At 42.7% G+C, this 122,720-nt stretch overlaps 8 protein-coding genes across 21 annotated transcripts; 6 read left to right on the top strand and 2 right to left on the bottom strand.

Moving 5' to 3' along the window:
- Positions 1-1,232: 1,232 nt before the first annotated feature.
- On the top strand, positions 1,233-43,511 carry CSGALNACT1 (chondroitin sulfate N-acetylgalactosaminyltransferase 1). 4 transcript variants are annotated; one of them, XM_083860987.1, is made up of 12 exons: positions 1,233-1,658; positions 2,143-2,211; positions 8,376-8,446; positions 10,651-10,774; positions 26,682-26,938; positions 28,536-29,455; positions 35,628-35,844; positions 37,018-37,119; positions 37,921-38,099; positions 38,452-38,546; positions 41,601-41,682; positions 42,056-43,511. In XM_083860987.1, exons 6-12 carry the CDS (start codon positions 28,822-28,824, stop codon positions 42,337-42,339), a joined length of 1,593 nt encoding a protein of 530 aa, XP_083717113.1. In that variant the 5' UTR covers positions 1,233-1,658; positions 2,143-2,211; positions 8,376-8,446; positions 10,651-10,774; positions 26,682-26,938; positions 28,536-28,821; the 3' UTR covers positions 42,340-43,511. The 4 variants fall into 4 exon arrangements, with proteins under 4 accessions (XP_083717113.1, XP_083717112.1, XP_083717111.1 ...); XM_083860986.1 differs by lacking the exon at positions 8,376-8,446; XM_083860985.1 differs by lacking the exons at positions 8,376-8,446; positions 10,651-10,774.
- Positions 43,512-45,984: 2,473 nt separating this feature from the next.
- SH2D4A (SH2 domain containing 4A) lies at positions 45,985-56,470 on the bottom strand. Of its 2 annotated transcripts, XM_083860891.1 has the most exons (10): positions 56,258-56,470; positions 55,881-56,152; positions 54,940-55,099; positions 54,267-54,429; positions 52,180-52,245; positions 51,629-51,764; positions 50,204-50,420; positions 49,666-49,796; positions 49,044-49,264; positions 45,986-47,561 (listed from the first exon to the last, which is right to left on the bottom strand). In XM_083860891.1, exons 2-10 carry the CDS (start codon positions 56,053-56,055, stop codon positions 47,469-47,471), a joined length of 1,362 nt encoding a protein of 453 aa, XP_083717017.1. In that variant the 5' UTR covers positions 56,056-56,152; positions 56,258-56,470; the 3' UTR covers positions 45,986-47,468. The 2 variants fall into 2 exon arrangements, with proteins under 2 accessions (XP_083717018.1, XP_083717017.1); XM_083860892.1 differs by lacking the exons at positions 55,881-56,152; positions 56,258-56,470 and adding an exon at positions 55,252-55,441 and having other exon boundaries at positions 45,985-47,561; positions 54,940-55,095.
- A 7,900-nt stretch (positions 56,471-64,370) lies between these two features.
- AP5S1 (adaptor related protein complex 5 subunit sigma 1) lies at positions 64,371-66,879 on the top strand (the record flags this gene model as incomplete). The annotated part of the gene is made up of 2 exons (XM_083862003.1): positions 64,371-64,528; positions 64,962-66,879. 2 exons carry the CDS (start codon positions 64,371-64,373, stop codon positions 65,386-65,388), a joined length of 585 nt encoding a protein of 194 aa, XP_083718129.1. The 3' UTR covers positions 65,389-66,879.
- Positions 66,880-67,004: 125 nt separating this feature from the next.
- LOC310909802 (sulfotransferase 1 family member D1-like) lies at positions 67,005-69,493 on the top strand. The gene is made up of 7 exons (XM_083862002.1): positions 67,005-68,064; positions 68,139-68,264; positions 68,364-68,461; positions 68,557-68,683; positions 68,785-68,879; positions 68,960-69,140; positions 69,264-69,493. The coding sequence occupies exons 1-7, from the start codon at positions 67,920-67,922 to the stop codon at positions 69,374-69,376; spliced, it is 885 nt and encodes a 294-aa protein (XP_083718128.1). The 5' UTR covers positions 67,005-67,919; the 3' UTR covers positions 69,377-69,493.
- Positions 69,494-70,504: 1,011 nt separating this feature from the next.
- Positions 70,505-73,332, top strand: LOC310909800 (sulfotransferase 1B1-like). 6 transcript variants are annotated; one of them, XM_083861998.1, is made up of 9 exons: positions 70,505-70,692; positions 70,912-71,044; positions 71,720-71,868; positions 72,051-72,179; positions 72,274-72,371; positions 72,478-72,604; positions 72,682-72,776; positions 72,852-73,032; positions 73,106-73,332. In XM_083861998.1, the coding sequence occupies exons 3-9, from the start codon at positions 71,721-71,723 to the stop codon at positions 73,216-73,218; spliced, it is 891 nt and encodes a 296-aa protein (XP_083718124.1). In that variant the 5' UTR covers positions 70,505-70,692; positions 70,912-71,044; position 71,720; the 3' UTR covers positions 73,219-73,332. The 6 variants fall into 6 exon arrangements, with proteins under 6 accessions (XP_083718124.1, XP_083718121.1, XP_083718123.1 ...); XM_083861995.1 differs by having other exon boundaries at positions 70,912-71,048; XM_083861997.1 differs by having other exon boundaries at positions 70,912-71,048; positions 71,717-71,868.
- A 333-nt stretch (positions 73,333-73,665) lies between these two features.
- On the top strand, positions 73,666-76,078 carry LOC310909799 (sulfotransferase 1B1-like). Of its 2 annotated transcripts, none has more exons than XM_083861993.1 (8): positions 73,666-73,847; positions 74,352-74,503; positions 74,731-74,859; positions 74,948-75,045; positions 75,224-75,350; positions 75,429-75,523; positions 75,599-75,779; positions 75,853-76,078. In XM_083861993.1, the coding sequence occupies exons 2-8, from the start codon at positions 74,356-74,358 to the stop codon at positions 75,963-75,965; spliced, it is 891 nt and encodes a 296-aa protein (XP_083718119.1). In that variant the 5' UTR covers positions 73,666-73,847; positions 74,352-74,355; the 3' UTR covers positions 75,966-76,078. The 2 variants fall into 2 exon arrangements, with proteins under 2 accessions (XP_083718119.1, XP_083718120.1); XM_083861994.1 differs by having other exon boundaries at positions 73,671-73,847; positions 74,355-74,503.
- Positions 76,079-76,185: 107 nt separating this feature from the next.
- Positions 76,186-92,864, top strand: LOC310909355 (UDP-glucuronosyltransferase 2A2-like; the record flags this gene model as incomplete). The annotated part of the gene is made up of 9 exons (XM_083861083.1): positions 76,186-76,553; positions 81,179-82,073; positions 83,761-84,483; positions 86,184-86,942; positions 88,462-88,610; positions 89,868-89,999; positions 90,424-90,511; positions 91,104-91,323; positions 92,588-92,864. Exons 2-9 carry the CDS (start codon positions 81,344-81,346, stop codon positions 92,862-92,864), a joined length of 3,078 nt encoding a protein of 1,025 aa, XP_083717209.1. The 5' UTR covers positions 76,186-76,553; positions 81,179-81,343.
- Positions 92,865-94,249: 1,385 nt separating this feature from the next.
- On the bottom strand, positions 94,250-115,798 carry YTHDC1 (YTH N6-methyladenosine RNA binding protein C1). 4 transcript variants are annotated; one of them, XM_083861989.1, is made up of 18 exons: positions 115,667-115,798; positions 112,164-112,265; positions 111,240-111,568; positions 110,753-111,107; positions 109,409-109,498; positions 108,844-108,897; positions 108,143-108,237; positions 106,234-106,342; positions 106,016-106,133; positions 105,063-105,147; positions 103,000-103,166; positions 100,424-100,506; positions 99,014-99,050; positions 98,882-98,921; positions 98,722-98,784; positions 97,155-97,289; positions 96,321-96,528; positions 94,250-95,913 (listed from the first exon to the last, which is right to left on the bottom strand). In XM_083861989.1, exons 1-18 carry the CDS (start codon positions 115,692-115,694, stop codon positions 95,864-95,866), a joined length of 2,148 nt encoding a protein of 715 aa, XP_083718115.1. In that variant the 5' UTR covers positions 115,695-115,798; the 3' UTR covers positions 94,250-95,863. The 4 variants fall into 4 exon arrangements, with proteins under 4 accessions (XP_083718115.1, XP_083718117.1, XP_083718116.1 ...); XM_083861991.1 differs by lacking the exon at positions 108,844-108,897; XM_083861990.1 differs by lacking the exon at positions 94,250-95,913 and having other exon boundaries at positions 96,172-96,528.
- Positions 115,799-122,720: the final 6,922 nt, after the last annotated feature.

Genomic DNA, 122,720 nt, shown 5'->3' with positions numbered 1-122,720 from the left:
AATGCTGTATTTCACTTCTAAGTTGGAGGTACTTTTTGCAGAAACAGTCTGTAATTTATGGAAACACTTTTTAGGAGAGAAATTCATTTTCACCTGGAAGGATTTCAAGAGAAGCTGTTAAACCAGTAATTTTTCCATATAGAAGTTCACTAAGTAGAGAAAGAACACAAATAGAGAGAATTTAACTCCTGTATATACTTCATTTCCTTCTGCTGCCTTCCCACAAATTCAGGCTCATAATGTCCCTGTGGCAACTCTGAAAAATATATAAATAGAAGAGAAATTCTAAATTAACCAGCTGCATATGTTTGTCCTCACTTTTAATTCTGCAATCACATTGAAAAGTGTATTCCAGAGTTTGTATTTTCCTTTTTCTATTCCTGTCCCTTACCAGTGCCGTTCTTCCATGCAAGTTCTTTCTGTGCACACGTTGCAGGCATTCATCGCCTTGTCATTTGGAGTGGCACTCATCTCTAAAAATGTTGCTGTCTGCAACCTCTTTTTGGGAAAGCCATCATGGGTTTCCTTTGTAAGCAGCGAAGCCCAGAAGGCAGTTCAGTGGACCAGATACAGGTTGGAGTAGGTTGAACTGTGTTCTGTGTGCCTTTGCTTAGGTCTCCATGGCTTGTAAAAGGGGTGCAGGGCGGTGTCCTCACCTGCAGAGATCTATGTGGCAGTCTCCTGTATGTGGTGAGGAATGTGTCTTTACTAATGTTTAACCAGGTTGCTTGGTGTCCTTACTCTGTTCACCTTATGTGCACGGGTTCAGCCTCTAAAGATGTCCTCAGTGATGGAGCCGTCATTCCCGGGAGGGACAGTTCACTGATCCCACGTAGCTGCAGTCTCTGGTGGCTCTCTGAGCTCTCTGCACTACACACAAAGCTAGGCAGCAGCACACGATTACTGAGTTCCTTTAATCAGAGAGCACTGCTGGGGCTACAACGTCCCAATAGAATTGCATTAGAGGTTTTCTCTCTAAGTACTGTGCCTTTCAGTATTGCTTTCCGACGGCACACTGAATGATCTAAGTGGGGAAGGGAGTTTTAGCAAGCAGTCAGTCATCAATAGCATCCTGCTCTTAAGCCAAGGTAATGATGGCTGGTTTAAGTGAGCCTGCATTTTCCCCAAGAGTGTGCAGGTCATTTTCCCCAAGTGTGTGTGCTCCCTGAATGCAGGTATGTATATGTGTGCAATTGCCCTCATCATGTGCAGCCAAGCCAGGAGAACACTATGTTTATAGAAACTGTCCTTAAGAGCGATTGCCTCTTGAAGGAGTAGAGCCCATATAAGAGGAGTGGGACCGTCTCCAGCCAGCCCTGGGAGACGATGCTGAGAGCATATTGAAAAGCTGTCTTCAGCAAAAGCTTGCCAGTTTAACAACTCTGTTCACTGTTCCTATTGCACAGTGGGCTCTTTGACGCAACAGAAAGAGCTGCCTTTTTTTTTTTTTTTTTTTTTTTTTTTTTTTTTTTTTTTTTTTTTTTTGCTTCCTCTTAAATCCGCCTGGCCAATTTAAAGCTTGTGGATATTTCTTCCCCCTCGGGGAAAGCTTATATGAGGATTTTCTTTTTTAACAGTTCATTCCGTGAAACCATTTTTTTTTTTTCCTTGATTCCTGTTAGAAAATGTTGGAGCTGAACATAAGGCTTTCATTGCAGGTCAGTGACTGAACTCTTGACCATAGCATTTAACATTTGAGTGTCGCTTTAGTAAGCACTGTGGTTTGGGAGGAAAAAGCGAGTTAATAAGGCTGTATCGTGTGAGCCCATGTGTTCCTACTACTGGAATAGAAATCTTTTTACGTCTTCAGCGTCTGAGTTCTGTGTGGATGAATTTACAGTCTTCCTTTTGTAGACAAATGTACTGAATTAATATTTTAGTGAGAACTGAGGTAATATCACAATTAAGTCTATATTATCTAATTCCTGAATGTCTCTACCCCCTTAAAATGCAATAAATCATACAGTGAATTTCAAATATAAAGTTCTTATCTTTTTATTTTGCAAGGATTTCTTTTTGAGTTTTAATCTTTTATTTCTTTTTTACTTCTTTTCTGCACACTTTACTGGGAAGCGTGTTATTGCTGGGCACATGCTCTCTGCAGGGAAGATAGTTATTTGCCATTTTTTATTTCTTCTCTAGATTGCTATCAAGGGAACTACAAAAGGATGTAGGCATATTGTTAATGTCTCTCTTCAAGCTGTTTGTGAGGTAAGACAATTTTTTATCCTTATCTTTGAAATTAAAATACGAAAAAGATGCAGTATTTATTTTCTTAATAGTTACTATGATTATGCTGTTGCTATTTGGTTTTCTTATTGATAAAATATGTTTATACTTGTCACAAAACTGTCCCTTGTCTATGTAACACTTAAAATCCTGTATTTTATTTCAACAATAACTACCGCATATCTGCGTGTTATCAGCTTGTGTTCTCTGGATCAATGAAGACCATTCTTTGTAATTGGTTTGGTTTTGTCCTCTATGCTTATCACATTGTGTGGGAGTGAGAGGATTTCTTGCCCTGGGTGGGCAATTCTTATGCAAACTTTGTAAAACTGAGTTTCAAATTGTTTCCATTGTGAATCACTTTCCTTGTGAGAGGATGACTTTTATGGTAATGTTTAACTTGAGCAGAATTGTTATCAAACATATACAAGGTATTTTTTGTGTATTCTTTTTTGAGAGCAATCTAAATAAAATAGTTATTCACGTCAAGCTGTTTACTTCCTTGTCTACTTAATGTTGCTTCTTAGAGGAAGTATATAGCTTTAAAAAGTTGAATCATTATCTATGAGCATCAGAATAGCTGAAAGGTGTCACTGCAACATTGCCCAATGCAATTGCATTGAAAATGGATTTGTGTGGGAAACCACTGTCGGTGGATTATGATTAACGCACAGGGGATTAGAGAATACTACTTCTTGTTCATATTTCTTTTCAAGCAATTTAAGAGCTTGCCATTCAAGAGATGTTAATTTATTTTTTTTTCTGTGTCATGGTTACAGTATTTATAATTCAAGATTTTCGTTCATGCTTTCTGTAATTTTCTCATTATTTAAATCAATCCATCTGAATATTTGGGGCATCTCTTACAAGGGGAGTCTGCATCTTTCAAGGCGGACATGCTGTACTGCATGTCCAGAAACACTTTTTATTTAGCAAAATGTTTTAAATCTGTCTTGTTTGGCTCCTTACATTTCTGAAGCTGTTTGCTGTTTGAATTCCACCTAGTGTTAGCTCCATTCCAAAGTATCCTTTAACAGTTTGTTGAGAAGTTTTTTACTTGGGATAGGATAAGGAATGATAGAGGGTAGAGTTAAAAAGTTACAGTAAACTATTTTTAATTTTATAGAACAAAAGTATTTACTATAAGCATTTACAATACATAAATTAATAAATTGATTCTAAGGTGGTTTAAAACCCATTGAGGCTTAACTTTCTTTAATCAACATTACACCAAATCTTACTATTTTCTGTCATCTTATTTTTTGGAGTTATAAATTCATATCCTGTCAGAGTGCAAATACACACTTTATGTCTGCAACCTGTTTTCTACTTTCAAGAAAAATTGTCCCTTATTTCCTGTTGTTAAAGTTATGTCAAGTTGAATATTCCTTAAAAAACTTAAAATTAAGATGTATAATAAAGTAATGCAATCTTTATATAACATGTTTTCTGAAACTTTTTCTGAACAAATTAGATAACATCTCTGATCCACCATCACTGGCAGAGGGTGTATTGGGCTGCCCCCCTTCCCTTCTGATCTCTAGTTTGTGTGGTAGCCAGTCCTACTTTTCAAAGACAATCTTATTGGAACCCCACCATGATGGGGTGACATTTCTATGGACATTACTTTGCCAGAAAACCTGAATGGGGAAGGTAGATAAGTAATGTGGGTGGCTTGGTGTGTTCTTTGGGATCTTTGGAGTTGATGCAATATCTTTCTGGATTCCATCCCAACAGTTACTGGAAGGTATTTGTTTTTCCTGATGTTTGTGGTGTCATCTTTCTACCTAGTCAATGTAGCAGAGCTCATGGTTTGCTCTATTTCTCCCGCATGCCCTGAACTGGGTTCCCATTACTGGTTAACTGGGTGCTTGTTTTCTTACCCTTTGTGACCTGGTCTGTGTCTTGCCATGGCCTTAGTAAGGTGTTGTAGTTTTCTAGGGAAATGGTTGCTCCCTCCTGACCCTGTGGACTCCCTTACCACTTGGAGTGATCCTTACTTCCTTCTTTGACCTCATTGGCTGTGGTCCAGCTATCTCACCTCTGAGCTGGGAGACTATAAATTGTCTCCCCTTCCTTTGTTCGCTCTCTTTCCCCCCTGGAAACTCGAAGAATAAATGCCTGGGACAAATGTCCTGGGGAAAGAGCCTCTTCTTCTGAGATATCTCACCTCGTCCTTGATATAATTCTCTCCAAATCCTCCTAATAACTGAGCTAGTTAAAAGCCCCCAGGAGGAGGGCAGGAGAGAGAATATATCAGTAAGGAAAGGCTAGTTGGTCTAAAGCAGGCACAAGTCAAGCCAGGTTAAGAGGAAGTGCGCTATGAACTTTTGTTTGTAATAGTTAAGATCAGCAATGCACTTAGAAACACTTACAAAAGATATAGACAAAAAAATAAAGCAAAAATACTGAATCTGTTTATACCTAGCTTCTATTTTCTTTCACCCTGTCCTATTGACTTCATCCTCTTCTGACAAAATTTTCTTGTTTGGAGATAGCTTACCTTTCAGGTCACATCTACTGGAAAAAGCCTGCTCACAAGCCTCCATCAGTTAGTTATCCTCTGGTGAGAGAAAGCTCTGTCATACTGCATCTTTGGCCACACCAGCATACCTCAGGTCATTTTCTGATTTTTGAAAAAACTCTCATTTTTTATTCAGTTGCACTACGAAAGTTTTCAGACAGTGCAGTGTTAATCTTTCATCCCCAAACCATTTCATTTGTGTCTATCCGGATAAAATGTCATCACTGTTCTTAATGACTTCCTTGTTAGAGACTCACAGATACCTTTATTAGTGTGTTACTTTCTTATACTTGACTGGTTAGTCAAAACAAGAGTAAATGTCTTCACCTCCCTTTGGGGCTTAGTTTTCAGAAAAAATGTCTTCATGGTGAGCTGTATTCCTCTACCAATGAGCAAGTTAATATATTCAGTGTTGTGCAGAGCTCCATCTTTCTTCTGACATGGAGACAGAAAGTTGATTGTCAGAAGATAGCAGAGAGCTGTGTGGTTTTTTTTTGTTTTTAAGGTACCTCAGTTTTAGAGTGGTTACAGTTCTGGATTCTGTTTTCAAGTTCATCATCAACAAGTTTTTGTGTTTTAGGCTAAACTGTACTATGCTAGCCCTGTTCCATGCCACTGGAAATGTTCCTAAGAGTACATTGGCATTAAACATTGTTTAAGGATCATCTAGTTCCAGCCCCCCTGCAATAGGCAGGGACACTTTCCACTAGGTCAGGTTGCATTGTCCTGATAACAGAGAAATGTTACTCAGTCACTTGAACATGGGCATCATCCTCCTAAAGTAACACAACAGTGATAGAAACTCTACTGAAGTTAGATCATCGGAACTTTTTTTCCTTTTTCCTCTCCATTGTGTGTCTGACAGTAGTTTGGCAATTTACTGGCAAGAAGACATGGAACAATATGCACTCCAACAACCTTGGAACAGTGTGCAGATAGCCCTTGGGAATTGTTTCTACTGGAGATACTTGAGACAGCATGAGGTTTCTGGCTTGCTATTTCTTAAAATATTTTTTTTTTTTTATTGCTGAGGCTATAAATAGTTGACAGTTCTTAAATTGAATAATCCAAACTTCCTTTCCAGGATAAGAAACTGGATCAAGATTTTCAAAGTCGAAAGTCTGCAGCCCAATATATCTATTAATTATCTGCTTATAATGTTGCTTAGATTTTGAGGTAATTCTGTTATTGTTCCTGTTTTGTGTATGGTGAAAAGACTCATATGGAATTTTGCCAGTGGGCCAGTGGCAAAACCAAAAGCTGGACTTAAATGTCCTGCATTTAATGTCAGAGTTTTGCCTACTAGATTATCTTTTATTGTATAGCCATACTTAGAAATTAGAATTACTTAGTTTTCAAACCAGTTGAGTGATCTGTAACTCCACCTGGTATACTAAGAGATCATTTCTTTTGAAAGTTGGCTTAATAAAGAATTACAGGCCAAAATGTTTAAACCACAGGAATGATTGAATATACAAAGGCTTCCCAGGCACATGCACCAAGGCAGAGAGCTTCAGAGACTTTCATGTTACCCAGACCAGTACTGACAGTAACTGGTTTGTGTTGCACACATCTTTTCTGGGATGTGAATGGTTAAAGGTAAGAAGATGTCACCTGTGCTGCCATTACTGCTACCAAGGTGGTACTTCAATTGCATCTGGAAGGCCAGAACATTTCAGTCTTAAAAGCAGGATTTTAGTACTTGTATAATTTTAAGATTTTTTTTATTCAGCATTTTCCCCAATGAATTGATTTCATAGAAGGTAGTTGTGAAAGTGCTAGCCATGATCATTACAGAGTTAGAAATAACTACAGGGATCAATGATAATCACTCAGGGAACCAACTGGCTTCTAGTTTTGAAAGGTGCATTGGGTTTATTTTTATTTTTTAGCTTTTGTAGCCAGTCACCCAACCCCTGATAGGACAGTTAGATTTCAGCTTGCCCAGACCAGAGTATGTCTATATTTGGGTTCTTTGCATTCATGTATACTACAACTGATATTTTCATTAATATTTAGAATGACCACGTATGTACCGACTTCCTTCACAGAAGGAAACTTTGAGTTTTATTGTTTTTGAAAGGAGGAGCTTTACATCAAATAGTCTTTCCCATGTGTGCTTTTATATGGAGCCAGTATTTTAGAAAAGCATTCCTCTTCAGTTAGAATAGTCTGAAAATAGAGGTAACGGGTTTGAAGCACCCTTTGTAAGGAAACTTTGTTTTGTTTTATTTGTGAGAAGGTGTAGTCTCTTGATTTCAGGGAATAAATTTTAAATAAACTTTGGGAAAACTTGTAAAAAACTATTAGCAAAATATACAGTGGTGTGTATCATGAATCATGTTACTTGCACTGTTTTTTTCTCATCATACTGCTATTAAGTAAAAAATCAATCTGAAGGGAATATGTAACACATCATAATGTTACCTCTAATCCTAGCAAATTTAAACAGAAATATTTTAGATTAATGAAATTACTGTGAAAGTAGTGGTTGCTAGCTTAGAAACTGATACAGGGATTTGTTTCAGCCACAAAGATAGAAAACATGCCACTGATCTTTCAATTTACAGGATAGTGTATGGTGATTTTACGAGATAAAAGTCAGTGGTGAAGTTTTCTGATGCTTAATTGAACCATGTATATAAATTTATGAATTAATAAGCTATTCCAAAAATATAACGGCTTTTTCTGAAAATTGCTCAGGAAATGAAAAGCACTTATGTAATGTTAAAGGAATGAAAGGAAAATTTTGTAGCATTAGAGAAAGGAAAATAAAACTTCACTCTAAAATCCTTAGGAACTAACTACACTAAGAAACTAGATCTCTGCAAATGGAAGGTACATGAAAAACTGTTTTGAGAGTGTTTCTCAGAGCCTCTTAAAAGCATTGTCATGTATTGGAAACCCTAGTTTTCAGATGGGGACAAAAAAATGTTTAGAATTCTATGCGCATGGATGTTTGCATTTGTCCAGTGTGGTTTACACTTCATTTTTCTTCCTTGCTACTGGATCTGCCTTTTGCTGTGACAGCCAAGTAGAAGAAGCTGAAGAAAGTTGCTGTTAACATACATTGTTTGCCAGAAATTCCAGGGAGTGGCAGGAGATACAGAATTCTGTGGGGCGCCTGGATGTGCTGTGTATTCCAGCTGCAGGAGTATGTGGGAAGCAGAGCACTTCAATTTCACCAAAGCACCTCTTATACTGCAGTGCTGGCCCTTCCTGGTTAGCACAGGTGGGCAAGTGAGCCACGTCCAAGGAAAATGTAAGCTTTTTTTAGAGATTTTACAGATGTATGTGACAGAGTTTTTCCAGTAAATTCAGGAGTGTAATTTTCTTACTTTCTTTGCAGTTCATCTGGTTGAGTTGGTGAAAATGGGCTCATCTGGTGGTAAAGCTTTTTGGTTTTTGTAGGGTACTTGTCCATTTCACGCACTCTGTTTAGAATCTTTTGGGCTATTAACTACTACTAAGAGCTTCAGAGCCCAAGTAAAAAAACTTGTCTGTCAACTACTTAGTAATCTTATAAACCTATTAACTGTCAAGAGCAAAAGAGACACAAAGGTGTAGATTGGAGTTATAAAATAGGATTTAGAATAAAATCTCAGTTTTACCTATTTCTTAGGAGAAAGGAGCCTGTAAATGCATTTGAAAAGGCTTTGCATCTCTGCTGAAACCCTCTGGCATTTTATTGAGGTAATCTTCATTTGTTTTCTAACCTTTATCACTGATATCAAGGATTTTTCACTTGTTTAATATTACACTCTGATTTCACTTTCATGCAACTCCAGCATGCCCTTTATGTGGGTCACATATTCCTCATCCTCCTCTATATTGGTCTAGGATTTCCAACTATTTCCATATTCATGCAGCTCAGTCACTACACAGCCAATTGAAACAGGCAGGCTGCTCAATGTCTTTTCCACTCCAGGAGTAATTTGATCAGGGAGTGACTGCATTATTTTTTTAGAGAGCTGAACTGTGCATGCCAGGTGATCTGCAGCAGAGAACAGCATCATTATGAAAAGGCTTAGACGTTCCATGCCGTTTGTGCTTCTGCGACTTGTAGTGCAGCTAACGGTACCGTCCTGATGTTTTTTCTCATATGCATGATTCAAATGTAGTCAGTTAAAGGAGGCAGAAAATAGGATGGATGAATCAGGGGACTGTGTTTATGTATGAGATTGAGTTTCAAAGATGTTGAGCCTGCGAGATCCTTTATCACTGCCGTTGTTTTACAGAAGTGCTGGTACTCATAGAGCAGATTAAATGTGTTTCTTTAGTTTCCCTCTGAAGTTCCATCCTAGAGTTAAAAAATCTTACATGGAATTTTGATATTGGTACATTCCCACATAAATATTTCAACTTGCATAAAGTGGCAAAGGAGAGATTTGGTTGTGAGGGAAAAGTCGTCAGGGAGTCCTTGCATCCATTATGATCTTCATCTGAGCTGATTAATGTGCTCAGACAACCAGAGGGAAGAGGTAAGCCTTGGCTGTCACAGGTACCTTAGATCCATGAGAATTTCCTTCCACTGGGAAGAGCGAAATGGATATCTCTTGCTATCAAAGGGAGTCCAAGGGTAGGGTAAGCTCTTTTCCAGAGCTACCAAGGAAAGAGAGAAGGTGTGGGTGGGGCAGATCACAGTTCTGGTGTCACAAATAGCTGGGTTGTGTCAATTTCTTGCTGTTGGGGACTATTATTCAGATGAACATCAGGTACAGGTGACAGCTACATTTTTCTTTGGAGTCCCTGGACTGGATGACAAGCTTGTGGGTGTGATTTCATGCTGGAAGAATGGCATAGGTGAGGTGAGCATTGCTTTGGGAGTGCCACTGCAAAACTGTCCTGAGGTCCCCTTCCCACCTGGTATTCTATGATTATATGATATTGCTCAGTATGAATTTTCTGCTGCTTCTTTTAGAAGTTGTGTTTTCACTTTTATATTGTCTTTCAAAAAAATAGAAATTGAATAAAATCTATGGATTCAAATAATTAGAGTCAAATTGTGTCCACAGCTCCTCTCAGCTGAGTATGCACCATCATTAAGATGACTGGTGATAAAATCATCAGACTCTTAGAGAAGTCTGTCTTACTGAAACTTGAATCTTTACAGTGACACGTTAAAAACTTTCATGTAGATCTAGACTTCTTTAGTTTCTTGTTTCCTCACTGCAGCTGCCATGGCCATCTCCAGTCTGGGCACATTTTCCCCCTCCTATTTGAAGTAAATAGACATTTTCCAAACAATATCTATGATAATGTACCCATGGAGAGGGAAAAACCCCCACCTTCTAGAGGTGATATTATGATCTAGAGGTGAATTCTGATATTTCACCTTGAGGTTTTTGAAGAAATGGTATTCAGCATATTAATAATGATTCTAACTCTTATATTGCTAGGGTTGAATCTGGATTGTCCAGTTCTAGATGCATTTCAGTTTAATGTCTTGTTACGCTTCCTTGACTGAGTGTGCTTTATAGTCAGGGAAGAGAAGAGGCCACAGCAAGTGATTTCATCTTAAGTACATATTCACTTCTGTTGATTTTCATCATCTTATCTAAATGCATAATACAGCAGGCATCATCATTATTGTCTTTGCTACAGCTGGAAATATCAAGAAGACAGGGAAATGATTTGCATGGGATTATTTTACCTTCAGGAAGGAGACTTGGCTTGCATATGCTGCTGTTCAGTCCTATAGCACACTAATATACATATCTGTCATCTAGGAATTAAACAGGACTATCTTCCAGATCAGTGTCTGGACTCTTTAGCCTTTGGAAAGATATTGGAATCTGCACATGGTGACCTAGAAAGTACAGTAGTGTTTTGAAAAGTTCTGATGTGCTGCACACTAGTCACCTCAATGCAGTGAGTGCTTTTGTTCTTCCTTACAGTGTCCTTTTGTTTTTACTTCCATGGGCTTTCTTCAAGAGAAGACTTGTTTCCCTATGTGAAGGCTGTAGTGTACTTTTGCCTGCTGAATGATACAACTTCTGAGTTGTTGCTCTTCAGCTTAAGGTACACACTTCCTACTAAACTTTTGGTCTTTCTCATCAAACTGATGTGTATGGTCAGTAGTAATTCAAGGCAAACATTTCAGATCTCTTAGGACTGAAACAACAAAGCATTGAAGTGTGTTTTTGATAGAAGGTGAGTAAAGTAGGCAAGAACTATTCACAACCCTTTACTAACACTTTTTATATTGCACTAGGCAATTTCTATTCAGCTATGCCTATTTTCTGGCTAAGTATTTATTTTTTTTCCTTGGATGTTACGTATTTTTTTAAATTTTGATTGCTTTTTAATTTTTTATCATCTTTCATCTTGCTGGTGATCCAGATTAAAATGAAGAATTTACTTGCCTTCCTCAAGATTTTATCAAGGTAGAGGAGAAGAATTTCTAAATTGCATTGTTGTTTTTCAGATCAGAAAGCAACTATGACATGAAAACTTATCAGTAGATAAGTTGCAATTACTGCAATAAGTAGATTGTTGCAATTCACAGAGGAAAAAACAGCAGATGTCTCTGTGTTGTGATACCTATGTCGAAAGTAAGGCCTGGGTCTGCATTTTGTTCCACATAAGTTGCAGCTAGAATTGGGTTTTTGACAGTCTCCTAAGCTAAAACTGACATGGAGCTGCCTTTGTTTTCACAAGTTCCCAAAATAGCTGTTTTAAATTAATCCAGAGAAGGCTGAGGTGATACAGGAGGTAACACAGAAATGAAAAGCTTCTCTCTTGCCCAGTGTATTATTCATCAAGCCTCGGGTACCAAATTGAGCTGCAGTATCACCACTCTGATATATTGACACTATTGTCAATACTGCACTTTTGTGTTCTCAGAAATTCAATTTATACTGAAATCTGGCAGGCCACATTAATTGAATTTTGACTCCTGCTGAGACAAGACAGCAATTGTATGTTGTGATTATGTTTCTGCCTTTTTGGTGCTTCATACTTTGTGTCTTCATACCTGTCTCCAGAACACAGTCTCTTACGCTAATACCTGCTTTGGTCCAGGTTTTTACCAAGTGGACAGCCTCCCTCGTAGGCTGGGCTAAATCGTGATGTACTTACCACAATAATTTTCATCTTTCCTCAGGAATTTCAGTATGTGCACTCCTGGCAGCCTGTACTTAATGTCTCTTTCCAGGGTTCACTTGATTTCTCCTATTTTTTTCCTCGCCTTGATGTCTGATTAGTTTGATACAATTTACATAACTGTATTGTGATGCTAACTTCATTACCTCTGAGAAATCTAAGACATGCAGACTGACATTTGATTTTCAGTGGAATAGTAACTGGGGAAGAGGTCTGATTTGTCTTCACAAATATATTCAGATGCAACATATATTGTCATACATTATTTGTGCAAGGATAGGCTGAAAAGCTTCTGAAAGATGGAAAATAAAAATCAATTCCTATGAAGTGATGTTGGAGTGCTTGGCAAGCAGTGCAGGTATGTGCCATGGACCTGAACTTCCACATGGACCTGAACTTCCACATGGAAGGAAACACAGTGAGGCTGACAGAGATTAAAGAAGTAACACTGATAACCTATAAGCAATAGGCAGGTTCCTCTTTAGTTTCTGCAGAGGAATCTGGGTTCAAGCTTTTTCGGGATGTTTTTTGTTCTCTGTCCTGGGAGCTCCGTTAGAGTCCAGAATGCTGAGCTGACGTGTGCTTTAGGTCAGAAAGCAAGCACGAAGTTATGCCAGAAATTTCCTCATAAAATATGATTATTCCATATGGCTTGTGGGAGATATCTAGGCTATGTTTTGACCTTATATTTCAGGCTCTGTTGCTGCTCACCATGGCAGTGGGAACATAAGTGGGGAAATGCTGGTTGTAAATAAGCACTGATACCTTTGATTCAACTGCATCACAGACTAGGAGTGTCTGAAGTGTAGAGCTATGGGCCTGGGGAGGGAAGCAGAAACCTGCCTAGGGTCAGAGAGAAGGACTAAGCTTTCTTAGATGAAGATATGTGGGGATGTGTCTTTTCTGACACTTTTATTTTTTTTTTTCCTGCCCTGGTTTATTAAGTTCCAGTAAACAAATAAAATATGTTCTCTTTTTGATGTAGCTTGGCTGAGTCACTACATTTCATAACAGTCAGAGGTGCCCAGAAAGTTTGTTGTAGCTGGATTCAGGCCCATTGAACTTGCTTAGATAAATAGACTTGGTGGAAAGAGAAATGTTAAGAGCTTTCTAATCCAGCCTACCTTTGGGAAGAACAAAAACTGGTAGAGGCTGCACAGGGAAAATAAGAGAGCAAATTGAGTAAGGGCCCCTGTGCACTCATCACTCCTTCGTGAGAGGTGTGGTTCTCATCCAGGCCCTGTAGAGCTCTCTAAGGCTCTTCTGATGTTCTCTGCAGATATGTATAACTTGAACATGTGGGGAGTTTTGTTGTTTTGTTTTGAGGGTTTTTTTGGTTTGTTTTTTTTTTTTTTTCCCCAAACACATTTCAGAATCCAGGCCAGCTGCTACAGCTGCTTCCCTTCAGCAAAACCGCTTCAAACCATGTTGAGGTTTTGTGGCTCTTTGTAGCTGCAAACCTACTCACAGCCAATTTTCTCACATTACAAAGTTATTTTAGCAACATAGTAATTCTAAGTGGTTCCAAAAATGCCCCCATCTTTTGTCTCCATTTGTTTACTCCTCACTTCTTTCTTCCAAACATGTTTTTCCATCCCTTTAGCAAAGCAAAGTCAGTGCTCCAACAAGGGTATATCAATGCTGATATATGCTGAATTCCTCCAATGCTGGGGGAATTCTTGAGGACAACACAATCCACAATTTAACCTAGTCCTTTCTGATTCCTAGGATGAAAGTTTCAGGTTTAAGCAAAGTGGTTTGTGTTTTCACAACAGTATGGCTTCTTTGCATGCATGTAGTCTGAGCATTAAGCATCAGCAATCAGAGCCTGCAAACAGCCCAATGCATTAGGAAGTCTAGACTGTGATGCTTGTTTACTTTGAGTATAAATGTCATCTTGGCAAGTGATCTCCTGTCTTGCATACACAAAGTTTGTAAGTTGATGGCTGAACTTACACGGCATAGGCTGGGTAATGAATTTTAAAGTTTGTGTTTCTGTTCTTTAGTGACCCTGTGCACGTGACATGAAGGTGCAAAGCACCCCTGAAGCTCCTTTCAGATGATCACTCACAGTGTATGTGCTGAGCTAATTAGAGGGACTTGACCTTTTGATATTGAATAGATGAACTAAGGACTAAAAAAATTATTACTGTAATTTTCAATGAAGTCAGGGCATGGACTGGTTTAAGTAATGACTCTGGTCAGATGGTCTACTTGCAATGTTCATTAATAGCAGTTACTACTACTGTACTGATGTTTTGACAAAATGCTTTACACGGAATCAGAACTAATTGACATTCAGCAGATAATACTGTTCTATGCCTTGAAAAGTACAACCTTTTTTTTCCTTTAAAATGAAACTAAAACTTCCACAATAAATCATTATGGCCTTGGTAATAATTTAGTTTTTCCGTTTAGGTGATACATAGATACTCTTTGCAATTTTTTTTTCTTCCAATTAATTTGGGAAATAAGACAAACCCGAAGTGTCCTGATCCCACAATGGCATTCCATAATAAAAAGGGAAAATGGTTTATAACATGCTCTCTTATAGGGGGGAAGCAAAAGTTAACTAAATGTATCCAGCTATGAGGCTCTAAAAATAATTTTCATGTTATGTCTGCACCTTTGAAATCTACCAAGGATGCATAAAATCAGATGTGTGAAAAGGTTGGCTTTCCATCACTACAGTTGGTTTGCTTTCAGTAGGAAATTACAAATTTTCTCATTTGATTTCTTGGTAGTTATTAAATTCAACTGTTTGACTTCCTCATGTTATCTGACAAGTATTAATAAACTATAGTGTCAGTGTTCCTGATGTTATGTTTGTTTGAATACAGAGCATTTTATCTATGCCACAGGTAAGTGTGTCTTGACAGTTTTCAGTTACAGTAGAACTAGTATTACACATTACAAATGTTCCTTTTCTAGTACCATGTCATCATTACCTTAATTCCTTGTGGAAATTCCCTTTTTTCAAGAGAAAAAAATTTAGTGACCATCCCAGTAATATCCTCTGAGATTTTTGTTGTTGTTGTTGTTGTTACATGTTTCTTTATCTCTCTAATTAAGTGCAAAGCTGAGCTCTACTTTCAGAGTGAACCATTTCCTTTTGGCGTCTCCTTTCAAGTAGTCTTTCCACTGTTTAAGTTGTGAGAAACCTTAACTAGATACCTCATTGCTACCCTGGTGAAAAAAGCAGTGTGTCCTTTAGAAAGCCTTCTCAGTGTTCCCAGGGATGGATGCACTGTTTCCAGCTGAGATTTATCAGGTGTTTATTACACCAGGAAATGGCGATGCCAGGGTCTTCAAAATCATGCACTTCTGGTGTAGAAAGTATTTAAACTGTACTGAGCTGTCTTCTGCAGGTGTGGTGGAAGCATTTTCTTATCATTTTGTGCTTTTTTTCTGGTCAGCTTTGCAGACTGAAGTGGATCATGCCTGAAAACTGACCTGTCTAATGAGTATAGCCTGCATCTTGCAGTGTTGTGCTGAAGTGTTGGTTTGAGCTGAGGGATGACTGTGTTTTGCCAGTGCTTTGGAGTGTGAGCAGTTGAACTTTATTTCTTTGCAGGCCATAAAATGTGCTGCTAACAAATGCTCTCTTGCCTGATCCTCTAGTGCAGTGTGTACTCACAAAAAGTCTCTTAGATTGAGCTAAAAAGACTCTTAGATTGAGCTACTCCGGAAAAGGAGGCTGCCTAAAAGAAAGTCTTCCCATCCATTACAGCTGGTTGTCTTTACTTTTGCTCCCTTTGTCCCCCCAAGGGACCCATATCTAGAGGGCCTTCCACATGCAATTCAGCATCTGAGGAAGCTACTTCTCAGCTGCTCTTCTTGTGTCTCCTCAGGCTGGGAATCCTTTTCTGCCTGTGGTAATGGATATAGAAGACCCATCCTATAACTGCAGCCTGGGGGTTTTGTGTATAGCTGCACTCCTTAAACTGCAGTTTTCTGCTCATATAGGAGAATGTGCTTGGAGGGAGTAAATTTCATGGGGCATCTCTTCTGGAATTTCAGAAGGAGTGTATAGAGCCTCCATCCAGCAAATGGTGCACACATCAAAATAGTCATCCTGAAGCTGTGCCCTTCTTAACAGAAGAAAGTGTAAAATGATGCTGTGAGATCACGGCAGGGGTATTTACCTCACATTTGCTCCTCAAATTCCTGTGTGACACACTCCTGTGAAATTCCAGACCTGCTAACAAATGAGGAACCTCATTGTGTAGCTGCAATATGTGCACAGTATTTAGTTCTAAAGTCCTGATTTTAAAGGCTAGATGAGATTACAGAGTTCTAATTTCAAGGTATTTATCATTTTCTTACCCCTTTTCCTCTGGGCTGGAGTCATAGTTTGCACCATATTTAAGGTTTCCAGGCTGATTGCCAGCACTAATGTGTCATTTCAGTAGATCAGCCAAGTTGGTTCTGCCAGCCCTCTGAAGTGTCCTCGCACATCTGTTAGGGAGAAAGAAGAAGCTATGAGTGAGCCACCATCTTGTATTTGATGCCTTGCTTTCATAACAGATTCATTGAGGGCCCAGCTGGACCTGGCTTCTACTGTGCAAAATCTTGAACAGCAAGGAACACAATTGTTCTGGAAAGGTTTGCTGTGGGGAGATAGAAAATGGGTAGGAAAAAACCCTAGAGAGTGTTCAAAGAGTGATAGGAAGTTATGTAGCTTTCATCTGGAGTAGACCCCACTGCCTGGGAGCCTGGACATTCTGAAGGGAATGCAGCAAGACCCCACGTAGACCAGTTGGCTCTAATATTGCTGATAATGACAGCAATATTCGCCTCTGGAAGTTGGAATTAAATTGCTTTATTTCCTTAATCATCTATTTGAAATAGCTTCTTACCATCTTTCATCCGCAAATTGCTTTTATATTGACATGCCACATTTTGCTGTTCTAAGAGCTTCTCAAAGGCTTGCTATTTTTAGAGTTGCAATAATGGATGTGTGCATGACTCCTCAGCTGGCAACCAGCTTGTTAACTCAGACTGGTGCCTGGTTCTTGCATCTTTTTATATTTTTAGTCAACTGTACCTTTTGAGGTAGAATATCTGAAATAGAGCAAAAGTAGATGTATAAAACCAAAGGGGAGGCCAAGAACGTCTGATTTTCATTATATTCTTTACCTTTTGTGCTGAGTGCATCTTGGGTGTGTTGGACTTGCTGGACATTCACTGAACTGTTGCACTGTACAGGTTGGCTGATGTCTTGTAATCCTGTAAAAGTAAACTGAAGTAAGAAATAAAATGAATAAACAATAGGACAGTCTTGGATTAGTCTTACAGTGGGAAAGTCAGTGGGTAAAAGCTATCAGGAGGGTTTTCACTCCCTGGTATATTACCTTAGTTGAGTTGTGGTTTTCTGCAGTAATGAACACACTGTGATTATGTAAAATAAGTTACTTGGCATTGTGTGATGATGGCTCCTCAGTGAAATAATCATGTGGACCAGGCAGTCTGGGGGAGCAATTGTTCCAGCCCCCTACAGAAAACTCACAGACTAGGTGGTTAAATTAGCCAGGTAAATTCCCTGGGCTCCCATGAGGAATGTGGGTAGATGGAGTCCAGGAGACAATTCAAGAGGTAAGTGCAGGAGTCTGACCTTAGATAATGCAATAAATGAGAACTCTCAGCATGCGTGTCTCTTACAGGAAACAAGAAAGAGTTCTGCCTATGGCTGTCTATATGTTCTTTGAACTTTCCAGTTATTTACATATAATACACTTTTCTTCATCCTTTTTGACTGCAATATAATAGAATCAGGTGAAGTACTGATCAAGAAGAGTAGCTACTGAAATTGGTTGTCCTCTTTCAGAAGTAGCTAAAAGCGGTACCTAAAAATGTGGTAGCATAGAGGCTTCTCTGATAAGGAGATGGAAAAATAACAATTTTGATGCAATGGAAGTCAAAATCATGCTAAAAATGCAGAGGAGTAATGAATGAAAGTAACAATTCCCAAACAGAAGAATTGTTTCTTGTGCATATCTGGTACAAAATACAAATGCTTATGCTTCAGGAATAAATTGATCATCAAAATCACAAACATTAATAATATTTCTTTGCTATACAAGATCTTTTTTCACCTTCCAAAGCACTTGGTATTCTCTATAAGATGCAATGTAAACCATTACATAGATGGCTGATGTCATCTGCTCTATCAGGCAGTTTTTCTTCTCTATATTTTCCTTTAAGAACATAGGGATTTCCCACAGCTTCTTCAGTTTCACTGAGTTTTTGTCATGCTTTCAATGCAAAGTTTGTTGTCAAGGGTACATGCCACAGGAGAGAATTAAATCACCCAAATCCTCTGTGCATGCACTAACCTAGTGCTTAAAAATTCTCCCTCTTTGTGAGTTTTGTTTAAACCAGGTCTGACTTGCTTTTTATCACGTGGTCCACATCCACATGCTGACATTATTTGCTCATATTTCATTCTTTCCTGTAGGAACTTTCAGCTGCTGTTTTCCAACTACCATGTTCCACCAATAGTTACTTTCCTTCCTCCTTTAGACAAAAGGCTGTTAAATTCTCTTGATGTTTGTCCTTAAGATGCCAGTCCTGGAAAACTCTGCCTGTTATTTGACTGCAGTTGGAAAAAGGAGATGCTTTTACATCCACAGGAGAACGATTTTTCATTTAGGGATTAATGAACTATTTGTAGAGAGACATTTCACCACTGTTTCTAACAGTGCTTGTTGAACCCTTATTCTGTGATAATAGTACAACACAAGGAAAGAAAGTAGTGGAGATGGAAGGAGCTAAGCTGAGTTAAGCTGCCACGAGTTGGTGTTGAAAATGGTATGATTTTAATATTCCACAGAGAACTAGATTAAAAGGAAGGAAAGGGAGAAAACTGTAAAGGCACAGCAGCAATTTATTCTTTTTGTTTCATTAGCTTACATAGCTGTGCCAGTACACATCCTAGCCAGTTTTTGTTAAAATAAAAATAATGCTGTCATTTGCAGACAGGTTTCCATGAGGAGAAAAACAAAGTCTCAGTAGCATGAAGCTTCATCTCATAAGGATTTTTTTTTTTTCTTTAAGTATTCTGGTAAGCTTTGCGATTACACTTTTTTCCCTATTCCTGTTTTCTGAAAAACATTGCACCTAAGGAACAAGGATAAGCAGAAAACTGTTTTCTTACAAAAAAAAAAAAAAAAAAAATAAATAAAAAAAAAAAAAATTAACCATCCTTTTAAAAAAAATTGTTTGCATCAACTTTGATCCAAAGTTACATCAAACCAAGTCAGATACTTTTTCGGTACAATGAGGAAAAATGCTACAGAGTAGGATCATATTGTGTACATTATTTCATAACTTCACATGAAATAGTTTTGCTTTTGATTGAAGCCTGAAGTTCTTTCAAGGGATAGGCTCTTTGAAACTTTTCAGGAAATGCTGAGCTGACTGCAGGATGTATTTCTCCCATTTAACAAAAGGGGAAAAAAGGATAGCTTTTGCTGGTAATGAAAACTGGCTTTACTTATGTCGTCAATCAGCCCTGTGTTAGAGAACCAGGATGCCTCTTGTGTGAACTGTTAACATTTAATGTGTTCCTAGCTGAATGACTGTGTTTAAGAGCTATTGACTCTTGCATTAACTGCAATAACTGCAATTAAAATCTCTTTAATAAACTATGGTTTTAATCCCAGATACCAATAGAATCAATGAGGGAAACCCAGATACCAGCTGAGTTAATAGGACCAATGAGAAATTATGTTTATGACTATAATTTGGTATATCAGAGAGCTGTAAAATAGAATATCAGACTTCTTGTTTCAATTGAGGTATCTTATAAAGAAATTGAAAGATAGATTCCATTTTCAATGTGATTTGAGATCAAAGAGATGAAAACTTAACCAAAGTAACTGTGAGCAGGTGTCTCATTAACACTTGAAAATGTGGCTTGGTTTACCTCACTAAAGGATATAAAAATGTCATGACATTTTTCATAAAATTAAAAGAATAATTTTTCTTATAGCCATTTGACCAAAAGCAGTTTTCTGTGATCTGTGTGCATTTTGTCACCTTCAAAGATACAAAAACTGACAGGAGGTGGGATTTTGAAGCACTGCAATTTGTTAAAACAAAGTTGGCATTTTCAGCCTATTGAAATATTTTATTTAAAAATAAATTTATATAGGTGATAAAATACCATACAACGATAAACATCTTCATTCTGTTGAAATCAATTGACCTGACTGAAAGTTTGTAGATAGCTGTGTTTTGCAAGATAGTTCTTTAATTTTTGGTAGTCCTCTGTTTGTTTGTTGTTGGGTTTATTATTATTATTATTATTATTATTTATTTTTATTTTATTTTATTTTATTTTAATTTAATTTAATTTAATTTCATTTCATTTCATTTCATTAGAAGAATTTAATGGTCAAATGGATAGAAAACTGTATAATACTAAATATAAAAAAGTGTTCATTTCTTTTCCTCTCTGCCTAGACCTTTTCTGCAGAGGCTTTGCTGTGATTTATCTTTGTAAGTTCCCATAGTAAAGAATTAGCAAGTTTAATGATGAAGGTGAAGTCAGTGAGATTGAAGTATCTAAACTCTAAATAAAAAAAAAATGAAAAAAATATTTGGAAACTTTTTCTAGAAAGAGAAAAACTGTTTTACTGAAATAACTGAAAGAGCTTGGGCTTTTCAAAGAATTGCTAGGAGATTGTTTCCTGGTGTATCAAGGAAATGCTGGGTCTTTGACCAAAACCACGTATCAAAACAGTGGTGATGAACTAAACAAGACCTTGTGGCATGTTGTTTCCGACTAAGCACTAACCTGGAGGAGGAAGGAAATGGGGGCTGAATCAGAGGCCTGGCCTCTTCCTGTCGATCAGTATAGACCAGATTGACAGGGAAAAGCAGATCAGTGGAGCTTGGGGGTTGGTACATGAGCTGTGAGAGCTGTTAATGCTGCATGTATTGGTGTTCTGTGCAGAGCCTGGGTAGCCTCTCTAATACTGAAGCAGGTTGCAATTGTTTTCTGGATTCCTGATTATTAGTTTGTAGCCTGAAACTTGATTTTCTCCAGTAATGTAAACCACAGATGAAAAGTAATCTTGATCAGCAAAATTAGTCCCTATCCTACTAATTTTTGCTCAGCCTAGATAACCTTCCTAATCCTTAACACCTTGACTATCAAAATGGTGTTTTCTGTTGTCTCTTTTGCTCTTAATTATTTTATTTAAAGCTGTGTATTGATACCACACTACCCAGGAAATTTCATTTCATGTACAAGGAGCTAAAAATGTAGGGCTCTGCATTACCATAAGAATATAGCATTAGACTTGTGGGAACCAGATGTCTCATCTCAGTTCCCACATGCTGGACTCAGGAGGGAGGAAATTTTTTCCCTGCCAACTCTGCTGGAGTTAATGAAATTCAAGTCCACATCTAGCTTTGTGCAGAGCACTCTAGCTGTACCAGGGATTTCTTGCAAGGAGAGGAAGACATAATCTCCAGGTCAGGCTGGATTGTTCAAGCATCTTGAAACTCTATTGCTACCTTTCAGGGACCTTGATAGGATAGATATGTCCAGTCACTGTTACTGTACTTTATCACCTCACAGACTTTCTCAAATCAGGAGGCTTTCACTGCACTGTGCACTTGCAGCTGAAGGGCTGGTCTGGCAGCTAAACATGTGAAAGGTTCTATAGCCTTGACTAAAGAAGTCCTTGTTAAATACTGGAAGAGACAGAAACCGCTTTCCACCCTGCAGGTCAGCCTAGCTAGGCTTTCCTGTTTCCGAACACAACCTACCCATGCATATTTGTGGATTTTTATCAATGGATAAATAATGCTCTTGCTTAATTAGGTATATGCTAAACCTTACCTGATTCATATCCTACAACACAGGTGTGTATACCCTGCACTTCAGATTTCATTGGAAGTCTGGCTGTGGTACTGTGGGATGTACGTCTGGCAGAATCCTTGGGGTTCCTCCCATAAAGTGAAATTAATATGAACTTTGTACAAGAAAATCTTTTAAGTAATAGTCATGAAGAGATGTGTCTAAACCAATAAGCATTAACAAAGTGTCCCCACATAGGTAGATCTCTTCAATTTTACAGGCCTTGCTGCTGCTGACCTGAGTTACTTTCATAAAGCTGTGGTCATCTTCATTCTTAAAAGGAATGACGGTTCATTCCTGTGGTGGCAGTCAGTTTTCTTTTGCTTGTGTAAATCACTGAGGGTTCATGTGTAAACATTTCAAAGTTAAATGACAGCATTTTTCCCAAGTCCAGAATTAAATGGATAAGCAAAATTTATCCCATTATTTGTTTTAATCAGGGAATACTTAAGGATTTTGTGGTTTATCATTATTACTCTAATTCTGTGGTATTTCAGAAGCTGGTATAGATTGGTGTTAGGCTAAAGCTGAGTTAGTCTATCTGGAAGCTCTCTACATGCAGAGAAATTGTTGAATTAGATCTTAAAATGAAGTAAATTAGAGTAGCATTATTCAGCTGTTCTCTGGCTGTAGCTTGTCCTGTTTTGTTAGCTAATTTCCTGCAAAAAGAAACTTTTCTCACCATGCTGCTATATTAGATGTTGTACAGGGATTTTGCAGCATCATGTGATGGGAGAAAAATGCTCCTCTTCTACACATCTACGAAACAGAGATGGTACTCACCTAAATGAAATTAAAGTGACATGTCCAGAAAATGCTGATCTTCCAGCTAAGTTGGACATCTCAGCTGTCTAGCCCTACCATCAATTTTTAGTTCTGGAAACTATGATGGTTTGCTAATTTGCTCTTAAAAGACCAGGCTGAATTCCAGCTCAACTCAAGAGCATATTTTTCATCTCCATTTTAGCAAAGTTCAAAACATTTTTGGAGCAACTGAATTTGTAAAACTCCAGGCCAGAGCCTGGTAATGAGAAATGGACCTTTAGAGAAAAGCCTTGTAATTTCTTTCTTGCTATAGCATGGAGATGGTCACTGTGAGTCACAGCATCTCTGCAGCAGCAGTGCGTGCTTATTATCTCTTTTCTGCATTTTCTCTTTGGAGCCTGACAAGGCATGGATCTGTCATGTCCTTACTGGAGGAGGGACAGAGTGGTGGAAACTTGCAGAAAAGTCGTGTGAAGGCTTTTGGAAGTGCCCTATAGTACCCCTCAGCCAACAGTTGCACTGAGGTATGTGCAGGTTACACACCTATAGAACAGTGTGTTTAGCAGAGGAGGGTACTGTGTTTTGGTTGTGAAGTGGAAAGCTGAGTACCTCATATAAAAAATAGCATTCCTGATAAAGACCCTTGCAATGGCTGGTTATTGGTCTCTGGAAAACTGCCAGGTCTTACACAGATAACATTGTTCTTGGGCAGAGAAAGCAGTTTTAGGAGTGTTGTTGAAGTAACTTGAAATAATGTTTTTTTTTCTCAGAAAAAAACAATATTATTGGTGTGTGGAGATAATTTTAGGTGTTACTCTGTTACTCTGGTTATTTTCATATGTAGTTGGAACTTAATCACTGCTTAACCTCTGTGGGTTTTTTTTACTTAAAAACTAGTTTGATTAACAGTGGAGAAAGGAAAGCAAATGTGTTTTCACTCTTGTGTGTGTATGCAAATTGATAAACACCCCCACACAGAATAGGTATGCACTGGGAGAACAAAGGGACTTCAATACTCCTTTAGAGTGCTTTATTTAAAGCAGAAATAATGACACTGTACAAGAAATAATAATTACTGGATGTATACTATAACAGTAATAATGGCCACTGTAAAAGTTGAAACAACTCTGGCATGTTTACTGCATATGACAGCAGAAGGCTTTCAGAGTAATCTTGACTTCTGTTTCTGGACTGTCTTTGGGAAAGTTGCCTTCAAAAGCAGTGAGACTACATGTAACTGGATGGTCTAACACAAGTACACGTGGACTTCAGAATTCAGCTAAAATGGCATGGCAGATAAAGTTACTGCTTTACCCTGATAAGAGAAGCCCAATTATATGAGCAGAAATGGAGTCTAAAAAAGGCAAAAGTTAAGACTTCTGCACTGGTTTTGTAGCTTCCAGAATGAGAAGCCTATAGCAATATCTGGAATGTAAGCTGCTTCTCAGTTCCCTTACAAGAGGAAAATATAATATTTCCAGAACTGTTAAAGTTTTGAGGGTTTCTTCTTTCAAAGTCAGCTTCTAACAGTTGTTGTAACCTATTTGCAAGATGATCAGACTGTAATTGTTATTTACAGAGGGGAACATGTTATTGTCCTTCTGTGGGCAGGGTTAGATGCTAAGAATTTCTGAGAGAGAATGTGACAATATAAGTAAGATTTTCTGTTGAAGATTACTCTGGAATCAAAGATTAGGAAATTAAGAGTACTGCCTTCAACTATTAGCATTGTCATTCTGGATACTATTTCTTACTAATCCTTTATTTGAAGATTGGAAACCAGATGCTAAGACTTTGAGTGGTTTGTTTGCAATGTGTGAGTGTCAGCCCAAGAGGGAGCAGTGGAATTTTTAACAGGGGACAATACAATAAAGTTAAGAAGGGGCACCCAGTCAGTTTATCAGACAGACTTTTTTCTCTATTCAGCCTTTTGTTTAATTCAGCCCTGGAGAGATGAACTGGGCTGAGAAGTAGTTAAGAAATGATGATCTGCCCATAAGGAGAAATATAATTAATTTTTGCATAAAATATGTAAATTGTTACGTGAGAATAAATTTTAATCCTTGTGACATGTCCTATTCTGCTGAGTGTCTTGGATTTCTGTTGAGAACCTAAGGGGAAAAATCTTGTTCCTAATATTTAAAGCAGACTAATTTGTCTGCAGTGCTATGCACAATCCTTGTAATTAAGAAGTTCAAGGCAAATTACAAGTGGCTGCAGAATGTCTTTCTCTATTTTTGTAAGGCACTTAAAGTCTGGGTGGAACATCTGTTTCCTCCTCCCCACAGCTCAATTCAGAGATTATTATGATTCTAGTGAAATCTCACAGTGACATGTGCTGCTATTCAATGAAGATGTTTCAAACACCTACACAAAACCTAATTGCAGCTTCTGCCACTTACTGCCTCTACTGAAAAAAAAAAAAAAAAAAGAAAAGAAAATAATAGGCATTTCAAAGTTTTGTGAGCTAAAATGGGAGTTGCCAGTCTGACTTACACCTACAATAAGAAGCTGTGGCAGAAAATACTTAAAAGCATGGAATTATCTGGTATTGCTCGTGTCATGTATGATGAGAGATCATTGCCTCTGCAAATATGACTGAGCTTTTGCCATTCATTTCTGTCCTCAACATGAGGATTGCAGAGATTGTGGAGCTCAGAGGGGAAATATATATACAGAGATTCTTTGGTTTGAGTCCCTTTCTCCTGCACAGATTCTCAATGTGGTTTTTCAAGAGTCAAAAATTCAGACTTAAAATGCATTGTCATTTCTGTGCAGAGATGAATTAAATGCATCTTTACAATCCAATAAAAATCCAGATATTGGTGAGAAACAGTGATGGGTGCATACTATCTGAAATTTTAAACCAACCAACTTTGGGTTTTGCCACTCCCTGTGATTGGGTGCAGTGCCTTCCTCTGTGCAGAAATGTTTACAGAGTGCTTAGGGTGATGACAGAATCTATTTCTGAGTTTAGAGCATTTTTTGGGTCTAGGCTGCTTGAAAACAAGTGAAAAGCACCTCTGTTAGCTGAGTTGACCTCTGGCTGGGATAACAGGTTGAACTGAGGTTGAAGATGTTTTTGCAAGTGAAGACTCTTTTAGAATTAATGTCCTTTTTCTCAGCCACCAGACTAATCACTGCATATTTGTTACAGCTTCTCTTTGCAGAGAGACTAATACTACTTGATGCAGCTGATTGCTGTGAAATACAGAGGCGTTTTTGTCAGTTCCTGGAAAAAAAACCCTGACGTTTCAATTTATCTTCATTTCAGTTGGTGTGAAACCATGTTGGTCTGGTGAAATCAACAGAATGGTTGTTAGGAGGAGTTACCATCCCTGGCTTTCTGGTACTTGCCTGTGCAGCTGAGATGCCTAAGCTGTGACCACCTTTGGTGTTGATTTAAAGTAATCTGCTTTTTTTGGCACTCACCTGGATTGGGACTCCTTTCACAAGCATGCCCATGAGATAGTAGTACAGTAACAGCTGTATATTTAAATGTCAGTCACTCTAAGGCAATGCCACTGAAGCTACCAGTACAATTTAATAAGACAGATCTAGAGGGCAAGCAATGAAAGCTTCTTGTCAGGGTGCCTCCAGTCATGATGGATGGAAAAATCCCTGTGAAGAAGGGTAAAGTCCCCATGGTCTCAATTCCTTACTATTAAAATGATGTTTCAAAGGACAAAGTAGCTCTGTTAATTTACTGTCCTGATATATTTATAAAGATGCATCTTTGATGGGGGGATTTCAAACCAGAAAACTATATAGAAAAGAGATAGTACCCTGAAGAGAGAGATACTATATTTTGGTGAAGATAGCTATCTATATACACATATATTCTAAGGTCAACATTTGAAGAGCTCTTTGCCCAAAACTCAAATCTGTTGCTGCTTATAGAAATGAAATAGTGTGTTTATCTAAGCCATTGAGATGTAATTTCAGTTTATGCCATGTTAGTACAACTAATCCTTTCACTGATGTTCAGCTTCTGCCAATTCAGTCAATGGACTAATTGTGTGAAGGGAAGCATACAAGCACAGCAGTGTTTTATGTACTACATCTCACCACTTCCTGACCCTGTCTCCCTGCACACTACCTTCTTACAGTCTTCTAGCCAGATCTGTTGTACAGTTAGAAATGCCCAGATTAATTTTCCCTGCTTTGACAAGCTCCTTTACATTTCAGGAGGCCAACATTTTTAGTGCATCCATAGGAAGCGTCTCCACTACAGCCTTTCACCACACGAGAGACAGACTGAAGATGTAGGCAGCTGACAAATGTGAAAGCAATGAAGAGGTGTTCCGAAGTTGACAGTGCTTTTCATAGTACACGCATTTTCTGGGGAAGGCATAAGAAGGGAGATAAACAGGCAATGATTTTGGCAAACTGAGAAGAAGCTGCAGCAGATCAAGATGTTCCAAAAAGAAGATCACATCAAAAAGGTAAGGGCACCAACTTCATCCTGTCCTTTTCTCCTGATGCTTGAATATTTTCTTGAAAATCAGCAAGTCTTCCTTTGAAAATGCTAAAATTTTCTGGAGAATCCTATAAATGCTCTAAAAGTAATTTAGCATTACTATGAAAAAAATACAGTACTATTTTTATGGCTCATTCCAGCCCCCTCAATTCCTGCTCAAAGTTGGGTTTTTTCCCAGAAGCTCTGCAAACTGATAAAATAATAACAGTCCAAACATCAGAAATATCTCTGTGTTTCTGCTGCATATGGAGTAATAGTCAGTCAAGACAGAGGGGGGGAACCATAGAGCAGTTATAAAAAGTCCTACATAAGACTTTGATTTGAGACTAGAAATAACTGAAAGTAACTCTGAAAGTCTTATTCATAGTCAAAATGTTTTACTCAAGGATGTGCCAGCAAGGATGTATGCCTAAAAGGACTGTGACTGTCTCTGTCAAAAGAGTGTCATCAAGTCATGCATGCATCCAAGGGGAGAGCATCAAGGGGTTAATTTGATTTGGTTTCTGTCTAACAATGCATAATCTAGGATGTTACTCAGCTTTGACATAAGTGTACAGTCAGCTGAGTAAATTATGAAGTTCCTTGCACCAACATGGGTTTGAGCCAAATTCAAGGGATTTTGAAAATCCCTCTGTTAATGTTCTGAGCAGAATTGTTTTAATGTAGCTTATAGCTAGATCAATATTCAACTTCAATGATCTAATTTTTTCCCTTTTCTATACATACTTGAAGAAGTTTTATTAAAAATGATAATGTTACAATTCTACCGTCTGTGTGGTCTATAGTCCTGGGCAGACTGGAAAACACAGTAGTACTGTACATTTTTGCACAGCTTTTCCACAATGTTATAAGAAACAGAAGAGGGTTTGAAATGTTAAAATAGTGTGTAATGATGGCAGTTTCAAAATTGCAACAAAGCTTCTGCTGATTTTGAGTAAAATCAGTCTGAGTGTTCCTGGAAAATATCCTCTTCCTCATTATTTGGTTTTTACGGGAGCATCTGGTAGGATATGTCAAACAATCATAGTTGCAGTAATTTGCCTTGATAACAGTTTTTAGTTTTCTGGTTGTCAGATTTCTGCTTCAGGTCAGGCTTCATATGTTCGAATGGACCATATTTGTCACCTGGTATTTTGAAAAAAACATGCCTGGAAACTAAAATGTATGTGATAGCTGTGCGACTGAGTCAAACTTGAGTGAACACTCCAAGATCTGAGAACATCTGAAGGGCCATCAATGCTTGGATGAACTGAGCACTTTAGCATCTGATCACTAGACACTTCCTAGTCATTCTGAAGCATGGGAGTCTTTGAGGCCTGGACTAGTTTTCCACAGGCAATGGGCCAAGCCATATTATTAACAATGAAAGGGATGCATACAGGATTTTCCACATAAGGATCTTGGAACCTTTAGGGTCTTAGCCCAAGTACTTCACAGCTTTGAGATGTGCTAGAGCAGCTGAGAAACAAGATAAATTAAAACACTGTAAATGTTCAGGACTGAAATGGTCGAGACTGAATGACCAGATTCTAACTTGTCTGTCTTTGTCATTTATCTTTCAGGTCCTCAGGCTCCGTCAGCCACCAGCTGATCACATTGCAGCAACACAGGTGTTGCCACGAGGATCAGGAGGTGTCCTGTCTGCTTCACAACTTGTCTTTTTATCCTGCTGGGTATACACCAGAGAGAGCTCCATATAGAGGCAGAGCACACATTTCAAGAGAGCTGAGAAACCAGTTCCAGCACATACATGCATCTGTGTAAGAGTACTCCAAGACCAGAGGCCTCTGTGGCACTGCATGGATATAAGAACTGTTGCATGTGTGGGGTTAGACTGCTTTTTGAGATATGATGTTCCGACGAGGATTTATTCTATTTCTTCCCCGACTTGTAGGCCTGTTGGTGGTGGCCTGTTGCTCAATGTCTATTGTTTATATGTTGGCTTGCACACCCAAGGGTGACAACCAGCAGCTTGCCTTGCCCAGGGTGCACGGTCCGACTGTGAAGGAGGGATATGAAGCCATTCTGCAAGAGCGAGAAGAGCAACAGCGCAATTACATCATCAGCTTGAAGAAACAAATTGCCCAGTTGAAGGCTGAGCTCCAGGGCAGGACTGAGCAGCTTAAGAACATGCAGAACCAGTACCCAGACTCCTTGGACATTCAGCTTGACCACAGTAAGCCAGAGAAGGCCCAGGCCAACCTGTTGGCTTTCCTCCGTTCCCAAGTAGACAAAGCAGAGGTGCACAGTGGTGTTAAGCTGTCCACAGAGTATGCGGCAGTGCCCTTTGAAAGCTTCACCCTCCAGAAGGTGTACCAGCTGGAGACAGGGCTGACACGGCACCCAGAGGAGAAACCCGTGAGGAAGGACAAGCGAGATGAGCTGATAGAGGTGATTGAGTTAGCAGTGGGGAGCTTGAACAAGCCAGATGGGGCCAGCAAAGCAAAACCCCGTGTATACACAGCCTCCGACTTTGTTGAAGGTTCGTATGCAGAGAACAGGTTGGAAGGTCCACACGGTGCTGGGGAAGAGTTCTGGTGTGACTGAGTTGCTGAAGGAGATGTGAGCTGTGTCAGAGGACAGGTTTCTGGGATGGTGTTAATGCTATGACCTAGTGAGGATGTTTCAGGCACAATTGAAAAATGGCAGCTTTCCTGGAGAACAGGACTTAGTGACAAAAAAGCCTGCCAGTCACCTGTAGTGACACCAATGGGTGCTCACAGCTCTCTAGTCATGCACTTGCCTCAGAATTGACAAAGCAAAGAGTGACTGACCAGGCTGCAATCCCAGACCTATTTCCAAAGTTAACATTGGCAACTGCAGTTCATATCCATGCTGCCATTCTCCTCCTTTCTATTTGTTATTCAGTTTATCTTTTAAAAATGCATTTATACAGTTTTTATAGGTGCCGAACAAGCATGTATGACTGTTTGGCACCAGCTCTTCCATGCAAGAGGGTGAGGAGATAGGAGATATTTCCTGCCACATGTTGCTCAATATCAGCTAAGCTGTGAGCCTGCCTTTATGCACAATCAAGAGTCTTTGACTGGGTACCAGTGCTGTGCTTGGGGAACAAGTGCAGAAAGATGGGGGAAAGAGATGCATACTATTGCTGGAGGTTCTTCATGCACTAATGGTCTTGCTGGCTTTCTTATACCATGCTGAAATACTCCAGAGGGAGGAAGCCTTTCACGTGACTTGGGAGGTCAAGAATCTGGAGGCCTGTGTGCAGCTCAGTCTGAGCTCAAGGAACCTTCCTTGTGTCCTCCCCTGCAGGGCAGAAACAAATGGCTTCTGTAGGTGCATGGGAATAAATTCTAACTCTCACTAATCTGTGCAGACTGATTTTTTTGCAAATACAGTGATCCATGTATTGAGGCTAGAAACAAAGCAACTTGGCAGAACATTTTCCTGCCAAATCCCTTTCAAGGTCTCTGTCACCTCTTGTCACTCACTTTTCCCCCAACTTCATTCTCCCAAGAGTGGAAAAAACTGCCAATCAAAGGATAAATACATTGCTGTGTAACTTCAGTATGTGTAGGGAGGACTGAGTTATCTGTTCCAGTTCTGCATTTCAAGTATAGTTTGCACTCTGAACTTGTTTTGGAAACAGTGCTGTGCAGGTGCTACTGCCTACACAGTGAGTAATAAGCTGGATTCTGTGTCAGCTTCTGGCAACTTATACTAAGTCCAGCAACACAGCAACCATGAGTCTGTTAACCCAGTGACCAAGCCAGCTGTTTTCATTTTCTGGACCTGCTGTGGGCATCTGGAGACTTCTGAGAATGCCCAGATTTGCACTGAAAGGAATAGCACTTACCGTTTAAGTGTTTTCCAGCTGCTTTAGCAATAATAGCACACAAAAGCTGTGTGCCTCTTATGTTAAACGTGGAGCTACCACTCTCATCTTAAGGTTGATCAAATGGAGAGATGTGCTGGAATGAAAATCAGGTAATTAGGGTCAGAGACAGGATTTAAAATCTGAACTGCTGCTGTCAGTATGTGGGATTTGTGTCCTTGTTTCTGCTCTATTCAGAGATGCCTTTGACACCAGCTTTACTCAAGTAAAGTGTTGCTGATCCCAAGTCTTGCTAGAACATAGAGTTGTGCACAGTAATCTCGTTTTCTTGGGCCTCCTGTGTGGATTTTTCTTTTCTTGTGGATCACATCTGGCACCTGCTATCACTTCTTCAGTACTAGTTCATTGCTAGCATATGCCAACAGGCATGGGTGTTGTTGTTTGCAGGGGGAAATGTTTCTTCAAACACTTCTTGCATTTAAGGAGAAATGTTTTGTCTCTGTGGCTGGGGTATCTTAAAATTAGTGTTGCATCGTCTTCAGTTTCTAGCCAGAATTACTTGTGCTTGGAAGTTAGACTGACCCTAGTAGTTTACATCTGAGTTAAACTCCTCCTCAGCAGATTTGCTGTTACATGAGATTTGGATAGGATTCTCAGTTCTCCTTCCAGAGTAATAGCTGACACATAGTGGAATTTTCCATTTCCACCCCTCCTTTAATCAAAGCCAAGAGAGACACACCTTCTCCCTGGAGCTCAAGATGTATCCATCTGGTTGCTGCTCTGCTTAACTTCTCTCTTGACAGAGGCACTTGGGCTGTTCAGCTGCTATAATCTCCCCACTCTCCCATATTCCTCCCACTTATGTACCAAGTTCACTAGCTTTCTGCCAAGGGGAGTCAGTAAGAAACAGCATGGGAAAAAATCAGAAATTTCTGTGTATTATAAGCAGGCAAAGGACTGCTCTGTTTCCAGTCGAAAGCCAGTTGCTCAGAAAGCAGTATAACAGGTCTGGTCATTGATTTATGTAAATAGCAGCAATGCTGAATAGATCTGGGAGTCCTTAATTTTCTCAGAGATGGAGATTAATAACTCAGAGACTCTGACAAGCCTCAGTAGTGTGTTCCATAAGTGAGTGGAATCACTCCCTGATGATACTCTTTCCTAATATGAACAGTTCCAGAAAATCCCTGGATTGCTTAAGAAATGCCCTGCCATAACACCTTCAAATATGCTGGATCATAAGTTTTCCTACTTGAAGTATGTGGCTGTCTAGTGACTGGAATTTTAATCAATGTCTCAGAGGCAAATGAAAAGGGAGTAGCTTTGCTTTCTCAAATGGGCAGCTACTGGTAGTGGTCTCTCTGATGGAATTTTGCCATGGAAGCGTATTGGGAGAAAGGAATGACAGTTTTCATCAAAGGATAAGATGCTGTATTTTACTGCATGTGAAGTGGAAGACCACTGTAGTACTGAGTTAAAATGGGGACAAACAAATTCTGATAAATCCTCATAGTGGCTCCTACATAGTCTAACAGAAGGCAACTAATGAACATGAACCCAGGGAGTGTTTCTAGTAGGAGACTTGAAGCGACTAGGAGACTTGAAGCTTGTAGTCTGTGGAACTGAGGCTGGAATTGTCATCCATTCAACAATATTTTGTTAAGAATGCATGGCTGTTTGCTAGTTACATATTTCATGTAGATCCACGTAGGTGACATTTGTTTGCCTGCCCTGCTGATGATGAATAGATATCAGGTATTTTCAATTTTTTCAGAGAGCCCTGGGAATTGCTGTTTTGAAGACTGGAGACTTACAGCTCTTTCATCAATTCTTCGGGCCAGGCCATTTTTGCTTCTCATTTGTTTTTTTCCTTCATCTTAGGGCTATTCTATCTGCTGACACAGAGCTCCTGTTTACTTTTTTACATTGGATTTCTAAAGGCTTTGACATTTCTCCCTACCTCTGAAAGGAATGGTGCATATTCTGAAATATATATGCTCGTAATGGAAACAATAGATGATCAGTTAACCTTTTTTTTATCCATATTGAATATCTAGGCTTTCCAAGGCTTTCATTTCAGAAGCAACCTTTTAAGAAAAAGGGGTTTTTGTTTACTCTTTTGAGACTACTTTTTCCTCTCCTTATAGTTCATATCTTGGAATTGAGGCTGCTTGACACACCTTCCTGAATCACGTAGAAAGTCTTGGTGGCACAAATAAAGTAGAGCTTTTGGAAATGGAAAAAAATTGTAAAAGGCAGGATGTTCTGTGGGGTGAGTTGCCAGAGTGACTCAAGACATTCAGACATTTCCAAGGCTCACTGCCTGTCCTTGGGCAAATCACTTTGTTCTCTGCTTCTAAAAGAAGATACTTTAAAAGGAAAGAACATGCTTAAAAATGGAAAACAAATAGTTTAAATATGCATCAAGAATAGCCATATTTAATTAGAGGCATTAAACTTGCATACAGTTCTCTTCAGTATAAATGGTTAGGATTATAAATTCTTGGATTACCATTTTGCACAAGGAAACCTTGCCTTCACCTAACCCACCTGTTTTCAGCTGTAGTAGAAGTAATAAACAAAAACAAAACTACAGAATTAGAAGCAGTCTCTGTGTGTATAGGAGGGATCTCAGGCAGGTCACAACTTGCATTCTTCTTTAAAGTACTTCTTATTTGGCAAGGCTTCCTTTATTGTGCAGCACATCTCTCTAGGGAAGTGGTATTTGTGGGATCATTGTTTCTTGGCTGGGGTAGGTAGAAGAGAATGTAAAAGCAAAAGCTGAGATGTTGTGTGGTAGATACTATTAGATTTGTTAATTTAATTTAGGTCTTTTTTATTATGAAAAATGTCAGTTCACTATGTCAAACAAGTGAAACAATTCTATCAATTTATCTCTAAAGAGAATGCAAATCAGATTTAATTTAGAATTTTGTTTAGCTGAATGTTGAAAGGGTGCCTTTCTAACACAAATTTCTTTGGTAAAACCTGTGCTCAAAAACTGCCTAAACAAATGAGTACACCCAACAATGCACTCGGATCATCAGAAGGCCTTCTATAAGATTAAATGGGTAAGCAGAATTCAAAGGCCCAGATTTCTATTCTCTGGTCACCAGGAGGAGGAAATCTCCTCCTGGTGGCCAGAGAGGAGGAACTATTAAGAGGAACTATCAGGAACAGGAGGGATTATTAGGTCACTATTCAGATGAGCTCCAGTTCAGTAACAGATGTACTTCATGGTCTGCAGCTTGGGCAGACTTTATGAAAAAAACTAAGAAGAGTCAAGGGCAGTAAAAGATTAGCAGTAAAAGAATTATGGAGCTGCTATCTCCCTAGATTCATTCGCTATGTGAGGAGAATTGGAGTTTTTGTTGAATCAGCTTATATGAAAAATAAAACATGAAGTGAATAACAGATCAGTAAATATGCATATATTATTAACCAGCTGAAGTGTTCATTAAGAATAAAACTCTTGGAGAATGATAGTGAAGATAAGACAGTCCACAGAAATCTCTCCAGATAAAATCGCACCTCATTAGTCTTTTGATTATACCAATGTAAAAGCTGCAATACGAGATGAAGAGATTATGTCACTTTGCTCTTTGAAGAAAACTTTGACGCAGACCTTCCAAGAAATACAGACAGAGCTGACAGTCTATGGGTCAGATGCCCAGCAATGTTACACATCAGGGAATAACCAAATTTTTTTTAAAAAAGCAAGCCTCATTTTGGTCTTGTTTTTCGTAAGCAAAAGAAGCTATGCTTCCTAGCTAGAGAGGAGAGGAGAGGAGAGGAGAGGTTAAGAGGAGGAGTTTTTTCAAGACATTAGTGCTTGTCTCTTTTAACTTCTGCAAGAGATGGATGGCATTGCAATTATACTCTTGTACTGATTAAGTTGTTAAGATGTTTACAGTAGCTTAATGAGTAGAATTATAATTATTTTTTCTTTCTTAAACCTAATGGATTTGCCAGTGAAAAAGCTTTATTTCAGTATACACTGTAGGGACCGGAGTATTGTTTAGAGTGGTTAAAATCTATAGCCTTTTTGGCAACTTGATCTCATTTAGGATATTACAGTATTTCAGTGGGGCATGATCAAGACTTTTATAGTTCATGCTGGCCCTCAGCATGAACCAGATCAATTACGCCTATCAAGTATGTTAAAAGTTCCTTCCATATAGAAAATAAATACATGATTGTATGAATTAAATATCCTGGCCTAGCCTCTGACAAACTGTAGCGTCATCCTTGCAGACTATTACTTGACCAGGAGTGAGTATTCATAAAGAAAACATCAATCTCTTGAGAGTTGAGTAACAGGAGAGTTTTGTCCTGACTGGCAGTGGGTGAAGTTGCTGGCTGGGGCCTGGTTGCATAGTTTTATAAGGGGACTTTCCAGAGAACCTCCCAGTGCTCATCAGGAAATTGCCTTTCTAGGAGATGGCCTAATCCCTCCTGTTGCAGAGAGGAAGACTGTCTTTGCAGTCCCTCTGCATCCCATTGCTATGCATGTCTGCAGTGTGCAATTGGAGCAGTCTGAAAAATAAGGACATTATGTCTGCTGAGTTATACTGAGAGTGAGCAGCTGGTAACCTTCAGGGGTTTGTAACTCAGCCAAGCCTTGGAAAGTGCCTGCAAGAATACCAAAGAGCTCCTGCAACCCAGGGCTCTGTCCTTGCTACAGTGATGGCCTCCTCTGAATGATGGTGGACTGTGTTTTGGTTCAGAAGTAAATATCTCATTGCCTCTGCTGCATTTTCTTGGGTGTATCAACTTAAGACTTTCTCTTTTTTTTTTTTTCCCCCCAGGAGCCCAACTTTAATCCAAAAATCTCTTCATTTTTGTTTTTATGCAGGGATCTACCGCACAGAAAAAAATAAAGGCACATTGTATGAGCTGACTTTCAAAGGAGATGCAAAACATCAGTTCAAGAAGATTGTTTTATTCCGGCCATTTGGTCCTGTAATGAAAGTGAAAAATGAAAATGTCAATATGGCTGACACACTTATTAATGTCATTGTGCCATTGGCCAAGAGAGCCAGCAAATTTCGGCAATTCATGCAGAATTTCAGGTGGGTTTCCTTCAATGCTGCCTTTACTTTTTCTTACTTGGAGTTATCAAGACCTCACTCATTGCTACTTTTACGTAACAGTTTATTGTGCCACTAAGTGATTTTTGAGATTACAGACTAAAAGGCATTTGGTTGCTTAATGCATTGGGATTAGCAGTAAAGACAATTATATTCCAGTCATCAGGGTTTCTGATTTGCAGGTACCTGAATTAAGAGTCTCAATCTGTTTGTTGGGCACATACAATTGTGGCAACATGAGAATTTCATGCAGTAGTTGCAAAGGAGCATTTCTGAGGAAAAGGGGAATCAGTGCTCCCAGACACTTTGCTAGGCTCCATTAGGTAAAATATTAAGGCAACAAAAGGCAAGAAGGGAATGTATTTGAATTTTCATCATAGTTACTCTTAAACTGTTATTTTTCAGCACAGACATGATGTTCAGAGGGAGAACTTACTTGAGATGTAACTTTAAATAGCTGCCCAGAAAAGACTGTTATCAAAAGATACTGGCTCTTACAATGGGATGTTTTGTCTGATTACATTCATCTAAAAATAGGTTCCTTGTCTAAATTAGCCTTCTGATTAGTATTCTGATTATCTTGTTTTAAACTGGGAGAAATCACGCTCTGGTCATGGTGATCTCTCTGCTGATTATAGATGAACTCTTGCTGACTAAACATAGTGCTGTAGTGCAAGTGCGGCACGGTTTTAGCATTTGTTCAGATTGGTCTTACCCTTGAGCTATGCTTTTGATCTCTGCTTAAATCTTAGGTTTTAGTAAACGCCAAAGATCTGAACTCTGGAATATCTGTTACAAAAACTGAAGGTTATGAGATAGGGTATTATAAAAATTCCCCTTCTCATATTCTCCTGAGTGCTGAAGTTATTGCCTGCCTGATCATTCTTCCTGGGGCTAGATGGCCTCTTTTAACAGTGTCCTATTAATATAACAAATGCTGCTTGGAGAGCTTATACCTAATCTGCCTGAAAGATAGACTTCTGTCTCTTCTAAGGGAGAAAGGGAGCTGCTTTGTCAGGACAAGAATATCTGTCAGTGAATTATGTCTCCAGGAACACCTCTGAGGTTTACCCTACTCTGCCTTGCCCAGCTGCTGTAGGTTATTGAAGGAAGATAATTTCTGGGACAAGTCACAAATCTGTCTCTTTTTTCCAGGGAAATGGGCATTCAGCAGGATGGGAGAATTCACCTCACTGTAGTTTACTTTGGAAAGGAACAAATGAATGAAGTCAAATCAATACTTGAAAATACCTCTAAGTAAGTACCTGAACATCGGGTGTGTGCTGTTCATATACAGCGATCCTACATGGAGGCTTGATAAATCAAAACTCATTGTTCTGCCAAAAGGTTCTAAAGTGCATTGCAGAAAATAGCTTTCTTTTTGTATCAAATAAAAATGGTGTTACATAGAGAGTATCATAGAGTGGTCTTTAGAACTGCAGAACAGATTTTAATTCAATTTACCTCAGTGCAACTGCTTTTTTTTCCTTCCTTTTTTCCTTCCCCACACACACTGGTAACTCTCTAGTTCTTTGGAAGCAGCTTTAACTGTTAGGACTGAAAGCTGACTTCCAAAGGCAGGTGGAAGACAATTTCAGAGCACAAAGGAACTGGATACTTTTGGCCAGTTCTGCTCTGTCGAGTTCGCTTACATAGCTGTGTTTGTCGAGATCATGGTGCACTGCAGTCTTTTGCTTGTCTTCACCATGTAGGAAGAAGACCCTTGTATAGATACAGTAATGTAACTACAGGTAATTGAAATTTGCATACTGAAGATATTTTTGTTAATCTAAGCCTTGTTAGGATTCTTGTGAGATCTGCCCAAAGAAAATCTGTGACAGGAATGCTAGCGTGTGAGTACAACAGGTCAAGCTCTGAACGTAGATAGACATGGTGGAAATGTCCTCAAGAGTCAAAGAGGACATCTTTTCCCTCCAGCTGCCCTCAGAACTGTGATACTATAGATTTCTACGTTAATTCTTTTATATGGGGTTCCCACTCCTGACTTGTATTAAGAGCTGGATGGATGGGGTAAATTGCTGAATATTTTCTTTCTAGGTCAGCCAACTTCAAGAACTTTACCTTCATCCAGTTGAATGAAGAGTTTTCCAGGGGCAAAGGATTAGATGTTGGTGCTCGATTTTGGAAAGGAAACAATGTTGTTCTCTTTTTTTGCGATGTGGACATATACTTCACAGCCGAATTCTTGAACTCCTGTAGATTGAACACAGAGCCAGGTACTGCTTCTCATGAACTGCATTGTCTTTCAACAGGTACTACCTATTATGTAAAATCCCTCAACAGAGTATTCTTGCCTTTGAATTGGTAATGAAGCTACTGTAAATCAGTTGTAACAGTTCCTGCTCCCATTGTGAAAGAATCTTTTGCCTTCAGCACCTGTGCTTTCTGGAACAGGACCTTTTTATTAATTATATACTCACATTTACATTCTCAAGGAAAGAACATAGGCTCAGTGCAAAACTTGTGTGGCTTTGTCTGGATTTGGTCAGGCCTGGACTGTACCTTGTAAAAGACAGGTGTGTTTTATACAGCTTTTTTTTTAAAAAAATAATCCATTGTCATTTCCAGGGAAGAAGGTATTTTATCCTGTTCTCTTCAGCCAGTATAACCCTAGTATAATTTATGGTCACCATGATTCCATCCCATCTTTAGAACAGCAGCTGGTAAGTACATACTTCTCTGAATGCTTGCTTTTATTTGAACAAAGCATTTTTAAAGGTATATGTGCTCTTGGATAGCATTTCCCTATTTCTTGTGCACAGTGACTACCACACAGACAAAATTAACTATAACACTCACCTTACTGTGAATTCTGCAGGTATGTTTCACTGGGAAGTACATTGGTGCCATTTATTTTAAACCTTTTTGAAGTTTTTACATGGAAACTAAATTTTTTCAAAATGTCTGCTTCTCTGCTAGAAGAAATTTCTGTAGTAGTGAACAATTCCTCCATGGTGTGCTATCTTGGGACGGCAGTCCTTGGCTTACTCTGATTTCTTCCTACCACTGAATACTATTTACATTTGAAGACCTGACATTTGTAAGAAGCAGAGCAGTCCTCAGATCAGTCAGTAAAAAGAGAATTCCAGGGGCTGTCACAGTTATTCTCCTGTTTACTTGAACACCTTACAGTGGCCTTTTTCCCATCCCACAGTTCACAACTGAACTGCCTGTGAGCAGACAGTGTGTTTCTAAAGTGTCCCAGAGTCAAATCACATGCTTGGAGCTGTCACTTTGTTCTGGCACAGATACAACACAGCACAACTCCACTGATTTTCATCTCACCTGCTTATTTTTGAAGTGAGAGCAAAGCAAAATTTTAAAAACATTGCCATAAGGCATATGATTAAGACATGTATGAGTCTCCTGGGTGAGGAGGGAGCTGTTGTGAGGAAGAAAGAGCACACAGAAGAGAGATTCACATGAATGTTAGTGGCCAAACCATTGCTTGGCACTGCTGCAGACACTGTTCTCCATTTTCTTGAGCTCTGGTGTTGCACAGTTGTTGAACCTAAAGGCCTGATAGAAGGGAGTCTTGCTTCTCTTCAGAGTCAGTGAGTCACAGTCCTCTGCCCACTAGTGCCACTAAGTGCCTGAACTTTCAAATTGTAACATAAGCCAGCTATGCAGCTTCATTCAGTTCCTCTGGGCCAGGTCCTAACCTGCCACATCTGCCTCTCTTACTGCCAGGCACTGCACTTACTAGAGCTCATCCTGTCCCAGGCTGGACACTGTCCCCAGAACATCCTAGCTTCTATTGTTGTTCTGGGTAGGTAGGAATTAGGGGTGGTGTGAGCCCAGGGATAGGCACAGTTGAAAAAGATCATGTGGTATCTGAATGCAGGCTTCTGTCATCACTGCCCCCACCTTGTACAGTTCCTCTATAAAAATGAAGAATAATAGTTTGAAAAGACCATCCAAAATATTTTAAAGTATTTTTTTGTCTGTTGCTCCCTGGGTTACAAGACATATAGCCAGAAAGCCTTTTACCAAAGAGTCTGGAAAATCCCTTGTACTGTTTTTTTCTCAGAAGAAACTTGCTCTAATTATACCATGGGATTCACATAAGCTTTTCTGTCTCTGCTTCAGAGCCTGCCAGGGATCTTCAAGCTTGTAAGAATTGTGTTTAGGGAATGAAATAGAGTTTAGCTTCCAAGCTAGCATAAATTCCACAAAGTACGTTGTCAAGATTGTGAAAATATTTATAACTAATATTTGAATCATAATATGTAATGCTTATGTTACAAAAGCTTCTTGATTTAAAGAAGTACAGCAAATCACATTTTTATGTATATTTTTATATTTTTAGCCCACGTTAGTTGCCAGGCATAAGGCCAGGTCTATGCCAATAAAACAAGACAGTGTTAGCTCTCTGTCCTGGAACTTGGGTTGCTGAGGAGAAAAAAAATCCTTCAGAAATTTCCAATAGAATTTGATTTGTGCAGCAGCCACTTGCCCTAATGGGAAATAATAATGCTAATGCACATGAGTAGCTTGCTGTAAGGGCATCGTGATGGAGACTTCTTGTTACAGTGCAGGCCTGACAGATACAATCTTGTTTCCTTTTAATTCACTTCTGCAGTGACTTGGCTTTCTCAAGGAAAGGAAAAATGAGAAATGAATTGTATAGCAATGTGAGCAGTAAAATAAAAAAAAATATTTAAAAGCATTTGAAGTGGCAAGAATTATGAACAAAAAGGAGAGGCATGAACAAGAAATCAGGAGAGAAAATTTTGGAAGAGCATTTCTTCATAAAGGAAATAGTGGGATTTGTAAATCCAGAAATGGAAATTCTCTTTCCTCATCCTCTGAAATTCTGTCACAAGGGAAGTCAAGATTTTCCACAGCAGCTGCTAAGGGATAGGTTTCTAACCAGACATTCAAGAGTGTGAAATACTGCTGACTTGCTCAGAAGATTTTAATGCCTGTCCCTGTCCCTTGAAGCTCTTAGATGTCTCACCAGATTGGGTTAGGTCACTCACTTGCATGAATTATGACCTTAGAGATCAGTACTTGGATATCTGCTTTTCAAAATTATAGCCATGGTTTCTCAGTGCTCTGATCTTCTACCTGTAATACATAATGTTTTCGTTGTCCATCTCTGGAAGGCAGACCATTCATTTTTACAAAGGTTTTTATGGGACATATATTTATTACCCAGCATTTCTGGAGTTCAGCTTTAGGTGGATATAACAGTTCTGTAATGGAAAATTTTTCTTGTTACTCAAAATCAACATAATCAAAAAGCTGTCAGTTGTGTGATAAGATTATAGAACCTCCATTTCCTTCTAGAGCTCTTGTGGTTCTCAATGCAGATACCATGACCTGCTCTGACAGCAGAGTCTGGCTTCCCTGGTTGACCAATATGTTTCTTACATCAGGTATGAATCCCACAGAAACTAACAACTTTGGAGGATGCTTTGCAAAGAAGTAAACTCCAGAGGTGTGATACTGTTCTGCTTGATCTACAACAGCAGGAGAGGAGCAAAACCTGATGTTCTGGATCAGGGGGGTTATCCATGATAGCTAAGAACACAGCTGTTTGGGGGGCAGATATATCTGACGAGTACCTACAAAAACGGGTTCAGGACCAGTAGTGGATTCACATGGGGAAGAATAAAAAGGCAGTTGCTCCTATTTCTGACCACATTCAGGTCAGAATGCTCACTCTGAAAGCATTTCTGTTTCTATGTAAACATTCCTTTCCCTCCATGCAGATTATTAAAAAAGAAACTGGATTTTGGAGAGACTTTGGTTTTGGAATGACTTGCCAGTACAGATCTGATTTTATCAACATAGGTAAGAAAAATACACTCCAATACACCTGCCTTTTTGCTAAAACATAGAAAATTATGATCAGCCTCCCTTTCCTTTGCCAATATGTCTGTGTCACTAATTTGCAGCATTGCTGTGGTTAGATGTCCAGGCTTTTCCTAGGTGCTTTTTCTAGGTCCATAGAATTACCAGAATCTAAGCACTGCTTACAAATAAAATTACAAATAAAGAACTTTTGTCTGATAGTGAAAGATTTGAAGATGGGCAGTTTGATGTTCATAGAAAGTGTGTGTGTTTTAAAGGGCTGACTGGAGCCAGAAAACAGCTCCAGTGCAATTAATTAGCATCAAGTTTGCTAACAGATGTCTAGTTTTATTTTGAATTTTTTTTGTGCCAGGTGGCTTCGATCTGGACATTAAAGGCTGGGGTGGTGAAGATGTGCACCTGTACCGCAAGTACCTTCACAGCAACCTCATGGTGATCCGAACGCCTGTCAGGGGTCTCTTCCATCTGTGGCATGAGAAGCAGTGTCTGGATGAGCTGACTCCAGAGCAGTACAAAATGTGCATGCAGTCCAAGGCCATGAACGAGGCTTCTCATGGCCAGCTTGGGATGCTTGTTTTCAAGCAAGAGATTGAGACACACCTGCACAGACAGAAATTGGGCAGTAAGAAGACTTGAATCCAGGAAGGGAGGTTAAAAGCCTCTGAATTGGACTTGAGGGTGTTTTGGAAAAGAGGTTTTAACCAGAAAAGTTGGGATGACACTGGAAGAGGATGGAGATTCCAGCAGGATGGCAGGAAAAGAAGAGGGAAAGCATCTGTCCTCCCTACTTTTGTTTTTATTCTAATGGGGCTTTTAAGTACTCCATTATCCTGTCTGTTCAGCACTTGCTTCTGGGGAAGACTTGAACACTTGATGAGATTCAAGGTCACATCACAGAGATAATGAACATTATGTCCTATTATGTGACCAGTGAGGTATTCACACTAACAAATGGACGTGCTTTTCCTTTGAAACGTTTGTTAGATGTGTACAGTTATTTAAAGGATTAACCTTTTGGTAGGCCAATAATTAGGAGTTATTTTCTACATCTAACTTGACATATCTAAAAAGGGCTATTTTTTAATAAGTACAGAGACTCCTGCTCTGAGGACATCTGATTGTTAACCATGGTAAAGCTGGAGTGACCAAAAATACTTTCCCTTTAAGGGGCTGGGATGGGGGAACAGCAGCAGTGTATTAACAGGCCATTCCCAGTTCATTCAGAGAAAGATGTTTCTCAGAAAGTGGTTTCTAAATTTAAGAAAGAGAAAACCTTACTGTTTTGATGTGTGTTGGTTGAAACTGTTTTTTCTCCTCTGTGGACAGTGAACCAAAAGCAACGAGCAAAAACTGTATCATGTGAATCAGATTGTGTATTTCTGCTTTAGAATGCTGTATGTAATTCAAGATTTATTTTTAAATGAAATTTGTTTGGCTTGAGAATTATTTTGCCACACTTCACATTTTCTACTTCTAGCCTTAGTAGGAAATAGTACAGCCTTCCAATGCTTGGAAAATGCTCTGCAGATCTGTGTTCCTCTGGATGGGAACTGGGTTCAGATAAGTGATTTTTCTATTCAACCTAGGCACTGGAATGCAGAAGCTTTATCATGCTGAAGAAAAGGAAATACATATCAACTTGTAATATTGATTTAGCAGGTGGCTTTAAACTCCAAATGTCAGATACCAATAGTGATGAACATTTTCTGACTTTATACCAAAGTATTTCTTCTAAACCAAATACAGAGTCTTGCCCAAAGTATAGAAAGCTTTTTGTAATTAACAAAATAAATGTTTATGATGGACTACTGGACCCTGCAAATTCTCTTATGATAATTATAGGTACTAATTGTAAAAATTAGTCATCTTCGTAATAGTTTTTGTTGCAATTGCCTAAAACTGTTGAAAGTCTGAGTTACTGCTCTTATAAAGCATTTTCTTTTAATGCTGACTGCTATTTACCATTTTAATATATACTAGCCAACAAAAACTGCATGGGCTTGCAATTCCCATTTGCTTACCTAAATGCTGTTTCTCTGAGCAGTCTCTTTGTTTTATAGATTCACATTAATTCAAGGCAGTCTGAACCAGATTTTAATTTGGTTTTTGGCTTGTAAAAGCTGGGGGGAAGAAAGGTAGCACTGAACAATGAATGAACCACTCTTTGTTGTGCAGCTGTGCAGTAGGAAGAGCACTATGAACCTCGTTTGAAAGCACTGCATGCAGGTTCTGCAGACAGAGACCATGCTGCTGTAAGTACCTTTTCCTTGGACAGGTTTATATGTGTTTGTCTTTTGTTGGTGCAAAGGATCTGCATTGCACTGGCCTTGCAAATCACCAAGTGTCCAAAACATTGTAAAAGTACAAAAAATTTAGAAACTTTGTATACTTTAAAACCTCAGCCCCAAAATACATCACTTGCCAACAAAAACTTCAGCAATCGCTCAAGTAGATCCTCCAAAGAACTGTTTTGTTCCCAGAACACATGATAAATTATTTATAAAGGGCTTTGTATGGATGAAGTAACTTTACAAGCATTATGCAATAGGAGGAGACAGGTATGGCTTGTTGAGTGCATATGAAAGTTTGGTAACGCAGCTGCACCAAGACAAAAGTTGTTCCTACAGTTCCACTTAAACCTGAATTTGAAACTGGATGTTGTATACTATGAAACTTTCATAATCATAGCCTACCTCAAGCCTCACCTTAACTATTTCCATGATGGTTTTATTCAGTCTTCCCTGAGTTGCACTTGTAGAGCAGGACTAGACCAGATGATCTCCAGAGGTCCCTTTAAACCTCTACTAGTCTCCAGTTCTAAGCACTGGGCAGTTATAAATTCAGCACTTCATTACTTGGGGTACCTTTGCAAGCACAACATCCAGATCCTGTCAGAGTTCCGCAATTTATGTTTTTAAATAGCACCTTTGTGATTTTTATGTATGTCCTTTTCCACAGAGATGCTGTTCCTCTTGCCAAGAATAATACTGTCTATGCAGTTTCTGTTCCTTGGCTGCAGTTTGGCAAGACCTGAGATGGTATCAGTGATCCAGTCCACAGTTATTGGCCACATCATTGATGTGCAGGGCAATCTAATCACAGCAGAGATCTGGCAGGGCTCTCTTAGAGTGGAGACTGCACTGACAGGAGAGGTGAAGAACAGCAAGAGAAAGGGAAGCTGCTGTTACTTATGTTTCTGTCAGGCAAGTGGAGCTCTAACAGGTCTTCCAGCCCAGTTATATAGAGGTGAAATCCAAAGAGAGCAGCCAACAGAGCAGCTTTTGTTATGAAGGTCTCTACCTTCCTTGTCCCCAAAGCAGTTTGTGATCTTTTTCAGAATAACAAATGATTGGATTTTGGTTGAGGAGGGACTAGAGATGGCCCTCGTCCCTGATGGAGGAGGACAGACTCCTTGCTGCAGTCACTTTTTGGTGACTGCAGCTGCACTGGCTAAAGTCATTGACCAAAACAAATTGCCACAAATCCTCCAGGATTCATGATGTCTCCAGGATACAATTTTCAAATTGACTTCTCTTGTAATCTTTGCACAACACCCCTTGAAGAAGGAAACATTCTACAGAGAAACTCCCAAAGGCATGTCATCACCCTTGATTCTCAACAGCTGCAAGACATCCTTGCTCCACAGACTTTTCAGGGTAACTGGATTTTGGAGCAATAAAAAAGCCAGTCTTGAGGGGATCTGTTCTAGCAAAGTAGTTTCCTTTGCAGTCAGTGCAGTAATCTAAATGTTCCTATTTCTTGCCACACAGAAGAAAAGTGGGTCTTTGAAAAACTAAGGTTTGACTCAAAGATGTGAGATAATGTGAAATGGATAGTGGTTTTCCCTGGGCTCTACTGAGACAATATTTCCAAATAAGTAGTTTAATATAAAGGCAGTGAATCTACTGGTCCACTTGTCAGCGGGTCAAACCCTGAGGAGTTTTACTAAAGACCTTAGAGCTAAAATTGATTGTGTCCTGTTATGTCCATGCCAGATCAGCCTGCATCTTATTTTGCAAGTTAACACCCTGCGTCTCAAAATGCCTTTTTAGAACATACTTTTTCTCTGTCTTTACCAGCCTATAGGTCTGCAAAATACTTCATAATTTGTCTCCACTGAGAGATCAGCTATGGCACATTCTTCACATGAAAAAAGATGTTTTTCTGAAGGACCTTTCATTTTGACCATATTTTTAAAATAAACAGTTCATAAAGAAGGAAGGAGGGATGTTTCCCCCCCTATAAATAATCTAACACCCTTTCTCATGATTGGTGCAGATTGTATTGAAATTACCTCTTTGATACATGTGATATATTGCTCAAGAAGCTCTGTAAGTCATTTGCAGTGGCAAAGTGTCTTTACATTCAGAATCTCAGTTTACATTAAGGCTTTATTTCTAGCAAGTGACACCTGCTGTAACTGGAGTGCAGTTATCCCCTCTTTCCTGGAATGGAAACTGCCTGTCAACACAGTTGTAAATGTTAGGACCAGATGATCACAATTTCTTTAAATCTGTATTATGCAAAACCCAGATTAATGTTAGACTGAAAGTTTTGACTGCTTCTTCAAATTAAGTAGAGTAGCCCTGATCTAACAGAAAAAAGGGAACAGGTAAGAAAAGGTAAACAACTGAAACAAGATCAACTCTTGTTCAGTACTTGAGGATTGTGCCTCTAAAAAATGATGTTTGCAGATTCACATCACAACCCTCAGCTGCAGAGTTTGTCATGTGCAACAACATGAGGGAACCTGGATGAAGACTAATTTATTATGTGGTTCTGTCCCGGCTCTCCTCCAGTCTTCTGAATGATGTATTTAAAGAGCATTGTAACAGATAAAAAGAGGTAATATTATGTTGAAAGTACAAGTTCTATGATGAGGTTTACACCAGATGCATCTCAGTAATCAGGACACAACTTGCAATAAATAGCTCCATTTTGGAAAACAGCATTCTTTACTGGCAAAAACTCTTCTGTAAACTGTATTAATACTGATATAGGCATTCCTTCTAACATTTTGAGGCTCTGTACATGTGGTAGTCATTCATACAAAGGCCTCTGTCCAGTCTCCTTTCCTTTTAAAAAAGGATAATCCCTCCCAATGCATAAAGGCCTTTGTGGGAGTTAAATACAGGTTAAAAGAGTAGGGATCTATATTCAGAGGCTAGAGGAGTTTTAAAAATGCACTCACTCTTCACAGAAATCTCTTGTCACAGAGAGCACCTTTCACTGAAAGGCACTCAGGGTTTACTTGGATGTTTGGCTGAACATCCTTCCTTCCAAGGACACAGCATTTTATAGAAATAAGCTTCACATTATGCAAATTAGGTTATCAAGATCGATTCACCTCTCCAAGTTGTTTTGTGCCTTCAGGAAGTTATAATCTCATTCAGCTGTAGTTACTAATCTATTTCCCAGATGGCACACAACCTTGCATTCAAGAACAAAAGGCAGCTTGAATACAGAAGTCCCTCAAGAAACCTGCAAAAACCCACTGAAAATCCATGGCAGTATCTCCTTGTTCAACTGATTATTTTATCAACTCATTCTCTTCATCTTATAGGACGTATTCAGGTGTTTTGCAGCTTGCTGGGCTGATGTATCCTGTAGCACACAACAGTACTTATACTCCTCCTGCTTTGTTGTGAACGATACAAAATAAGAGCACTTATGATTTCAGGTAAGTATCAGCAGCTCTAGTTCCAAGTTCAGTTCCAAGTTCTTTGTGACTACAAGTCTGGGGCTGTCCAGCGAGATGAGGAGGTTTATTCAAAGAGAGAGATGTAATCTGGCTCTTGGTCTTCTTGGCCGCATGGGTAAAGCAACAGCTCCTTCCCCAAGGAAGTGATGGGTTCATCCTGTTAATATAGAATATGATCAAACACCAGCTTTCCAACAGACCCTGCCTGTCACAACTTCACAAGGTGGACAGCAGCCTTCCTGCCTCTGTTATGGTGTGGATGTGTCTCCACCACTGTGTGATACAGCTCAATTCACTGAAGAACTCAGGGAAGGGCCCTCTGCCCTCTGTCTTCATAACACAATGTCTGTGCTCTGTGCCATAACTCAGTGACACAGCTCTGACAGTTCTAGGAAAGAGCTGTGCTCATCCCTGAGGAAACTACAGCTCCTCTGACATGGAGTGGTGCCCTGCCTAGAAAGTGCTGGAGCCAGGACTGTGCAGCATGCAGGTAAAGCAGGACCAGGGATTGTGGACTGTGCTTCTGGCTGTGTTTGTGGGAGGGACAAGGGTGGATTCTGGAGAGAGCACACACCCTCTGCTTAGGCAAGTCCTGTTCTAAGCAGGGAATTCCCTGATAGTACAGTCTCTGCTTCCATTCTCATTCTCCATCCTAGCAACAGACGCATGGTGGGGTCCTGCCTTCTTTCATGGTCACCTGGTGGGTGATAAGCAGAACCCAGTGGGGCACTTTGGCAGAGTGGGTTCTTTTGCCCACATGTGCTGTAGTGCAGGAGGTCTGCAGGATTCTTTGCAGACTGTGGGCTTGGCTCTATATTTGATGTAGCTGTGCATAGCCAGGTGTTAAATCCTTTAGCTCTGGTAAAAATAGCTGAGTAACTCCTGCTTTTAATACTTTCAGCCTGAACTGTGAAAATCATCCAATAAGCAAGTTCAGGCAGTCCAGGTAGAATGTCCAGCTTTGTTAAGTCATGTCTGTATTAAGCTAGGCACTTATTTAAAAGAAACAGGAATTATAAATAAATCTAGGAGAAAAATTATTGTCCTGTCCCTGGGCAGATCTTACAGTAAATGAATGAACAATCCATCTGGCTCTCCTTGAAACCCATGTAACTGCAGTCAGTGCTGGTAAACACCACTGATATTCTTGCAAGAGCCCGCCAACCTTCTTCCTCTTCTATTTTTCACCTTTGCTCAGTACCATCCCTTGCCTGCTTTGATATTATAAAGATACCTTGCTCTCTTTCATGCTGATGCTGAAGGTAAGCAGGATTTTGTGTTTACCCAACGTGCCAGTGCCCCTTAACCATGGAAAGAATATAAAAGAAAGGAGTTTGCATGAGTATGCTGTCACTTCTCATCAATGTTTCTGCTAAGTAGCTTGTAAGTAACTTGGGCCCTGCGTGCAAGTTCTGTGTGCTTTGAGCGTGAGTGTCAAATTTAAGATACCTGAGATGTATTAAGTCACCTGGGCTTTACCAGTCAGGCTGACATACCCTTCTGGAGCAGCACACAAGATACCAAGCAGCAGTTAAAATGGGTCTAGTTACCTACTTCAAAACAACTGAATCTATTCTTTCTTATTTTGAAGTTCCCTGAGGCAATTAAACAGTTAATGAATGCATTGCTAGATGATCACCTTGTGGTAGTCTACAAGGTCAGCCAGTGTTGAATGTTGCAGCTGGTCCACTCCAAGGAAGCTGTAGGAATCACTGGAGGCATCAATGAGGAAATGTTTACATCCTTCCACAGACCGATAGGAGAGCACATAGCCTTTGATTTTCTCACTGACCCGGATCAGAAAACTCCCCGGTACTGTTTTATTCAGAAGCTCTTCTGCTTTCTTAGAGGTTAGGATACCTGTTCAAAACCAAAACACAAAACTGAAGGGAGAAAAGTATTTGTGCAGGACTCGACAGAACAGTTCTCACAAGAAATCTGCTCTGAAACAAGTCCATGGCACTTCCATCCCTTTCACTGTTTTCTTGCCCAGTAGCCCAAAGAAAGTGCTGCCATTGCTAGTAATAGGCCATTGCCAACTGCTATTTGTTAACTGTTCCACACTTGGCCAGTGATAAATGACAAACATGGAGAGCTCAAAAGGACTGCTGCTGTGTTAAGAGACAGAATGGTATTCCAGTTGTTGTAGGTTGATTCCAGTATAGGAGCTTTACTCCCAAGCCCAGCCTGTGTTAGCAGCCATGTTAGCAGAAAAAAACTCCTTAAACACTTGTGTTGGGGTGGAAATTCCCAGGACTCACCATGGAACCAAGGTGCTATTGTGTCTGTGGTTTTCAGATAGCCAGCTCGGAGAGGGAATTGCTCCTCTTTGAACCACTTGATGATGCTTTCTTCTGTGGAATTGGACATTGTCCTCTGGACTCCCTCTTTCCTGTTAGAAAAGACCTCTGGTTTGTGCATCAGATTCAAATGACAGGTTTTGAGTCTCTGGAAAGGATTTACATTTTGCTTAAGATTTTAAGACCAGCCCTAAACAGGCAGTTTACACCAGTTCAGGTATATGGAATATGGTTTTCAGTGGACATCTGGCATCATAGGGGCTCTGTGTGCTCCAGGCTTAGGACACTCTACTAACTAAAACCTGTTACCCTCCAGGAATGAACACCTGAAGGCCTTATCACACCCTAGGCTGGAATATAGCCTAGGCTCTGTATTTTTCCCTGCTGGATGTCTCTTCCACACAATGGGGAGAGCTAACTTTTCTCTTCTCAACCATCCCATGGTAGAGCAAAAGAATCTCTCCCTTCTCTTTTCCACAGTGCACAGGAGTTTCCTTACCTAATTGCTCTCCCATTTGCCATTGCAGGAGGTGGAAGTTTAGGCTTGGGGGGAAGAGGTGGATATTGAAGTGGTCGCCGATCTCCTGCTGTGGCACCCTTGGAAATATCTGCCCGCTTCCCTCTGTGGATGCCCTGCAGTGAAAGTCTCCTGTAGTCATCTCTGGCTTGCCGTGCAAGAGAGCGTCTCTTCTCATCTGCTGCCTTGGATTTCCGCACTGGAACAAAAAAGGAGTCCTACAGGAGCGAACAAGCACCAAGTTTAAAGCTTGCTACCCCTTGGCCATCTTCCTGCTTGATGAAATGGAAGAATAACCCATTTCACAAACAGAAATATTCACTCAGTTGTGAGACCATTTACCATGTGTCTCCCACATGTTAAGTGGCACAGTTTTTATCCCATTAAAATATTAAAATCCTTTTTTTTTTCTGGGACAAGATTAAAAAATGTGTGCTTTTTCTTGATACCAGGTCCCTTTGTAGATAAAGATTTCTTGGTTTTGTTTCAGACACTGATTCCTGATTCAGACATGGATTTCTGTAGTGCCTTTCATGTAAACTGGGGGGGGGGCAGGGCTTATGGAGTTGAAATGACTGAAATTACCCCAAATCAATCATTTGAAGGTTCTGAAAGTGCTAATCAATTTTGGAGGATGGGAAGGAGCCTTGCTGAAACTATTATGGAAAGTGGAGGACTTGACTGGGGTTTTGTTTGGGGTTTTTTTCCTGTAAAACTGCCTTGATTGTCTAGGTCCATCTCACCCTGGAGTCTGTACAAATAACCAGCTCTCCAGTCAGCATTTTTTATATCAGTCAGAAAAATAAAACCCCTAGACTGAAGTGGAAACAACTGGTGGTACAGCATTGCCATCTACTGAGCAGCAGGGGGGAACTGGGAAGAAAAGTGCATCAGGTTTTCCTTCAGGAAGCATTTGGCAGCAGTGATGGATGCTACTGCAAGTCTCTTACTGTTTGCCATTTTCCTTTCCATCATTGGGATTCATTACATGAGACAGTGTAGCAGACCTTTACTTAGGTGGGATCATGCTTGAATGACAGGGAAGCCCTTTTTGATTAGTCCCTATTACCCATTATCCTTGTCCTCAAGAGCAATGTTACTGCAAAGTCCTACAAAAGGCCAGCTTCTTGTTTAAAATTAATTGCACTGGCTATACTCATGTGGTTCCTATTTGTTGCTTGTTTTAACATAGTGTCAGTTGGAAAAGTTTTCCATTCCCCTGCCCAGCTCTAGTCTCAATGCTGTGTGGACTCAGAAATATTTCTGATAATACAGTGCTGTATTTCTTGGCAATACTCTCCAGTCTCTATTATTCAGTTCTAATATGGCAGGAGAAGGATTGAGATGACCCAGCAGAGCCCTAAAATTTCTCAAGCCTTACAGGAAAAGGTAATTTTAAGATCTTACAGAATTCTTGCCATTCAGGCTCATTCTCATCTGATTTCTGCAGTGTTCTCTGGCTCTCTGTGCTGGAGTGGCTCTGTGGTATTGGCTCCTGGGGGGCTGTGTTCTCTTCTGATTTTTTCCTCTGTGCTTCCTTCATCTATGAAAGAAACAGTATGTTCAGCTTTGTCTCAGGCAAGCTTTAGAGCTGCTTTTTAGCTAGCCTTGAAATACTGGGAACTCCATTCTTTACCAGCTGAATCCCTCCAATTTCAACAACATAGAGACCCTTCTGTCTTTACTGCAGGTGACAATTGAGGCAGGAAGGGAAAACAGCCTACCAAAAATCATCAGGAGCATTTCCTTGTGCTATTCCCCAATCTGCCAGCCTGGCTTGCTTTAGTATCATCTCCAAATCATCACACCATACATGAGGAGCATGGAAATACTGGATAAAACTGATCCAAAAGGTGAGAACAGTCTTCACTCACATGAGGCTCTGAAGCTGACTGGGACTCTAGGATAAAGCACTGACCCCACTCAATGTGTTAGGAGCATCATAGGTAGCCACTTACCTGTTGGAAACTATGCTTCCTCATATGGCAATCTGCCAGCATCTGGTGAACATTTCTGGTTTCTCTCTGAGCAGAGCAAAAGAGTGGTGAGAAATTAATGTGACATTAGGACAGTTGCTCTTTTTTTGGTGCAATAGGTGTTTAACGCAAAAGCAGTTATGTGACATTAGTTAAGAGATTTTGCCGGCCTGCTCTGACAAACATTGTGGGGGTTTTCCCATCATGTTTGGCCAAACATACCACAGGACGAGAAGTCAGGAGCGTCAGGATTGCCCTAAGCATGCCTAGATTTGCTAAGCAATGCTCACAAGTGCTTCCAGGGAACAGTCCACTTCTTCCCTTCCTCTCAAGTAATCCCTTGTAGGACCTGCTGTCTACCTGCCTGTGCATGTTTGCAGCTGTGTCTGGGTTGTTGCAAACTCCTACTTGACAAACTGATCCAACTGGCTGGATATTTAATGTTCTCTCTTCCCTGAAAACCAGCCCAGCCAGCATTCCCTAGCTGAGAGCTGCCTCTGCAGACAAACTGTTAGGTTTGGCTTTCAGTAAACACCCACTCACCTCCCCATCAGACCCTGACTGCCTCTTACGGCACTATGAGTGATAAGTTAACTTTACTATTCTGCTTACCAAGGTCACACTTCCCTTTAGCTCCATCATCTACTTGGCTAATATTTAATATGAAAATGGCTTTACTATTTCCCTCTCCTCAACAGGAAAATAGGAACTTCAAATGTGTGTGAAACAGCATTTTTTCGTAGATCAGCCCTATTTCCTGCAGCATGACACTTGATCTCTCAGGTTAAATGAGAACTAGGTCTCAGAGAAAACATTTTAATGCAGGAGGTGGGAAAAAGCTGCTCTCCAGGCCTAGAAAATACAGGAGGGGACTTCAGTCTGGAGCCCTCCTTCTAACAGCAAAAGCCCCAGAAACCTGGGAAAATTTACTAACAATATAATGACATAAAAGAAGGGAAAATATACAGCCACCATCTATTTCCATGTGCAAGACTTTGAAAGGGGGTTAGATTTTTGGTGATAGCTTGTTTGTTTTTTGGGGTTTTGTTTGGTTTGTTGGGGTTTTTTTCGTCAGCTTTGACTAATAAATTCCTTTAAAAAAAAAATCTCCCACATAGTTGCTCAACTTCAGCAAACAGTGCAGAGAAAAACCCCATGTGACTCAGGCTTTTGATAAAAGAGGCAGTCACTCTGAATTCCATTCACTATTTTGGTAGCAGTAGGAGAGCATTTTGCCAAAACCCAATCTTCTGTTATCATACTTTTTATACCATAGTACGGAGTGGCTGTATGATAAAAGAATATATATACACTCATACAAGTTCATTCAAGGCTGAATGAAAACTGAATAGTGAGGTTAGACTTCTCCCATTAAATTGGCAGGGTGTCCTGTTCCTTTTGTTCAACTCTGGTTGCATGGGTAGTTAATTTAACTCCTCTTTTTTTCCTTTCTTTGGAAATGGCTTTTTATAGCCAGTTAAAAAGCACAAATGTATTTATTTCTGGAAAAAATATTTCTGTAATAAAACACCACAGGAAAGCAGACACTCTATTTGGAGCTGTCCTGTGCTATCAAGGTCATAAGCTGTTTTCTGTATTAGAAGATAAAAACCCCCAAGAACCATCTAAAATATGCATGTCAGATGATTCTGGTAAAATTATCTTCATTTGGTCTTTCATAAAAGTAAATTTTTTGTCTGGGGGCTGTGGCCTTCTATTTAAGGATCCTAGGATAGCCTCCCTGGTCTTGCCCCAAAAGCCATCCAAACCAGCCACAGTGCAAAAGGAAAAGCACTGCACCCCTTTTTTTACCCAGAGAGAATGAAAGCAAAGGAATTCAGAGTAATTTATCCATTGGTGCTGAGCAGATCTATTCCAGCTGAAAATAGCACATGGACCTCCCAAGTCTTAAGGAAGGATGTAACAACACAGCTTCTTCTCCTCTCTAGTAAAAAAGCTTTAACAGATAGATGGCTTTTCTTTTCAGATTTGTATTTACAGCAACCAGGATTTGCTTCCTAGACCTCAAAAAACATGTTTCTTATAGTTATGGGAAAAAGGAAAACCACCTTTGTGAGCTCCTGGCTTCTTCCTGTTGTATCAATATCAGTCATTCTTCTCCCATGTTCCTCCTTTTTCTCTGCAGTGGCATTTTTATTCCCAGGAAGATCTGTCTCAGCCAGAAGTCCTGTCTTTGGGTGTAGAGACCACGTTGCAGAAGAGTCAGTCTCTCTGAAATGCAAGAGAGAGAGGACTTAGGAGAGAGTCACTTTCTGATGTCTGAGCATCTCATGAGGAGGCTGCACGTGAGCAGAGCAGAGCTGCAATGATGCCACATGTGCATAGGCAGCTACATCTCCAAATCAGATAGGTGGGTAATTAAATTAATGACTCGTGGTGAGTAACTGTTGTCTGGCTGTACCCCAGCACCTGCCGGTGAATCAGAGCGATCCAAGCCTGTCACCTGCTGCACTGACAACATCAGCATTTCCTGTGGTCTGCAGAGGGTCCCATGCAGGACCCATGTCACAGGAGGTTCAGTGAGCCAGGGCAAGTCTCAGGCTGCAGCTGGTCTCTGCCAGCATTGTGTGTCCTCTCAGAAAGTCAGCCTCTGCCTGTGCAAGGCTGGTGTGACAGTGCTAACCACAGCCCCTACAGAGAAGACCCCATCTCATGCGTCCCTAGACAAAAGTCTTGTCCTCCATATCAGCCCAGGGAGTCCTGCAGCTGAAGGGTGCTTACCTGCCCTCCTGGTTTTGCTCTCTCGCTAAGCGCTTTGCTCTTTGTGCCTGGATCTCTTCACAGATGGCTGCATAGGATTTATCTGAAGGATGCTCGCCCATCACCCAGACCCACACTTCATTGTCAGCGCCGAGTTTCCATGTCACTGACTTCCTGCTGGCTGGAAAAGAAGCAGTTCTTTGGCAAATGCTGTTTTCTGGGTAGCTTTTCTGGGCCTGTGTTGTACCTGCTGTGCCCTACAGCTGCTATTGGTGACAGAGCCCCCCAAAAGCAACTGTACATGAAGAAAGCTGACTGGGATGCAGCCCAGACTCGCCAATTTTATCATACCCTTGAGCTGGGTCAGTGGAGGAGGCATTTCTGAGTCTGGGAGCAAAGGAGAAGAACCACCACTGTTTCTTTTCTTGCTTTAATTCCTGACCACTGTTTTGCCCAAACTGTGTGAGGGTGATCTACCTGCAAATAGAATACGTGGGGGAGACCTGGGAAAAGAAAGCTATGTTCCCAGCAGCCAGCATGCTGTGTAATCCTGGCAAGGGAACTTCAGATGTAAAATCTCAGTGGGAACTGCCCATCAGATCTGGTGCCTCAGGACAGATATTCAAATCCATAGTTATGTTAAAGACAGATTCAGAGGCACCAGTTAGTGGGAAACTTAATGAGATGCATCTCCTAGGGGCAAATAAGCCCTGTCTTCCCAGCTAGGGGAGTTGCGCAATTTGATCAAGGGCAGAATATCTGGGCCAGGGAGTAAAAACCATTGTGTGCCTGGCCAAAACTACCCCATTGCAGGTGGATTTAGTTATGTTTGGAAACAAGCCTATGCCATGTCCCTTGGAGAAAAAATTGCTATAAGGATACATTGCTTCCTATTTCTAGGAAGCAGTTGACTAGGCCAGGTATGTGCCAGAGGGTGAAGCAGTCAGGAGGCAGAGACTTACCTTTTCTTGGCAGTGGCTTCTTTGCTGAAATCTTTTCTGCAGCAGCTTCTCTTTCCTCCCACCGTCTGATCTGTTCCTGCCTCATCTTGAAGAAGAGGATCTGCTTCTGCTCCTCGCTGAGCTCAGCCAGCAGCTCCGGATCGATGTACATGTCTGATAATATCTGTTTCAGCATGGCTGCAGGTTTCACTTACGCACGTTCGCGGCGATGATCTTTAGGGATCAGATCCTCTTCCTGGCTCCGACAAGAAAGAGTGTCTGCCCGTCTGAGACTGAAGTAAGAATGCAGGCGTGCCAGAGCAATTATACTTCTGTCTCTTTCTTTTCTTTTTTTTAGCTCAGACTTCCTGTACAGACCAAAAAAAGTAAATAAGTACCTTAAAACCTGCTGTTAAGATTCCTTGGAATAAGAGGTGAGCTCAGCCCTCATGTAGCCCCTGCCCGCTCTGCAGGGAGAGCTGGCCAGAAGGGGTGAGGCCTGGAGTGGGGAGGTTGTGTTGATACTCTGATAAACCCAGCTGATAGTATATCAAAGAGAGAGAGAACTGCCTGTTAGTCATCAGAGGTGCGGCTTGGCTGTGCCCAAGCAAACATTGCTGGGCAGGGAATCAATGAACCCATGACTAGATGGCTCCTCCTCCTTCCAAACAGGAAAACTTTGATGATCAAAAGCCCAGCCTGCCTCATTTTATTAAAGAATGACAGGGAGAACTTTTGACTGTGCTTTTGAGGTGGGAGTGAGAATTTCAGGGTGCTCCCGTCCATCAAAGCCAGCCTCCCAGCAAGTCAAGGGAGCACAAGGAGTGCAGCTGGTTTGAAGAAAGGTGACTTGGATAGCCAGTGTCTGAGACAGCTCCTGCTCTGACATGTCTTGCCCATGCACCTACCCACATGGTGAGCCTAGCATGGGACATCCCTGTCTGACAGGATGAAGCTGATGGGGAGAAGGGGAATCCCTGTTCTTGCCCAGGATACTGGCTTGTGTCCAGCGCATGCTGGCGAGGTACTAACACCTGCACAGTCTTGCTTTGTGCTCATGGATTTACATTTACAACAGAGATTTCATTGAAAAATTGGAAGCTCTCCTGACACTTGGGAAGGTGACAAATGAGAAAGTAGAAATTTGGACTAAAGACCTTGAAAGCAACTATTTTCCTTATCTGGAAAAACTCACAGACATCAGGAGATTGGTTGGCAGAACTCTCAGTGACATGGTGAGGGGGGTGGGCGGGGAAAGCCACATATTAAGTGCAACACCAGAGCAGGATGGCTGACTGGCCAGAGGTGGCAGGGACTTTCCAGACCAACTCTTGGGAAATGTTGCCAGCAGACTACAAAGAAAATTAAAGCAGTGGGATTGTTCGTGTCCTTCTGCACAAATCCTAGGAGTCTGAGGAAAAAGCAGGCTAGGACAGCACAGTAGGCGGGAGGCAGAGAGTTATGGAGGGAATAATGTGGCAAAATGAAGGGTACAGACATAGCAGAAGGACCTGTCAGGGTGAAGTGGAACTACATATTAAATCAAGTTAGTGGGGTCAAATCAATTAGCCATCTTACAGGAAAGAGACTGGACTTCTAGGAACCAAAATGTTCAAAGAAAGGTGCTGGGAGCACCTTCAGCTTCACAGTATGACTGCTTGGCTTCTGAAAAATAAAATAACAAAGAAGGAGGTAGTAGACCAGCCAGCAAGGGCAATACTGAAGCTTTCCAAGGAGCACACACAGAGCACACAATTATTTAGATGAAATGGGACAGCACAAAGCAGCCTTCATAAAATCATACTGTCAGAACAGTATCTACTGCGTTGGTCCACCTTCCTCTGTCTTGCACCCATGCTGGGAGCAAGCAGCCTGTCCCAAGCATCCCCCTGCTTCTAAATATGGCTTGCCTTAAAATTGCCAGAGACAGAGCTGGCTGGAGCCCCACGGCAGAGAAGTCCCCATGCACTTTCAGCAGGAGGAGCTTGAAAGGATCTTGCAGCAGGGGGAGGAGCTGTAGGCCGGGAGACATATTGCTCCTCAAGGCAACAACAGAGCAGATCATGGTCCCAGGAATCCATTGTCTACAGCAGAGGCCAGGAGCAAGAGTGCTGGGGAGGGTGCAGTGACCAGGAGTTGGTGTTAAGTGTTCTCATTTCTATTTTATTTCTCTATATGTAAAGTATGTAATACTTTCCCTATTAAAAATGTTAACTTCATTCTAGAAGGAAACATGAAACTGCTCCAAATCAGTAAGGATTTTGTTTAAACAAATTACTTCCTTGATTTAAAAAAATGTTTTTAGGGGAGGTGATTTAACTTGAGCAATGCTTTCTGAATACTCCCCTGATTCTTTTCAGCTCAGCAGCCAAAGGGCCTTCAGCTGTCCTTGAGCCATGGAGGTGGCAGCTATAGAGAGGGAAGAGCTTCCTGGGACATGACACATGAGAATCCATCAGGAGAATGCATGCAGCAGCATGTTCATGCTGCCCTGGCTTCTCAGGAGTGGGAATGGCTTTGCTATGGCATTTACATAGGAGGACATGATGTGCTCTGCCATGTGCCTGATGGCAAACAGGTCCCTCCTTCCATGCCTGGGGACACAGTGTGTTGGCAAGATGGAAAGGAACTCAGCAAACAAGTTTCACAGTACTGATGCAGTTTTGCACAGTTGGATCTCCTTGTAACCTTGATTGTAAGAGGAGATTTATAATGCTGTATCCCAAAGGTGCCTTTAAAGCACCAGCTATTTTAACACAGGGAAATGACATAAGCATCTCGGGAGGTTTGTGATATTTCTGTTACAGCAGTCACTTCATTAAAGATCTAGGAGCTGGAAATCCTTGTAATCAGTCATATACTATTCCCAAAGTCTGAATCAAAGCCATGTTACTGACACCTGGCTGGAAGTGGTTTTATAGAGGCTGTTCCAGCTGCAAGTAGTATATTTACAGCTTAATATTAGTGAAGCCAAAGATTGCAATAATGGCAGAGGGACCTCCAAGCAGGTAACTTTCAGGAAAATTATGGTAGAGGTCCTGTTAAACTTTCTACTGTTTGCATTTTTTTCATGGGAGTGGTAGGTGGGAGCTGGTTTTGTGGAGGAATAGAGATGGGAGTCGCCAAAAATAGCAAAAACTAAGGGGATGTGGGATGCCAAACCAGGGCTTTGGGGCTCTGCCACTCATATGTAAGATACTCAACCTGAAAGCCATAGAGGTAAACAAAATTCAAAGGCTAAATGATCCTTCAAAATGCAAAGTCACACAGCATTCAAATGTCCTACTGGAGAGCAGCCTCTGCTCTGTGCTCCTGTAAATCATCTACCATGAACAGGGGAAACAAGTCTATGAATACACATGGAAGTGCCATAGCTGTGACAAGAACTGGCACGAGCTCCTGCTCACGTGTGCAGCAGGTGACACTTTGGACACCACAGACTCACAAGACACTCCCACCTGGCCATACCAGTCCTGGTTCTCACCATCAATGCTCCAAGCAGAGGGAAAGTTTCTCCAAAAAAACAATAGACACAGAAAGTCATAGATATGGTTTTCACCAAGAAATCAAACAGGAGAGTGTAAATGTGCTCATTTTCAGGGAGGCAGCTGATTCAGCCTACTGCACACATCTCCACTGTAAATGTGACAGTAACTGTAAAATAAAAATAACCCAAGAAACCCAACAGTGAGGAGGAAAGAGAACACAAGAAAGGCTGCTTCAGGGTACAGGCTGATGACCTAAGAGGATTTCTATTGTCATAAAGTAGTTTTTCCCTTAAAAGGCAGATACTTTGTTAAGTAAATGGTGGAACTATATTATTTTGAGTAAAGAGCTTCTCCTTTGAGCTGATTATTTGTTTAGTAAGAAGTGGCTTCAGAGACACCTTTGGGAATTCTTTTCCCTGATCAAAAGGCTGAACTGTGAGAATGCAATTGAATATCCTTTCACTTCCCAAACTAAGCCTTGCAGCACTAGGAGGCTCAGGTTTTTCTGGATTTCTCCAGTTCCAGCCATTCCAATGCCCTCAGCTCTCTGCCAGACTTTATGAAGCCATTTCTGATTTTTTTTTCAGAAGTGAAACAAAGCAGAATTGCAAAACCCACCTGAAATCAGCGCAGCCAGAAGTAATCACCTCCCCAGACTTGCTCTGAGTACACAAGCCTTCATGGGTTAACTGTTACACATTAGTTCATAACATGCACTTGTGTCAGAAAACATTTATGTTAGCAGCTGCACCAGCAAGGTTAGCACCAAAATATCCTTCTGTGCTTTGGGGTTTGGCTGTTTGTTTGTTTGTTTTGTCCTTGATCGTTTGGGGCTTTTTTTAATCATCATCCTGTTCTGAATAGGGGAGTGATTAATTCCTCTCTTTCTGTTTAATTTTGCTTCAGCCTACTGGGTTTGTTGTTTGTTTTTTTTTTTAATTTCAGACGGAAGGAAAACTTCTAGTTTGAGTATAACAGAAGGAAAACACAACTGCACAAGCACAGCCCCCAAAAGACTGAACCAGACCTGTTTGTATCTTAGACTTATAGAATGGCTTGGGTTGGAAGGCACCTCAAACATCATATAGTTCCAACCCCGCTGCCGCGACAGGGCCACTACACCAGGTTGCTCAAAGCACCACCCAGCTTGGTCTTGAACCCTTCCAGTGAATGTTCCAGTGCCTCAACACCATCACAGGGAAGAATTTCTTCCTGATATATAATCTATACCTGTCTTCTGTCAGTCTGAAGCCATTCCCCCTTGCCCTATCACTCCACGCCCTTGTCCAAAGCCCCTCTTCAGCTGTCTTGTAGCCCCTTTATGTACTGGATTCTGTGTAAGGCTCGCATATAATGCTTGAAAGAACAAAACCAATGAAGATTGGTTCAACACAACCACCACAACATAAACTACCTTGAAATTACCTATAGCTGAACTGACTTGCACTATAGGTCCCTGACATTGTTGGAAGGGGCAGCAGTTATCTTGTAGCAGGTATGAGTGGATGGCAATGGCAAGAAGGAAAAACAATTTTGCACAGCAGCAGCCACTGAACAGTCTGAGGCCGTAGGGCTCTGCTTTCAGCGAAAGTGTATCTTCCCTGCTAGATCAGCCTGCAAACATTTCTTGGATCATCTTCCTATATCAAAATCACTGAGGGAATTAACAGTGTGGTGAAAAGGGTGAGAGCTTCTATAGGTTAGCACACAGGATCAGATACTCAACCAAACTCAGTCACTGTAAAAAAGGACATTTCTCTAAACAGACATTTAATTTGATTTACTGTTTTGCACAGAAAGAGGTGCTGGGTGGTAAACCCCAGAGCCAGCGCCCCAAGGCACAATCTGCAGCTATTAAGTCTTACTTAAGTCACTACTTGGCTTAAGTTGTTACTGGCTCATCTTTTCTCTACTTCAAATTAAAGCCGTTGTGTTCAAATAAATCATAGCCCATGCTCAATGAGTGGCCGTCTTATTGTAGGGGGAGGTGCCTGAGCTGAGGTGTGGTTTTTATTATTATAAGAGCAAAAGTTCATCACTAGGGCAAGTTCTCACAACAGAACCAGTCAAAACTGGGGATTTTTTAGTTCATCATTACACATCCTGGATAAGAACGGTGTTATCTTTCTGTGTTTTCCCCCTTCAAGAACTTAAGCCATCAATTTTCTTCCACATTCCTGTGGTTATTGTTTCCATTGCTCAACCACTTTGTTCTTCACCTTGTTTGGAACTTCAGTTATTCATCAAGGTGATGAGAGGAAAGCTAATGTTCTTACAAACAATTTAATTGGTGACAGTATTGGTGTTAACATCTTCGAAATGGGTCTTAATGTCTGTTCTAACTTTGGGCAGCAGGTTTGTTGCAGTGACCGAGTAGCGTTGCTCTTGAAACAGATAAGTGTGTCTGCACAAGGCTGAACTTCTGAACTTTGGGGTAAAATAGTAGGTACAAGGGGGGGAATATGTGGTAGGTGGTTCGGGAAGGCTGTACCTTCCTATTACCTCAGCCAACGGGGAAAGGAAGAGGGCAACTTGCAGCTGGGAGTTTAGGGTAAAAGGAGGCTGCGCCCTCCGAAAGCTCTAAAGAGAAAACCTTACGGGCTTGTGCTCCGGTGAACTCTCTCCCTTTATTCGAATAAAGTTGCAGGATTCCTCTGTTTACTTTATGGACATAAACTTCTGGTGTTTGTGGATTTTTCCTGTCAGTGGGAATCGGTATGGGGGCACCTGTGGAGGTTGAAGGTCCAAGAAGGTTAGTCCATCTTTAAGCAATGTACAATTATGTCAGTTCATATTTAAGTTATGATAGTGCTGATTTTTGGCTCTGTCAAAAGCCAAGATCTTTTGAAAAAAACACAAGCAGTGACGAGCTAGAGTAGAAATGAACTGGAGCCACACACCAACCGGACATAGAAACTAAATGGAGCTGCAAATAAGCTGGAACCGAAATTAAGTCGGGGAAGGTGAAACCAATTTGGAGGCTAAAACATGACCTGAACCTGAGACAAAGTGGGGGCAGAAACAAATCAGCTGCGCCCCCTGGCGGCCCCGCCGCGACCCCGCAGCCCGGGCCCCCCTGGCCGCAGCAGGGAGGAGCAGCTCTAAGGCTGCAGGGGGATAAGGCTGGACATCCACTCCTGGGGGCACCACCAGAGAGACAGCTCCGGGAGGGACACTGTGAGGAAAATGAATCCACGATGTCAGAGGTTTTATGTCCAAAAAGGAGACAGAGGAGTCGTGTGACTTTATTGGAATAAAGGGAGAGGCATGGGAATTTCCCATCGGGTCTCTCAGATTGTTGGGGGAGACAGCCCCCGTTTTTATCCTAAGTTCCTGGATAGAGGAACTTAGGATCATCACTCTCTTCCTCTTCCCCCTTGCTGAGGTACTCATAAGGTACATATTTCCGAATTGCTTACTCCATGTCCCTGCTAATATCCACCCCTTTTTGTTATATAAAAGAAAGAAAAAAAAAATAAAGCTATTCATAATTCTATGAAGTCTTTGTTCTTTTTCTCTAGGTTCAGGAATTTAACACGGCCTTGGCTAAGCAACAGTCCATGTTGATTAGTAACATTTTCCAGAACTAACAGTTTCTTCTGTTACTTCCCTATCTATAAGTTCCTGGCCCTATCTACAGTTCACACGGTCTGTTTGTAAAGACACATTCGTCTTATTCCTTCCATGCCTGGGATGGACACTGTAGCTGGAATATGGACACTGTAGTTTGAATATGGACACCATAGCTGGGATATCCCATCCCCAAACATGCCCTGAACATGGCAGAAAGACCCTCCCACCCTCACCTTCAATCCATGAATAACCAATCACAGCCATAAAGAATTGGTGAAAAACCAGCTTTGCCACTGAAGTCACCTGAAGCAGAAAACAAGTTTTCCATGGAAAGGTCTCATGGAAGAGTCTCATGTCTCCACCCAGACATGTCCCTCTCCATGGTCCCTCTGGCCATGGGCCCCCCCAATGTTCCTGGTGGCAGCTGCACACTCCTCCATATGCCCCACTCAAGACAAGCACCTTTCTGGCCCTGGCCATGTCCCCTTGAGCTATCTCAAGCCACATTTACCCCCATGTCCTCTCCCAGCCACCTCAGTGTCCACCTCATGCTCAGGGACACACACTCCCTCCCGCATTTAGATCCCAAAACTGCTGTGCTGCCACTTTGAGCCACAGGCCCCGTGCTGCATTCCTAGTGTACAAGTACCAGCATGGCCACATCAAGGGCCCCCTCCCGTCTTATTCCAAGCAATTTGCCCTGCTCTAAGCCGGCTGTGGTTTACGTTGTGGGACAGGAGGGCCTTCACCCAACCCCGGAGCCAGGGCTCGGGCTCTGTGAGCTGGGGAGGGTTGGGAGTTTTTTACACACTCTGTTAAGTCCTTCGGGAGAGAGAAAAAATCCAGCTCCTGAGCTGTGCATGCACAATGAGGGTGAGGGGGATGTGTGGGAAAAGGGAGAGCGGCAGGAGTGAGGGCTGAGAGCTCACCCAGGACTAGCACCGGCTCACTGAGAGCTCACCCAGGACACTGAGAGCTCACCCAGGCCAAGCACTGGCTCACTGAGAGCTCAGCTCACCCAGGCCAAGCACCGGCTCACTGAGGGCTGGGCCTGCGCGGGGAGCGGCAGCAGCGAGGCCCCGCGGGGGCAGCGGCTGACCCGCACCCCAGGCAGGAAGCACGGCGGGGGCCCAGAGCCCTGCCCCGCTGCCGGCAGCTCCCGGTGCCCACGGAAACAGCCCGGGGAGGGGAACAGGGAGCAGAGGCAGAGAAAGCCGCGGAGAGGTTGCCGAGGTCCCTCCGCGGGGAAAGCGCCTCCGCCTAGGCCGAGCGATGCGGTCTTTCCCCGCCCACCGGCCTGTACCCGCCAATCAACTCTCGCCACTCCCGAGCCTCAGCCAATCGCCTGCAGCTCAGGCGGCCCCGCCCGCCCACCGCGGGAGCCGCTCCTTCCGAGGCAGGGCGGCGCTTCCGGCGCGGCGGGGCCCTGTGGCGGGGGCTGTGCGCGGCCATGGTCCGGGCCTTCGTGCTGCTGGCGCCGGGCGGGCCCGCCGGACACGCCCCCTGCCGCCTGCTGTACGCGCGCACCTTCGGGACCCCCCCCGGGACCGCCCCCGGGGGCTCCCGGCAGCGCCTCCGCCGCAAGGAGCAGCTGCTGGTGGTGGCCAGGTACACCCGGGACATCGGCCTCCGCGGGAATGCCCTTCCTGCAGATGGTGGGCGCGGGGGGACACCCGGCACCGTGTGCCCTCCATCTCCTGAGGCCTCTGGACCTGTGACACCTCATCCCTCTCCCTGGGATCCCCACAGCCGTCATACGCCCTCTGTTTGATCGGAGGGTTTTGCCTGACCCCCAAGGCTGGGACGCCCCTTGACTGTGGGACACCTTCCATTCCTGAGGGGAGCCTGCTATAGCCGCCTTTTCAGGGGAGGGCTCACTGAGAACCCCAGGAGCATCCCCCCCGCCCATTCACGGGACCCACCCTTTCTAGGGATGCTGGGCTCGACAGGACCCCTGGGACCCTGTTCCCCCAACAGAGGGGTCACTGTCCCTGGATGAGGTGGGGGTCCTTAACATACGGGTCCCCCTTTTCTCTTCCAGGCAAGTGGCCTCCCAGTGTCAACTGCTTCAGTCATCCTTGGGGCGCCCGTCCTCCCCACAACTTCCCCAGCTACCCGATGAGCCAGTGTCACTCCAAGATGCTCCAGGGGGTCTTTTCCAGTTGCCCCCTGGAGACCCATTCCCTGAGCGGGTGACAGTAGTGTGGTTATCAGTGCTGGCCCTCGCCTTCGCCTTGGTTTGTGAACCCCAAGAGAATCTGTCGTTGGCTGAGATCACCCTGCGGCGCCTGGCTCCCCGCCTGCTCCTCTCCCTGCGCCTCCTTGGTCCCGGTGCCGATGTCCTGCTCCGTCCCGATGCTGCTGATGCCCTCCTGGACCGTCTCCTGCCCCACGGGCAGATGCTTTTTCTCAATGAACGTTTCCTCCAGGCAATGGACCGAGAGCTGGGTATCAAAGCATCCCGCTGAGCTACAGATGGTATTCCTGCCTACCACCCCCAGATATTTTTGGGAGATGAGAGACAAGGGAGGGATCCGAGATGGTCGCCACACCCCAGTGGGACAGATGAAAAACATAGTTCAGGAATAAAGACCAACGAGCCAGCTAAGAGCAGGGTTTTAATCCATTTATCCCCCAACACCATCATAGGACAGCTAATAGCCATCCCCATAAATCCACCTGGAGCTGGGACAGTGCCAAGTTCCTGCACTGTTCTCCTGCACTGCATTCCTGCACCACTCCACGTGACGTGACAGCAAGTGGAGACTGCACGTGGCCATGAATGGAGGCTAAAAGAGGGACCTTAGGGTGTGGTTACCCCAGCTGGGCACTCTGGGGCGGGCCGGTCCCTGGCAGGGGAGACGTGGCTCTGGGATGGGACCTTGGCAGGGTACACGGGGCAACCAAGGATGTGAATCCAGCCATGGGGCGTTGGGGTCTCTGTGGGGGATTAAATAACTAGGCAGTGGGGCAGGATGTAGCTGTGTGCCTTGCACGGCAGGGTGGTTGTCCCTAGATGATGCTGCTTGGGGCCAGGGGACCTGTGTGGAAACCCAGGGGACCGTGGGAGATGGCAGGAGCTGGCACCCACCTACCCAGTTCTGTGGGGTGCAGTGGGAGCAGGGTCCTACCTTAGCATTTTGTGGGTGCTGGGAAATCCAGGGATCCAGGAGATGGCATGCACAGCTCTTCCACCAGCGTGCCCACAGGCTGGGCACTGCCAGGCCATGCAGAGGGGCTGTCACGGGGCCAGACCCCAAAGTGCTTTCCCTTGTAACTGCACCAGTAAAGCTGGAGCACCTGAGGAGGGGTGCTGGGCACTGGGCTTCAGCCATGATGGGTCTCTGGCTGTGCCAGGGGATCTAACTGTGCTGGAGGTGGGGGAGCATTGGACCCCACTGTGGCATCCCACCCTTAAGGGGAAGGGAGCACCGTCTTCACCTTCCCATGTGATAGGAGCTGTCACGTACTGCACCCACAACTGGCTTGAATACAACCAAAAGCCAAAGAGATGTTATCCTGGAGTGTTTAAATTGTTAGCAATTAATTGTTGATGAGAATCAACTGGAGTCTGAATGTATGGGCCATTATTGTGTATGCACTGATAGGATTCCAGTTTCTGGATTTCAATATCACCTGGTTTATGGCCAAAATTATCTTGCAAATCAGCCACCTGAACTGGATCAAATGGGATAGTTATTTGTGTGTGATTTTCCTCTCCACCCTGAGGTCTAGTAGATTCTGGGGGAGTTAGAAGGAGATAAAGAATCATCTTTTTCTGGTTCTCTGTCATGGGGATCGCCTTGTATGTTTCCATCCTATGTAAGTCTGCTAGACTTTTCCTGGAACTTTGACATCTTGGTTGTCATATATAGCACCATTATGATAGCAGTTTGCTGACTCTGTCCATCATGGGTATTTCAAGTTTAAGTAAAGGTCATAATGTTATTTCCTCTTCATCAGATGAGAATGTTACATGTGGGTTTTTGTCAGGGCAACAGACCCATTTACTGTCTTCCAGCTCCTTCATTGGTTACAGAAAGTCAGAGTTGTGAGATTGTATTTCTGCAAATGGTCCAGATGCTATTTCCTTCACTGGTGCTTCCTTTCTCAGAGACCCTAGCCTGGGCCAGGCACCACTTGGCTTCTGCTTCTCCTTGATCTCCTCCTGGATCAAGAGCAGCACCTGCTCCATCATGGTGGGTTCCTGTACTGCATAACCTGCTGGATTAAATAATCCAGGATGGAGCAGGTCTGCTTTTTCAGTCCTTTCCTACAAAAGGCATCAAAGGAACAGCACCCAGGGGAGAGACACCCCCTGCTTGCAGCACCCTCAGCCAGTCTGGTCCTCAGGACAAGCAGGGACACTGCGGGACAACATAGTGCTCGTGAAGCAAGTGGGGAGAGAGGGGCAGAGCCCACTCCAAAACCATCCCAGGGCCCAGATGCTGGCACTTTGAACCTCCTTCACATCCTCTGTGCTCTGTAGTTTAGCTGAGCTGGCTCTCATTAACTATTACAGCTTGGGTGTGGTAAGAAGGTGGAGGTGCCAGGGCTCCTGGGCACCAGAGCACACAGAATCCTGAGAGGTATGGCTGCAATGGGGGCCCTGGGTGGCAGAGCTGTCCCTGCAGCTCCACAACCCCCTGGCACTCATTAAAGGGGCTGTAGCTGGGGGAGAAGTGCAGATAGGTGGGAGAAGAGATGATGCTGGGCTTCATTCTCAACCCCTCATGGCTTGGGCTTAGTGCATGGCCAGTATCTATGTTAGGGCAGTATCCTACCAGGGATCAAGGCATGGTCCTGTGGCATTGGCCATACCTCTGCCACATGTGATCTGGGCTGGACTTTGCCTGATGGGGCACTGCCCTGGGCAAGTCCTGCCACAGGATCCAGTACTGTTTCAGGCACAGTCCTGGCACAGGAACCAGCCAGTCCCAAGGTTGTGGTGGCTGCCAGCAGGGAAGACAGCCAGTGCTGTGTGGACCCACTGTCAGCCATGGAGCAGGAAGATGCAGTCAGGGAGGAGTTGGGAACCCTCCATGGCATCCCCCTCTTCAAGAGCTTCATCGAGGGCTGGCCACAGGTGAAGGCTTTCCAAGCTCGTCCAGATGACCTGCTCATCTCCACCTACCCCAAATCGGGTGAGTAGTCCTGGAGAAGGATGCAGGGGGGATGGGGTGACACCAGCCTTTCCAATGTTGTCCTTGTGCTGCAGGCACAACATGGCTGAGCGAAATCATGGACATGATCTACCAGGATGGCAATGTGGAGAAGTGCCGACGGGATGCCATCTACAACCGCGTGCCTTTCCTGGAAATGAAGGTCTCCAAGGGTCCGAGTGGTGAGCTTCCCCAGCCTGGCTGCCTGGCTTGGGTGGAGAGGGAACCAGCGTGGGGGTGAGGGTGCAGGGGCTCACACCTCTATGTCCCCTGTGCCACAGGTGTTGAGCAGCTGGAGAGCACCCTATCTCCACGACTGGTAAAGACCCATCTCCCGGTCCAGCTCCTCCCGACCTCCTTCTGGGAGAAGGACTGCAAGGTAACATGACAGGTGCCCCCTGTCTCTCCCCATTTGGGTTGGTGGGGAGGAGGCACCACTCTGTACCTCCCAAACACATCCTTGGCTCTCTCCAGATCATCTACATGGCCCGCAACCCCAAGGATGTTGCCATCTCCTACTACTACTTCCACCAGATGGCCAAGGTGCACCCTGATCCTGGCACAAAGGCTGAATTCTTGGAGAACTTCATGGCTGGCAAAGGTGTGGGCTGAGCCACAGGATGTCCTATGGGAGAAATGCTGGTGGGAAGGACATCCCCCACTACCCACCTTTTTGCTTAATCCCTTGACCATATTCCACAGTGCCTTATGGGTCCTGGTACGACCATGTCTGTGGATGGTGGGAAAAGAAGCAGGAAAAGAAGATACTCTACCTCTTCTATGAGGACATGAAGAAGGTGAGGGTGAAATGGAGGGGAAGGAGCTCTGGCTGCCCTCAAGCTTTTTTGGCAGCCTCCTCATGTCAGTCACCCTGCAGGACCCACGGCGGGAGGTGCAGAAAATCTTGCAGTTCCTGGGCAAGGAGTTGGCAGAGGGAACACTGGAGAGGATCCTGCACCATACCTCCTTCCAGGAGATGAAGAAGAACCCTGCTGCCAACTATGAGACCATGCTCCCCACATTCATGGATCATAGCCTCTCCCCCTTCCTCCGGAAAGGTGGGGTTCGGCTGGTGGTGGAGGATTCGGGAGGGATGTCCCTGGATTATATTTCAGCCCTCATCTGTGGCTACAAATATTTCATGTGTGTGAGGTTTTACTCAGTTACTTTCTTGCCCCCAGGGATCTCTGGAGACTGGAAGAACCACTTCACTGTGGCCCAGAATGAGCGCTTTGACCAGCATTACCAGGAGCACATGGCAGGCTCTGACCTCCACTTCCAGATGGAAGTGTAAGAGGCTCATCTCCCTTCCCAGGAGGACTGTGCTTTTCCTTGCTCTCCCAGTGGGGAGGGTAGATCCAGATGAAGATTCTTGCACTAATTCACTTTTCCTTCTGCAATAAATTGTGAGAAATGGAGGTTGAGTCATTGTCTGCAGGGAAAACGAGGGTGAGGCCTGAACCCCCTGAATTCTAGGCAGTGTCCAAGAACACCTTCATGGTCATCAGGAGGGAGGGTGGGCACACAGTGGATTTTTAGCTAGTGATGGTTAGGTATCACTAGGAGTGGGCACCCTCCCAGAAACCACCACTGAGCCCTGTCAACTTGGGCTGCCACAGCCTACCAAAGTGCTTGGAGGGAACAATCCCCAGAGTGAAGTGGAAAATCCCCAGAGCACCAGCGAATCCAGTGCTGCCGCAGCCCTTGTGTGCACAGGAGCTTTCATGCCTCTGAGTTGTGGCAAGTTTCTTGACAGAGTGGGTGGTGGTGAGGCTCTCCTTGGTCCAGCTGGAGCTTGGCAGCCCATGGTCTGTGGAACAAAGGTGAAGGGAAACAGCTCCCTGCTGGCATGTGGCAGTCTCAGCAACATCACTGTCCTTGCTGGAGGTAGCATCCTGCAACTTCCAACCTGGCTGTGCCTTGCCCTTGCTCTGGGATGCCTGGAGCAAACCAGGCCCTGTCCCACTGGGGGCAAGAGTGTGCTTTGGAGCCCCAAGTTCCCCATTTATGCCCCATTTCTGGCCTATGCTTGAGATTCCAAGATAGCAGCTTCTTGGCAAGACAGCCTCATGGGGTTATTCTATCCCCAAAGAGATGCAGCCCAGATCCAACTGCTAAAGAGCAGCAGTGCTATGAGGGGGGCTGCCTCACAGAAATAAATCCTTTTCACACATTCATTTAAATGCCACTGGAGATGTCTTCCACTGGAAGATGTGCTTCCCCAGCTCCTGGCTTTGCCTGCCCTGTTTGCACATGCAGCCAATTTTGTTGGCATATGAACAGCAAAACACCTGAACACCTGCCATGGCATGCCTCATCTCACCGGGAACTTGGCCCAGAGACAAATCAGGGACGTTTTTCTCAAGGCTGCCAACAGCTGAGCTGCTGGCCCTGCCAGCTGCTCTCCTGCCCTTCCCACTCCCTCCCAGCTAAGGAAAGGAAGAACATCTCACCACCATCGGCACCTTTAAACACTTTTCCCAGGAGCACTTGTGCTTTGCAACTTCACAAACTTTGGACTCGTATTGGGTGGAGTAGGGGTAAAACCAAAGCCTGAACCCCTCATCCTGCTCGCAAGCCCCGCGTCGGTGTGAGGGAACATCCACGCAGGTTACTCTTGGACTTGGACAGGGTGATGTTCAATCTCCCGGGCTGTGGGTTGGGATTTCCTCCCTGTGTTTCCCTCTGCGGGTGGAGGGGGAAGTTGTGATTTCCACTCCCGCTCCCCGTGTGCGTCCGACGGGCGCTGAGTACGGACAGCTCATCACAGGCATTTGGGGACCGTCCTCATCCCCGCTCGCCCCTTCCCTGCCCTCCTCCCACCTCCAGGCTCTTGTCCCAGCACTGTCCCCCGCCTCTCTGCGCCTCCATCTTCCACGCGGGGGAAGGAAACTAACAAATCCCGCCCCGTAAGCGGCAGGCAAAGCTTTGCCTCCTGCCCGCCAGAGCGCTCGGAAAAGACGCAAGTAACTGCGGGCTTTGGCCGCGGGCGTTTCGGGGTGCCCTGGCCTCATAAGGGGGGGCTGCGGGGGTGGGTACAGGGGTCCGTGTCCCCCAAAGTTCCCAGAGGGTGCAAGCAAGACACCAAGCCTCTCTCCAAAAATCACAGCTTGGGAGTTTGGCAGCTGGCATGTCCAGCGTTTCTGTCCTGGGTGGTGGGTGGAAAGGGTTCCTGGGGAGAGAGTCCTGTGAGTTCTGCTGCTCGTTCCTGTCTCTGTCAAACCCTCGCTCAAGCCCACTGAAAGCAAGGCTTACTGTGCTGCCATACAACGGAGAAGTGAAAAGGAAAAAGCAAAGAGAAAGCAGCTTACAACTCCAGCCAAGAACTCCCCTGAGAGTTTTTACACCCAGGAACAGCACTGTCAGCTTGGGATCGGCAGCTGCCTACGGCCACGCTGACCTGAGCTGCCCAGAGCTGGCCATGCCCTTCCACTTTCCTGGCACTGCCACTTGGGCCCCAAAATCCTCATAGAAAACAGGTGCCAACTCCTGTGGTACCAGCAAGCACAGCATGGTTTCCTTCCTATGGCCAGGATGGCTGGGTTGAGCAGGGGTTTTGGGGGCTCCAGGGAAGGAGGTGGCCCCATGATGCTCCTCACTGCCAGCCAGCCATGCCACATGTCCCTGTCCCCAGCAGGATGGCCGATTCAGACCCCTACCTGCGTCAGCCCTGGCTCACAGTGCACGGCATCCCCATGGTCAATGCCTTCGCCCGCAACTGGGAACGAATTGACAATTTCCAGAGCCGCCCCGAGGACATCGTGATAGTCACCTATCCCAAATCTGGTGAGCATCCCCAGGCACCAGAGAGGGGCCGTGCTCAGGAAGGGAAGTACCAACCTGCAGATGCCTGGGCTGGGACTGGGGGCATGCCAAAAGGCAACACTGGGCAATGGTGACCCTCTTGTACCTGAGATGGGGCTGCAGTGGGAATGGCATCAGCTGGACACGTGATGTCTCCTTGCCAGGCACCACCTGGGTCAGTGAGATCGTGGACATGGTCCTGAAAGGCGGTGATCCAGAAAAATGCAGGAAGGATGATATCGTGAACCGGGTGCCCATGATGGAGTGTGCTGCTCCTGGGAAGTTGCCAGCAGGTAGGAAGATGGCAGAGAGTGGTGGATGAGGACAGGTTTGGTTTTGTATGGGAGGACACCACAGTGGGATCACTTCTGGGGGAAATCCTTACAGGCACAGAGCAGCTGAAGGCCATGCCATCCCCTCGCATCATCAAGACCCACATCCCAGCTGACATCTTGCCCAAATCCTTCTGGGAAAATCAGTGCAAGGTAACAGGCTGCAATGAATACACTGGGAGCTATCTGGCAGACATAAGGGGGCTGCCTGCCCGGTTGGGACTTTGCAAGTCCCCATATGTCACCAAGCTTTCTACAGATGATCTATGTGGGGCGCAACGCCAAGGATGTGGCTGTCTCCTACTACCACTTTGATTTGATGAACAACTTCCACCCTCACCCCGGAACATGGGCCCAATACCTGGAGGAATTCATGGCTGGCAGAGGTGGGACAGGGCACCCCTGGGTGCACGCAGGGGGCCCTGCAGGGACCTATCACCCACTGCCTGGTCTCACCATGCAGTGGCGTATGGTTCCTGGTACAACCATGTCAAGGGCTACTGGGAGCGCAGGAAGGATCACCCCATCCTCTATCTCTTCTACGAGGACTTGAAGGAGGTGATGGAGCGGGGTGGATGGTGGTGTGGGGCCTGGGGGTGGCAGGAGAGGTGAGTGTTGGCCTGTGTCCCACAGGACCTCCGCCGGGAGATTGCCAAGGTGGCCCAGTTCCTGGGGCAGAAGCTGTCGGAGGCGGCGCTGGACACCATCACCCGACACACGTCCTTTGAGGCCATGAGGGACAACCCTGCCACCAACTACAGCAAGATGCCTGCTGAGATCATGGACCACAGTGTGTCCCCCTTCATGCGCAAAGGTGAGTGGCTCCGGGGGGCCTCTGGGACACTGTTCTCCCAGCCCTTGCTGAGCCCCATCTCACCCGGCCACAGGCACCACCGGAGACTGGAAGAACCACTTCACCGTGGCCCAGAACGAGCGCTTTGACCAGGACTACGCACAGAAGATGTCAGGCACCGACCTGTGCTTCCGCACTCAGATCTGAGGAGACACCGCCGGACGCCCCGCAAATCCGCCCTGTGCTGTGATGGCACTGCTGCCGTTCCTGCCTCTCCCCTGGGATTGCTGGAGAGAAATAAAATGTGCATCCTGACCCTGCCATGGTGTGCTCACGGCCCTGAGCCTCTGCTGATCCCAACCTGGCTGTCTCCCTGGGGTTGCTGTTCTCTTCTTGGGTTGGGGACAAGCCAGTGTCACTCTTCAGCTGCTGTGGTGGGGAGATTGCCAGCAGCAGCTCTTGGGTTCACTGAGGGTTTTGGCAAATCTGTGTATGGGGAAGATGTTGGTTGGGTGTGGGCAGTGAGAGGTGTCCTCCCCACTCTCGCATATTGGGATGTGGCCTGGGATCTATGGGGGAGGGCAGGAATGCTGGGGCTGGGGATGTCCACTGTGGCTCTGTCTGCAGTTTAGTGGCTGCTGGTTTCTCCCTGCACTCGCTCCTCCCTCCCTGCAGCTGCTGGGCTGGCAAACATTACTGGCCTCAGCGCCCTGCCTCTTTCCTTCTCCTTCCTGTAATAACTGCTGCAAGGCCCCGAGTCTCCCTGTCCTCTGCTGTCACCCTCCTGGTGTCACCATTCCAGCGTCACACTCTCCACACAGAGCAGCATTTCTTAGGTGAGACGGGTGTCCTGTGGTGCCTTGTGGGTGCTCTGCCCATGCTCAGTCACGCAGAGCTGCATGCTTGTCCAGTCTAGTGTGGTGGGTTTGTGGTATTTTGGATTTGTGTGCAATCAGCACCCCTAAACCTTCCCCCGATCTGGGGTGTCCTGCAATCACACCAGGGACCCAGTTCCCTGCTCCTCAGGGGTGCTGATTCAAGGGGAGAGGTGGTATTCTAGTCTAGATCCATTGGTCTGGGTGATGCTGGCACACTGTGGACACCCCTGCCCTTACTGGGGCTCTGGGTGTGCTCCTGTCCCCGCAGTTGGGACCCCTGTTCCCAGCAGTGAGTGCAATAATGTCCGCAGTGACCTCTGGTCTGTGCTCTGGTGCTATCGCTGCCGCTCCCTGAGCAGGCACAGTGCCAAGTGACCGGACTGCCCTGGCTGGTGACGGCCCTGAGGGGGTGGGGGGGCCTCCCCTCATTTAGCCAGCCCTGTCACGTGTCCCTGTCCCCAGCAGGATGGCCGATTCAGACCCCTACCTGCGTCAGCCCTGGCTCACAGTGCACGGCATCCCCATGGTCAATGCCTTCGCCCACAACTGGGAACGAATTGACAGTTTCCAGAGCCGCCCCGAGGACATCGTGATGGTCACCTATCCCAAATCTGGTGAGCATCCCCAAGGCCACAAGATGTGCTGGTGCCAGATAGGCAAGAGTCTTGTTCAGCTGAGACCCATTCCCTGAGGGCATGCAGCACATTTAGGGACTGTCAGGACAGAGTTGTGTAGAATTTCGCTTTTCCCCCATGGCATCTGGTTGATGTCTGATGGATTGTCAGTGCTGAGACACCTGATGCTGCCTTGGCTGCTCCCCTTCATGGCTTCCTTTCCCCAGGCACCACCTGGGTCAGCGAGATTGTGGACATGATCCTGCAAGGTGGAGATCCTGACAAGTGCAAGCGGGACATTATCAGCAGGAGGGTGCCCATGCTGGAATTCTCTGCCCCTGGGAAGATGGCACCAGGTAGTGAGAGGCAGGGGCACCCTACAGGTACTGAGTCCCAAGGGTCTTTGCCAAGGGCCCACTGAGGAAGTGTTCTGGGATCCCCCAGGAACAGACCTGCTGGCCACCATGCCCTCACCCCGTGTGGTGAAGACTCACCTGCCGGCACATATCCTGCCTAAATCCTTCTGGGAAAACCGCTGCAAGGTAATCTCCAACACTGCTCTCTACCCTGGGGGGATCTGCAGTTCCCCTGTTCCCCTGAGACAGGACTCCCCACTGCTGCCTTAGCATCCTAAGTGGTAATAGGAGTTCTAGGAGATGGAGCATCCTCCCTGCTGGGGGTCCCGGAGCTGCCCCTCATACCCCCATGGCTCATCTGCAGATGATCTATGTGGGGCGCAACGCCAAGGACGTGGCTGTCTCCTACTACCACTTTGACTTGATGAACAAGTTGCTGCCGCACCCTGGGACATGGGCCCAGTACCTGGAGGAGTTCATGGCTGGCAGAGGTGGGACAGGGGCACCCTTGGGTGCACGCAGGGGGCCCTGCAGGGACCTATCACCCATTGCCTCATCTCCCCATGCAGTGGGATATGGTTCCTGGTACAACCATGTCAAGGGCTACTGGGAGCGCAGGAAGGATCACCCCATCCTCTATCTCTTCTACGAGGACTTGAAGGAGGTGATGGAGCGGGGTGGATGGTGGTGTGGGGCCTGGGGGTGGCAGGAGAGGTGAGTGTTGGCCTGTGTCCCACAGGACCTCCGCCGGGAGATTGCCAAGGTGGCCCAGTTCCTGGGGCAGAAGCTGTCGGAGGCGGCGCTGGACACCATCACCCGACACACGTCCTTTGAGGCCATGAGGGACAACCCTGCCACCAACTACAGCAAGGTGCCTGCTGAGATCATGGACCACAGTGTGTCCCCCTTCATGCGCAAAGGTGAGTGGCTCTGGGGGGCCTCTGGGACACTGTTCTCCCAGCCCTTGCTGAGCCCCATGTCACCCGGCCACAGGCACCACCGGAGACTGGAAGAACCACTTCACCGTGGCCCAGAACGAGCGCTTTGACCAGGACTACGCACAGAAGATGTCAGGCACCGACCTGTGCTTCCGCACTCAGATCTGAGGAGACACCGCCGGACGCCCCGCAAATCCGCCCTGTGCTGTGATGGCACTGCTGCCGTTCCTGCCTCTCCCCTGGGATTGCTGGAGAGAAATAAAATGTGCATCCTGACCCTGCCATGGTGTGCTCACGGCCCTGAGCCTCTGCTGATCCCAACCCAGCTGTCACCCTGGGGTTGCTGTCCTCTTCTTGGGTTGGGGACAAGCCAGTGTCACTCTTCAGCTGCTGTGGTGGGGAGATTGCCAGCAGCAGCTCATGGGATCGCAGAAGAAGATTTTGAGAAAACTGCATGTGGGGAAGGGGTTGTGTTCCTCATCACCCTCACACATCTGGATGTGGCCTGGGACCTGTGGGGGAGGGCAGGACTGGCTGAGGCTGGGGATGTCCACTGTGGCTCTGTCTGCAGTTCAGTGGCTGCTGGTTTCTCCCTGCACTCGCTCCTCCCTCCCTGCAGCCACGGCATTGGCAAACATTTCTGTCCTCGCCTCCCTGTCTCTGCCCGTAATATCTGCTGCCGTCACTCTCCCGTTGTCACCTCCCTGGTGTCACCCTTCCAGCGTCACTCTCCCGGCACAGAGCAGCATTTCTTAGGTGAGACGGGTGTCCTGGGGTGTCCTGTGGTGCTCTGCCCATGGTCAGCCACACAGCGCTGTATGTGCGGGGGTCCATGATGGTGGATTTGGGGTAGTTTGGGGTTCAGTCAGCACCTCTAAACCTTCCCCTGATCTGGAGTCTCCTGCAATAACCCCAGGGACCCAGGTCCCTGTTCCTAAGGGGTGCTGAGGCAAGGGAAGAAGTGCTTGCTCTGGGTGATGATGGGACACTGTGGGCACCCCTGCCCTTGCTGGGGCTCTGGGTGTGCTCCTGTTCCTGCAGTTGGGACCCCTGTTCCCAGCGGTGGGTGCAGTTTTGGCCACGGTGACCTCTGGTCTGTGCTCTGGTGCTATCACTGCCGCTCCCTGGACAGGAATGGTGCCAGGTGACAAGGCTGCCCTGGCAATTGTAGTCTGCCTAGTCTTTGCCAAGCTCCTTCCTGACCCAACAGCAAACTCCCACTAAAACAAACCATTGGCAGGATGACTGGGAAAGTCATGGGGAATGGCTTGCCATGGGAGCACGAACAGTAAACATGCATAAAAATGTATCATGGAGAAAGTAATTCTTGCTTTTTGGGCTGGTGAGCCATTAGATGAGTCCCATCATATCCATACCCATGGGATTTGTAGATTTGCCCATCACCATAGCACACAGCTTTCCTAGGGAGGTTGGACAGATGTTGACAAGACAGGAGTGTGCCACATCTGCTTGGGCAATTCTGCTGCTGCTCTTCAAGGATAGGATGCAGCACCTATTATTCCACCAACAAAGCAGATTCATAGAAGGGACACCAAGCTTGGCCTGAACCTTCTCTCATTTCTTTAATGTTTTGGCAGAGTGGAAATGGCTCCCATGTCAGCCATCCTGATGGCTGTTGTTTACCTGCCAAGGTGCCCCTGCAGCATTTCAGAAGCAGTGAAGAGAGTTTGTAGAATCATAAAGTGAATCAAAAAATCAAAGTGCAATGCTATAAACCTAGCCCTTGTTTTTTTCATCCTGTGTTAACAGTACAGAGGTATAAAGATACAATTTATGCAAGAAAGATGGTCATGGTAAGGATATTTCATCTCAATAACTTTTGCTGGAGTTTCCCTATACCCCGGGGATTACAAGCCTTTTACTGAGTACACACATGTGACTTTGCAGACTTGCCCAATCCTGTCACTTCTGCATGTAGGGATGAGCCAACTTTGAAATTTTCCCAATCTAGTATCCTCCCTTCCCCTTGCCACCTACCCCCCCGCCCCCCACTCCACCACTTCCCCAGAAGAAGAAAAAAAGAAAGATAGTTAAGACTTTTAACTTTGCTTCCAGACCAGAAGCTGCTTCATCGCATTAAGTGAAAGGGAAAGCACAGAATCATTTGGTGCTTCTTCAAGGCAAAAGTTTCCCTTTTCCACCCTGGTCCTGAATTTCTGAGATGCTGGCTGGCATTGGGGTTTCCTAGAAATCAAAGTGCCATGCACACTGCAACCCCCAACCAGCCAGCACAATGGTGAAGAGACCCATGTGTGGAAAACATCAGTTTGCATTGCCTAACTTTTGCATGAGGGCCTTAGCCTTGAAAAGCCTGTTGTTTTTTAACAAGGCTCGCGGTTGCATCACTTTCTGCAGCACTTCTGTTAGTAATGTTAGATATGTGAAATACAGGTACTTAACACCATCTACTTTCTTCTGCCCCACTTCTCTCTCATTTGCTGGATTTTGTTCTTTAATCCTCTCAAAATGCTTATCTTCTCTGATCTGAGTAATCTGAGTATCATCTTTAGAGCTGGCTATGAAAACAAGACAAATGTAACTCTTTGGTTCCCCTAACGATTGCTCTCATTTGCTATGGAGGATTTTGATACTAAGGGGTTGGAAACAAAAAACAAGTTCCCATCTAAGCTTTTCTCCAGGGAAGAGGTCACAGCACCAACCCTGAGGGCGTTCAAGAAGCTTTTGGACAATACTCTCAGGCACATGGTGTGATTCTTGGGGCTGTGCTGCACAGGGCCAGAAGCTGGACTTCAATGATCCTGTGGGTCTCTTCCAGCTCATGATATTCTATCATTCAGTGATCTGCTCTAGTGCATAAGAACACGGCCTTTCCATAATTGCTGGAAAAAAATAAGTTTCTTATAGGACTTCACAAAATAAGCTAAACTAGCCTGAAAAAAGAAATCTTACTTACTTTGTGGATACAAAGATCTCTGGAGAGACTGTAGTGAAATTCCTGGCTGTAAGGCCAAACTACGGTTGAAACATGCTGGCATAATAGTCCTGGATTCTGAGGGTTTAGAAAAAAGCCCTGTTGAATATTATGGACAATACTTAAAAATCATTGAGGTGCGATGTTGGGAAAGATGAGACAGGAAAAGCTTACAAATACAATTGCCTGGCAAGAAATACTGAAAATATAAAACCTGTGAGTGAAATAGAAATGAAAGCAAGCTTTGAGATGTAGGCATGGCAGGCAGGAAATCGATTATTAACTGGGAGATGGGTTGAGTGATAACAAACAAGGGACACCAAGGGACCCGAGGGTGTAGCCCAACCAAGGTATTTGGGAAAAGGTAGATAAGAGAGTAGCCTTTAGAGTTTAGAATACAGAGTGATATGGTAATATAGCAGTTCTCATAGGCTGTATGTAAAGTCTGTAGGTTTTGTATCTCGTGCGCCAGTTGGTCACTGTAAATCAGAATATTCAACACAAAAGGAGATATAATGCATTGTAACAAGGACCTCACCCTTACCCCTACCACCTCTCTTACTTCTTTTACCTCTTACCCCCTGCTCTCTTACCCTTGCCACCTTTCTTAGCTCTTTTACCTCTTACCCCTTGCTCTCTTGCCCCTGCCACCTTTCTTAGCTCTTTTACCTCTTACCCCTTGCTTTCTTACCCCTGCCACCTTTCTTAGCTCTTTTACCTCTTACCCCTTGCTCTCTTACCCCTGCCACCTTTCTTACCTCTTTTACCTCTTACCCATTGCTCTCTTAGCCCTACCACCTCTCTTACCTCTTTTACCTCTTACCCATTGCTCTCTTAGCCCTACCACCTCTCTTACCCATCTTACCTCTTACCCCTTGCTCTCTTACTCCTTGCCCTCTTACCCCTGCCACCTCTCTTACCCTGTTACCCCCCTTACCCTCTAGCTCTCTCTCTCCCCCTCTCTCTTTGGGGCATCCCTTCAGCTTAGGCTGGTGGCTGAGGGCAAGGCCCTTTTTACCCACGACCCTTGCAATAAAACCACATGCTCCTAGAATGCCCCAGGTCTGCAGAGTTCCCTCTCCCTGCCATCAACAGATGCTCTTACAGTGCACCTTTAGATTCCTATATTTTCAGGTTATTAAGCACTCAGGTCTCCAGAATAAAGGGCCACAGAGACAACACAAGTAATAAACCAACTTTTGGAAACTTGCACAGACAGCACCAACTTTTGAAAACTTCTGCAAACAAACCACAAGATTCACTCTTTGCTCCTGTCGACAGTTTATAAACATACCTACTACGTAACAAACAATTTTGTTTTGCCACCTGGGACCCTAAAGGGAGTAAAAAAGTCTTTTTAGCAGTCAGACACCATATTTCTTATCTCTAGGATAAAAAGTCCTCCTAAGAACCTGGCTCTGTAATAACATTGTAGTATGTCCTAGCAAGAGAAAGACCATCTCAACCATTAAATTCCCAGAGCATAACAAAGCAATGAAAAAACACAGAATACATGCCTTGTCACCATCATTCCGTATTTTATTACTTCCTCCTATTGAAAAGTCCAGATCAGAGGGTAACTTACTTAAGCTCCTTCTGCCTGATAACCAATCCTGCTGGAGCAGCCCAGGCACAGAGGAGGGGAGCAGCAAGGAAAAGCAGCAAACTGGTGTAGCAAATTGCACCTTGCAACTCAGAGCACAATGTTTATGTACCTTGGAAGACTCTGCTAGGTAAGAGTTTTTTGCTGCATGGCATTTGTTCCCTAAATTGGGTTGGATGGAGTGTATAGTCATTATATGTGTGGGTTTAGTTGTAATTTTGGCTCCAGGTGGTTAAAGAACTGCTTCCAGGCAACAATTCAAGGGACAACTTTCCAAGTGAGAGCCATCCCAGAAGATGTAGGTTTTGCTCTTTAGCACCTTCAGGGCTCAAAAGACACCCAGGCCCATGTTTAGACACCTGAACTGAGCCCACAACATGACCAGGTTGGTGGTGATGTGCCACAGGCAGTAGCAATGGACTCACTGTGTTAAAAGTTGTCTCGGAGCAGTTGGAAGCTACCAGTGACCTATTAGGACAAATTGCACATTGTTATTTGCATTATCATCAGCCAAATGAAGGATTTGTTGACTTTTCTCAGTGTAAGAAATATCAGCACTTTTAGCATCTCACTGTGAAAAAGGATGCCTCTTCCAATGTGGCCTCTCATTCCTTGGCCTGCCTCTGGCATTGCTAGTTTATGGAAAAAATGCAAAGGATTTGTTTGAGTCTCAGGGCTGGCACCCAGGGAACTGGTTCCTTTGACAGCAGTGAGGATTGCTGCCATCCTCCTAAGAAGAGAATAGAACTCCTTCAGTGGGAAGCTAACAGGGTAGAAGGCAGAAAGGGAAATACGAATCACCAAACATATTTTTTTTCTTTTCAGAGTTCAGACGAAACACGAGTTATAAAGGCACTACCTGTGCAACAGCAAAGTCTCACTTCTCCGAAAAGAGCTAGTAAGGAGCCATCAAACAAAACACAGAGGTGCAGCACTCCCAACTGAAAGGGAAAATTCTCAGACTATCTAGGCCTTGACTCTGCCACAGCCATGAAGACAACCAGCTCAAAGAAATACCTCCAGCTGCTCCTTTTTCAAGTTGTTCTTTTAGGGCCTGTCTTCTGTGGGAAGATACTGGTTTGGCCAACAGAAGGCAGCCACTGGCTGAACATGAATGTAATTATACAGGAGCTCATCCGCCGTGGGCACAGCTTTACCATCCTGGTATCCAACGCTACCCTCTACATCCAACCTAAGCCTAAGGCCACGGAGAAGTTTGAGACCTATTATGTGCCCTTCACGAAAGATGTTCCTGAGGGCCTGATTAATGGAATAGTGGATCTATGGATCAACAACAGGCCAACCATCTTGACCTTCTGGCAGTTTTACAAAGAGCTGGGAAGGCTGTCTGTAGGCTGGCAGGAGATGAACAAGATGATGTGTGACGCAGTGCTGACCAACCAAGAGCTGATGGCTCGTCTGCAGGGGTCTGGCTTTGACATGCTGCTGTCAGACCCTGTGACTCCCTGTGGGGAACTCCTGGCTCTCAAGCTGGGCATTCCCTTTGTCTACTCACTACGTTTCTCCCCAGCCTTCACTCTGGAAAGGCACTGCGGCAAGATCCCAACCCCACCATCCTACACACCCGCAGCCCTGTCTGAGCTCACTGACCGCATGTCTTTTGGGGAGAGAGTAAAAAACTTTGTGTCTTACCACCTGCAAGACTATGTTTTCCGGAGCTACTGGGGACACTGGGATATGTACTACAGCAAGGCTTTAGGTAAGCTGTTGTGGTGTAACCATAGTAAGCCTTCTGATACTTCATTTCTTATTATAGTCTGTCCTTATGACCTGCAGAGCTAGGAAGCCACCAGGGTTGCAAAGTCAAGAGAGAGGTCAGCAAGAGTTTGTCATTATGTCCCTAAAAAGGGGCTGAGCCACCAGCAGTCAGAGTGCTGTGCTGCTATGCCATTGCATTGAGACAGGATCAGGGTCATCCCAATTGATGGATTTGACTTTTGCCATAATTTTAGTGTGGAGTTTGATACAACTTCCACACCACACAGGGTGCTCAGCAAAGGTGACTGCTTGTACAGAAAGCAGCGAAGAACAGAGCCATTTTCCTCACCCAGAGGACTGTAACAAGGAGGGAGGAGGTGGTGAATTACAAGCCAGCCTTGTCACCCTCAGTAGCAATATTTAAGTGCATTGTGGCTTTGTAATAGAGACTTCACTTATGTCACTGGTCATATAAAACCAATTCTCTCTGCTCAAAACAAGTTCTATTTACAACATACCCCCCCACCCACAAAGGAAACAGTGAAAACAACAAATCTTTCTCTGCACGCTTTTCCTCTGGACTGTTTTGAGTGATCATGTAGAAAAATATCTTTATTAATAATCAAATGTTGTTTCTACTACCTTCCCATTGAGCTCTTCAAAAAGATCTCTTGCAAATCTCTCAGAGTTCAATTGCCTGCAAACACCTGCATGATGCAAGACTCCACAAGTACACCAAGCTGGTGTTATGTGTACATTACATGAGGTATCTCAGCTTGGCTGCTCAGTCCAGCTGTTTCCATGACCCACATTTTTGTCCCAGAAAGGGTGCTCTAGGCAGCATGGAAACCATACCAAAAGTCTTGGACAATGATATTAAGAAACCATTGTGTAACAGCACTGGGGAGAAACCCTGTAATGATTTTTAGCACAGAAAAGAGAGTTTACTCTTAAAAGAATTAATTTCTTAATTGCATGTCAGGAGAGACCATATAAATAAAACTGTTTCATAGATTTTCTAGTTCAATTTATAGTGCACAATTGGCACTTAGTGGCAGGCAGGAAGCCTGCACTATCCCCTTCTGGTCTTCCACGATGCTCTGAAAGAGGCAAGTTTACATGAGGACAATCTTATGCTGATACTGGAGTAATTAGCTGTGTAGTTCCATCTACACAGAGATGAAACTCTGAGAATCAGCCCTGGATCACCACTTTAAGTGTGTTCTAAAGGCATGCTTAGTGGCTTTATAAAAGCAAAAAGGTGCCCACACTTTGCTGCCCACCCAGCTGTGTTTCAAAGAGCCAGAAGAATGAAAAAGTCACCTCTTCTACCAAACAAGTAACACAGAGACTGAAGTTAGGTGGGCAGGAGGGATGGGATTACCAACAGGATACAATCCTTGCTTGGCTGAGCCCCCCAGGGCTGACAGCTCTCCCTCCTGCTCCAAAGAAATCACGTCTTCCAGCTTCAGCAAGCTGTTTACCACCAGAGGGTGCCAGCTGGTGCCAGTCACCTTTTCTGTGCCCTAGGAAAACACGGTATTAAACATGCTATTATCTAATACAGGTTTGACACTGCCTACCTTTGTCTCCCTGCCCTCGGGATCAAGGCAGTTCATGCATGCCCAGCCCAGTTTGGGAGCGTCACTGCTCCTGGTGAAGGAAGGCCACGGGGCATTGCCACGCAGGGCAGGCTATGGCAGGGAAGGAGGTGGTAGTGCTGCTGCTGCTGGCCCTGTTGGGCTTGGGGTCTGGGGGGAAGGTGCTGGTCTGGCCGGCTGACAACAGCCACTGGCTGAACATGGAGCACATACTACAGGAACTTGTGGTCCGGGGCCACGAGGTGACCGTGCTGCTGCCTTCGTGCTTCCTCATCCTCAATCCTACACAGCCCTCACCCTTCCAGTTTGAGGTGATTGAGGTGCCAATCACCAAAAAGGAGATGACTGACTCAATGGATGAATTTTTTTATTTGTTTTTTTATGAGCTGAAAGAGCTACCTATCTGGAAAAGTGCTTACAAGATAGCTCAAAAGATGTTAGAGATGAAGAACATAACCAAAGTAATTTGTGATGGAGTTGTGAAGAATGATGCCCTGATGGAAAGACTGAGGGCATCTGCCTTTGATGTCCTTTTGGCAGACCCACTGTTTCCCAGTGGGGAGCTGGTTGCTGAGAAGCTGGGTATCCCCTTTGTGTATTCATTCCGGTTCTCCATGGGCAACACGGTGGAGCGGCTCTGTGGAACACTCCCAGCACCTCCTTCCTACGTACCAACCACCCTAACCAGCCTAACAGATAGGATGGCTTTCTGGCAAAGGCTAAAAAACATCCTCAGCTACGCTTGGCAGGATTTCTTATTTCATTACCTTCTCTGGGCAAGCTGGGATCAATACTACAGTGAAGTTTTAGGTAAGGCTGCTCTCTTTCCAGAAATTACATCTTCTGTGCACACAAGAGTAAATACCCAGAGATGAGAGGTTAAGGCACAAACCAGGAGCAAGACAGCACTAAATTCACTCTCCTTTCAAAATTCCTGCATCAAGTCAAACAATCCAGGCATTGCTGTTAATCCAGACCTGCTACAGTGGTAGAGCTAAGTCTGTACAGGTACTTCCAGGATATGTAAAACAGTGCTGAAGCACTTGAAACGGGGCTCATCATTAATATTCATAGATGAATCATGACAAATACTAAGAACAGTAAAATACTGTATACCCACCAAACGCTAGTACTTCTCCCATAGCACACTTCTTACTTGCTAGCTTGTCTCAAAACTAGAGACAATATCCTCCTCTGGACCTTTAAAAGCCTGGGAGATCAGATGAGCCCCAATTCACAGTGATAAAAAGCTCTCTGCAGAGACATAGTTCTTTGCTTTTCTTAAAAGTGTCTAAAAACCTATTAGATTATAGTTACATTTATTTGTAAGTGGTTTTAAGCTTTTTAAAAAATAATAATTGTATAATTGTTTTCCCATTTTTGGCTCTAGGTCAAAAGTAATGCTTAAAAGGAAACAGGCCAAACATATGCATTGCTGGTGAGGAGATGAAATGGGTATTTCAATATGAGACTTGAAAGTGTTTTTATTTATATTTCACTAGTAAGGTGTAATTCTTTTGAGAGAGCTAAGTTGTTAAGATATCCTACTCTTAGAGTATCTAGATGTGTGTTTGTGTTGCTTATCATGTTATGATGACAGAGACTAGAAAACCTTGTGCTGACTGAAGCACGGTTTGGTGTCTGTTGTGTAAACCTCAGAGCTGTTTGGATCTTGTGGTGTCTTTTTTTTATTGTGAACTGTGGGGTTTAGCATTTAAGGCTCCATGTGCAATACCTGTTTTCTTAGCTTGCATGGGCTGCGTGATGGATTTGTGCTGAAAAGAGTTTTGAAAACACAGGGATGTTTTAACTACTGCTGAGTGGTGCTTACAGAGTGTCAAGAGAGGGCTGGGGATGCTCCCAAGAAGTTAGGAGGGGACAGTTGACCCTGACTCACCCAAGGGATACCCCAGCCCATGGCAATTTTGTGCTCAGCAAAATAAAAGATATGGGGGAGAAGTTTGTCAGGGCTGCTCTTTCTCAGGGACTCACAGGGAATTGGCTAGTAGTGAGCAACTGTTCTTTTTGCATCCCTTGATTTTCTTGCCTTTTTTTTTTTTTTTTTTTTTTTTTAAATTTCCTTTTTTTCCCCCTTAAGTTGTCTCAGTCTCAATACATGACTTTTGCCCTTCCTTTTCTCCTCCTTCTGTGGGAGATTCAGAGGCTCTGTGGTGCCTGGCTGCCTATCAAGACTAAACCACAACACAGGGAAAAGGCTTCTGGTCTTCACATGCTGCAAAATGCACTTTGTGGTGAGTAGATAGGAGCTGCTGTAATTTTGAGATCAGCTGTGGCTCTGCAGAACGCTCCAGAACAGGATTTGCTGCTTGCCCAGTCCTCCCATGAGTGCTGTTCTGTGTTACGACATTCCCTCTCACCACATCTGCCAATCTTGACACATTTGCCAGTCTAGGCACCAAACAGATTGCCAGCTTAGTCACCAAGCAGTCACTTTTAATTGGTCGGCTCTACAGTGTAGAGTGCACAGTGAAGCAGTGAACTGCTTCCAGTTCGGTCAGACCAGAGTTGCACGTGGAATGCTGAGATGTTTGGGCCAAAGTTCCTCTGGCTGCTCTGGGCCTACACATGCTGCTGCAGCATCTGTTTTTGTGGGAAAGTGGTGGTCTGGCCCACTGATGCCAGTCACTGGATCAACATGAAAGTGATTCTGCAAGAGCTCGTTCTCCGGGGTCATGAAGTGACCGTGCTGGTGCCCTCAAGCAATCTGCTCATCGACTACCAGGACACCTCCTCCCCTTTCACTTTTGAGGTCCTGCAGGTTCCCTTTAGCCAGGAGACCCTGGATGCCTTCATGGAGGTCTTCCTCAATTTCTGGATGAATGAAGCCGCTAATCTCTACCCCTGGGAGATCATGTGGACGATAAAAGAGGAACTGGAGGTCTTTACCAATATGTCCAAGCAGACCTGTGACACCTTGGTGAAGAACTCTCACCTGATAGCAAAGCTGCAGCAGGCCAAGTTTGATGTTTTGGTCGCTGACCCTTTTTCTGTAGGTGGGGAGCTTGTAGCAGAAATCCTAGAGATCCCTTTTGTCTACAGCTTTCGCTTCTCTGACGGGAATGTGGTAGAGCGGCTGTGCGGTGGGCTCCCATCCCCACCTTCCTATGTGCCTGCTAGCACAATGGGGCTGACACACCAGATGTCCTTTAAGGAAAGACTACAGAACTTCCTCTTTTACATTTTCATGGATTTATTTTTCATGAAGTTTTGGAGAGATGAATGGGATGGGTACTACAGTAATGTCTTAGGTAAGGCAGCTGTTGAGTGGTTTCTTTTCTTGCATAGGTTGTGTCTTTTGAATGCTTTGGGACCACCATGCTGTTGTCTCAAAATACTCCTTCTCAAAGGCCAGCAGAGGTGGCTATCCTGAAGTATTTTGCAACTGCATAGTGCAGGATGCTGAGTCTGAGTTAAATTCTCAGCAGTGAATGCTGTCACCTTTCCCTTTCATCCACCATTCAGTTTGAAATACTCTTCTTAAACTTTACACATACCTGTATATTTTCCTCCAACATAGTACAACTCAGGCATGATTTAATATTTAATAAAGAGACCTTTTAGTTCAATGGACTTTGAATCTTGTCCAGGGTATCTAAGTTTAGGCAGATAACAAGTGAACAGCAAACACAAAGGCATCTCTTCTGTTGCTGTCCAATCTTTTCCTGCCTTTGCAAAGAATGCCTTCATACTCTGAACACTAGTCCCTCTTCCTTGGATTGAATTTTTAATACCATATAAAGACTTAATTACACCTTTATATCACTCTACTTGTAATGCAAACTTGATTTTCACTTCAGCAACTTTGCTACTGACTCATTGTTCTTTAATTTCGATATAAAGAAAAAAAATACTGGTGTAGATTATTATACTGGTCAAGTAGTATAAGAAGATGACTTACAGGTAATTTTTATCTTGCTGCATATTTAGCTTGATTCCTGCTTGCATTAGACTGGATTTGGAAAAATATTTATCAATACTTCTAACTCTTTTATTTCCCAGTTTCACTTAGTGGAGAAAATACTGCAAAGACAACTTGCAATATGTACCTAAGAATCTGTATTTTTCCAAATGGTAAACTATAAAACATCAGATCATCGTTAGATTTTTTTTTTTTTGGCAGATTAATTTCTAAAAATACTGGATTTTGCATACAATGACATTAAAAGTATTTATGGAGTTGGTCAATTTTTCCCAAGAAACAGCGTAAGAAACAGCTGACTCAGTCCTCAAGAAAACTAGAGATGTCTGTACCTGTCTTTTATTGTTGTTTGAGCAGCCACTAAATGAGTCACCATTTGAAAAATGCTACAGAACTTTGTTTAAAAACTTTCCTCCTCCCTGACAGGTGATCATCACTTTGTGATTCATTCATTTTGTATTTGGAACTAAATTTTCTGTGGTTGTTCTCTTCCCCAAGTGTTCTCTGTGTTTTTGCTACAAGCACAGGTAATAATTCAGCACTACAAGAATTGCACTTCTATGTTAGATACTAAATGCTTCTCGCTTGTATTTCTCTAAAGTAATCATGAAGGTTCAAAATCCTTTTAAGGATTGTACCACCTTGCTCACGGCCAGCTGCTAAAAAGCTGAACAAAGGACAGGGCAAGGAATAGATTCAGATTTGTGGATGTTTTCCCTTTATGCATGGTTTGATAAACTACACTGATTGGGAGTGCCAAAAGACAAAGGTAAGGCTCCTGTTTCACAACCTAGAGCAAACAAGGGCACTCCCATGCATGTTGTAAACCTCTTGTACCTTGTCCACAGGAAAGCCCACAACCTTGTGTGAGACGATGGGGAAAGCAGAGATTTGGTTAATCAGAACATACTGGGATTTCGAATTTCCACGCCCTCTTCTGCCCAACTTTGAGTTTGTTGGAGGACTTCATTGCCAGCCTGCAAAACAACTACCAAAGGTATCCCAACTTCACTCTGCCGTTGGCTTGTTACAAAGACTGTTTCTCTCCCTGATAACCATGCAAGCCATGTCCTGAGAAAGCTCATAGTTAAAGAAAATGCCCTGGTGCTGCTGGGGAGCAAGGAACTATTTAGCATCCATACATACTTGTCCAAACTAAGGGCTGGTTTATAGCCTGCCGTCTTAAAAGAGGATAGCTGATGTCAGCACAGGGTCATAGAGTGTCTGTTTTAGGAAAAATAGGTGCTACCTCAGGGTACTTAAATGTAACATTTAATTCTAAGACACAGACTTTGCAGCCCATGATAACATTGAAATAACTGATGCCAGAGAGCACTGTGACAAAACAAATTCTTTAGGTAAAATGGGGTCAAAACTTGCAGAAATAGATGAGTGATAAACACTTTTTCTATTGTACCTTAGTTTAAGACATCTTAAAGGGAGTAAAACACTCAGCATCTCCAGCCTATACTCTGCTGTGAATTGCAGTATTGAGGTGGAATTTGAAATTCTCAAATACTGAAGATGACAACATGACAAGCTCTGGCATAGATTATCATTCTTGTAGGAAGAGCGTTGGAAGATATAGGCCATCTTCAGTGCAAGTTGTCTGCTCAAAGAAACCTTCTAACTCTCTTCCCACTCCCCTGTAACATGGGTTGAGCTTAGGGAAAATGGATAACTATTCTCTTTTTCATGTTACTGCTCCAGTTCACATGACACTAACTAATAAAAGAACAGGAAAACCTATTGGTCTGATTTGTAGAAAAAATGTTTTGAGCAATGTGGTGCATTGTAAGAAATGAGAACTGTCTGACTAGCAAGGCGATGGCACCAACTTGGTGAATCTGTGATCAGGATTCTGAAACACCCTCTCAGGTTTCAGTAGAGCTATATAATGCAAAGTATTTGTTTCAGGAAAATCCAGAACCATGACCATGCTAGGGAGAGTGTCACAGAGTGTGGCCTGCTCATGATAATGCCAGGATTCGTTCCTGCTGCTGAAACTTGCTTGTATCCTGAAACTTGCTTACAAAAAGACAAAGTATCTGTCACCTGTCTCAACTTGTCCTGCTCATCACTGGGGAGAAACTTTTCCACAGGGGCAGGCCTGTCTTTGTCAAGCCTTTCTGTCAGGAGGTGCTTACATCACCATAATTTCCTAAATAGGCTGAAAAGGTTATGCTCTCTACTCACGAGATCTGTGTAATCTGCATTGTGTAATTACCCCTGGTACGTTTTCTGCCTCTCCTAGGAAATGGAAGAATTCGTTCTGAGCTCAGGGGAACATGGTATCATTGTATTCACTCTTGGGTCGATGGTTCACAGCTTAAGTGATGAAAGAAGTAATGTGATCGCCAAAGCCCTCAGCCAGCTTCCACAAAAGGTGAATTTCTTTTCAAGCCCAAAACAAGTTGCCCTGTTGCCTTGCTTTTTTCATTCCCATTGCTCTCAGTAAGCCTTTTACGTCTGGAGTGGCCTGTTCTTTTCCTGCACCCCTGATGGATGTGATACAGCCAGGAAACTGGGCTCTCTCAGAGACAGGCGGCTGAATTACTTTCTAGGGAGTTCTGCTGTTTCACCTCCTCTGAAACAAATAACACAGAAGTGTGTCTACAGGGCAAAAAAAATCACTCCACGCATTTTTTATAATTAGCATATAATAACCCATCAAAGAGTTTGGTGGGAGCCAAAGCTATTTGAATTACTGGGAAAAGGTATGGGTTTAAGATAAAGGTCTACATTACATGTAATAATACAGAAAGGCACATCACATGTATTGTCTTTATCTTGTTCTTCCTTTGTTCAAGGTCCTCTGGAGGTACAAAGGGAAAAAACCAGAAACTCTGGGCTCCAACACCAGGATTTTTGACTGGATACCACAAAATGACCTGCTTGGTGAGACTGATTCTATTTGGGATGGATTGCACCCTTGGAAAAACTTTGTTTTTCCACTAGAATAGTTAATTCAGGCAACAGAACAATGGAATGCTTGTGGATATAGCCTAAAATGCAGAACTTTGCTCTTGGGAGCCTTAGCTTCCTAAAAGGCTCTGACTTAGCCTGGTGGCAGTCATCTGGAAAGGCTCAAAAGCCCCCATAGGCAGGAGTAAATACCGAAGTAGAGATGTACTCTGGAGCTGGATTTGGCATCTGCAGTTCACCTCCAGGGCCCATTTTTCAAAATGCTTGATCTAAGTAAGGCATGGGGCTGTTCTGAACCTGATACTATGTGAAAAGTACAACGGCACAATAGTGGAAGGGCTGAAGTAACTGTGGGGTAGTCTAGAGGGAGATGCTGATTCACGTGTTGTGTTAAAATACGTATGACTGTGTGAAAGCTAAGCATATAAGCTGTGCTGCTGATCCAGAGGTCAGGGTTATTCCCTTCCCTAGCAGTGCACTGGCCCCCCTCTATGCAGTGCTCACATTGCAGTGAATGCAGTCTGCCACAGCTGCTGTAACATACACCTCTCCTTCCTTGTTCCAGGCCATCCCTTGACTAAGGCCTTTATTACACATGGTGGGACCAATGGGCTCTATGAAGCCATCTACCATGGGATACCAATGGTTGGGATTCCCATGTTTGCTGACCAGCATGACAACATTGCTCACATGGTAGCAAAAGGAGCTGCAGTTCAGATGGATTTCAACACAATGACGACGCAGGACCTGGTTGATGCACTGAATACAGTAATTTACAATTCCACGTGAGTTTTGTTCTTGCCTTAGAGTAGGCTAAGGTTATTAAAATCCTGGGCTGCTGATGTGAGAAATTCTGCTGGCACTTCTGGGAATGGAAAATGCAGAGTAGCTGAAGTTTGGATTTCAGATGAAAGCCACCTTTCCTTTCTGAGAATCAGGATTTTTCAAAAAGGACAGATCAGTAATTTGGTTTTTCTTATACCGCATTTTATGAGTGCTTTGAGGAAAATAGTTCTTGGGAAGTTCAGAGGAGATTTTGAGAGTTCTCTGCAAGTGCAAATCTGCTGGAGGCTCTGAATGACAATTCTAGTTTTATTAGGTCTTAGCTGCCTTTAGTCATAACAGTTCTTTCTCCTACCCCTGACGTAGCAGTATCCTTAGGTTACCGTACCCATCAGTCAGAACTTGGAGGAGAGGGAAGCCCAGCAGCTGGGATTCCTTGCTAAGGATAAAACCACTGGCAAAGGGATTGGAAAAATGCCAAAGTCCTCAATCTTTAGCAGCAACTCCCATTCAGTGTGAAGGACAGATTCCTTCAAGTAAGAATCTGCAAATTCCTGAAGCAAACAGACCAGCACTGATGGAGGTATCTAGTATCTGAGGGAGTAAGCCATGGTGGAGGTGATCTGTAACAACCTGGATGGCAGCTGGTACATGTGGGCTCCCCAGCTTTCCCCTTAGTTTTACTACTGAGCCATGACACCATAGAGTCTGGGATCCCCTTGGGTCCCACTTGGGATCAGCTTTCCTTGCTGAGTCCCAATTCTTTGTGCAGCCCCAGCCTCCTCACTGGTGGGGTGGTGTGAGAGCCAGAAAAGGCCTTGACTCGGTATAAGCTCAGCAGTAAGGAAAACACTCCTATTTTATCAACATTGCTTCCAGTACAAATCCAAAAAACAGGCCACACCAGCTACTATGAAGAAAGTTAACTCTATCTCAGCACAAATCAGCACACTTAATTATACTGGAGCAGAAATGCTGCAAATGTTTCCACGGTGGTTTTTTAAAGGAAGTATCTGGAATAATTTTGAATAACTTTTTTTTTTTTTTTTTTGCAAAATATTGGCTCTCTCTATTACTTTTCTTAACCCAATTTTATACATAAAGGAACAAATTGGACCAGTTTCAAATATAGTTAAATAAGACTGATGAAGTAAAAGCAGGGCTGTCTACCTTCCTCATAAGGACTGCCAGCTGCTAAATGGTTTGTTTCAGGAATAAGTGAAAAATCTCTTTGTTGTTGTTGTTCTTTTTTTTTTTTTTTCCCAGCTATAAGGAAAATGCTCTAAAGTTATCCAAGATACAGCATGACCAGCCTGTTAAGCCTCTGGACAGAGCTGTTTTCTGGATTGAATTTGTAATGCGTCACAAAGGAGCAAAGCACTTGAGACCAGCTGCTCACCATCTCACCTGGTATCAGTACCACTCCCTGGATGTTCTGGCATTCTTGTTCACTTGTACAGCCACTATCGTCTTCATTCTTTTCAAGTGCTGCCTATTTTGCTGTAGAAGATGTGGCAGAATTGCAAAGAGGAAGAAAGAATAGACACCTTGTTCCCAGCAGCAGTTTTCTTCTCCTAGGCAGATTAAGCAAGGCGTTTATGCACATTCTTTGGTGAACAAGTTTATTAGGATATGCTTTAAGCTGGGCATATCATGAATGCACCACAACAAAGCTGTTGTGGGGGAGAGCTGCTTGCTTAACCAGCAAATTCTTTCTGTCTAAATAAAATTGAATTATAATTGCTTTATCCCTTGGGACCATGTTAGCTGATCACACATGGTTCTTGCCATGGTAATTGTTGCTCTAAATTTTCAAATATCTCAAATATTTTGGAGTATTTCATAAATTCAGCCTTGCCCTGTGTGGTACTGTGAGTCTGCAACTAGGCTCCTTATCTTCTGTCCTCTCCTCTAGTGTCATGCAGGCTTGATCACTGATTCACAACCAAAATGCCTCCTCTCCTGTCAGAAAAGCTCTCTCCTGACTGTACAGTGAATCCAAGATCATGGGCTCCTAAAAAGCACCCATCTGAAGGGCCACAATCATGAAAACTGGGAGCTGCAAGTGGCAAATGACCTGACTACCGGGGGGGCTGAGGGGAGACTAGAATCCCAAGAGCATTAAAAAAATTGCTTTCCTGGGAACCATTTCTCTTTCCCATTCAGTCCAGAATTCCTACTGCACAGGCCATCATTCTAACTGCAACACTGCAGGGGTGTAAAAACCACCTCTATCAGGAACTTGCCCATCTTAACTCCCAAGTGCCTCTGAGCCATGCTAATTGATAAATGCAGGAAAACATCTAGAGAGGGAACTTGCAAAGAGATAACATTCCACGTGGGAACAGCACGATAGCCACTTGCCTTGCCTGAAAAGCTGGAGAGAAAATAATGCTGCACTTGGGTCAGATAAGAGAGATAGTAAATGTAGTACTTCTTCAGGTGTTAAAGATACCTGTAAAATGCTGCTAGTCCAGGCCTCCTGTTATAGGTAAGGTTATTTCACTGCTGTGCCAGCTTACTCAAGAAAAAAACGGCTAGAATTTTAACTGATATTTTTAAATACTCTGGAATTGTTTTCAAACAGAACATGATTATTTGTTTACATAATAAAATTCCTTACACCACATCAACTTTTTTTATTAGCACTGTCATCTTTCAACAGCTGCTTAAACTTTTTCATACTACAACATGTACAAAAACTCAACTATTTCCCAACTAAAGAGGGGTTACAAGAAGACTACTGCATCTCATGGCAATTTCTGGTGTACTGTTCCTGTTGTCATGATGGGATCATAGCCAGGAATATGCACAGTGAATAGAAAGGGGCATGACACTAAGGCCTCAGATGAGGAAGGGGTTGCTGTAATGGTTCAGAGAGCCGGGTGGGTCCCTAAGCACAGCTCCACCAAGCTGGACCACTAGGAGCCCCTGTCATCCAGCTGCTGAGATGTCAGTTCAGATGCCAGAAGGCCAGCAAGTCTCCCAGCACACTGCACAGGTATTGGTCAGACAATGCTAACAAAAGACACTGGAAACAGGATAGATGGGAAAAGCTGGACAAAGTTGCTGCACAGTCGCTGTAAGGAGGTGCTTTGTTCCTCAGAGAAATTTGGTTTATCTAGTATTCAATTAAAAAGTAAATGAACAAAAAAAAACCCCAAACAAAAAAGCTCAAACAAAACCAACAACTCCTCTTAATTTTAGAGTCTGTAAATAATGCAGAGAAAGATACCAAAGTATGAGGGTGGTCTATGATGCATTTCTCCAATTAGACACAGAACGTATTCTAAATCTGACAGACTGATCTAATCCTCCAGCAGCCAATACCTCTCTGTGTACAACAAACTATGTTGAGGAATCCAAACACATATTCAGCCTCTTGTACTGTTTAAAGAATCCAAACATACTTGTACATTGGAGGTTTTTTTTGTTTAACACATGTACATGTTTACTGTGATTGTAGACTAAAATAAAAAGAACACAAATTATTACCAGATCAAAAATCCACATTTCCACAAATGTCACACAGTGGCCAGTCCTATATTGCCTGTTATAAGAATAGCTGCAGCACCCAGCAGGGTAGAGCTGGAGGTATTTAAAGCACAGTCTGGATTTGTTACATGGAAGACACTGAAGAACATTTATGAAGAAGTCCACCGAGACAGTGCTAGTATTACAAGTTTTGTAAAGTTGAAAATGGCTGGATTTCCATAAACTGAAGAACTTTAACTAGAAGTTTTACTTTCCCCACCCCACCCCCTCACAGTTTTAACATTGGCCTTTAGGTTAAAATATTTGCTATTTAAGAGAAGTAACAAGTGATCACTACAAAGAACACATGTGCAGACTTGTGGATCTTGCAGGACTAACACATTCCTGAGACAGGTACATTGTGGCTGAGGATAGCTTCTCAACAGCTTGAAGATCATAAGATTAAGTTGAACATATAAGGCCTTAGTAACTCTGATGAGCTGCTGGAGTTATTGGCTACTTCACCAAGGAAACAGAAATGCAATTATGTTTTATATCAGCAGTCCTTTTCCTAAATTCAGGCTTCAGATCAATTTCACTTACCACAAAGAACATTTGAACTATTTCTGACCATAGATCTTTTCCTAGAAGTGCCGGCATCTAGCAAAGCTGTCAAGCTTAGAAAACCAAGAAACCTGACATGAAGTTTTAAACATTTCAATAGTTATCAATTTATTTTTATAAAAAAAAATGGTAGCAATGTAGAATACAGCAATATTTTCTGGTTCCACACACGCAGGTTGTGAACATTCCAAGCAATGTGTACATTTTGGAAAGAGACCAGACAAGAGAACTGACCAAAATGTTACTGAACACAGGAAGATTTTTTAAAAAGGCTAAAAATCAGGTATCAATAGTGTCTTCTTAATATTGCTTTCCTTACTGAAGACTGAAAATAAACCACTTGACTTCACAGATAGGGTGAAAAAATGGGGAGGGGGAAAGAGGGGGGAAAAAAGGCTGCTACAACACTGCCATACCGTCAAAAAAAGAAAAAGAAATCATACTTCAATATTTGCATACTTGATAGCAGCATTCTCCCATCGAACCATATGAAACTACAGGAAGAAAACATCAAAGCAAAAAAAAAAAAAAAAAAGAAAAAAGAAAAAGGCAGTTATCCATCAGTATTCAAAAACCTAGAATGAAGTCACTAAGTAGATGAACACTTATTGAGAATTAATCAATATCTACATTCTTAGCTGCTTCCAACTCTGTTCCAATAGAAACAAGAAGTTGAGTGTCAGCTTTGTGTATTTTATTTTTGGCCTATTTGAGTTTTTCCAGTTCATAGTTCACTGCATGCTTGGAATAGAGAGGGTCATTATAAATCCTTCTACACAATGAACTTTAAGTAGACAGCTGAAAATAAAAGGTACTACTTGTAAACACACAAAAAAATACAAGCTTTTTTTTTTTTTTTCAAGTGAGCACTGGTTCCAGATAGATTATCTTCGGTATCTACCTCTTTCACCTCTGTCTCTGTCCCGGTCACAAATCCTCTCTCTTTCCCTTTCCCGATCACGGCCTCTGTCCCGTTCTCTGTCTCTCCGATTATCTCGAGGCCGGTCGCGCTCCCGCTCTCGGTCCCTCTCCCGGGGCCGGCTTCTCCGACCGCTGACAACGGCTTGTGTGCGGCGAAGGAAGTCGTCTACTCTCATGTCATAGTCGTGCTGTGATGAGAGGACAGCTCTGCTATTTTCTTTCCCAGATCAGAATTCCCTCCCTTATCTACAGGGCTCACGCTAACTCTTCAGAAAGCCCAGTATTTAAAAAAAAGACAAATCCAACCAAACAAGCGTCCAGCATCCATGTGTGGAATCTGGGGTTCAAATGCCAGACACCAGCAAGAGACCTGAAAGCTAAGGAGCCTTTCAAAGCAGCTAACAGAAATTTAACAATCTGCCTTGTTTTCTGATGTGCTTGTAGGAAGTTTTTAAAACACAAAAGTCTGCTGATAAAGTTGCTGTCCATGAGCACAAGCAAAGTTACAGGCATGTCCTTAGTCAAACTGGGCTTCAACGTGAAAATGTTCAGAGGTGGACAGACTGGAAGCCAATTTAAGCATACACTTAAGAGTCTGAGAATTTATCACTTCTACTTTACCAGGGAGAGAAAGGCTTTTCAAGTTTGCTGGAAGTGTGTAGTCAATCTAAACAACTGATCTTTCCAAGGAACTCTAATGCACATCATAAACATGCCGTTTATCATAGCCAACAAATCTCAGGCTAGGCTACTCCTGGACCCCAGATTCCTATTCCAGCCTGCAGACTTGCATCCCCTCTGCGTGGACACTTACTACTCGTTTGTCTCTGTATCTCGCTTCATGGGGTACAGGATGATGTCCTGAGTATGGAGGGTGAGCTTGAGGTGGAGGTGCATGGTGCTGATAGTAAGGGTGGTGTGGTGGTTGCTCCATACCTGGATACGGTGGCTACAAGAAAGTCACAGGAAGTTTGTTGAAGCAAAGGAATGCACACAAGGAGTGCATCATTCAGATGGAAAACACAGCATCTAAATAAATCTGATCACAGCCTCCTAACTGAACAGCAGACTACTTTCCATTAGGCTGGCATGCTTTACTACCTCTCTACCATTGCTTGGAGAAGTCTGGTAAACATCCTCCCCACAGCCCAATATCCCTTTCCTTCCTTATTTATCTACCTTAACATGACACCGCACATAAAACTTCTGCTACTTAAATACGGTCGTTTTAGTTTGGGGTTTTATAAACCTTTGTATATAGAATGTAAATTCTGTCCAAATCAGTGAGCTCTTATAGAAACAAGTCATACTCATTCCTTATGAATATGTTTCTATTCTAAATTAAAAAACCTGACTTTGCAAGACAAATTATTTGACAAAACAGTATTTTTTAAAACAAGATGTATTTTGGCTGATTTCTTCCATTTTTTCAAATCAGTAAGATCTTCCTCTGCCACAGTACCAAAGCATCTTTGCTTGCATTTTTGTTACAAAGAAAGTAGATGAAAGCACTGGATTCTAGGACATACTTGGACTGCATGCAGAAGAGGGGAGTAGAAAAAAAAGGGAGTTTCTGGAGGCTTAACTGAGTTTGAAAAACTCTTTTCCTCCCCATCTGTTTACTTCCTTCAGTTGTAAAGAGCTGCGTTTCAGCTGAGAAAAGTAAGAGTGGCTCTTCATCTGCCACTGCTTTTTGCTCATTGCCAGTACAAACAAGAGCCAAAAGACTCTTTACAGTTATGCAAAATCAGGCCAGGCTTACTAAATATAACCAAAATAATCTCCCTATGACTACTTCTCCTGACATAAAGACAAAACCACAACTTGTCCAAGTGAACTATCTACACAGTTGTAGATACGTACACTCGTATCTGCTCATCTGACTAGGAATAAAAGTGCATTTCAGTGGAGGCTGTAATACAGGAAGACTTATTTTAATTATGTTGTGCAGAACATTTTGCTCATTTCCTGCATGCTTCATTGCCATAGCCAAAAGCAAGCCACTGCACAATGCTAGAGCCCAGCAGCCCATTCCATGAGCCGCTTCAACAAGTCCACCTGTCTGATGCATTTGCTGTCCGAGAGCCAATTACCATGAACATTTAGCAGACCACAGCATGTGATCACACCCCTCCCATCTAGGATTAAGGAGGGTTTGCTATTTCCTCAGAGCTTACTAAGAATGCCAGACTACAGCTGAGAGTAAATTTCAAAATACTTGCTATCAGTATTTTTTCCCTAAATTTTTTTACACTGTTACAGCAAAGATACATTTTAGGAAAAGCAAAGAGTTGAGAGCACACTGAATATGCCAGGCTCCATTAGGGGGAAACAAAAAGAAGCTGTATGCTAAGAAGAGTCGAATTCAACAAGACACAAACCATTCCTTGCCATGGTGGCGGTGGTCCCATGTTGTGGAACTCCCTCACGTAATCATTGTAGGACTAAAATGAAAGACAATAATATTAAAAATTATGTTGAGTGTTCTTTGGAAGTGCAGAGAGCTGCATAAAGTTCCCCAAAAATTTGCATGCAACTTACCCCATTTAAAAATACATCTCGTCGAACTCCTGAAAATCGTCTGTTGGGAATAAAAATTTGTAGAACTAAATCCAACTTATCCACGCAGACAAGTTACCAGGGGATAAAATGAATAACATGAACACACCTTACCTGTCTACTTCAGGATATCTGGGATCCTTTATATACCCTGTTCGAACATCAAGCAGTATTAATTCAATTCACCATCTCATCTTAACAATCTTAAAAATTATATTCATTAGAAAGCGTCCTTTCATTTTGTGCCAGCTATAAAATTATGTCTACCTGCCATTACCCTCACTTTAAAAAAAACTCTTGAAAACTTACAACTTCTAACAGACAATGCAGACAATTACTTCCAATACAATGTAATAACAAAAAAGTGACATTGATAAACCCTTAAGAACTTGCACACAGTATCAACAAATATGCAAGAGGGAAACTGTGCAAATAAAGACTTGAAATTTAGTTAAATGAATTAGGAATGCACATGAATTTGAAGAGTACTGTTTCCAGGCAGTTAGCATGTGGCTGTTTCTACTTCCTGTGTATTCAGTAGACTGTGTTCATTTGGACAACCCTTAAAGCTTATGTTTTGGATACAATGTCACACAGGAAATTAAAAACAAACTAAAATGTATCTGGAAAAGCCCCACAGGGCAAAGAATCCTTACAGCTTCAGTAAACCCCTTTAAAGAGCTTAGCAGAATGGTATAAAATACCAGCCACGCCTGCGCTAAAATGAGTGCTTCTGAGCTTCATTATTTTTTAAAAATCTTGTTCTGTTTTTTAAACAATGGTCTTAGAAAGATGCAGAACAGCAACAATACTCTTTGCATGAAAGAATGCAGGCTTTGGACACAAGCTGGAACAGATAAAGGCATATTCAAAACAGGTTTAGAAATCTGAAATAGCAGAATCTGCTTTTGTAAGAGATGCAAAGCACAATTTGGTAGACTAAAGGTGACAATTCCTTAATAGCTGCTTTCTGAAGTAAAAAAAAAAGCTGCACTACCACTGCAAACATTTCTTTCTAGGGAATAACAAATTTCCCTTCATCATTAGATCCTCTTGCACAATGCAGTGCAACATCCCCCTCCCTAACTCATGTCAAGCTTGTAAAAAAAAAAATCTCTTTGAAAACATAACTGAATGTCTACCATCATCTCCACACAAAGGCTGCTAGTCAGGCAGACAGCTGACATTCAAACATTTTCATTTGATGATTAGCATCTTGACAAGTAGATCAGATCTATTCTTGTGCCCACATTAACACAGCACTTGTGAGGATCATTCACAGCAATGTACATAATTCAAGGCTCTAGGAAAGCGCTCAGCTTAGGTTAACTCAACTCTCAAACCAGTGAAACAATGTCACTGATTTCTGTGAGAGGTGGGTTAAAGCAGCAAGCAGCATTTGGAACAAGTCACATTTTCATATCCCAGTTATATCAGTATTTTATTTTTGAATTAATAAGGATATGCTAAAAGAGAAAACACTTGTGAATTGGTGCACACAAATCTTCATAGTAAGATATTAACCTGGTCTTTGGTGAAACTCAGGGGGATAGTCAATCCTTGGTTTCTTTCTGCTGTTATGAATATCATAATCTTCTGGTCGACGCCTACACAAATTAGATATCAAAGATTAAACAAGGTTGCTTGGAGCATTTGTTGCAGCAGAATAACTCACAGGAATAGTCTGAGCTGCCCAGGATATCAATGTAATCATTCTCAACTCTATTTGCTTCAAAATATTCTACAGGTTTAAATATGAACTGAAAGAATCAGAAATAGCTCAGTTACATACACTCCACTGTTACTTTCTATCTACAGGAATTCTGGTAGTTAAGGAAGGAACTCTATCCAACTGTATCTTCATACCTAACAAAAGGGAACAAATTTGTCTAAACCAAACTCAAACTTAGGCATTAACATTACACTTTCCACATTACATTTTGAAACAAGCTATTGGACAACAAAAAATTTCACAGAACATTGCAGTCTAAGGATATGAAGACTACTGCATTTGATAGCTATAGGGTAAAGAATTCTTTAAAATATCTACTTCCATAACATTTCTAAATAAAATTCTGCATGCTTTGTGAAATTGCAACTTTAACTGTGACCTTCCTAGTTGAATAGGCCAATTATATTATTTCTAATAATTTTTGTTCTAAGCAATTTACTAGCAATGCACTGGTGTATTTTACAATTTAATAACACTCAAACTTCCTAATAATTAAAATAATTAGGGCTCTTTTCTATAGAAACAGCTCTTCAATGGAAAAGAGGTTAAGAACTCTGCTCTACCTTATAAAGTTACATTCCAGTTGTTAGGCTCAAAAAAGAGCTGACAACTGGCTGCTTATTTTGCTCCAAGGTACATAAACATTACTGTACTGAGAGACTCCAGTACTAATGCAACAGTGTTTCCTAACACAAAGCAGCTACAAAACCATTCCCTTCCCACACCCCTCCTCCCTCCCCCAACAGTATAATTCCTTATGACAAGACATTAACACTTTCTTAAATTGCTTAATTACTGTGCAACTTGCTGGCTGAGTAACAAGCTTATACAGCTTTTAGTTTTATAAATAGTGACTTCTCCCTCCCTTCCCCAACTTCAGTCTTTAAAGCCCACCATACCCAGTTACTAAGCTTTTTAAAATGGAAGCAGATTCTTTAGTATGAGCAAAAAGCCCAAAAACCAAAGCAGTTGCATCTACAGCAAATTCAAAGAAAATAAAAGCTGGTGTAAAGAATAAACATACCGCTTTCTTGTAGTTTTGAGAGTGCATTTACGACCGGTATAAAATATGATAGAAACAGTTCATATAGTAGTCCAACTACTGACTTTAAGCTGTAAGCCACATACATAAATGGAGGCCCTGGCAGGCTTGAGAAGGTGTGGTGGTGTTATATGTATAGTTTGCAGTCCATTGCAAAACCTTCACTTGTATATACTTTATTGCACTGGAAACCTCTTAGCTTAACTCCAAAAGCCATCTTGGTGTTCAGTCCTTTAAAGCCAAAAATAGGGGGGCGCTGCCAGGTTTCCTCCTACCTACTCGTTACAGTGTCCTTTTTTTTTTTTTTAAGCTCAAGGAAATGGGGACTCTTGTTGGGGCTCTGTACCTACCACAGGACGTTTCCACAAAAAGGAAACTTAACCAAACGTTTCAGCCCAAACCATACATCAGTCTGTATGCAAAGTGGCTACCACGGGGAAAAGGTGTTTGGCAGAAGGGCTAGTATCAGTTCTTTGCAAAGACTTCTCCAATTCTGTAACAAGTTATACCCCCTTTTTCCTGGAAAATGATGTTAAGTTCATATAGCAGTGATCAATAACCATGTCGATCCTCTAAAAATACTTTAAGTCCACAGGTACTGCCAGCATCTGGAAAGGTTGTATATACAGACACAGCAACAGCCATTCTTTTTGGTTTGTTGCCGGGTCTCCAAGGGCCACTTGATCCCTTTTGGAAAGAACCTACTGTTTTCAGAAGCTCAGCAAGATGTGTGAATTCAGTGGTTACATGTTAGAGAATATCTGGCAATAGGGTTAACACATCACGGTGACACAATTTGAAACAGTCCCAATAATGCTCCTCTTGAATATCAAAATAACTTAAATATTTTATCCTCAAAATGAGGCGACATCTTCTGCAAAATTCTAAGTGATCCTTATAAAAGTCCCATATTTGATAAGGCTTATCCAGAGACACACCTGAAAGAAAAGGCTTTTACAAGATATTAACACATTTTTGGCATATAAATATTTCCTCCTCTCCATCTAGCCTGCTCATAATCAAGCCAAGCTTACCTACAGCTAGCATTACATGTTGCATTAACTCAATAAATGATCTACTCTAAACTAGAGACAGAACTTTAAGAGCTTTTTTCTGCAAAAGCAAAGATCCCCATTTTCCTCTTGAAAAATGACAGACCGGGGAACCACCATGTGAAATCCTCAATGAAGCCACAAACTTGTCCATGCAGCTTGATTTGAGGATTTTCTCTCTTCTTTATCGCAGGGAAAGCTTTGACGAATCACATTCCTCCATCACGTTATTCTGACACATGTGCCTATTATCAGTCCAAAGAACGTTTCTAACCTTCCCACGTCCCGAACGGGGTCTCGACGGGATGGGCGTCCTCTTGATCGGGGTTGTGAGTGCATTCTTCTCTTGTGCCTCATTTTATGAATGACTTGATACAAGTCAATACTTTCATCAGGAGGGAAGAGAAGACAAAGTTGGGTTCCACATTCCGGCTCAATTTCCTAGAATTAGTTAGAAGTTCAGTAGTGGTTCATAAACTGAAGAAATGAAACTCTCCCCAAATACACTGACAACATACATTTAAGGAAAAAAAAAAAAAAAAAAAAAAAAAAAAAAAGGACACTTTAAAGAGATTTCAGTATCACTAGAGACAGCAAAATTCACTTACGTTACCTTTCACTCTTTAGGCACTACTTAGAATTTTCATAAAATAGTCCAACACTTTGGGTAACCATATCTTCCCATGAGACATACAGGCCACATCACTGTTTTGCTATAAAATCAGAGAACTGTTTTTCATCACAAAGAAAATGATCACCTATTACAGAAAGGAAAGTGACACACATAGGAAAAAAAATCCATCCCAGCTTCGCATATAAAGCCATGGCCTGATGAAATTGACTACTACCACTCAATGTGAATTCTTCAGTGTATGGTAGACAGGTCCATGAAAATACAAACTCAATGTCTGACCGCAGTCAAAACAAGGAGTTTGTGTTCAGGGTTATTAGGAAAGGAACATGGAATAAAAAAGTCATTGTATCACACTGGAAGTTCATGTTCCAAACACACACCTTAAATACTAGGTGAAGCTGTGCCTCTGAATCTCAAAAAACAGGGGGACAATAGAAATGGAAAAGCTTCAAAGCAGGGCACCAAGAATAACTGAATGCATGCAACAATTCCTACATGAATGACTGAGCAGGTTGGATCTCCCCAGTCTAGATTAAAAGAGAAATAGGCAGTAAAAGGGGAATAAGACGGAGATAATGGGACCGTTGAACACCACAAGTTGTCTGGAGGAGAAAGGGACAGACTTGCTGACACTCCCAGTACAAGAACTTGGGCCATCAAATAAGTCCAGCAAGAGCCAGGTGCTAAACAATCCCAAAAAGTGCTTCTTCAAACTGGTGACGGAAGGCCTGCAGAACACCTTCCCAAATGATGTCCTAAAGGCAGAATTTCAGCACACACATCCTCAGAAGAGAGATCCATTCAGAGTTGTGCAATATAAATGGATAAATGACAACCACTTCAGGAAATAACCAGACTTGAAAAGCAGGGAAAGCAAGCATCAGACCAGATGCTTGTCTAGAACCTAACAGTACAGTAATTTGATGAAAAAAGCTGAAACCCACGTCCCGATTGCAAGTCTACTGTGGACAAAACATTAAAAAAAATTATTTCTTTGATCATTTAACAGAAGCTAAGTTAACTGAAATCCTTTTTTTTTTTTTTTTTCATGTTCACACTAAACTAAAAACAAGACCAAAACTGCTGTTTTTCTCCTGCTATGCAACAAAGCAAACATACCCATGGGCAAAATGATGCAGCACGGAATTGACATTTTCCATACAGTGCAGAGATTACCTCCTACCTTGTCTTAAGAAAGCACAACCTGTTATTTTACCCACAGCTTATGTACGTGACAACAGCAGCAACATACCTGTACTCTGTATGTCAGACAAGACAAAGAGCCAGTCCCACTTAAAATTTGCTTAGCATATATTCTATAATGGGAGTCTATGCCTTAAGCAATACTGTATATATAAAAAAATGCAATGCAGAGCACAACTGGAAATACCAAAACATTTTCTTAAAACCTGATACTATAAGGTTTGCACATCACACAATGCAAAGCACATTACATTTCAAATTCAAAATATCACACAATTTTGAAGCAAACACTGTTTATCATGAAGATGGCAACAGAATTGGCACTTTATTGTTTCCTTTTCCTTCTTCCACGATGGCATTAGAAAGCAGCAGAGTGCCTTTGCCACAGCACTCTACTGCAAGTAACTGCTCTAAAAACATTCCTAATCTCCTGCACATTGAAAGCTGGAAGCAAGCACTAGAGAATGTCAGTTATAGAAAAAAAGTAAGAATTAACAAACCTGTCCATCGCGTCCAATCTTTACTGGCTTATGTTCGTTCCAAGGATTGGTCAGGTGAGCGGACTTAGTGAACGGCAATTCCCGCCTAAATATGCAAGTGGCACCATTTATAGTTTTGCCTCTGTCTTTTTATTAAGAAAATAATTTAAAACGTATACAGCAGGAGATTACATATAAAATAACCCTGTTATTCTTTGTACTGTAAGGTCTTGGAACATATTCTTATGTTCTACATATCAGTAATTGAAGATTTCATTTTGTCTTATTCCAGTAGTAACTAATGCAGTCCGTACCATGACAGGCTCTCCTTTTAAAGAAAGTATTTTGGTCTTTGTGCAATATCGAGATTGTGCTTGTTTATTATCTCACCATCTGAATACAATGTCTCTACATGTGGTAGCTCTTGGCACCTAGTGAAATAAATGCCTGAGCACTGACCTAACTATGAAACAAGAAGTACTCTGAGCTGGAGGTGGGAGTCAGTAGCTTCAAGAAGACTTTTCCAACACAGATTTTTCTCTAATTCTAAGTCTCACTTTTCCTGTATTTAGTCTTTCTGGCAGTCCACAGCACTTGTACAACCAGGCAGTTTGTTTCACGGGACTGCTGTAACTTTTTTCCTTAACAGAGATTTAAAATCTTTTCTGTCAGAGGATACTCAGTTAAATCAATGAACATAATGCTCACAACCTATATATTATGCAACACCCGCACTATTTCATACGTCATTTTAGAACAGTAGTATTTTCTTTGTTCAGTCAGATCAAGACAGATTTGTCCTTACATCAATATTTTTTCTATTTCCATCCACAGCTGTCTATTCAAGTGCGCAGTGAGGACAGATCTCTGGTTGAATCGAGTTTCAGAAGGATGCTGTTGGCACTTGAGTAACATGCAGAAATGGTATTATAATGCCTTGTTACTAGCAGCAACATAAATATACAATTATTTACCTGCAAATCCAGTCAATTTTAAAGACACCTCCCAACATTTTTGCATTCATTCCTGCAGGCAGCACCCAATGTATAGGCGATCCTCCATGATGGGACTCTGAAGATAATCTTGCAAACCCTAAAGGATTTTGTATTAATTTTAACAAAGATACAACAAAAAGGCTATTGCACATAAAACTCACTTTCACTGACCTTGATAACAGCTCATTTTTCCTTACCTTGGAATTTGCCACTTTCTCTCACAGAAAATATCAAAATAACACTCCTTGCTGATCTAAATGCAGCATTAAGCTTCTTTTCATTCACTGGAAGTGTTGACCATACACCCTAGAACAGAAAAACACCAACACCATCACCAAAACCTGAGTTCATCTCATGATTTAGCTAACATATGTATAATGTAGATGAAGAAAACAAGACCAAAATAGTGTACTGGAAGATAAGACAATAGAAAGAAAAGGGTATTGCTAAATTAATTTCCTTCAAGAAATATTTTAGCCTGCCTTGTGCTAAAACTTCTAAAATACTGGCTTTTCAATCTTTTTTTGAACACTGAAGATGCATTTAGACCATCTGTAAGACTTCCACTGTAATTATAGTGATAGGTAGACAACTTAAAAATAGTAAGGGTGAAAGTTTTCATGTATGTTTCAAGTGACTTAGGGAATTTATGTATTATATAACACACATAAATTATGAAAAACTAACAGAATATATAAGAAAAGGTGGGCAGATAGACGTGAGTATAGTATTGCAGATTTGTTGAGGACAGTTTGCAGACTTTGAAACTCTTTTAGTGAAATGCCAGCAACATCAAAGATACCATTTGAAGACAAAATTTGAAGTAACACTTCAAATTGGTAAGACAAATCACTTTGTTTATCCTTACACATCTGCTATTACTACTAAGTAGTATCTTTTCTCTTTCACCAGCCTTTATGCAGTCACATACAATAAAACCCAACCTGTTTTAAGGTACTAATGGAGCTAAGATATAGAATAACAGCTTATTGAATTACTCCTCTGTCCATCTTCTGGGCAAACAAGCTTCAGCCTCAGAATGTGATCTACATAGCAAAGTCAATGTTCCATCCCTTGCATTGTTCTAGTGAAGGTAAGTATTCATGCCTTGTTCTGAACTCAGATCAATGTTTGTCTGATTCTGGTAATTCATCATAGCCACCAGAGAACTATTTGGGGGTTTTGCTAGCTTTCAGTTAGATCACATGGCTTTTGGCTGCTTGTAAATCCCTGCTGTGAACTGAACAAAAGCACCACAAAAGTGAGTTTCATGGAAGTCCAACGTCAAAGCACTGATGCCTCTACACTGAGAGACAAAGCATCCACTCCAATAACTTCAGGGACCAGGATACTATTGCAGCTCCATACACAGATGGAGTACAAAAAAGGATAGACTCCTTTATAGAGCTAAAGCAAACACCAGTCAGAATGGTGTTTACTGCACCTTCAAAGCTGGAAGGAGGGGTGCAAACCAAACATGCCATGGACTTTGAGATTTCTTTAATCGTTTTAATGCTATTTTCATCCTAATTAAAAAAAAAAAATCTTCATTAATAGAATCACCTACTCTGTGTGCATTGTGTAACAGCAAATCAAGTATTTTCTCTATAATCTGTTCCAAAGAACAAGTGCCAATACAAAACTACCGGAGTGGTGCAATGGACACCTAGTGCAATTCCTCAACAGCTGAAATCCTGTGCTCTGGAATCCCTCCCAAAGAACTCACTTATACCAGCAATGCCAAGCATACATTTCCACACAACCTTCTGAACCTTCTCAGAGTACATCAACATGAACAGAGGTGCTGGTGGAGGGGAGAAAAAAACCACCACAGCATTCCTGATGGAAGTTGACTTAGGATGTTATCAAACAGACCCTGAGTAAGGACCTTTTTAACTCTACTCTTGCCAAGATAAATGGCCAATGGTCTAGGACCTTTTCTAGATTACAGTGGAAGCAGAAGAACCAAGGCACAGTAACTTTTGTTGCTGCATCTACCGAGATCCAAGTGATAAAGAAAATAACACATCTAACCACACACTCTTCTAAACTAAGGTGGGTGTGTCTGAAAAACAAAGAGATCAGTTTGAAGAAAATTCAACATACCTTCGCCTTAGCAAGCGATACATTTTCATGGTTATTACTCTTGATGAGAAAGAATCTTGCATCTTGGAGAATGTATTTAAGCTTACTTGTTTGGTCTGAAAAGAAAACAAAGTATCAAATAAGCTGAACTGTAAATACTTACCAAACATATTGCTTTTAATACAGATAGTTGTTTTCTTCCTTCAATATACACAGTATCCCACCCATTTCCTATCTATGTATTATCACAGTCAACCACCCAACTTGAAGTCAAAACTGCAGAGCACAAAATGCCAGGGGAAACCAAACCAAAATTAAACTTAGATATCCAAGTAAAGAAAAAAGTAAAATAAAATCAGCATGATTCAGTGATGTTCCGATATATAGGACTTATTTCCTTGCTTAAGGATCTTCACATAAATGATGGGTAACACTTGTAACAAGCACAAACTGTTCAATAGAGGATGGTGAATACTGCTCCTCTTTGCAGTTTTAAGCACTGCCTTTTTAAATTTGCTGCCTCTGCAAAGAGCAAAGTGACTGAATTTTTGCACATCGCTTTCAAAACATGCAAAAGTAGCTCAAGATTCAATTATCATGCTCAGAACAATGACGTGCTCAAATTGATTTATATCAGAACATCACTACTTGCAGGTAATTTAATCAACAGAGACAATGGCTTGCTATGGGGCATGCATTAAAAATTCAAATTTAAATGATACCTTTTTGGACAGCACGAACGGAAGATGATAATTTCTCATGCTTCTTTTCTGAACCTGTGTTTAGCCAAAGTACATTTGTTCAGATTGAGCCTTAATAGAGATAAGATACAATTTCTACAGCCTTGTCCCATACAATTTTCATTCATGACAAATTATGCTTTCTGGCGCGCACCCACACACACAAAAAATACTATTCATGTGCACGAGTGTTTTGTTTTGGGTTTTTTTCTTTTTGGTTTCAGTTTTGGGTTGTTTGATTTGCGTTTGTTTTTTTAAAATAGTATTTGAACAATTTCTTACTCAGAAAACTAGTCACTGAATCATCATCTTCCAAGTTAAAAAAAAAAAAAAAGTGAAATTTCCACTTAAGCAACAGAATAGCATTAAAGTAACAAGAAAGCCTACTTCCCCCCCAAAGGTACTCACACACAACATGCCAGAAGTCAATTACAAATTATACAAAGCTACATACCCCATGTATCTCTACAGCCAGTTACATTTATTTTAGATTACATATTAAAATTTGATGCAAGTCACAATGATAAGCAGTGAAAGGGAAGAATACCTGCATATGATTCTGATGCAGAACTTCCACTTCTGTCAAAAACAATTGGAGAGATTCCTCTAGCTCTCTTCCTCTCCTTCTTTTTTTCATCTAAAATAAACAAGAAAAAATAAAAGCCATATTTTAAACACAGCCAAAGTTAAGTTTAAAAAGTACTGAGACAGGAAAATAGCATCAGTAGAAGTGAAGTTACCATTTGGCTTGCACATTAAAATTGCGGTTGCTGCCACAAAACTATCATGCACAAAAGAAGCAAATGCTAGTTACTCAAACTTTTCATTCACAAAAGGAAGATGAATATCACAAATCTAATAAATCTGTGCAATGTTTAGAGACAGAATTTATTTTTATTATATTTAGTAAGGGTGGGTTAGCACTTCTTTCCAGCCTTCACCCAAATATGCAACATCTAGCACAAACTGTGTAGCAATAGTGATATGAGCTCATCTGCTCAGAGCTTAAAAAAAATGGTAAGAGACAGGAAACCAAAACACTGTGGCACACAGGCAATTATTTCCACTCTTAAGAAAGTGTTTCGTTATACCACAGAGCTTTTTAGAACAGTTATTACAGCTTCACTTGTCTCTAGGTTACACCTTGCTGTCTCTAATTCCAAACAGCAGAGCTGAGCTAAAAAAGGCAGCATATTAAGCAGGATGACCACCTATGGAGACTTCAGACAAGGAAGATACACAATAGGAATCTTAACAGGATTGCAAGCTGCTTTCCTAGAAAAAACAAACAACGAACAGCCAAACCCAAAAGTATTTACATCATTAGCACTTCATATTTTTAAGTTCGGACCAGCTACAATATACGAACACAAAACAATCGCTTCTAGTTTCTGTTTAAAACATTTATTTCATTCTAAATTTGCCCTAATAGCTAATAATTTCAACTTATGTTTAGATTTCCTATGATGAACACAGCCACTACATAAGATTCAGCTATCCTTCCCCAGGGATGTGGTGGTTTCACACACCAGTCTACCTAGTCACCCATCTAGATGGACACCAAACAGCTCAACACTAAATTAAAATGAATTGTGTGGATAATGAAACCATTAGATACCCCAGAAAATACTAAATTTTGTGTTTCAAAGCATTGAACAGCAATGCAAAGACAGTCAAGAACATAGTGAATCCTCAACACCGTAATCTGGACATTCACAGTTTTGTTTTACCACTTTCCAGTACATTTTTTCCTTGCCTAAAGTATTTCATAATTAACACCTTCCTGACTTCTGCTACCACAGCTTACTTTTGACATGGTCAGGAAGTGTTTATTTTTAAAATTAAGCCAAACTTTCAGTGGCAAGGTATTTCACATTAGCATGCTGCCTACCTGATGCTTCTGAACCAGACCCAGATCTGACTGACCCATCTGTGAAAGAGGCAGATTCAGATTCAGAATCGCTGGCTTCACTCCGTGTGTCATAGTCATTTCCTTCCTTCTGATCCCTCTCATCCTGTTCATACTCATCTTCATCTTCCTCCCCATCTTCTTCCACCTCTTCATCCTCCTCCCCTTCATCATCTTCCTCTTCTTCCATTCCTTCCTCTTCGTTCTCAGTGTTGCCTTGTTCAGAGGAACCACTACTGCCAGTCTCGTGATCTGAACAATATTCCTCTGAGTTCACCTCTTCTTTAGAAGAATGGCTAGATCTGCTTGGTCTTCTATCCACATCATGCCTGATTCTCTGATGTTTAAAGAAAAAGTGAATCAGCAGTCATACAACATTGTCAGGATGCACACACAGTCCTAAGAGAACGTGCCTTACAAAAGTCTCATAAAATTGCTTTATTTATAAGGCAGCAAGAATACTTAATACCTCTGAACCATCCGGTGTGGAAGACTTTGCCCTTCTGTCACTCTCCCTCTTCCTCAGGTAAGATTTTTCTGGCTGTCCTTTATAAGGTTCCCTGGAACTGCTTGACATTCGCATCTTTCGATCACCATCGGGGCGCTTGCTTCTGTCAGATCTCTGATACTCCTCAGTCTTGTACTCTGACACCGGCTTTCCTTTCGTACTCACTATCCTCTTGTTATTGCTAACCGATGAACTGGGAGGCTTTGGCATCATCTGCCTCGAGGAATGCACAGAAGGTTTTTGCCTCTTGCTTTCAGCATTTTCCATCCTGTCAGTTTTTCTTTTTGATCCTTAAATAGAAAGAAATATCAAGTTCAGTGTTATTTCCAATATCAAAACAGGAATTGTACAGAGGCTCCTACTTTCTCTGGTTTAGGTAATTACCCTGCTGCAGTCACAGGGAGCATCCTCCAGTTGTGGGCTTTGCAGCAACACTCAAAACTGCTTCTTAGGAACATGTCCTAAAACATGTACTTTACTTCACAAGAGGTACATATCTCTTAGATTATTACATGGAAATGCTAAATTAAATGCTTATGGGGTTGGCCTAAAGCCAAACCAAGAACTGAGCTGGAATCAGACTTTGCAACCTCTTTGCTTCACTTCCATCTCACCTCATTGAGCCAAAGAGTACAGTCATTTTCTACCAGCAAATGAATTCAGAACAAGCCAGATTTAGCAACTGCTCTTGAGACAAAAGGAAATGGATTTGATTGTTTGCTTGGAGGGTCAGGTGAAAAAGCACATGTCCATGAAATAAAGACTTCTGGAACTCATTCACTCTTTGAATCAAGTTATAAAATCCACTTCTTCAAAGACTAACTGTAATAAGACATTTTTTACCACTTATGTTCCTGCAGAACATCCACTACCAAGGTCACATACCCTTTTTCTCACTTTTGTCTTGCTCACTGTCGGGGTTATACAACTCATCATCCTGGTCAGGAGCATCAGTCAAAATGTCATCCAGAACATTCAGTTCACCATCTGAAAATACACAAAAAAAAAGTCAAAACCAACTATAAAAAGTCTGGATATGTAAACTACAAAACTAGTATTTACAAACTCAGACATTTCCTTTAGTGCTACAGATCTGCAACAAAGCAAAAATTGACATCTATTTGATTAATTTCCACACTTTCATTTGGAAGGATCAAGCAGAGCAAAAAGAATTAAAATACGTCACAAGATGCATTTAGACCTCTAACAAGGTCCAAGTTGGCTCCTCATGTTACAAAAGCTTTGCAGGAAAACTGACCTACAAATGAAAGCTAAATGTGAAAGTCTGTATAAAATTTTAGAAAAAGGGAGACCAGGAAATGGTTTGAGCGCCATTAGTAAAGAGGAGGGACCCTTATCCCTGCAAAATTCCGAAACTTGCATGTTGAATTATCTCTCTTCACTATTTTTGTTGTCATTGCTGTGTCAGAAGGGTGGGCTTTGTCATTCATTTACAAGTAGAAAAAGCACAATGGGGAAAGCAGTACTTACTTGCTGCATCATTAACTCTGAAAAAACACCCCACAACTTGATCAAAAGTGCAAGTGTTAAACAAAGTTCATGCCAGAAGCAGTAAATGACCACACCTGCTCACAAAACTTTTAAAATCTGTCACCATTTCTGGCTGTTTCACTTTGCCTGAAACCAAAGGGTTGATGGTGATTCTATTAAAAGGAGCCACAAGCTTTAGAGTACCAGATTTATATTCCAAGCATTTAAAAAAGTAAGAGTGAACTAAGCCTAAGCATGCAAAGGGAAAAATAAAAAAGGTATTAATTTTGGAATCTCTCCAAAATTCTTTGTTCTTTCCACTTTGCGATCGACTGCATTTTCTGTGCTCAGGAAAAAGAAACCAGAGCAAACTCCAGGGATTCAGCTAGTTTACAATATCCAGAGCAGATGCAGGTAAGGACTCCTGCACTGCATGAAACTGGGCTAATGCAGCAAATTTAGTCCTCCAGAGCTTGGCAGCTTGTCTATCTCAAAATACAGAGCTGAGCCACAAAACAAAAAAAAAACCAAAATAATCCACATTATTTATATAAAAAAAATAGTATTATAATTGCCCCTCTACTATATACTATCAAATCTGAAGTCAGCATGTGCCCAACTTTCCTGCTGGCACTTCTCCACATTTTCAGAAGTGATCTCTGGACTGCTCAGGCAGTGTCTCCAGGACCACATCAATGCAAAGGAAATGGTGCAGAGAGAGGTGGATCAAACCTTTCCCTGGCAGGTCACAGTTAGCAGGCATTTAAACGCAACACAAACTCTCTTGGGAACAGAGAAAAATCTCCTTTTGTTTGTAGACACCTATACATCCATAGCAAATATTCTTGCTGTGACTGATAAATATGAGAGTCAGATTCATGGCTGTGCAACTGCCAAACACGAGGTGCAATTTCCTGGCTTGCATTCTGCTTGCCCACAGGAAGCTTGGCAAGTCCAGAGCACAAGGTTTTTTTACTGGACACTAATAAAAAAGAAGTCCACTGGGATTAGAAAATTAAACATATCATCCATCTCGTATCATACATATTGAACCTTAGATTTGTTTCCCTCTTGGTGAGACAACAGCATACTTGAGTAAACTACATTTAACCTACCTACTGCAGCAGCATTCAAAGGTGCTAAAAGACTCTGTATCAGCTCATTCAGAAGTAAATGAGAAGGAAAAATTAACAGAAAATGCAAGTCTGATACACACTCTCTCCTAAATCCCTTCCAGGTTAGATGGGCCTCGTTTGCAGTTGAAACCTTCAGGGCTTTCCTGTCACTTGGCTTTTGTGGGATCCTTCCATGAACAAATTTAACTCGCCCAAAATAGCAGGAAGGTAGCCTGGGAGGCCATCTCCTCTGCTGACCTGGAGAGTTAGAACTATTGGAAGGGTTGAAGCAAAAATCTGAGTTTGCACATAAAATAAATAAGACTGTGATTTCATACCAAACAGGTCTGCAAGCCTTATTTCTGCTTTTTTTAAGTGGTAAAACAGCATTTCTCTTCCAATGGAAACACTTACAGCAGAAATCAGTTCAGCTGCAAAAGTGCATCAACACCTGGTATTCAGTCAAAATAACCCCTTTCATATGAGAAATAGCTAAAGTCTAATTAAAGTAAAAATATAACTTGACCACTGCAAGTGATTAACAAACACAAAGAAATAAAATTCAAGCCCAATGGCATAAATAATTACATTAACTGAAATTTATAGATGACAACAAGCAAACATTTCAAATCCAGAGCTCAACCACAGTGGGCGAACAGATCTGTTTCAACACAATCTGATCATATCCTAATTCTACCAGTCTTACAATAATACCATTAAGGATCAAGCACCACTAATTAATTTATTTATCAGTTCTAACAAAATCTACTGGGAGTTTTCCATGTCATATAGTTTCACAATAAATATTAAGACAGTAAATCTTTACCGCTCTGACAAAACCATTTTATGGACGCATATCCTGAGGAAGGCTTTAGAGGAAGCGTTATTCTCCACAGAAATCCAAAGGAATGCAATCCAAGCCTCAATACCCCAGTGATACTTTGTCCTTTTTGTAAGTCCACAACTCTCTGCACTATCAAACGGCAATCTGCTACACCTAACTTTGGTTTTGCTTCCTAAAGACGCTATTTTGTGGGGACTGATTAATATAATCTCACAGATAACATGCGGATCGCTTCAGCCTCCGTGAATAGCGGTAGTCAGTTATAAGAGCTGCGATTCTATTATTCGACACTAATTACCCCAGATTATTATTCCTGAGTAATGACTCTGAAATCATCCGATTCCTCTAACTAGAATTTATTTACCCACAGTGCCCAGAAATCACAGCTGACTGCAAAAAAAGCCGAGCAACTATCGCCAAAATAAGATTCCAACACTAGTTTCTGCTTACTACAGCAACTACATCCCACCACAGAAAAATCGTACAAAAAAAACCACCCCAAAACCAAAACAGCCTAGCGATCCAAGCAGAAACAAAAAGCCGCAATAAAAACAGCAAACACTTTCTGCGAAAAGAAGAAGCTGCAGTAACTCCCTGTCGATAATGTAAAACTTAGGGCCCACGAACTTCTCCCTCTTTGCCCTGCTCGAGTCACCTTGCCCCGAGCCCGGGGACGCCAAGCTATGAGGGGCCCTGTTACCTCCTGCTCTCCAACAAAACACAGGGATGGCTTCGGCAAAAGAATCAGCCTCGGAGGGTCACTCCTGACCCCGCCGCCCCTCCGTTCTCCTGGAGGAAACGTTCTCCTCCCAGGCTGAAGGCCCAGCACCACCTTCCAAGGTGGCCGCGGGGGCGGCTCAGGCGGGGGCCCGATCTCGGCCCGAGCCTTCCCCCCTCCCCAGGAACTAACGCTTGCCGCCCTCTCTACCGCCACATACCCTTCTCCTCCCGGCTATCCGTCGCCATCCCGCCGCCGCGACGAGCGCCTAAGATGGAGGCTCCCTCTTCCTGCACGTAGCGCTTCCCTCTTCCCACAGGGCGCCGCTTTGTTTACGCGCCTCGCGTCAGAGCGCGCCGCGGGCGGGCGGGGACTGCGCATGCGCCGCGCCGGGCGCTGAGGCCGCCGCCGCCATGTCAGGCCCTGGCAGAGCCCCGGGCTATGCGTCCATGGCTGGGCAAAGGGCTGGAGGGAAAGGAGGAGGATTCTCTGCCGGGGGCAAAGTGCAGGGAGCTCTCATTTCTCGTTGTCCCCGTGCTGTTGTGGCAGATATGTGTGGTGTTGGAGCCCTTTCTGAGGTCTTCAGTGGGGCAAAGTTTACAGTACTTACTTAACCCCTGGCGTTTGGTGTTGCTGTTCCCTGGTTTTCTCTTGTCTTTTACCTTCTTTCCCCCTTCTCTCTCTCTCTTTTTTTTTTTTTTTTTTTTTTTTTTTTTTTTTTTTTTTTCTCCTCAGGCCAGTTCAGAGGAGGGTTACCACCCTGATGAGGAGGCTGGAGCACTTCTCCTATGAGGAAAGGCTAAAAGAATTGGGATTGTTCAGCCTAGAGGAGACTTTAGGGTGACCTAATTGTAGTCTTCCAGTACTTGAATGGAGTTTACAAGAAAGATGGTGAGAAACTTCTTACAAGGATACATAGAGTGAGGACAAGGGGGAATGGCTTCAAAATGAAAGAGAGTACTTTTAGATTATTTATCAGGAAGAATTTTTTTTTATTCTAGCCCAGGCTGGCCAGAGAAGCTGTGTGTGCCCCATCCCTGGAAGTGTTCAAGTGCAGGTTGGATGGAGCCCTAAGTAACCTGCTCTAGTGGCAGATATCCCTGTCCATGGTAGAAGGCTTGGAACTGGGTGACCTTTAAGGTCACTTCCAACCCAAACTATTCTGCAATTATGTGAAATAGCAAACAAGTGTGCTTTATCCATCCACATAGTTTATTTTAAAAAAATCAGTTTAGAGCATCACTCTTTTCTACTGTAACGTAGGTGAAAAATTTACCACCTCATCTTAGTTGCCCTTTCGGGCAGCTTATGAAGAAGCTTGGGCACCAAGTTGCATTTGGTAGCTTATCAGTATGTTCAATACAACCAGGGTATCAGGCCACAGCATGGTTTTAAGAAAGGCAGGTCCTTCTTGACTAACCTGATCTTCTTTTATGACCAGGTGACCTGCCCATTGGATGAGAGAAAAGCTGTGGATTTGTTTACATGGACTTCAGTAAAGTCTTTGGTGCTGTGTCCCACAGCATTCTCCTAGAGAAGCTGCCAGCCCACGGCTCACCCAAAAGAACAGAAGGCTCAGGGGAGACCTTGTTGCCCTCTACAACTACATGAAAGAAGGTTGTTGTGCAGTGAGGGTTGGCCCCTTCTCCAGGCAGGATGAGAGGAAATGGCCAGGGGAAGTTCAGGATGGACATTGGGAAGAATTTTCTCACAGGAAGGTTAGTTAAGCCTTGGAATGGGCTGCCCAGGGAGGTGTTACAGTCACCATCCCTAGAGGCATTCAAAAAATGACTGGACATGGCACTTACTGCTACAGTGTGGCTGACATGGTGGTAATTGGCCAAAGGAGGGGGAGGTCTTTTCTAACCCTAGCAATTTCATGATTCTGATTAGGGCTTTGTGTAATTTGCAATTATAAAGTAAGGCTTGTTTTGTCCACTACGGTAATTTATGTGTTTATATCTTACTAGCTGATGTGGTATTGTTATAAAAGCTCTACCTGCTTTTTTTTTTTTTTTTTTTTTTTTTTTTTTTTTTTTTTTTTTTTTTTTCCCTTCTTTAACTAGAGTACAGGCATAGCAAGGTGAGTAATGCTGTAGACTATGGGATAACTTTTGTTTCGAGGCTGCAGGTATTCACTAGAGTAGCTTGCTTGATAGGTGCAGCTTGTCAACTAATTGCCTTGAGTTCCCCTCTCCGAAACAATGCAGTTCCAGGAATCTTCACTCCTGATACTCAGTGTGTTTGCCTGTGCTCCCAGAGTGCACAGGTTGTGCCTGATCAGCACAGCAGCTGTTGGCTAGCTTAAAGGGAGCACTTTTCTTTTCCAGTGAGGGGAGCTGGAGTGCAAAAGGCACCCTGTAGCACTGCTTGGTGTTGTCTGTCTCATTTCAAAGCTGTGCAAGCATAATCTGAACAGAGGATGAAAGCATGCCCTGAATAACAGAAGTGTTTGTGCAGAGAGAGATGGTGAAAGGTGGAATTATGTGATGAGGTGAAAATTGTGAGGTGATTGTGAAGTTTTACAGAACTAAATAAAGATACCTATTTTTCAACTTTGTATTGGCTTCTTGATTTGCTGAAAGGTGATTACTACTGCAGTGCTACAACTTGAACTCTTTCAACATTTATCCTGTTTATCTGTTCTCTGGAGCGTTAAATAGGCAGGACTTGACACTAGTGGTTTACTGGCACTTAACTTCTGATTCTGTAGCCAAACACTGAAACAATTCTCGTGTATCTGTTCTGATCACATCAATCATCACTTGGATAAGATACTTGTGGAGTGACCTTTCAGTATCTGTTATGCACACAAGTTTATTTAACGTGTTATTTATAACCAATGTCTGCATTTTCTAATAATACTAGAAATTACTGCGTGGTGTTAACTCTACTTCCTCTTTTCTTACCTATGGAAACAAGGTCTGTTTGCATCTAATGCACTAGATGGGGCTGTCAGCACGAGTTAAATGGAAGGGCACTTCCGTGGGGCTGCTGCTGTCAGTTTTTGTACTTCTCTTTGAATCTGCAAGTGCACCAAGACAGCTTTGGAGAATGCTGTACTTTTAATGCCCATCATGGGCCTTGTGGTGGGTTTTGTGCCTTTCACATGGGATACCCTTCAAATATGGGTAGCATGACTCCAGCACCTTTGCTGTAGTATATTGTTAGTGGTGGTTGGTATCTGCAAGTGAGCATAGCTGCTGATGCTTTCATAAAGGGTGTAATGGCTCTTTATATAGACTAAAACATCTCCAGAGGTCCCTTTCAGCCTTAACCATTTGTATGGTTTTTTTATTGATGGGCTCTTGTTCAAGAATTATAGGGTAAGAGAGATTCCTTAGTGCAGCAAGCAGCTGGTAGCTGTGGCTTCCTGTCTAGATTACAATACAGCAAATAGCTGTGGAAGGGAAGGAAAAATGGTGCTAAACTTGGTAGTGAGTTCCCTTTTAGATCTTGCTGTGTCAGAGGTTTGATAGATACAGCTATTTACAGGGATAGCTGATTGCTTTGCCCTAACCTGTTTTAAAAGAATGTTGAAGAAGTCCCTCGGTGTCTGCCAAATGCCTTTCAAAACCAGATCACTACGGCTGCTTGGAGATTCTCCCTTTGCAATGGTCTTTATAACATCTTAGTATTAGCCAATTTGTTCTTCTTTTTTGTGCAAGTAACTGCTAATGGACATTCTCTGAAGACTATCTAGTAAGATGGGCCACTGCTGAGAAGTGACTAGGGTAACTGAGAATACCTGTGTTCCACATAGGAGACAAACTTGGGGTAGCTTTTATGTCCAGGCCTTTTGCTATCTATCAAGGGGCCAAGTGGGAACAGTTGCTGATTGCTTGACGTGTATTTTTGGAAATTATTTTTTCATAGGCCTGTTGTGGTCTGTATAACTTAGAACTGTGGAGTACCATGGTGAGGTGGGACTGTCACTTTTGTAAAGTAGATCAGTGTATCTAAGATTAAAATGCATATGTCCACTGGTTTGGAATTTGTGTTCCAGGTCAGAGGATAAGCCTTGTTACTGCTCCTGCTCTTATCAAAAGGCAGACTTTTGTGATGCAGGTTAGTAGGGAGCCATCCATGCAGCTGCAGCCTGGTATTTAAGTCTCTGCTGATACACCCATACATTTTGCTGGTGTTATCATGTGTGTGATTCCCATAAAGCCTGATTCCTTCTAGAATGTATGAGCCCTAATGCTTGTCATCTGCCTATAACCCCAAGACAGTAAGGTGCAACTTATAATAAAAATTCCCTCTGCTTTGCTGTTATTCATTTATGCCTAAAAGCCTTTCAAAAGCCACCCCGTGTTACCTGCAAGTCTTTTGGCTATATCAGCCCATGGAAGATGTTTACAGTTAAAAGAAAGTTGTGATTTTTCAAGAAAGCTTCAGAGAGTGTTGACAAACACTTGTTGGCGTAGATATTAATGACGAATTATATTATTTAATTCCTGATTTGCATTTGAAGTAAGCTGCAGGAGGTGCTGGTGGTGAAGTATAACTTCTGTATGCTTCTTGTTCCTGTGCCTTGGTGCACTGGCAGCTTCCTGTTTACGAGGTAACTGCTGTATGCTGGACTGAGTGTGTGTCAAGGTCACGTACTTCAGGCCAAGGAGTTTATTGGATCACAGAGTAACTGCTGTGTAAACAGGAAACTCCCAATAAGGATTACTCAAAAAATTATTTTTAATTAGCAAGTTAATAAGTTGGAGGGGGGAGGGGGGAAAGGGAAACTTAAGTTCTTGGAAGCCAACAAGATTTTTCCCTGTCTCCCACATGATATGGATTTGACTGCTTTTCCCATTGTTTTTCCTGTTCGTGTTTGTTGCCTGTTTTTTTCCCCCTGGTCAGGCTTCTTCCTCCTCCCCTTCTCCCCTTGGGTGGTGTGATTTTCATGCTGGTAGTGTTAAGGGGAATATCTATTTGTTTTCACTGGGTTTCAAGGAGGGTGAGCATTTTATGAATAGATAAATAAAACCTGAGAAATGCTTTTGGAAGTGCATATCATGAGACAGACTGACCCTGAAGAGTCGAGTAGTCACTTCAGTGACAAGAAGTTAGGACAAAGCTGAGTTTGTTGAGTGGCCCCATTGATTTTGGTTTTTTGGGGAGACCTGAAGAATTTTGGTTTTTTGGGGAGACCTGAAGAGTCTGTATTTTGTAGTCAACACTGCAATTTTCCCTTCTATGAGCACTTCTGTTTTAGAGAGAAGACAGTTTCTCTGTCCTTTGCCTTTTCAAATCCTGTGAAATAAGGTTAAATGATACAGCTGAAGTGGTCTGTGTTTCCACTGCAGGTTATGGTGACCTTCTCTTCTATCTTGCCTGCTCCTTGCTTTCAGTTGTGCTGCCTCCAATTCTCATAGTCATCACTGACCAGATTTAAATTGCTTATCTGAAATAAAAATTTCGTTTTTCTTTCATGAATAGCTTTCCAGAACATGCATTGAAATAAGTTTTCAAGAGGCAAGGTGAGCAGAGAGAAAAGGCAACTGTCCCCTTTTGTAGCCTTGAGTAGAGCTTAGATGGGCTCAGTTCAGCTGCAACCCTATTTAGCTTTGTGGGTTTTCTAGGTCAGTCCCCTACTGAATCAGGAGGTGGCAGCATCTTGTGTTTGGTGCACATTTTGATTTCAGATCGATATGAACTATTTTATTTTCTTTGCTGCAGTAAAGGGGTCTACAGTGATTATGGCTGGAGGAAAGGAAATGCAGGACCCCCTTGAGATCACTGTCACAAAAGTGCTGCTTGGCATCCTAGACCTTGTGTGGAGGTGGCAGGATTTGTTTGGGTGATATTTCAAGTGGTGAATTTTTGCTCCTTGTGGTGTCTGCTTCCCTGGGAAATGAGAGGCTATAAGGTTGCAATTAAGGTCATCCCTGAAATGTGTTTCTCAGATCTGTTTTTGACTTGCATTTGTTGAGTTCAGCTGGGCCTTTACAGAACCATGAGAGCTGTCTGAGCCTTACAGTAGCCACAAGATCCTAACCAAACACCTGAAGTTAAGCATGGCCTTGTGGTCCTTACTAAATCCTTTTGCAGATACTCTTTACTGGCAGTGAGCCCTATACTTGGAGCTCAGCTTGCATGCCGTCCTGCACTGATGGGGTGGGGTGTGTATTTGGTAATCTCTACTCACTCCCCTCTGCTGTGATTTATAGTTGCGGAAAGTACAGCTCTCTTCTTAGCTGTCACCTCACTGGAAGTGTATGAACAATTATGGTGTGGTACAAACTGTCTAGCCCAATTAGACAGGGGTTTAAAGAACAAGCTTGACAAGACTAGGTGTCTACGTGGTACTATAGTAGACCCTATCATTAGCTAGATAGCCCTACCTTAACTTATCCTGAAATAGATGAATAGCACCCTGATGCAAACCAAGGAATTCTTTGGGTAACAAAAATAGTGTCCAGGGCTCTCCACACAGTATTCACACCCATGGGCAGTAGATCAGTTTAAAGCTATACAAAATGGACAGACAGCTTTAACAACATCATGGAGAGAACACGTGTCAGGTTTCCCTGTCTTGTGCCAGTGTATTTTTCTCTATTCTGTCCTGAGAAAGAAATGTAGAGGGTTTTAGTTTCTGATACTACAGATTTTTAAGAAAGAATTGAGGAAAGGCACCACCATGTACTGTTTAGGTACCAGACTGTAAAGCTCACCTTTTCAACCTCTCACTGTCATAGCCAAGCACAGCAAGGCTTCAGCGTGCTGACAGTTCTGGACATCTTCTGCTGTGTTTCTCTCTGCAGAGAGCTGTTCAGGGTTGAAGGTCGGATTAAAAGCTGAATGTAATCATTGGGATAATGTTTTTGGGAAGTCATCCTTAGAGAAAGAAGGAAACTTGTATTTGATGAGTTTGTAGGGGGTTTTCTGTTAATAAGTAGTTCTTTGGCAATCCTAAACAAATTAAAATCCAGTTACCTGTGTGTCTTTAGCAGAGATTCTGGTGCCTAACAAGATGTGAGCCCAAATGGCCTTCTCAATAGGGGTAGTAGCCTCTTTTCCTACTCTGCTCCCCACCCCTTCCTCCAGCTTTTAAAATGTCAAAGCCCATTGAGTTTGTCGGGAGACACTGCCTGCAGTAATGGTCTGTCTTTGAGAAATCAGGTTTAAAGTTGCAGTTGCTCAGAGGTTTGGACTATTAGAAGCAATATCCAAGGGGAATTGAAGGGCAGGAAGCAGCTAAGAAAAAAAATGCAATCCATCTCATAATTGTAGAAATGCTTCTTTGGCATGCATATCTCATTTTTGGTAGAGGTTAT

The sequence above is a fragment of the Zosterops lateralis genome (genome assembly GCF_965231275.1).
Source record: "Zosterops lateralis genome assembly, chromosome: 5".
Taxonomy (NCBI): Eukaryota; Metazoa; Chordata; class Aves; order Passeriformes; family Zosteropidae; genus Zosterops; species Zosterops lateralis.
Note: the sequence above shows the minus strand (reverse complement) of the source record. Positions and strands in the feature narration are given on the sequence as shown.

Coding starts and splice junctions, on each gene's coding strand:
- LOC310909802 (XM_083862002.1), top strand. CDS start 67,920: ATGGAGCAGGAAGATGCAGTCAGGGAGGAGTTGGGAACCCTCCATGGC. Junction 68,265..68,363: donor GGTCTCCAAGGGTCCGAGTG/GTGAGCTTCCCC, acceptor CCTGTGCCACAG/GTGTTGAGCAGCTGGAGAGC. Junction 68,880..68,959: donor TCTATGAGGACATGAAGAAG/GTGAGGGTGAAA, acceptor GTCACCCTGCAG/GACCCACGGCGGGAGGTGCA.
- SH2D4A (XM_083860891.1), bottom strand. CDS start 56,055: ATGCTGAAACAGATATTATCAGACATGTACATCGATCCGGAGCTGCTG. Junction 50,421..51,628: donor GCCTGAATGGCAAGAATTCT/GTAAGATCTTAA, acceptor TTTTTGTTCCAG/TGCGGAAATCCAAGGCAGCA. Junction 47,562..49,043: donor ACCTTGTAGACTACCACAAG/GTGATCATCTAG, acceptor CTATATTAACAG/GATGAACCCATCACTTCCTT.
- CSGALNACT1 (XM_083860985.1), top strand. CDS start 28,822: ATGATGTTCCGACGAGGATTTATTCTATTTCTTCCCCGACTTGTAGGC. Junction 38,547..41,600: donor CATCTTTAGAACAGCAGCTG/GTAAGTACATAC, acceptor CCCTCCATGCAG/ATTATTAAAAAAGAAACTGG. Junction 41,683..42,055: donor ATCTGATTTTATCAACATAG/GTAAGAAAAATA, acceptor TTTTTGTGCCAG/GTGGCTTCGATCTGGACATT.
- YTHDC1 (XM_083861989.1), bottom strand. CDS start 115,694: ATGGCGACGGATAGCCGGGAGGAGAAGG. Junction 112,266..115,666: donor GGATAGCCGGGAGGAGAAGG/GTATGTGGCGGT, acceptor GTGTATTTTCAG/ATGGTGAACTGAATGTTCTG. Junction 105,148..106,015: donor AAAATTGACTGGATTTGCAG/GTAAATAATTGT, acceptor TTGCATATTTAG/GCGGGAATTGCCGTTCACTA.
- LOC310909800 (XM_083861996.1), top strand. CDS start 71,721: ATGGCCGATTCAGACCCCTACCTGCGTCAGCCCTGGCTCACAGTGCAC. Junction 72,180..72,273: donor TCCTGGGAAGTTGCCAGCAG/GTAGGAAGATGG, acceptor AAATCCTTACAG/GCACAGAGCAGCTGAAGGCC. Junction 72,777..72,851: donor TCTACGAGGACTTGAAGGAG/GTGATGGAGCGG, acceptor TGTGTCCCACAG/GACCTCCGCCGGGAGATTGC.
- LOC310909799 (XM_083861993.1), top strand. CDS start 74,356: ATGGCCGATTCAGACCCCTACCTGCGTCAGCCCTGGCTCACAGTGCAC. Junction 75,046..75,223: donor TCTGGGAAAACCGCTGCAAG/GTAATCTCCAAC, acceptor GCTCATCTGCAG/ATGATCTATGTGGGGCGCAA. Junction 75,524..75,598: donor TCTACGAGGACTTGAAGGAG/GTGATGGAGCGG, acceptor TGTGTCCCACAG/GACCTCCGCCGGGAGATTGC.